At 46.6% G+C, this 137,941-nt stretch overlaps 7 protein-coding genes across 9 annotated transcripts; 3 read left to right on the top strand and 4 right to left on the bottom strand.

The window, feature by feature from the left end:
- The first annotated feature begins 683 nt into the window (after positions 1 to 683).
- On the top strand, positions 684 to 36,611 carry LOC144119594 (uncharacterized). Its single transcript, XM_077652170.1, has 3 exons — positions 684 to 5,858; positions 7,638 to 9,033; positions 13,726 to 36,611. Exons 1-3 carry the CDS (start codon positions 684 to 686, stop codon positions 36,609 to 36,611), a joined length of 29,457 nt encoding a protein of 9,818 aa, XP_077508296.1.
- A 14,887-nt stretch (positions 36,612 to 51,498) lies between these two features.
- Positions 51,499 to 77,191, bottom strand: eIF3c (eukaryotic translation initiation factor 3 subunit c). Of its 2 annotated transcripts, none has more exons than XM_077653697.1 (20): positions 77,064 to 77,191; positions 76,300 to 76,407; positions 74,930 to 74,995; positions 74,735 to 74,811; positions 73,609 to 73,730; positions 72,378 to 72,549; positions 70,860 to 70,963; positions 70,096 to 70,202; positions 68,400 to 68,532; positions 67,619 to 67,881; positions 63,029 to 63,203; positions 62,445 to 62,603; positions 60,140 to 60,598; positions 59,199 to 59,324; positions 57,442 to 57,595; positions 56,564 to 56,647; positions 55,128 to 55,441; positions 53,683 to 53,845; positions 52,137 to 52,202; positions 51,499 to 51,594 (listed from the first exon to the last, which is right to left on the bottom strand). In XM_077653697.1, exons 2-20 carry the CDS (start codon positions 76,392 to 76,394, stop codon positions 51,566 to 51,568), a joined length of 2,868 nt encoding a protein of 955 aa, XP_077509823.1. In that variant the 5' UTR covers positions 76,395 to 76,407; positions 77,064 to 77,191; the 3' UTR covers positions 51,499 to 51,565. The 2 variants fall into 2 exon arrangements, with proteins under 2 accessions (XP_077509823.1, XP_077509824.1); XM_077653698.1 differs by having other exon boundaries at positions 68,400 to 68,529.
- Positions 77,192 to 82,572: 5,381 nt separating this feature from the next.
- On the bottom strand, positions 82,573 to 83,872 carry Vps29 (vacuolar protein sorting 29). Its single transcript, XM_077653696.1, has one exon. The coding sequence runs from the start codon at positions 83,702 to 83,704 to the stop codon at positions 83,156 to 83,158; it is 549 nt and encodes a 182-aa protein (XP_077509822.1). The 5' UTR covers positions 83,705 to 83,872; the 3' UTR covers positions 82,573 to 83,155.
- A 465-nt stretch (positions 83,873 to 84,337) lies between these two features.
- Positions 84,338 to 99,836, top strand: LOC144120901 (inositol polyphosphate 5-phosphatase K-like). Of its 2 annotated transcripts, none has more exons than XM_077653693.1 (13): positions 84,338 to 84,746; positions 85,216 to 85,310; positions 86,182 to 86,298; positions 87,028 to 87,136; positions 91,618 to 91,734; positions 91,930 to 92,037; positions 92,151 to 92,218; positions 92,299 to 92,410; positions 92,596 to 92,705; positions 92,848 to 93,004; positions 93,109 to 93,246; positions 96,929 to 97,813; positions 98,852 to 99,836. In XM_077653693.1, the coding sequence occupies exons 2-13, from the start codon at positions 85,264 to 85,266 to the stop codon at positions 98,870 to 98,872; spliced, it is 1,989 nt and encodes a 662-aa protein (XP_077509819.1). In that variant the 5' UTR covers positions 84,338 to 84,746; positions 85,216 to 85,263; the 3' UTR covers positions 98,873 to 99,836. The 2 variants fall into 2 exon arrangements, with proteins under 2 accessions (XP_077509819.1, XP_077509820.1); XM_077653694.1 differs by lacking the exon at positions 84,338 to 84,746 and adding an exon at positions 84,777 to 84,962.
- Position 99,837: 1 nt separating this feature from the next.
- LOC144120900 (leucine-rich repeat and WD repeat-containing protein 1-like) lies at positions 99,838 to 116,896 on the bottom strand. Its single transcript, XM_077653692.1, has 15 exons — positions 116,752 to 116,896; positions 115,813 to 116,035; positions 115,436 to 115,552; positions 113,764 to 113,916; positions 112,922 to 113,266; positions 112,298 to 112,412; positions 109,721 to 109,827; positions 108,423 to 108,615; positions 107,450 to 107,525; positions 102,864 to 103,001; positions 102,546 to 102,646; positions 101,493 to 101,660; positions 100,724 to 100,875; positions 100,116 to 100,220; positions 99,838 to 99,992 (listed from the first exon to the last, which is right to left on the bottom strand). The coding sequence occupies exons 1-14, from the start codon at positions 116,817 to 116,819 to the stop codon at positions 100,125 to 100,127; spliced, it is 2,052 nt and encodes a 683-aa protein (XP_077509818.1). The 5' UTR covers positions 116,820 to 116,896; the 3' UTR covers positions 99,838 to 99,992; positions 100,116 to 100,124.
- A 201-nt stretch (positions 116,897 to 117,097) lies between these two features.
- Positions 117,098 to 125,332, top strand: MED19 (mediator complex subunit 19). Its single transcript, XM_077653695.1, has 6 exons — positions 117,098 to 117,321; positions 117,624 to 117,777; positions 117,886 to 117,985; positions 119,076 to 119,187; positions 122,059 to 122,162; positions 124,399 to 125,332. Exons 1-6 carry the CDS (start codon positions 117,144 to 117,146, stop codon positions 124,471 to 124,473), a joined length of 723 nt encoding a protein of 240 aa, XP_077509821.1. The 5' UTR covers positions 117,098 to 117,143; the 3' UTR covers positions 124,474 to 125,332.
- Positions 125,333 to 127,666: 2,334 nt separating this feature from the next.
- RpL6 (ribosomal protein L6) lies at positions 127,667 to 136,829 on the bottom strand. Its single transcript, XM_077653687.1, has 5 exons — positions 136,691 to 136,829; positions 134,995 to 135,319; positions 133,605 to 133,748; positions 130,596 to 130,835; positions 127,667 to 127,874 (listed from the first exon to the last, which is right to left on the bottom strand). The coding sequence occupies exons 2-5, from the start codon at positions 135,295 to 135,297 to the stop codon at positions 127,713 to 127,715; spliced, it is 849 nt and encodes a 282-aa protein (XP_077509813.1). The 5' UTR covers positions 135,298 to 135,319; positions 136,691 to 136,829; the 3' UTR covers positions 127,667 to 127,712.
- Between the last annotated feature and the right edge of the window lie 1,112 nt (positions 136,830 to 137,941).

The following is a 137,941-nucleotide window of genomic DNA, read 5'->3' as shown; positions in this document are numbered from 1 at the left end:
GTTTTAGGTCTACTTGCACAGTGATTATTCATTGCAGACTGTTTAACCGTGCAGCCAGCCATTACTAATTTAATCTGGGCATTGCTTGAGCTGCCACTTGTCTGCATGCTCATTTTTTAATTCATGCGGGCCAAAAAGGCATGGAAGCCAAGGAAGCCAAGACATGCGGGGTTCTCGGCACGTTAAAAATTCACTAGGGTTCCCCGGGGCTAAAATCAATGAGAATCCTTGCTCTACAGTAGCACAGGCGCTGCTAGCTGGCAGCACCGATTGCAGCTGGCATGTGGGTAAAGGCATAAAATCCCTGATCATGCACCACCGTTAAACTCCGTTCCACTCTTCTGCATATCGGATACCACTTTTCTCTATCACGGCCGCAAGTAACGCATGCGAATGACTTCTTGCAGGTGTCTTTCCCGTACAAGCCCCGTCCTCTGCCCCATCAAAGCCCGCTTTCCAGGCGTCCCGTGGATGCTGCCTCGAAGAAACACGGGCGGTGATGCGGCGGCGCAGAGGCCCCGTCTGGACGTGGTCGGCCGGAGGCGAATGGTACGCGTCCACCGCGCCCAGGGCTAGGGAGGGCGGAGCCTTGCGTCACACCGACACGGGAGACAGGGCTCGTGTTCCCGTGCCAAAAGCCTTGCGTCCACTGCCGCGGCTTGGAGAATGCGGAGGCGAAGGCCATGAGCGACCCGGTCTCCAAAGATGAGGAGGCCTCGGACGCGGGAGCAGCCTCCCGCGCGCCTGTGCCGGCGCAGCCCGACGACCGCGAGCCGTCGAGTCATCACCAGCGACCGTCCCCCGCAGCTGACGGAGCCGCCGACCACGATGTGGACACGGGGCCAGCGCCAGAGCGGGAGCTGCCCGATGCCCAGTTCACCGCACGATTCGACGACTACCGGTTGGAGCAACACTTGACGCGCGAGGATGTGCTCGAACAGGGCCGCCGACCGCTCGGGTCGGCCAGTCTGGGCGTGGGCACGGTTTCCGGCGTCCGATATGCCATGTCTAGGTCGGTGCCATCGCAGGTTGAGCCCGGGGACCTGCCGACGGCGGGATCAGACGTACCTGACAGGCTCGCGGGTGCGGACGCGGGAGCTGTCGCCACATCGTCCGGCCCGCAACCGCAGCACGTCAACATCGTCGTCATGCTCAGTCCGACCAGTGTCGGCGGAAAGAAGAAGGCCGGAACCTCCTTAAGGCACCCCAGGAAACTCGAAATTCCCATGCCACGCGCAAAATCATCATTCGACATAGTATCGGCGGAGAAAAGCAAGCATGCTGCGGTCAGCGAAAACGCTAAGAAGTCGCGTTCCGTCAACCTCGAGCACATCAAAGAGGAAGACGTCGTCGAGTTAGTGCGCTTTCTGAACGCCGCATTCGCGGCGCAGAGAACTGACTCGACAACAATGCCGTCACCTATCGACTTACTGTCTTCCATTCCTGGAGGCCTAGGAGCGATCAAGTTTGACAAAGATGAGCCCAGTGCTCGACCACCCAAGCCCAAGCCTAACACGCAGGAGGAGAGCGTCCAAGTGGAGGAGCCGCCAAAGCCTGTGCGTGCCACGGGATCTCAAACGGACGAACTTATGCCGGCCCTGCCTCCATTTGAGCCGCCAACCGGACAGGACGATGGAGGTCCCACTCAGAGGCTGTACCTACTGAGTGAGCAGGAGGTTAGGCAAGCCTTTGGCAGTGATAACGTCATCATACGCTTTCCTCACATGGACGTCCCTCTGCGGCGAGTGAGCTCTGACCGCGGAAGGGGAAGCAAAAGTATAGCGGAGGACAGCAGAGCCCGAGCAGAGATACCCAGCTGGCTGCAAGAGTTCTTCGCCAGACGGAACGGCGAGCTGTCCGCAAAAGCAGGTCATTCGCTCGATGTGCAAGACTCATCGGCTGCGATCATTGAGGAGTCAGAAGCATCTCAAGCGGCCACAGCTAAGCCACGCCAGGCAGAGGAGACAGAGCAGGCCCTTGTGGAAGTCGAGAGAAAAACAGATAATGCCGAGCTTGTGGAATGGAGTCCACCGGTTGAGTCTCAGACGGCACCAGAACTGCAGGGCGGTCCCTTCAAAGAAGAAACTGGTTTCGAGGAAGCGGCCAAAAAAGAGCCGGCGGGAAAAGAACTTGGGGAAGGACATCTTGCGGAATCCTGGACGGCTGGCGCTGCCAAGAAGGATGCGGAGGCACCGAGTCACGCGTCCCAGAAGACGGGCCAAGAGGAGGGGCCTCATGTCGAAGCGAGGGTGTGGACGGCGGACTCTGGAGAGGCGCACGAGGAAACGATTAGTGAGGATGAGAGCGCCGAAACCGAGGACGACAAAATGACTGTCAAAAAGCGAAAAAGCTTGTCCAAATGCATGGCAATGGTGGTAATGTCCCCAGAAACGCCAGATGAGGCAGCCGGTCCAATGCCATCACTAAGTGCAGCAAAAGGCCAAGAGGAACGTCACGCCATTGCGGCAGGAGAGATCGCGTTAGTAGAAGAACTTCGGCACGGCGCCGGACGACTAGCAGTCGAAGAAACTTCACACGGTCGAACGCAGGCGCGATCACTTGTTCAGCACGAATATCCGGCAATCATGTACGAGTCGGTTGAAACCACAAAGGACGAAGTGAGGCGACAAAAAGGCGCACGCTCTGGCGTAGAGCGTGTGCTTGAGCAAGAGATAACTGACTCAGCACTTGAAAGTGTTCCAAAGCCAGATTCTACAGAGGTTCAAGAATATAATGCTCCCGGAGGGCCGTTTACTGACAATACAGACGAGATGAAGCCTGGCACGGGAGTTCCACAAGAGGAGGCAGTCCAGGGACAGCCCTCGGAAGGAGTACTCAGGCAGAGGCTAGAAGAACCTGACCTTGCTGGAGCGAAAAAGGTAATGTCACGAGAACTTGTGCCAGCTGATGAATGGCCACCGGTCGGCAAAGAGCCAAGGGCTGAAGAAGGCGATCAGGAGACCGCTCCTCCAAAGCTGGTGTCAGCACAGCCCCTTCAAGAAGGAGAAGTGCCCGACAAAACGCAAGTACTAACTGACCGTGAACAGACGATTGATCTTGTGCCACCTGAACAAGCACTACCAATCGAGTGGAAGACTGTCGCTCCAGAAAGTTTGCAGGAAGCGGCACCTGTACAGCACTTTGTCGACGAAATTCGGCCGATAGAGAAGCCATCAACTGAGCTTTTTTCCTCAATTGAGCTCCTATCATCAGAAGAAACACCGAAAATTGAGTGGAAGCCAGCCAGCGAAGAGCAGATTTCTGAGACATTTTCTCCGAAATATGTACACGAAGCAGAGCCCGCACTCATTGAGTCTCCGGCGCCCATGAAAGAGGCTCAGGCTCGGCAAATGACAATAATCCAGTGTACATCATTGGAACAAACTCCCCAACTTGAGGCAATGTCCAGCAGTGGAGAAATATCGGAGCGGTTGCCTGGGTATCCGGTGACGGACTTGTTACTTACTCAAGAGAAAACGCCAGTTCAACAAGCATCGTCCCCTGAATTCATTACTTCTGAAGGAACTCCGTCAATTGAATACTTGCCTATCAGCTCCAAGCCCCTCGAGCCAGTACTTAAAACCATCGAAAGGGTTGCCCCGATTCGGAGGACATCAGGGCCATTCACCGGATCTGAGGAAACACCATCGATTGAGTGGAAAGCTAGCTTCGAACAGCCATCAGAGCTGCTGGCGCAACAGTGGCTGCTGCCAGGGCAACGTCCGGATGTGGCAACGGTGTACAGAAAACATCCACTAAAGCGAAAAGCATCCAGTGAGCTTTTTGGTTCTGAGAAAACACCATCCATAGAATGGAAGATCAGTGTGGAAGAACAATCAAGGGCCGCTGCTCCGTCGTTAACGCTTCCACAGAGGCTTGATCAGTTAAGGCCAGGTACCAAAATTGGCCCAAAACGCCAGGCAGGTTCAATGGATTTGATTGGATCTGAAGAAACACAGTCAACAGAATGGACAACGCGACGGGCGGAGCCTTCGGCGTGTGAAGTAAGCGTGTCCGAGGAAATGCCGTCAATTGAATGGAAAGCACACCGGGAGGAGGAACTACAGGGACCTTCAAGCACAACTTCGGTACTCCAAGAGTTGCCACCGCAGACAGAAGCCGCGCCAGAAAAGATTACAGCAAAGACTGCGCCATCAACCGAGCAAGGAGAATACCAAGAGTCGCCCGCTCAACTGGAGCCGAGTGCCAAGGAACAGCCAGAGTACTTATTTCCTGCCCACGAAGAAACTGCCATCAAGCAAGAGGCGCAACGTGAACTGATCGAATCCCAGAAACTGCCATCACTCGAGTGGAGGCGTAGCTCAGAACAACAGACAGCACTTGCCCTAGTGACAGATGGGGTAAAATATCCATTCAAAAGTGCATCGCACGAAACAACCGAATCAGACAAGTCATCTTCAAGTGAGCCGCATTTAAGACTCGGAGAACTATCCCAACGCATGGCGCCTGCAATGCTCTTACCCGATTCAAAAGCTACGTCCATGCTGACACAACACGCTAGGGCGGTCTCAGGTGAATTTCACTTGCCTGAAGACACGCATGCTGACGACGTCTCAAGGACTGGACAGAAGTTCGAAGATTTTTACATCACACGGGCTGCGGCTTCTGAACTTCCCGCTTTAGAATTGTTGCCTCCAGATGAAAAAGGCGCATCCGAGGAAAAGACCTTGCCATCACCCAAGATCTTATTCCCTGAAGAACTGCAAAGGACAGAAGCACCTGAAGTAACTGCTCCTGGAGAGACCCGTGAAAAACCCCACAGAACAGAAATAGCTACAGCTCTACCTCTTACAGACACTTTTGAAGTTCCCGCCATTACGCTCATGCCAGGTGAAGGAGTGCACGTGCCAGAATTCATGTCACAAGAGATTTTAACGCAGCCTCCAGATGTGCAGGAGGCGCAAGCTAAGGAACTTACTGCGGGTGAAGCTGCTGACCAGCGATTTGGTGCACCTCTAGCAGCGGAAGAGTCGAAGGCACTCGAAATCTCGCTGGTGCCTGCAATCACCACGGAACCTGTTGCGCAACTATCCGCCATAGAGTTAGTGCCACCAGAAGAAAAGCTTGTGCCAGGAGAACTGCCTGCAGCAAAACAAGAAAAACAACCACTGATTTCGTCAGAGGTGCAGAAGGAAACGCAGATTGAGGAACCGACCACAGCCGAGGCGTATGAAAAACCGCATGTAATGCCTGGAGAATACGAAACGCAGTCTCAAATAGAGGAAACGTCAAAAGAAGGGCCTCTTGAGGATCTAGTTCTGCCTGAAGTACGTGAGGAGGAAGCTTTTCTGGAAACGAGGGCTGCAGAGAAAGTTTACGCAACTGAAATTGCACCAGAATTCCGGGAACCGGTGATTGAGTTTGAACGAACAAAGGAAGAGCCAATCTACGAACTTGCTCTCCCTGAAGTGCTAGAAGAGGAGGCCATTCACGAGCCGAAGACGGAAACAAAAGTTCCCTCGATTGAAACGGTGCCACAGGGTGCAGAACCAGCATTTCTAATGGTGCTGGAGAAGGAAAAGGAAGTGTTTTCTGATGAACTTATACTCCCTGAAGTGCAAGAACAGGAAGCGCTTCCTGAAACAGAGGTAGGAGAATCAAAAACTTTTACGATGGCATCAGTCGTCGCTGACACAGCTGTGGAAGTCGCCGAACCACCTCTCACATTCGTACCAGACAAGGAAAAGGAAGTTTTGCCAACTCGCGAACTCGTTCTTCCGGAAGTAGAGGAACAGGACGCGCTTCCTAGATCAGAAGAAAAGGAAAAGCCGTCAAGTTCAATGACGCCATCAGTTCTGGAGGAGCTGCCCATTTTGTGGTCACCAGGAAAGGACAAGGTACCAGAACCACAAACACGAATACCGGTTGCAGGTGAAGAGATCGAGGCACCTCTTACCGCCGAGCCAAGCGTTTTCGCACTTCCCGCCGTTCCGATTGTATCACAAGGGAGAATGCACTTGGCGGAAGTAACTTTACCTGAGACAGTGGCACAACTCCCTCTTCCGGAAATAGAAAGAAAGGATAAACCATTTCACAAGATTATTCTTGGCGAAACGCAAGAACCACATAAACCCGAAAAGGAAGAAAAGCGACTCCAGGATTTAGTTCTGCCTGAAGTAAGCGAAGCGGAGGCTCTTCCTGAAACCGAAGTAGGTATGAAAGTTCCTGAGTTTGAAATTACACCAGGAGCTGCCGGACCACCGACCGAATTCTCGCCAGAAAAGGTGGAGTCAAACGCAGAACTTGCTCTCCCCGAGGTACAAGAGAAAGCCGTACAGGAACCAGAAGCAAAAGAGAAACTTCCAGCGATTACAAGGGTACCTGAAGGCGCTGAGGCCGCACTTGAGCTCGAGACGGAGGAAGGAAAGGAAATGTTTCTAGTCCAAGAACTTATTATTCCTGAAGTGCAAGAACAGGAAGCGCTTCATGAAAATGAGGTAGAGGAATCAAGAACCTTTACGATGGCACCAGTCGTTGCTGAGTTGCCAGTTATGTTGTCAAGCACAGGAAAACAAGAACCAACACAACTCCCACGTCGACCTGAATATCTCAGTGCACCTTCCGTCACAACGCCAAGCACTTATGGGCCACCTCCTGAGCCACTCTTGTCGCGTCTGGAAAAGAACCTGCCAGAAGTAACACCACCCGGGTTGGAAGTAAAGCCTCTTTCTTCCCTGGAAGAAGGATGGAAAGAATATCCCCAGGAGGTTATAGGTCCTGAAGTACCAGAACCACAGGCGCCGGTAAAGATAGAGCACCGACTAGAAGACTTAGTTCTTCCTGACGTCTGCGAAGAAGAGGCTCTTCCTGAGACTAAGGCATCGATTATGCTTTCCGCGATTGAAACCGCACCAGAAGTCACGAAACAAGCAATCGAGTTTACTTCCATAAAGCAAGAGACAATCGCAGAGCTTTCTCTCCCGGGAGTGCAAGAACAAGAACCTCTTTCCGAAGCACAAGCGGATCAGAGTGTTCCGGAGACTGAAACAGCTATGGAAGCCGCCGAACCACCTCTCACATTCGTGCCAGTGAAAGAAACGAAAGTTTCGCCAACTCGCAAACCCTTTCTTCCGGAAGTAGAGGAACAGGGCGCGCTTCCTGAGTCAGAAGAAAAGGAGAAGCCTTCAAGTTCAATAACGCCATCGGTTATGGAAGAGCTGCCGACCTTGTGGTCACCAGGAAAGGACAAGGTACCAGAACCACAAGCACAAATACCGGCTACAGGTGAAGAGCTCGAGGCAACTCTTACCACCGAGCCAAGCGCTTTCGCACTTCCCGCCGTTCCGATTGTATCGCAAGCGAGAATGCACTTGCCAGAAGAAACTTCACCTGAGACAGTGGCACAACTGCCTCTTCCGGAAATAGAAAGAAGGGATAAACCATTTCACGAGATTATTCTTGGCGAAACGCAAGAACCACATAAACACGAAAAGGAAGAAAAGCGACTGAAGGATTTAGTTCTGCCCGAAGTAAGCGAAGCGGAGGCTCTTCCTCAAACCGAAGTAGGTAAGAAAGTTCCTGAGTTTGAAATTACACCAGGAGCTGCCGAACCACCAACCGAATTCCCGCCAGAAAAAGTGGAGTCAATCGCAGAACTTGCTCTCCCCGAGGTACAGGAAGAGAAAGCCCTACAGGAACCAGAAACGGAAGAGAAACCTCCAGCGATTGCAAGGGTGCCTGAACGCGTTGAAGCCGCATTGGAGCTGGAGACGGAGAAAAGGGAAATGTTGCCAGTCGATGAACTTATTCTTCCTGAAGTGCAAGAACAGGAAGCGCTTCCTAAAACAAAGACAGAGGAGTCGTTGACCCTTACAATGACACCGGTCACTGAGCAACAGCCGCTCCCTCTTTCGCTAGGGGAAGAACGGGAACTAGAACCACGAGCACAACTCCTAGCATCACGTGAGGTGCTGGTGGCTCCTTACATCGCTATGCCACACGCGTTCGGGGTGCCCTCCATGCCCCCCTTCCCATGTGCGAAAAAGAGTTTGCCAACGGAAACACCACCAAAGTTCGTGGCGCAGGCTGCTTATCTCTCTGAAGGTAGAAAGGAAGATATGCGTGACGAAGAAAGAGAACCGAAGATGCCCGGAAAGAAAGAGGGGCGAATGGAAGACTTGGTTCTGCCTGATGTCTACGAGCAGGAGGCCATTTCTGAGGCCGAAACTGCAGTGAAAGTTTGCGCACCTGAAACTGCACCAGAAATCTCGGGATGGTCGATGGAGATTCCATCAACAAGGGAAGAACCAGTCGCGGAGCTTGTTTTGCCCGAAGTACGAGAAGAGGAAACTCGTAGTGAAGCACGGATGGAAGCGAGGGCTCCCGATACTGAAATAGGCATGGAAGTATTAGGAACCGCCATCCCGTTCGTCCCGCAGAAAGAGGCAGAAGTTACGCCGATTGATAGATTCATTCTCCAAGAAGTACAGGAACAGGAAGCACTTCCAGGAGCTGAGAAAGTGGAGGAGCCTACAACCATTACGTCGGAATCAGTCGCTTCAGAGTTGCCGACCTTGTGGCCGCCGGGAAAGTACAAGGTACCAGAGCCACGAGCACGAATTCCTGGAGCACCGGAATATGTCAAAGCACCTCTTGTAGCCAAGCCAAGCGCTTCTGCACTTTCCACCATTCCGATACCCCCAGAGGCGCGAAAGTATTTGCCAGAAGTAACTCCACCGGTGACAGAGCCCCAGCTTGCCCTGCCGGAAAAAGTGAAATATGAGGAACCGCTTGGGGTGGTTATGCTTGGCGAACTACGAAAACCTCAGGTGCCCGCGGAGGAAGAAGAGTGGCTTGAGGACCTAGTTCTGCCTGAAGTACGTGAGGAAGAGGCTCTTCCTGAAACCGAGGGTGTAATGGAAGTAACTGTGTTCGAAGTATCACCATACTCTGGGGAACTACCGACCGCGTTTCCACCATCGAAGCTGCTGTCAGTTTCGGATCTTGCTCTGCCCGAGTTACACGCAGAGGAAGCGCTGCGCGAACAAGCACCCGAAGAGATACTTTCGGCAAGTGAGACCCTGTCTCAAGGTGCTGAACCTGCATTTCATCCGGCGGGGGAAAAAGAAAAGGAATGGGTCCCAGTTGAAGAACTTGTTCTTCCCGAAGTATACGAGCAGGAAGCGCTTCCTCAGGCAGAGAGAGAAGAGGAATCGGAGGCCATCACGATGGCACCGGTTGTTGCAGAGCCCACGGGCCTGTTGCCGTCAGGAAAAGAAAGAAAACTAGAGCCACAAGCTAAACTTCTTGCGGCACCTGGAGAAATTAAGGCGCCTTCCGTCACAACGCCACGCGCTCTCACTGCGCCTGTCATGCCACTCCTGCCACATGTGGAACAGTACAAGCCAGGAGCAACTCCAACAGAGTTTCTGGGACAACCGGAAATTTTGCCGGAAGGAAAAAAAGAAGAGTTTGCTGGAGAGGTGGTTATGCATATCGAAGAACCACTGGTGCCCGATAAAACAGAACAGTGGCTTGAAGATTTGGTTTTACCTGATGTCTACGAGGAAGAGGCTCTTTCTGAGGCTGCGACTGCAAAGAAAATTTCCGTGACAGAAATTGCGCCAGAAATCGCAGAAGCAGCGATAGAGTTTACGCCAACGCAAGAGGAGCCCGTCGCTGAACTTGCTTTTCCCGTAGTACGAGAACAGGAAGCCCTTGCTCAAGTACAGGCGGAAGAGAAAGTTTCAGTGATTGAAGCCACAGGCGAGATCGGCGAATCAGCTATCGCATACGTGGCAGAAAAAGAAACTGAAGTTTTTCCAGCTGAAGAACTTCTGCCAAAAGTCGATGAACAGGAAGCGCTTCACGAAGCGGAGGAAAAGAAGCAACTTCTGACCGCTATGACGTCATCAATCGTTGCGGAGCTACCGACCTTGTGGCTGCCAAGAAAGGACAAGTTACCTGAGCCTAAAGCACGAATTTCTGCAGCTGGTGGAGAGCTGAAAGCACCTCCTATTGATATGTCCAGGGCTTTCGCACTTCCCTCTATTCCGATAGTACCGCATTTCAAAACGCATATACCAGAGGAAACCCGAGAGGTGTTTGCGGCACCACCTTCTTTTCTGGCAGAAAGAATGCAACAACCTTTGGAGGCTATGCCCGCGAAGAAAGAAGATCGGCACGAGGACCTAGTTCTACCTCAAGTACGCGAGGAGGAGGCTCTTGTTGATACAGAGGCTGCAAAGCAAATTGCCGAGATTGAAACTGCACCAAAAGTAGAGCAAGCAGAGATGGAATTAGCTCCAAAAACAGAAGAGCCAATCGCAGAACCTGCTCTGCCTGATGTGCAAGAAGCGGAAGCACTATACGAAATAAAAGTGGAAAAGGAATTAAAAGGGTTTGAATGGGTGCCTCAAGACACGGAGTCAGCATTCCCATTGGTGCCGGAGAGAGAAGCGGACGTGTTTTCAGACGAAGAACTTACCCTTCCTGAAGTGCTGGAAGAGGAAGCGCTCACTGGAATAGAGGTAAAAGAGGAATTGGCAACCATTACAATGGCACCGGTTGTTGTGGAGCCGGCGGTTTTGTTCCCAGCAGACAAACAAAAGGCACTAGAGCCACCATCAAGATTTTTTCCTGCAGCTGAAGAACTCAGGGTGCCCTACCTCACTCTTCCACATACATTCGCTGTTCCCGCCATGCAGCTCTTTCCACGTGTTGAAAAGCCGTCGCCCGAATTAACTCTACCTGAGTTCGTGGCAAAGCCTCTAATTTTACAGGAAGGAAGAAAGGAAGAGGTTAGTGAGCTGGATACTCGTGGGGTAGTACAGGAACCACAGCTACCAGAAGAGACAAAAGAGCGACTTGAAGACTTGGTTATGCCTGGTGTCTACGAGGAAGAGGCTCTTCCAGAGATTGATACCATAGAACAAGTTTCTGCGATTGAGTCTACACCAGAAATCGCAGAACGAGCGACTGAATTTGCATCAGCAAAAGAGCCAGCTGTAGAACTTTCTCTCCCCGAGGTACAAGAAGGGGAAGCTCTATTTGAGGAACAGCAGGAACGGAAAGTTCCAGTGACTGAAACAGCAGCGGAAGTCGCCGAACCAGCTATCGCATTCGTGCCAGAAAAAGAGAAGGAAGCGTTGCCAACTGAAGAATTCCTTTTGCCAGAAGTAATTGAACAAGAACCACTTGCTGAATCAGAGGAGGATAAAACTACAGCAATTACGGGGGCGCTGATCGTTGAAGAGCAGCCAACTTACTTGCTTCCAGAGAAGGGCAAGGTACCAGAGCCACAAGGGCGAGCCCCTGGAGAAGCTGTAAAGCACAAGGCGACTTTTATCGCTACGCCACGCATGCTTCCACTTCCCGCTACTCTGACACCACAATATGGGAAAACTCAATTGCCACAGATAACTCTACCGGAGTTTGTGGCACCGTCTCCTTTACCAGCAGAAGGAAGAAAGGAAGAACAGTTTAGAGAGGGCATGCTATACGATGTTCTAGGGCCACGCGTACCCGCAAAGGAAGAACAACGACACGAGGACTTAATTTTCCTCGAAGTAGTTGAGGAGAAAATTCTTTCTGAGACTGGGGTAGTAACGAAAATTTCCGCATTTGAAAGTGGACTAGAAGTCACGGAACGAGGAATCGAGCTTGTGTCAACCGAAGAGGAGCCAATCATAGAACTTTCCCTCCCCGAAGTGCAAGAGGAAGAAGCTGTACCTGAAGGAGGAGCGGAAGAAGTCGTTGTGAGAGAAATGGCGCTTGAAGTTGCGGAGCCAGGAATCAAACCTTCTCTCAGTCTTGAAGCAACAAAGGAAGAGAGGGTGGAAGGCTTTACTCTTCTCGAGCCTCACCTCCAGCTCCCTGTTGCTCGAGCCGATGAGCTCACGATGTCTTCTTTCACGATGATATCTGGTTCTGAAAACGAAGTGATCCATTTAGCACCGGACGAAGACAAACAAACTGTTTCAGAGGAGTCGCTCGCGGCAGATTTTGCTCCACTGCCTCCAATTTTTCCCAACGAAAACGAAGAACCAAGTGAAGGTTTTACTCCCCCTGGCATTCAAGAAGACCTTCCTGTGCAGAGAGAAGGAGTGGAAGTCACTCATGTCAGAACAGCCGGCATGATTAGGCTGCCTCTCCAAATGATGCCACCTCATCTTCCATACAAAACTGCGCATGCAAAGGGCGCGAGGACATTGGATGTTGGCAAACCCGCTCCTGAACTGAAGCCACCCGAAGGTATCCAAGTGAGCGCGCCTGGAAGGGCTTTATTTCCAACCCAAGAGCCACAAGCAGATCTCAAACAAACGGAGCGGGTTGAAGAGTTAGAAATAGCGGAGAACATGTTCGCTGGCACTGAAACAAGGTTAACAGATGAAACGATAAAACCGGTTCCTCCTGTTCCTTTATCTGGGGCTTTTGAAAAGGAAACTCTGCGCGGGATAGGTACATTAGGTGGGGAAGAAATTGGGCTGGACGTTGCAGAGTCTCAACAAGGTGCACCGCCTGGTACAGATGTCGTTAAATCGTCAGCTCCAAGTGACGTCTCTAAAAAAGCCCTTCTGGAACTTCACCTCATGTTAGAACGAGAGGCCGAAATTGAAGCTGAAGATGCAGGATTCTCACCAAAGGCTTCTGATACAAAGTTGACTGAAGCTGGACGACCTAAGAAAAAGGGACTCCAAAATTATCAACTTCTGTCTGAAGAATCTCCCGGGGAAGTTTCGCCGGCGGAACTGCAAGAAACTGAGGCAGCGAAGCCCGATGAAGCAGAGCCATTTCAAGAGTTTCAACTCCTTCCCGAAGACTCACAGGAACCAGAAGCACCCGCAGAAGCTAAAGAATCAGCGACTGCACTTGCCGGACCTCCTTTGAGAGGACCACTCGCCTATGCATTAGATACAAGAGGGACGCCTAGCGAACTTCAAGTCACGGAAGCATTAGCGGAATATATTCCAACACCTGACATCGCTCCACCTCAAGTATTAGAACGTGCTGGAGGTCTTGAACTGATTACTGAGGGAACATTTCAGATTGGGCAGGTAGAAGCAGCGGAGGCAGAGCCGCCTGTCAAGGATGTTCTAGGAGAAGCTCCGGAAGTAGTCCTAGTAAAAAAAGAGCAAGTCGTACAAGCAGCCGTTTACGAGTATGCTAGGAAGCATGAACCAAAAAAAGAACCAAAACTTACGTCTTCCGCGGAAATGGCTGTAATCCCCGAAGTCGGGGAAAAAGCACCGCAAACTTTAAAAGCAACTGCACCTTTAGTTGTGGAAGTGGCTGAAGCTATGCCGGATGAGTTGAGCTTCATCGAGAAAAAACAACCGACAAGCGACGAACTGCTTCTTCCTGCGGCAGCTGAACGTTTACATAAATATGAGCAGCTGGAGCTTATTCCTGCTCCAGACACAACTGATTCCACTGGAGTACAACCGACTTCATCAATCCCTATAAGAGAGGCGGTTCGTTTAGAAATTGAAGGTCGAGAGGAAAATGTGCTTTCCGAGGTTTTTCCCGGAGCGCTTGCGGAAACTGTGGACTACAGAGGAAAAACAGACGAAACGTTTTTGACCTCCGCCGTTTTTACAGGACCAATGCCGCAAAAGGCAGAACTAGAACTTGTTGCTCAACCTGATATGGCTTCAGTATCCGAAGTTGCGTCGACAGAATCAGTGCCTTTGAAGGATACTCCACTTCTAGTAGTCGAAGCTGAGAGAAAGGCATCTGTTGAAATGTTTTCGATGGATCTACCAGAGCCTATTCCTATAAGAAAAGAACCAAGTGAAGCGCTGTTTACCGAGGCACCAGAGAAGGTTGCCGAGATCGAAACTGCACTAGCAATCTCGGAAGCAGCGACCGAGTTTGCTCAGACGAAAGAAGAATCAACCATAGAACCTGCTCTGCCCACCGTGCAAGAAGAAGAAGCCTTACACGAGCTGGAGGCGGAACAAAAAGCTCCAGCAATTGAAATGGTACGTGAAGGCGAGGAGGCGGCATCCCCACTGAAGCCAGAGAGAACTATAGAAATGCACCCAATTGAGGAACTTATTATTCCTGAAATACAAGAACAGGAAGAAGTTTCAGCAGCTGAAACTGCAGCAGAAGTTTCGGAAGCATCATTTGAGTTTTCTCCGAAAAAGGAAAAACCAATCGTTGAACTTGCCCTGCCAGAGGTACAAGAGGAGAAAGCCCTATACGAGCCCGAAGTGGAAAAGAAGCTTCCAAGGCTTGAAGATGAGCCTAAAGGCGCCGAAATCGCATTCCCTCTGGTGGTGGAAAGAGGAAAGGAGATGCCCTCGGTTGAAGAACTTATTCTTCCTGATGTACAGGAACAGGAAACACTTGCTGCAGAAGAGAGGAAAGAGGAAGTGTCCACCACTACGATGGCGCCGGTCACTGCGGAGTCTCCGGTACCCCAGCCGCCGTGGAAAGAAAGAGAACCAGAGCTGCAAGCCCGGGAACTTCAGGCAGTGGAAGCGCTTAAGGCGGCTTCCGTCGCTGTGCCCAGTGCTTACGCACCACCACCCATGCCGCTCTTGCCGCGCGTAGAATACTACGCGTCAGGAGTACCCCAACCAGATTTAGTCGCAGAGCCTCCGTTGACAGAAGGAGGACAAGAGAAAGAACCTTTTAGGGAGATCATTCGTGGCGAGGGCTTTCAACCGTATGTGCCCGGGAGGGAACAAGAACTACATGAAGATTTACTTCTACCTGAAGTTTACGAGGACCAGTCTGCACACGCAGCTTGGACGCCAATGGAAGTTTCCGCAATTGGAGCCGGACCATTAGTCTCCGAAGCACCATTTGAGTTCGCTCCAAAAAAGGAAGAACCAATCGTAGAACTTGCCCTGCCCGAGGTGCAAGAAAAGGAAGCCTTATACGAACCTGAAGTGGAAAAGAAGCTTCCAACGCTTGAAGCTGAGCCTGAAGGCGCAGAAATGGCATTCCCCCTGGAGGTAGAGAGGGTGAAGGAGATGTCCTCGGTTGAGGAACTTATTCTTCCTGAAGTACAGGAACAGGAAACACTTGGTGCAGAAGAGAGGAAAGAGGAAGCGTCCACCGTTGCGATGACACCGGTCTTCGCGGAGACTCAAGTATTGCTGCCGCCATGGAAAGAAAAAGAACCAGAGCTGCAAGCACGGGAACTTCAAGCAGAGGAAGCGCTTAAGGCGTCTTCGGTCGTTTTACCCAGTGCTTACGCACCGCCACCCATGCCGCTCTTGCCCCGCGTGGAAGACTACGCGTCAGGAGTACCCCAACCAGATTTAGTCGCAAAGCCTCCGTTGACAGAAGGAGGACAAGAGAAAGAACCATTCAGGGAGACCATTCGTGGCGAAGGCTTTCAACCGTATGTGCCCGGGAGGGAAGAAGAACTACTTGAAGATTTACTTCTACCTGAAGTTTACGAGGACCAGTCTGCACACGCAGCTTGGACGCCAATGGAAGTTTCCGCAATTGAAACTGGACCATTAGTCTCGGAAGCACCATTTGAGTTCGCTCCGAAAAAGGAAGAACCAATCGTAGAACTTGCCCTGCCCGAGGTGCAAGAAAAGGAAGTCTTATACGAACCTGAAGTGGAAAAGAAGCTTCCAACGCTTGAAGCTGAGCCTGAAGGCGCAGAAATGGCATTCCCCCTGGAGGTAGAGAGGGTGAAGGAGATGTCCTCGGTTGAGGAACTTATTCTTCCTGAAGTACAGGAACAGGAAACACTTGGTGCAGAAGAGAGGAAAGAGGAAGCGTCCACCGTTGCGATGACACCGGTCTACGCGGAGACGCAAGTATTGCTGCCGCCATGGAAAGAAAAAGAACCAGAGCTGCAAGCACGGGAACTTCAAGCAGAGGAAGCGCTTAAGGCGTCTTCGGTCGTTTTACCCAGTGCTTACACACCGCCACCCATGCCGCTCTTGCCACGCGTGGAAGACTACGCGTCAGGTGTACCCCAACCAGATTTAGTCGCAAAGCCTCCGTTGACAGAAGGAGGACAAGAGAAAGAACCATTCAGGGAGACCATTCGTGGCGAAGGCTTTCAACCGTATGTGCCCGGGAGGGAAGAAGAACTACTTGAAGATTTACTTCTACCTGAAGTTTACGAGGACCAGTCTGCACACGCAGCTTGGACGCCAGTGGAAGTTTCCGCAATTGAAACTGGACCATTAGTCTCGGAAGCACCATTTGAGTTCGCTCCGAAAAAGGAAGAACCAATCGTAGAACTTGCCCTGACCGAGGTGCAAGAAAAGGAAGCCTTATACGAACCTGAAGTGGAAAAGAAGCTTCCAACGCTTGAAGCTGAGCCTGAAGGCGCAGAAATGGCATTCCCCCTGGAGGTAGAGAGGGTGAAGGAGATGTCCTCGGTTGAGGAACTTATTCTTCCTGAAGTACAGGAACAGGAAACACTTGGTGCAGAAGAGAGGAAAGAGGAAGCACCCACCGTTACGATGACACCGGTCTTCGCGGAGACTCAAGTATTGCTGCCGCCATGGAAAGAAAAAGAACCAGAGCTGCAAGCACGGGAACTTCAAGCAGATGAAGCGCTTAAGGCGTCTTCGGTCGTTTTACCCAGTGCTTACGCACCGCCACCCATGCCGCTCTTGCCCCGCGTGGAAGACTACGCGTCAGGAGTACCCCAACCAGATTTAGTCGCAAAGCCTCCGTTGACAGAAGGAGGACAAGAGAAAGAACCATTCAGGGAGACCATTCGTGGCGAAGGCTTTCAACCGTATGTGCCCGGGAGGGAACAAGAACTACATGAAGATTTACTTCTACCTGAAGTTTACGAGGACCAGTCTGCACACGCAGCTTGGATGCCAATGGAAGTTTCCGCAATTGAAACTGCACCAGAAGTCTCGGAACAAGCATTGAAGCTCGCTCTTAAAAAGGAAGAACCAAGCGTAGAACTTGCGCTGCCCGAGGTGCAAGAAAAGGAAGCCTTATATGAGCCCGAAGTGGAAAAGAAGCTTCCAGCGTTTGAAACTGAGCCTGAAAGCGCAGAGGTGGCATTCCCTCTAGCCGTGGAGAAAGTACAGGAGATGTCCTCGTTTGAGGAACTTATTCTTCCTGAAGTACAAGAACAGGAAGCACTTGCAGCAGAAGAGAGGAAAGAGGAAGCGTCCACCGTTGCGATGACACCGGTCTACGCGGAGACGCAAGTATTGCTGCCGCCATGGAAAGAAAAAGAACCAGAGCTGCAAGCACGGGAACTTCAAGCAGAGGAAGCGCTTAAGGCGTCTTCGGTCGTTTTACCCAGTGCTTACGCACCGCCACCCATGCCGCTCTTGCCACGCGTGGAAGACTACGCGTCAGGTGTACCCCAACCAGATTTAGTCGCAAAGCCTCCGTTGACAGAAGGAGGACAAGAGAAAGAACCGTTTAGAGAGATCATTCGTGGCGAAGGCTTTCAACCGTATGTGCCCGGGAGGGAACAAGAACTACATGAAGATTTACTTCTACCTGAAGTTTACGAGGACCAGTCTGCACACGCAGCTTGGACGCCAATGGAAGTTTCCGCAATTGAAACTGCACCAGAAGTCTCGGAACAAGCATTGAAGTTCGCTCTTAAAAAGGAAGAACCAAGCGTAGAACTTGCGCTGCCCGAGGTGCAAGAAAAGGAAGCCTTATATGAATCCGAAGTGGAAAAGAAGCTTCCAGCATTTGAAACTGAGCCTGAAAGCGCAGAGGTGGCATTCCCTCTAGCCGTGGAGAAAGTACAGGAGATGTCTTCGTTTGAGGAACTTATTCTTCCTGAAGTACAAGAACAGGAAGCACTTGCTGCAGAAGAGACGATAGAAGAAGAGTCCACCCTTACGATGGTTCCGGTCATCACAGAGGCGCGAGTACTGCTGCCGCCGTGGAAAGAAATAGTAACACCGGGAGACGTGGCACCGGCGATTGATTTAGTTGCAAGAAAAGGAAAAGAAGAACCCCCAGCTCTTCTTGTTGAAGTCGAGGCGGAAGTGAAAGTTAAAGAAACCGACATCAGAATGGATGTCGCAAAAACGTCGATAGAGCAAGCATCATGGAAAGGAACGGAAGCGCAGCCTGCTCAAGAACCCGAACTTCTCGAAGTGCAAGAAGAAGAAGCCCTTCCTCATACACTAGTGGAGAAAGAAATTGTTGCAGTTGAAATGAAGCCAGAAATCGCGGAACTGGCCATTGAATTCGTACGCAGGAAAGACGAAGGAAGTGTGTTAACCGAACAGCGTTTTCTCCCTGAGGTACAGGAAACGGGAGGTATTCCTGAGGAACAAGCGGAAAATAAAGTTCCAGGAATTCGAATGGCAGCAGAATTTGAAGGAATGGTGGCTGGTTTGAAGTATCTGAAAGTAGAAAAAGAAAAGCCAGTTGAACTCGTCCTTCCCGAAGTGCAGGAAGAAGACGCTGAGCCGGAAGGAAGGCCACAAGAGCAAATTTCAGCATTCGAATTTGCACCTGAAGTATCGGAACCAAAGACCGCATTATCGCCTACTGCCGAAAAGGAACAATTGTCAGCTGAGCTCATTCTTCCCGAAGTACAGGAGCAGGAACCGCTTCCTCAAGCAGAAACAGAAAAGAAATTTCCGGCAGTTATATCTCAGGAAACGGCATACACATGCCCTGGAACAGCAGTGTCAATAGAAGGCGGTGCAGACGAAAGTGTTCCTGTCGAATTACAGCCGCCGTTTTTAGCTGCAGTTACTCCACCAGTAACAAAAGTAGAAATGATGGCTGGTATTCTCCCTGAAATCCGCGACGAAAAACAACTTCCTGCTGACAGTTATCAGCAAATTGCGCCTCCCGACGAAAGAAGTGTGCACCCCAAAGAAACTTTTCCTGGTTGGTCCAGAGAACCTCCCAGTGCTGAAGGTGAACAGCACGATATTACAAAACCGGTCGAGGTCACCACTCGTCGCAAAAAAAAGCTGTATCACGCTGCGTTTATTATGGAAACAGAAGATATAATGGAAACCGCCTCAGCTATTATTGAAGAAGACGGGCGTCCTGTCATGTCTGCTTTTGACCTGAGCGTAAGCTATCAGAAAGAAGTAGTTGAAGATACGGCGCTCCTTGACGCTGCCGAAGACATGGTAACAAGTAAATCCTTGGGTGCCGATCAAGAGTCCGTGGTAACGCATGACATTCAATCCGCAGCTTACAGGCAAACCGTATCCGCGAAAGGCGAAGAAACTCCAAAAACTCCAGTCCCATCCGGTGAAATTCCTGGACAGCAAAGGCCGCCAGTACAAGAATCCCACGAAAGGATGGAGCCCTCTGTAGAGGAAAGGCTCTACGAGCCAATATGCCGCCAAAAGGATGAGAAAGAAATCTCGTCAGCCAGTAAAGCTGAAGCACGCTCGAATATTGAACCTTGGATGCTGATTTTGCCAACGGAGAACGCACTTAGAGAGCCTGAAGCAATAGAAGAATTCCAAAAAATTTACGAGGGCGAAAAAGGTTCGTTATTTTCTATTGTACCTCCACAGGAGCAAACAGCGAGCGACACAGAGAGTATGGAGGAAGCTTTCCTATTCGAGCCTCTACCAGAAAAAGAGACCGAAGACTCGGCACCTAAGGAGTTGGCGGACAAACTAGCCGATGAAATTCGCGCGCAGCATCCCGGTTACGATCAAGAATATCAGCACGGAATATCAGATACGGAAGTCTGGCAGAAAAAAATTGAGCAGCCACCTGCAGAAGTTCCCACCGGAAGACAAGAACAAAGCATTGCGCAGCATCCCGGATATGCTCTGGAATACATGCACGTGCCAGAATTCATAACCAAAGAACCAGCGGCTAGAAAACAGGCCGAAGGCATTCTCGAGCAGCCGCCTGGCTACCAAGTAGAATACTTGTATGTGCCAGACTTCATGACCAGAGAGCCAGAAGCTGCAGAAGTGCCATCGGAAGAAACGAAAGGTCTATTTGTTGCAGTAGCTGCTGAAGAGATTCCCGTCGAGCCCCCGGCCTATGAGCTGGAACACCTACATGTACCAGACTTCATGACAAGAGAATTAGAAACTGTAGAAGTGCCATGGGAAAGAACGGAAGGGCCGCTTTCATTTGTCGTTGCACGAAAAGCAGCAGAAAGCACTCCGGTGGAGCCTCTGGGCTACGAATTGGAGTATCTGCACATTCCAGATTTCATGACCACAGAACCAGAAGCTCCAGAAAGACCGCAGAGAAAAAAAGAAGGGCCCTCGTCCGGAATTCCTTCAGCACAACCTGCAGAAAATATCCATGTGGAGCCTCCGGACTATGAAATGGAGCACCTATATGCACCTGAGTTCTTGTCCAAAGAACTGCCATCTACAGTAGTGCCATGGACAGAAGAGGCGCCTCCCGAAGTCCTTTCAAGGCAACTAACTGAACAGGCTCTCATACGGCCTTCCGATTACGAAACTGAATTCCGTTACGTGCCGGACTCCACCGCCAAAGAGACAGAAGCCAAAGCGCCATGGCAAGAACCACTTTCTGAATTGCCGCTAGGAAAAGCAGAGCGGATTCCCGTGCAGCCTCCAGGTTACGAACTGGAATACCTCTACGTACCTGAGTTCATGACAAAAGAACCAGCAGCCACAGAACTTTTGTGGAAAGAAAACGGAGGACCACTCGCCGAAACCCCCTCAGCAAAACCGGCTGCAAACGCTTACACGCAGCCTCCAGGCTATCAACAGGAATACCAGAACATACCAGACTTCATGACAAGAGAAGCAGCACCTCCAAAACTACCATGCAAAGAAGAATGGTCGCCTACAGATGTCCCTGCTCTACAGTTAACTAAAGAATCACCAACAGAAGAGATTCAAGTCGACCGCCCAGACTATGAACTGCAATATCTGCACGTGCCAGAATTCATGACTAGAGAACCCGCCACACCTGAACTGCTGTGGAAAGAGGGGCAAATTGTTGGTGTTTCCTCAGCCGAACCGGAACAAAAGATTCCAATACAGCCACCGGACTACGAGATGGAATACTTGTATGTGCCAGAGTTCATGACTAAAGAATCAGCCGTTGTAGAAGTTCCCTGTAAGGAACTAGGGGCACCTGCCGATGTCCGCAAACAGAAAATACCGGCTGATATATCCGCACGCCCCCCCGGTTACGCAATTGGGTTCCAATATGTGCCCGAATTAATAAAATATCAAGCACCACCAGGCGAAGTTCGCGACCGGAAACTGGCTGAATCGTTTTACGTGCAGCCTCCGGGTTATGAACTGGAATATCTGTATGTTCCAGAGTTCATGATGAGAGAGCCAGCAGCTCCGGAACTGCAGTGGAAAGAAGAGCGGGCAGTTTTTGGAGTTCCCACCGCCAAACTGGAAAAAGAGATTCAAGTACAGCCACCGGACTACGAAATGGAATACCTGCATGTGCCAGAATTCATGACGAGAGAACCAGCAGCACCTGAACTGCTGTGGAAAGAGGGGCAAACCGTTGGAGTTCCCACGCCCAAACTGGAACACGAGATTACAGTACAACCACCGGACTACAATCTGGAATACCTGCATGTGCCAGAATTCATGACGAGAGCAACAGCAGCACCTGAACTGCTGTGGAAAGAGGAGAAAACTGTTGGTGCTCCCTCAGCCGAACAAGAGCAAAAGATTCCAATACAGCCACCGGACTACGAAATGGAATACCTGCATGTGCCAGAATTCATGACAAGAGAACCCGCCGCATCTGAACTGCAATGGAAAGAGGGGCAAATTGTTGGTGTTCCCTCAGACGAACCGGAACAAAAGATACGAATACAGCCGCCGGAATACGAATTGGAATACTTGTATGTGCCAGAGTTCATGACCAAAGAACCAGCCGTTGTAGAAGTGCCGTGTAAGGAACTAGGGGCACCTGCCGAAGTCCGCAAAGAGAAAATACCGGCTGATATTTCCGCGCGCCCCCCAGGTTACGAAATTGGGTTCCAATATGTGCCCGAATTTATAAAACATCAAGCACCAACAGGCGAAGTTCGAGACCGGAAACTGGCTGAACCGTTTTACGTGCAGCCACCGGACTACGAAATGGAATACCTGCATGTGCCAGAATTCATGACGAGAGAACCGGCAGCACCTGAACTGCTGTCGAAAGAGGGGCAAACCGTTGGAGTTCCCACGCCCAAACTGGAACAAGAGATTACAGTACAACCACCGGACTACGAACTGGAATACCTGCATGTGCCAGAATTCATGACGAGAGCAACAGCAGCACCTGAACTGCTGTGGAAAGAGGGGCAAACTGTTGGTGCTCCCTCAGCCGAACTAGAACAAAAGATTCCAATACAGCCACCGGAATACGAAATGGAATACCTGCATGTGCCAGAATTCATGACAAGAGGACCCGCCGCACCTGAACTGCTGTGGAAAGAGGGGCAAATTGTTGGTGTTCCCTCAGCCGAACCGGAACAAAAGATTCAAATACAGCCACCGGAATACGAATTGGAATACCTGCATGTGCCAGAGTTCATGACCAAAGAACCAGCCGTTGTAGAAGTGCCCTGTAAGGAACTAGGGGCACCTGCCGAAGTCCGCAAAGAGAAAATACCGGCTGATATTTCCGCGCGCCCCCCAGGTTACGAAATTGGGTTCCAATATGTGCCCGAATTTATAAAACATCAACCACCAACAGGCGAAGTTCGCGACCAGAAACTGGCTGAACCGTTTTACGTGCAGCCTCCGGATTATGAACTGGAATATATGTATGTTCCAGAGTTCATGACGAGAGAGCCAGCAGCTCCTGAACTGCCGTGGAAAGAAGAGGGGACAGTTTTCGGAGTTCCCACGGCCAAACTGGAACAAGGGATCCAAGTACAGCCTCCGGACTACGAAATGGAATACCTGCATGTGCCAGAATTCATGACGAGAGAACCAGCAGCACCTGAACTGCTGTGGAAAGAGGGGCAAATCGTTGGAGTTCCCACGCCCAAACTGGAACAAGAGATTAAAGTACAACCACCGGACTACGAACTGGAATACCTGCATGTGCCAGAATTCATGACGAGAGAACCAGCAGCACCTGAACTGCTGTGGAAAGAGGGGCAAACCGTTGGAGTTCCCACACCCAAACTGGAGCAAGAGATTACAGTACAACCACCAGACTACGAACTGGAATACCTGCATGTGCCAGAATTCATGACGAGAGAACCAACAGCACCTGAACTGCTGTGGAAAGAGGGGCAAACCGTTGGAGTTCCCACGCCCAAACTGGAACAAGAGATAACAGTACAACCACCGGAGTACGAATTGGAATATCTGCATGTGCCAGAATTCATGACGAGAGAACCAGCAGCACCTGAACTGCTGTGGAAAGAGGGGCAAATTGTTGGTGTTCCCTCAGCCGAACCAGAACAAAATATTCAAATACAGCCAGCGGAATACGAATTGGAATACCTGCATGTGCCAGAATTCATGACGAGAGAACCAGCAGCGCCTGAACTGCTGTGGAAAGAGGGACAAACCGTTGGAGTTCCCACGCCCAAACTGGAACAAGAGATTAAAGTACAACCACCGGACTACGAACTGGAATACCTGCATGTGCCAGAATTCATGACGAGAGAACCAGCAGCACCTGAACTGCTGTGGAAAGAGGGGCAAACCGTTGAGATTACAGTACAACCACCTGACTACGAACTGGAATACCTGCATGTGCCAGAATTCATGACGAGAGAACCAGCAGCACCTGAACTGCTGTGGAAAGAGGGGCAAACCGTCGGAGTTCCCACGCCCAAACTGGAGCAAGAGATTACAGTACAACCACCGGACTACGAACTGGAATACCTGCATGTGCCAGAATTCATGACGAGAGAACCAACAGCACCTGAACTGCTGTGGAAAGAGGGGCAAACCGTTGGAGTTCCCACGCCCAAACTGGAACAAGAGACAACAGTACAACCACCGGAGTACGAATTGGAATATCTGCATGTGCCAGAATTCATGACGAGAGAACCAGCAGCACCTGAACTGCTGTGGAAAGAGGAGCAAATTGTTGGTGTTCCTTCAGCCGAACCGGAACAAAAGATACAAATACAGCCAGCGGAATACGAATTGGAATACCTGCATGTGCCAGAATTCATGACGAGAGAACCAGCAGCACCTGAACTGCTGTGGAAAGAGGGGCAAACCGTTGGAGTTCCCACGCCCAAACTGGAGCAAGAGATTACAGTACAACCACCGGACTACGAACTGGAATACCTGCATGTGCCAGAATTCATGACGAGAGAACCAACAGCACCTGAACTGCTGTGGAAAGAGGGGCAAACCGTTGGAGTTCCCACGCCCAAACTGGAACAAGAGATAACAGTACAACCACCGGAGTACGAATTGGAATATCTGCATGTGCCAGAATTCATGACGAGAGAACCAGCAGCACCTGAACTGCTGTGGAAAGAGGGGCAAATTGTTGGTGTTCCCTCAGCCGAACCGGAACAAAATATTCAAATACAGCCAGCGGAATACGAATTGGAATACCTGCATGTGCCAGAATTCATGACGAGAGAACCAGCAACGCCTGAACTGCTGTGGAAAGAGGGGCAAACCGTTGGAGTTCCCACGCCCAAACTGGAACAAGAGATAACAGTACAACCACCGGAGTACGAATTGGAATATCTGCATGTGCCAGAATTCATGACAAGACAACCAGCAGCACCTGAACTGCTGTGGAAAGAGGGGCAAATTGTTGGTGTTCCCTCAGCCGAACCGGAACAAAATATTCAAATACAGCCAGCGGAATACGAATTGGAATACCTGCATGTGCCAGAATTCATGACGAGAGAACCAGCAGCGCCTGAACTGCTGTGGAAAGAGGGGCAAACCGTTGGAGTTCCCACGCCCAAACTGGAACAAGAGATTAAAGTACAACCACCGGACTACGAACTGGAATACCTGCATGTGCCAGAATTCATGAGAGAACCAGCAGCACCTGAACTGCTGTGGAAAGAGGGGCAAACCGTTCGAGTTCCCACGCCCAAACTGGAACAAGAGATTACAGTACAACCACCGGACTACGAACTGGAATACCTGCATGTGCCAGAATTCATGACGAGAGAACCAGCAGCACCTGAACTGCTGTGGAAAGAGGGGCAAACCGTCGGAGTTCCCACGCCCAAACTGGAGCAAGAGATTACAGTACAACCACCGGACTACGAACTGGAATACCTGCATGTGCCAGAATTCATGACGAGAGAACCAACAGCACCTGAACTGCTGTGGAAAGAGGGGCAAACCGTTGGAGTTCCCACGCCCAAACTGGAACAAGAGATAACAGTACAACCACCGGAGTACGAATTGGAATATCTGCATGTGCCAGAATTCATGACGAGAGAACCAGCAGCACCTGAACTGCTGTGGAAAGAGGAGCAAATTGTTGGTGTTCCTTCAGCCGAACCGGAACAAAAGATACAAATACAGCCACCGGCATACGAATTGGAATACTTGTATGTGCCAGAGTTCATGACCAAAGAACCAGCCGTTGTAGAAGTGCCCTGTAAGGAACTAGGGGCACCTGCCGAAGTCCGCAAAGAGAAAATACCGGCTGATATTTCCGCGCGCCCCCCAGGTTATGAAATTGGGTTCCAGTATGTGCCCGAATTTATAAAACATCAACCACCAACAGGCGAAGTTTGCGACCGGAAACTGGCTGAACCGTTTTACGTGCAGCCTCCGGGTTATGAACTGGAATATATGTATGTTCCAGAGTTCATGACGAGAGAGCCAGCAGCTCCTGAACTGCCGTGGAAAGAAGAGGGGACAGTTTTCGGAGTTCCCACGGCCAAACTGGAACAAGGGATCCAAGTACAGCCTCCGGACTACGATATGGAATACCGGCATGAGCCAGAATTCATGAGTAGAGAACCCGCCGCACCTGAACTGCTGTGGAAAGAAGGGCAAATTGTTGTTCCCTCAGCCGAACTAGAAGAAAAGATTCCAATACAGCCACCGGACTACGAAATGGAATACTTGTATGTGCCAGAGTTCATGACCAAAGAACCAGCCGTTGTAGAAGTACCCTGTAAGGAACTAGGGGCACCTGCCGAAGTCCGCAAAGAGAAAATACCGGCTGATATTTCCGCGCGCCCCCCCGGTTACGAAATTGGGTTCCAATATGTGCCCGAATTTATAAAACATCAAGCACCAACAGGCGAAGTTCGCGACCAGAAACTGGCTGAACCGTTTTACGTGCAGCCTCCGTCTTATGAACTGGAATATCTGTATGTTCCAGAGTTCATGACGAGAAAGCCAGCAGCTCCTGAACTGCCGTGGAAAGAAGAGGGGGCAGTTTTTGGAGTTCCCACGGCCAAACTGGAACAAGAGATCCAAGTACAGCCACCGGACTACGAAATGGAATACCTGCATGTGCCAGAATTCATGACAAAAGAACCCGCCGCACATGAACTACTGTGGAAAGAGGGGAAAATTGTTGGTGTTCCCTCAGCCGAACCGGAACAAAAGATTCAAATACAGCCACCGGAATACGAATTGGAATACTTGCATGTGCCAGAGTTCATGACCAAAGAACCAGCCGTTGTAGAAGTGCCCTGTGAGGAACTGGGAGCACCTGCTGAAGTCCGCAAAGAGAAAATAGCGGCTGATATTTCCGCACGCTCGCCCGGTTACGAAATTGAGTTCCAATATGTGCCCGAATTTATAAAACATCAAGCACCAGCAGGCGAAGTTCGTGACCGGAAACTGGCTGAGCCGTTTTACGTGCAGCCTCCGGGTTATGAACTGGAATATCTGTATGTTCCAGAGTTCATGACGAGAGAGCCAGCAGCTCCTGAACTGCCGTGGAAAGAAGAGGGGGCAGTTTTTGGAGTTCCCACGGCCAAACTGGAACAAGAGATCCAAGTACAGCCACCGGACTACGAAATGGAATACCTGCATGTGCCAGAATTCATGACGAGAGAACCCGCCGCACCTGGACTGCTTTGGAAAGAGGAGCAAATTGTTGGTATTCCCTCCGCCGAACTAGAACAAAAGATTCAAATACAGCCACCGGACTACGGACTGGAATACCTGTTTGTGCCGGAATTTATGACTAGGGAACCGACTGGTGCAGAAGTACCCTGTGCAGAAATAAGGGCACCTGACAAAATCAGCAAAGAAAAATTTCCGGATGAGTTTCCTGCGCACCCTCCCGGTTACGAAATCCATTTTCATTACGTGTCCGAGTCCGTAATGCACCAAGCACCACCTGGTGAAGTCAGCGACAGAAAACTCTCTGAACCAGTTTGCGTGCAGCCTCCTGGCTATGAACTAGAATATATGTACGTCCCAGAGTTCATGAACGAGGAACCATTGAAAATTGAAGTAGTCCAGAGAGAAAAGACAGGGCCACTTTCCGATGCCGTCACTGCCAAACCGGCCGAAGAGATGCAAATCGAGCCACCAGTGTATCAACTCGAGTATCTGTACGTACCCGATTTCATGACCAAGGAACCAGCAGATATGGAGATTAAAACTCAGAGAGAAGTGGAAGCGGCAGTTGTCACAGCGACACCCGTATCGAGCGACCTTGTTTTAGGAAGTGGCGTCGTTGAGCGTACTGAACTTCGACTTCCGGAAGGTGAGCTGTTTTCCCTCAGTGACTCTGAACCCGGCACGGAATACCCCAGTTGGGAGGACTTGACGCGGGAAAAGAAGTCAGTAGAAGCGGTTTCTCCCCGACCAGATTCCGGAGAAATCGTTTCTGAAGTAGAGGATACAGCATTAGTGCAAGAACGATTGCCATCTTCGAAAGAGCCTAGACGAAGACAAGATCTCGTAGACGCGAAAGAAGTGTTTCCTGAAGCTTTAAGTGGGCGACCGTTCCAGGATGAAGCTGTTTGGGAACAGGCACTGCCTGCTGAAATTTTGGGCGAAGCGCGAAAAGAGCCTACTCTAGCTACACCTGTTTTCGCTGCGCATGAGCCAGAAATCTTTTCGGAAACACCAGGATCCATTCAAGAGGAAAAAGGGGAAAACGATGAGGTGGTCATGTCAGCCGAAGAATCGATTACTCGTGAAGCGGCGCCTGTGTTTTCAGACTCAACTCCAGTGAAAGCGTTAGTGCCAGACACAGAAGCTGGCGTGTTTGTGTCTGACGTGGAACTTGAGGCAACCAGACAACCACCCGCAGAGGTGCCCACTGCTGACAAGAAGCTATTTGGGGAAGAAGTTGGCTTCTCTTTGCAGGTAACAGAATTAAGGCAGGAAAGGCCAGCGTCTAGGACATTGTTGGCGTCTTCTCCAGGAGGGCTTCTATTACCTAAAAGAGAGCTTACGACGGAAATTCAAGGACTTTCGACAGTAGAATCTGCAACTGCGCGGTACGGTCCGCCGACCGAGTTAACGAAGAGGTCAAGCGTGGAGGAATCGTCAGGGGCGGAGAGCACAAGCTACAAGGAAGCCGTTTCGGCAGAACAGGCTTATCCTACAGCTGCGCTAGTTCGTCAGGTGTTTTCCAGCGATGAAATGACGACAGCATTTGAGAGCGCTGAGTCTACCCTCAGAGAAACGCCGAAGCCAAAGTCTGCTGCTGTTGCTGCTTGTGTTCCCGGTGAGCCATCGACCTCGTCTCCTGAAGCAAGCCGGTTGGACGAGAAGGAAAAAGTTACCCCAGCTGCCGACGACCAAACGCGAGAGCAGATTGCGAGGAGCATTTCTGGCTTGCGCCTACCCATCACTCATGACGTCCGAACCGAAGTCTCGCGGACGTTGGAAGAGGATGTCGCAAAGGGTCTTTTTCACTACTCAAGACGAGCAGATATTTTCGGAACAACCGAGGTACTCGAAGACGCTGACCTGGACAAAATAAAGCAGGAGTTCGACTGTCTCGCCTTTCCTCCAGAGAATGAGGTGGGAGGAGTAAAGCGCAATGAGAACGGGAGACACAGCTCGTCGTCTTCAGATTTCAGTTCTTTCTCGGCACCTGCTGACGCTATCACGAGGCGAATGGTTCGCGACGTCACCACAACGGAGCGTTTCCAGAAACTTGTAACATCCAGAAGCCAGAACAAAACCGACGAAGACACGCCAGCGCAAGCGTTGCCCTTGAAACAACAGACCGCTTGTCATAGAGACAGTCCAGAAATCTTAACAACGGAGAAAGTGACTCGCATGAAAGAGAAGCTGGAATTCATTGAGCCGATCACAGCCAAGGGCTCTTCTTCCTCGGGTAATCTGGCTGAGAAGCTCGAAGAACGAAGTACGTCTGCGGAGTTCATAACGAAAAGTATAGTCTTAAAAAGCGAGAAGGAGGAAGAGATGCAATACGTTGAATCAATGTCGGCTGCCTGCTCAAAAGACGAGCCTGACGGAGCTACAGCGGGTGCTGAGGAGAGTAAGCCCACAGGAGAGGAGGAAAGGTTCGTCACAACCAATGTAAAGAAAGAAACGCGCGTGAAGGAGACGTTCCAGATTGTGAAACCCAAGATACTAGTCAAAAGGAGACGGAGTGCCGAGCATAAACCGCACCCCACGAAGAAAGTCAGAAGAGTTATGTGCAACGAGGTCACCGTCAAACAGTTCCTCCAGACGGCAGAAGGACGCAAAAGACAGGTCGTGGAAGCCGAAATGGTCGCCTCGTTGCGTCCGGCGCCTGAAGTCCACGAGGAGGAAGCCGGGAAGCCCGTCCCGATGACGGTAGAGGAGCGGCCCCCGTTGAAGCGCACAAAAAGGTTGCGTAGTCCGTGCTCGGCGCCACCGGAGAGAGACTTCGAAGTAGACCTGCCATCGGTCGACGAACTCGAGTTGGGCCTGCACCCGCCCATGGGAATCAGATCGCCTCTGCCAAGGATAGATGCGGACACAGTGATACAAGCGGCAGACATGGAGGACATTCCATCCGCCGAGGAGGGAGAGGTGACAACAACCCTGTACTCGTTCGGTGCAAAGAGCCTTCCTACGCATCACTCTAAAGTCGTTGAGATGTCGGTGCTGTCAGGTTCGGACGCGCCGTCAGTCGAGGAAGCTGATTTTCCCATTTCGCCCGTAACCGGACAAACGCCGCTGTCGTCCCGCCCCGACTTTGGGCTGGGCAGGCAATCGTCGTTAAAACATAGACTGTCACTGAGAGCAGCGGCCGGGGCGCGAAAGTCGGCTCCAGAGATCGCAGACACCCCGCTTTCGCTTAAAAGTCCCGACTTCCTGAGCCCGCCAGTAGACTCTGGCTATCAAGTTAATAGAAGCGACAGCAGCCTTCCACCTTCACTGCCTCCGCATGAGGTGCAGATGAAAGAACTTCGTGAACACGAGTGCCACGGCTCGATGCAGCAGCCGCTTGCGACAGCCGAGCAAGAAAAAGTAGTGTCGCAGCTTGAGAGCAAGACTATCGGCGGAGAGAGCGTTGCTGTCGTTGAAAAGCCTACAGGGAGGCCGACGTACAAAGAGATCACCGCTACGGAAGAGAGCCAGCCTCCAGAACCATATGTTCCCGAAGCACCGTTGGTTACACGCCCCAGCTCACCGACGTACCGCCTTCTTGGGGACGCCGCAGCACAAGAAACTGTGTCGCCCGAGCCGCAGCTCGAACCCTTGCCTGAGCATTACCCGCAAATCAAATCGCCCGAGGCACGGAGCACTTACAAGATTATAGACACAACCGTGGTCGAGGAGCCTGCACAGCAGTACGAGGAAATCCCGCTCGTATACAGCCCCCCGTCCCACGAAGGCAGTCGATTCCGCACATACGTACGCCAGGACTCAGAACCGCAGCCGCTGACGGCGAACGAAGAGGAATTGGTTGAAGCTAAACCCCCCAGCAAGGCAGTGACACAGCCTGCCGACGAAAGTCTGCCAATAGAGAGTGCTGAAGGGGACACGGCCGTTCCTGTGGATAACCAGCCGTCAGAAACACGGATTGACGATGCAGCTTTGATTTCGCGTCCCAGTTCACCGACGTACCGGATCATTGAAGCCGCAGCGACTCCTGAAGTTGCTGAGCCCGAACCCGCCCCTCCTTTGCCAGTCGTACCAGTAGAAGTACACCCAAGTTACAAGATAATTGATGCCACAGTTGCAGAGGAGCCAGAAGAACAACTCGAAAACATGGTGTTTGAACAAAGTTTCTCACCCCAGGAAGCCCTGAAGTCGCCAACGTTCAAAACATTTGACAAGGACGTCGGGGCAGAACAGCCTCAAGAAGAGTTCATGCCGCCAGAGCTCACATCGGTTTCCTCAGATACGAAACTGAAAGGCTTCAGGATTCTCGGTCAACCGGAAGAAGTGTCCTCAATGTCGGTTTCCGAACAGCAGCCGATTGATGCTCGTCAAAAAGTACCTCTACAGTACGAGCAAGAATACTTGTACATACCCGATTTCATGAAGCAAGCGGCAGCCGGAGAAGCTTCAGAAGAAATCTCTGATACGGGGGGTGAAAGGGTTCTAGAATATACGCTGGAGTATATTTACGTACCAGAGTTCATGAAGACAGATATGCTCACTGAGGAAAGTCTGGGACAGAGTTCCAAGTTAGAAAACGAAGAAACTGAACCTGCACGGACCCTTACGGGAGCCGATGATTCGGTACAGTACAAACAAGACATCCCCTATGCACCAGACGTCTCAAGTAGCGATGTGCCTGCAGAGAAAGTTGTACCTGATGTGGCAGCGCCTCAGGATACATCCCTTGAAACCAAGGAGCCGCTACTTGGAGACCACACCTTAGCAGCGTATCGGGCCCCTTCCGAGCAGATCGAGAGCATCGAGAGCACTGCTTACGAGTCTAAGCAAGAGCTTGTGACGCATGTTGAGTCGACCAAAGCACGTCACCCCATCGATGTAGTCGTGCAGGAAAACTATGAAAGCCACCAGGAGTACACACTGGAGTTCGGGGTCTCGTCTCCTGAACCTTTAGTGACAGCCTCGTCGGAAGATTTCCAGACATACCACAGAACCTCGATTCCAAAAGAAAGTGCAGACAGCTACAAAGAGCATCGGTTTCCAGAAGACAAGTTAGGAACCGAGGATGAAAAAAGTAAAGGCCATGGATACATCGGACAAGAATGGAAAGACCACGCAAAATCAGGTCATGAGAAAACAGAAGGCGACCTCCGCGCAGTACCAAGCGAAGAAGTGCAAAAATACAGCGCTTCCGCCACTGATGGCGAATCGTCAGCCAAGGTGCAACGAACAGAACATGAGCAACCTGAAGAGTACCAGGACAATTATCGCTCGGAAGCAAGTTTGACGAACGCGAAAGCGCCAGATAAAGTCCTAAGACCAAGTGACGAACTACCATACGAAAAACGAGTCCAGGAATCATTTGCAGAAATTCTTCCACAAGATGGCCGATTAGCTTCTGAAGAGCCTGTGCAGTATACTATTGACGAAAATCTGGCCCCAGTCTCCAAAGTGCCGAGCGAGCAAAGAGATCAAGCACCAAAGGACGAAACCTGGTTGGACGCCGTAAAATCAGCCCAAGGACTATCTCCTGTGTACGACCTGGAATACCTGCACGTGCCAGACTTTATGAAAATGACAGCTCCAGCCGAAGAATCTACAGGGTCAGTCGTCGCAATGCCGTATGCAAATGAAGGCGCAGCGACTGCAGACCAAGCGCACGCAGTACCTGCGACTGTAATTAGCAAAAAGCCACGTGGAAGTGAATCAGAATATTCTTACGAACCGAGCTCCATACAGAAAGAAACATCAGCTGAAGAGACGTACATGCCTGCAACGGAATTGCCTTGTGACCGTCCACCCGGATATGAGCAAGAGTATCTGTATGTCCCTGGCTTCATGGAACTATCGTCTACGGTCGGGGCACCATGTGAAGAAAAAGAATCATCATTCAAGGGCGAACCAGCAGCTAATCCAACGAACTACGTGCAGGCACCGGAATACGAACTGGAATACCTTTACGTGCCAGACTTCATGAAGATTGAAGCAAGCGTTCAACCTGCACCACCATCCGTGCATCTGGACAGCACAGCCCGTGACCTACAATATATGCATATTCCTTTAAGTGAACGCAATACGAACGAAGAAGTTGCGGTGGAGGCTCCTGTCGTTGATAATGAACACCTGCAAGCAGCCGATTCCAGAAGAGCTGATGCGCTAATCGAGGAGCCTCAGGGTGAAGAAAGAGGGCGCCAGCAACCGCGAGATCACGAGCTCGAGAACGAAAACCCCATGTCGTTGCACCTTCGAGATGCATTCGCAACAGAGTCGTCGTTTAGTTTTCCAGACTTGTCCTACGGGCCTGAAAGTAGCATTGATTACCGTCCAGCGTTCAAGACGCCCGCCAAAGAGCAGCCGGACGAAGCTTCAGACACAGCAGCAATTAGCGCAGGAATGCAGGCTGGTATGAGTGAAACCGAGAAGCCACCAGGTGGTGAACTACCAGAAGCCACCTATACCGAAGACTTTGCCACAGCCGCTCATAGCTTAGCAACTTTAGCATCAGAATACCAACCTGCTGTAGGATCACTAAAAATGCCTGGAGATTCTTTAGTGACCTCGGCGGAATCGGAGTACACCGCACCTGTGGACTCCGAAACGACAACGGTGCGGGATAACGAAATGACAGAAGTTAAGCGCGAAGAGGGTTTTCCACCGACCCAAGATATGGAACAAGGAAGTGTTAAGGCGCTTACCGAGCACAGAGATGACTCGGAGCCACAACAGAAATCTTCAGAAGCGCTATCCTCGTCAACGGAAGCAGATGCACATCTGGAAAAAAAGCCTGATTTTGAAGTCACAAAAAAACAACTTGTTGAAGGATCGAGCGAAGTTTCATCGGACGAAATCTTTTCTTCGGCGGTAACAGACTTCAAACACGCTCGTGGAGCAACCGAAGAGCCTGGGTTACAACCACACGAAGGGGTAAAGTCCGGTATGAGATCATTCGAGCAACCATTAGCCGCAGAAACAACTGAAGTTACATCAGAAGACGTCTTTCTGTCTGCAACGAAAGAAAATGAACGCGCTACTGAGGCAAGCCTGCAATACGAAGTTATTGCGGATCCGTCAGCGAGTACACGACACGTTTCCATACCTACTTCAGAGTCAGTGTACCAAACTTCTGGAAAACTGCAGCCTGCGCCAGAATCAAGATTACCTGCAGCAGAGTCGATGGACGTGACATCTGAGGAAGAATCTGGTCCTGGCGAAAAAGGTGAACATGGCCGTGTATCTGGTGCAAGTATGATCTACCACGGAGTTACGGAGCCATCAGTAGAAACTGAAGAATTTTCCCTACCCTCCTCGGAGCAAGCATGCCAGTCTGACGATGTAAGGCTGCACGAAACGGAAGACGTCACAAAACGTACACCTAGCGAATCAATGGAAGTGACGTCGCAGGAAGGCCTAGCAACAACCATAAAAGGATATGGTCTGTCCGCAGAAGCGTGTCTTCAGTCTGAGCTGTCACGAAAGCATGAACAAGACTCTTCGCTGCCTGTAGAACCAGCCTACCAACTGTCCATGAAAACGGAACCCGAGTCCGACACCAAAGCGATAGCATCAGCTGGAGAACATGCTGAACCGACAAATGAAGCATTTACCGGATTCACCTCAACAGAAGAACATGATCGCGGGCCTCAATCGCTTCCACGATACGAAGCACTTGCAGAGCATTCGGTGGAAAGCAATGAGAGTTCGATAATGAGTTCGGAGCCAGCTTATCAACCACGCGAACTAATACCCGATACGGAAGCCATCACGAAGTCTTCAGCTGAAGAGACAACTGAAATTACGTCTGAGGAAATGCTTCTACCTAAATCCAAACAAGCATACGACAGCGTTATCCAAATACGTCCGCAGTTCGAAACCTTGACCGAGCCATTAGCAGACACCATAGAGCCCTCGATACTACCTTCAGAACCAGCCTATCAGATGGCTGGGAGCGCAGGAGCCGAGCCCGAGGTCACGACGAAACAATCAACGGAAGAGCCAATAGAAAAAACATCCGAAGAAAACATTAGCCCTATCGCTAGAGATGAACATGACCGCACTGACAGTCTGTTAGATCAACCTCCTGCAGAGCCGTCTGCAGAAACGCAAGAATTTTCGCTACCTACAGCGGAGGAAACTCACAAACATAGTGGGAAAGAACTTCCCGAAGTCGAGACTACCGAGCCACAACCGAGTGGGTCAAGTGAACCTTCAACTACACAAACTTCCGTTGTCACCTCAACAGAAGATCGTAGCCGTACTACCGATTCACATATGGAGCCCCAATCTTTCGATGCGCCGTTTTTACCAGCTTCGAAATCTACATACCAGTTTCTTGAGAAAGTAGAAGCCGAACCAGAGGCCATCCGCGCAGCCATGCAGTCAGCCCCGCACTCATCCCACCAACCGCCTACAGAAACTCGGGTTGAGTGGGAGGCATTTAAAAACGCGCCGTTTGCGGAACCGACTGAGGCACCCTCTCAAGATTCTCTTTTTTCTATCACGGGTGCAGACGGTGAGGCGCTGGTGAGGAAGCCGGAAGGCAAGGTTGAATCTCAAGTTTTTACTGCAGGATCAGTATACGAACCTCTAGTGGCAACGGAACAGAGCCTGGAAGACATAAACGAAGAGAACCGGGTAGAGGCCACAGACACGACATCGGACGTACTCTCGCAAAGCCCAATGGAGGAGTACGCAGTAGACGACACCGAAACGCGGGTCGCAAAGACATCACAAAAGACTGGGAAGGCTACCCTGCTCTCCACAAAATCAACTCCGCTGCCATTAGCGCAAACGCAGAAACAGTTCAAAGCTGTAACGGAAGTGCCTGCTGAAAAGCAAGCTGAGGCAACCTTCGAGGAAGTCTCGCAGCCAACAACTTCCGGTCTACTCCAGGAAGGCACAGCTGATTCCAAGTTAGCGGCAGCGGGCGTGCAGCAGGAAACAACTCAAGAGTCAGCAGCTCCGGTGATGCTACCCGCTGAGGCGCCAACTGAGGAAGCGTACGAGAGGGACGATGCCAAGAGCAGGGCTGCATATGACGCGCACATCGAGCCCGAAAGGCGGGACAGCGAGTTGGACTCACTGCCGTACATAAACTTTTCCGAGTCGCAATTGGCCAGCGTCGAAGCACCCAAAGCCGAGCCCGAAAGGCGGGAGAGCGAGCTGGACGCGCTGCCGTACATAAACTTTTCCGAGTCGCAATTTGCCGGTGCGCCCAAAGCCGAGGACGAGATCACCATAGAACAGTCCGAGCTACGGACGTTTCAGCACGCGCCCAAAATCGAAGCCACCTACCGAAGCGTAGTGACACCGGTCTTCGCGCCTTCCGTCGAGCAGCCCGTTTCGAGTCCGGAACTGACCTCCCAGTCTCCGGCGCCGTACGAGGTAGGCCCAGTGACGGTGGCGGTACAGGAAGGCGTCGAATACACGTCGCTAACGGGTGCCGACGATCGCGTCGACCTGTTCGCCCAGTACGGCGACATTGATTTCCTGACTCCGATGGCCACGATCGACGAGGAGCTCTACATGTTAATCTCCGACCTGCCGCAGGAAAACGTAGTGCCCGCACCGCCCATGGAGTTCGGACCATGCGCCATAGCAGAAGCGCGGCCTCCGGAGTCGCCCAAGCAGCCGTCAGACTCTGCCGAGATGCCCCGCGTCGACCTGTCCCTTGTGGAAGTATTCCCGGGCCCGTCGACGGCCCCTGTGGAGATTTCGCAGATTGGCGTGCCGTCCAGGGTGGAAAGCACGATGGGAGAGGAGCCGGACAGGAGTCGCCAAGAGAAGGAAACAGAGAGGTGAGACCTCGTTGTATTTACCTTCGAGAAGTGTTCGCCGCAGGGCTGGGCATGATACTTTAAAAAAAAAGGTATCTCCGATACCGATACCCTCCGAAATTGCATTTCCGATACCGGCATTTGATACTGTATCGTCTATACTTCGATACACCACCGAAATAGCCAATATTAGTAAAGCTGGTGATATTATTTGCTAAGTGGCGCAGAAACTTCACATATACGCAGTCTATCCGCCAAACAACGAACGTAGGAAGAAAGATGACTGACCGGGCAACAGCATTGGCATCTATTTCTAATTCTTCCATTTTTTCAGTTCCCGGGTTCGAACCCGACCGCGGCGGCTGCGTTTTTATGGAGGAAAAACGCTAAGGCGCCCGTGTGCTGTGCGATGTCAGTGCACGTTAAAGATCCCCAGGTGGTCGAAATTATTCCGGAGCCCTCCACTACGGCACCTCTTTCTTCCTGCCTTCTTTCACTCCCTCCTTTATTCCCTCCCTTACGGCGCGGTTCAGGTGTCCAACGATGTATGAGACAGATACTGCGCCATTTCCTTTCCTCCAAAAACCAAGTATTATTATATTATTATTATTATTATTTTCAGTGCGCTCCTTCTTTCGCTATCTCCTTTGTCTCTTCAGGCGCGGTTCGGGTGAATACCAAATGTTAGACAGTTACTGCACCATTTACTTTCCTCAAAAAAATAAATAAAAATCCAAGTGGCCCATTTTGAAGCGCAACGTCTCAACTATAGTACCACTAACGAACTCTGCCACACAAGGCCTAAGAGGTTTTGACAGGCCTGATTATTACTGTATTCTATTATAGTTTGCATGAACAGATAATACGGAGGGCACTTAAAGGGCAACTGCATACGTTTTAGAAATCGACGAGCTTAAAGCGGTTGAATGTATGAAACTTGCAGGTAAAGCATGCGAAGTTCTTCTCGGCTAGCATTTGAAACGGTGAAGTAATCGCCGATTAAAAACGCGACGGTCTTCAAGCTTCTCTTTAGGGCACAGCGCCAAGTGGGGAGGGGGGGGGGGGGGACGCATGATGACGGCATCGAAGGTACCTGTACATTTCCAACGCATAAACGCTTGCTTTGAATGTAGAAAACCAATGCCACCAAAGGCAAAGCCCGCCGAGCGTTGTTTGGCAGCTTCCAACGAGGTATAACAGGGTGTGGCTGACGGCAGCAGTAATTTGAAATATTGCCTTCCGTGACGTCAGACCGATCTTCCCCATACTCCTCCGGTGCCTTAAGCAGAAGCCTAAAATTCAATCGTCGATTACGGCACTATTTTAAATGCTAGCGGAAAGACACTTGGCATGCTTTACCTTCAGCCTATAAAGATTTGAATCCTAAATTATCGAGGAATTCTCAACAAGTGGTGCAGTTGCCCTTTAGGACTATGTAGTTACGCGCTGTGAATGCGAAAGCATATCTTCATCGTGGGCTACTAGTCAACTATATTTGTTCACTAGTTACACTAGTTCGTAACCAGTGCTAATGTCTCAACGGCCTTTAGGTTGAAGACCTTTACGGTAAAGTCTTATAGGGTGAAGGCCTTTATGTCAAAGGCGTTTACCCTGAACGCCTTCATCCCGTCGACCTTTGACCTAAAGGCCGCTAGGTGTGTATGTTACTGTTGTGGCAGCGGTGCTGATGACGTTATGATGGTCGAAATTATTCCGGAGCCCTCCACTACGGGACCTCTCTCTTCCTTTCTTCTTTCACTCCCTCCTTTATCCCTTCCCTTACGGCGCGGTTCAGGTGTCCAACGATATATGAGAGATACTGCGCCATTTCCTTCCCCAAAAACCAATTATATTATTATTATTATGACGTCATTGGAGTTTTAGGACAGTTTCGCCTGGACAACGCCGAATTTCTTTCCCTATGAGCCATGTAAAGTTATCGCATTAAAACGTGCTATCTGTCTACCAGGAGGCTTCCCCCTCCCTAGTTCACTTTGTGTTATCTAGCAAAACTGCCTGTCGACCGAATAGTCTGTAATGGTTATCGCCGTTCTTGCGTGCGCGCAGTCCGAGGCGCCGATCTGAGTCGGGGTGTACCATCGACGAGGCTGCTCCCGTGCTGGCACTGTCTTTCGCGCTGGTGGCGTTCGTCGCCGCGGCGGCGCTGCTGTTCTCCGCCGTGACCAGTGGTGGTGAGTTGCTCTCGAGCTAGATGTGTCTCAGCGTTACTCCTCATCGTAAACGGTATTGGCTAACGATGGCCTGCACGCGACGTCACCCACGCCATAACGGTGGACCGGTCGTGCTTCCACTGAGCACATCGGAGAAGGCAGCGACGACGCCTTTCACCTGTTCCGGTCCACCAATATGGCGGCCGAATATGACGAACCAATACAACTCAAGAACGAAGCAGCAAATGCCCCTCGAAGGAGCCCCTCCGGCCAATGGCGCCGACCGATTTTCTCCCTCTCCCCCTTCACCGATCCCTTCCGACCTGCTAGTGTGAAATCGCGGGGGGTAGACGATGAACGGGGAATAACCATGGTTTAATCGTATTAACCGCCGGGTCATGAAAATCGGTTGACGCCATTGGCTGGAGGGCCTCCTTTCAGGAGCATCTGATGCTTCAGCCTTGAGCACGCCCGGACTTGAGCGGCGGCGGAGCGCGCGCCGCCTCCTCTCCAGTCCGGCTGTGCCTTGAGTTGCGTGCGCCCACTTTGAAGACATTAAAGCGAGAGCTGTCTGTGATATATAAAACGATATGGAAAGGGGGCTAAAAGGTGGTGCGCTAGAAGTGCCAGCAGTGCTGCTGGCTTCAGCGTAGCCCTGTGAGACAGCGCGGTGGAGGAGAAGTGCCTAGGCGGAGAGGAGCCCTCTACAGATGGACGGTAATGGTATAGTGCCTAGAGTATATTCTAGGCACTATAGTAATGGCATTTAACGGGGACGCGTGACGCCATGGAGGACAGCAGAGTAGGCGGAGCTACGCTGTTGCTCCTGCGCATCGCGCGGGCCGCGTAGCTTTTACGCGATAGCGTATACAGCTCTTCCGGTCGAAAAGCCATCGGTGTAATCGGCACCGCTTGTTGGAAATAATCAGGAACTGCGTAAAAAAAAATCGTATCATGCGAACCGTTCGCCGCAGAATGTTCCGGGTGTTGTCATACGATTCAGCGTTTCATGCAGCATAACATAGTTAAGCTAGAGCCTCAGGGGCAGGGATTCGACCTGGCGACCTATAATCGAGGGCTGCGCAAACAAATCGCATTACGGAAATATTTGGTTCTAGTGATTGATGATTGATTGGTGTGCGATAGGGGATGACAAATTAAATCATTGTAATTGATGAATTAAAGAAATTAGAAAAAGGAGAGTTTCAAAGGTGTCAAGATGATCAGAATGAAAAATCAATGCTTGATAATGATAATTGAGAAAATTTAGAGGAATTGAATAGAAACAATTGAAAAAACATTAAAAATGCGTTCAAAGGTGACAAACTGTTTAGAATGGAAAGCAAAACTCACTACGCTATCGCGTCATACCCTTAAAGTGAAGCTTAAGTGTCCTCTCCAGTTACTATTCCCATCTCGGCCCGCAACACGAACTGGCGCGCTCGGTTTGATCACATTTCGCTTTAGAACGCAGTCGCCACGGCCGGGACTGACCTAGCGTTGCGTGCGGCCGTTGTTCTGCATCAGTGACTGTCCCTTCCATTCCTTCCGTCATACAGGTGTGAGACAATTATGAGTCTTTTCTGAGCGTCTCACAGGTCCGTCCGGACGTCTCACAGTCGAGTGAAATCGGTGCCCGTGTGTTGTGCGATGTCAGTGCACGTTAAGCATCCCCAGGTGGTTTAAATTATTCCAGCGCCCTCCACTACGGCACCTCTTTCTTCCTTTCTTCTTTCACTCCCTCCTTTATTCCTTCCCTTACGGCGCAGTTGGGTATCCACCGAGATAAGTGAGACAGTTACTGCACAATTTCCATTCCTCAAAAAAACAGGAAAGGAAATGGTACAGTACCTGTCTCAAATCTCGGTGGACAGCTGGTGGACAGTACAGCCCGTAAGGGACGGTATAAAGGAGGGAGTGAAAGAAGAAAGGAAGAAAGAGGTGCCGTAGTGGAGGGTTCCGGAATAATCTCGACCATTTTGTGAGGCAAACAACAACAATAATCTCGACCACCTTAGGATCTCTAACGTACACCGACATCGCACAGCACACGGGCGCCTTTTGCATTTCGCCTCCATCGAAACACAGCCGCCGCGGCCGGGTTCAAACCCGGGAACTCCGGCTTACTAGCCGAGCGATCTAACCGCTGAACCACCGCGGCGGGTGGGCGTCTCACAGCCCCGTTTTGGCGTTACGGGTGACTGCCCAGTTAATAGTCTGCTCTCGCTGAACCAAGCAAAGCCATAAGCTTAGCAGCTCCCCAAGAACAAGGGGCTCTTCCATCATCCAATAACGAGTGGGACCATCATTACCATAATAACTTAACGTAATGGCATAACGTAAGCCACGGCCGCCTTCTCCTCCGCTGCTGCTTTTTTCTTTGTCTCAACAAGCTGAGGGACGCCAGTCATGCACTGAGCATTAGGGTAGTATTATCTACAAACTTGTCTGATTTCGCCTAACTAAATGCATCCTGCAGCAAACATACTGCGGGAGCGAATCGGATTGCAATTTTTTCTCTTTGCTGAACCGCCGCCTTCCCATGCATTTCATGTGGCTCACATTTGTGGCACCCTAGATTTCATAGGACACACTCAAGTTTTGTCAACACCTCCCAAATCACCCCTCTTAAAGAAAAAAAGTCAACCATATAGCTCTCCTTTCTTTCACTACAAACTTGCTGCATCATCTAGTGGCGAACTCACTGTTGTCAAATGTAGGCATAGAATGTTTTTGACCATGTGCTTGTGATGGCGTCCTAAAGCACTGATAAGATCTATTTTTCTATTTTTTTTTCAGATACAGATTACTGAACCGCAAAGCAAGACTCAATAAATTCTTTTCCCTATGCGCCTGCCACCCACCACTGTGTCATGACTGACTCGTGCCTCAACCTGACTAACATCCTTGCTCTTTGGAGATCGACACCTCTATGTCGCGCACGACAAAGGAAAGCAGCTATTTCTCCAGTGCAAAAGTTTTACCCGCATGTGTGGCCACCACTGTGTATTTGTGCACGCACTCATTTCCATGTTTCAACATCAGCACATGGAGTAGCCAGAAAGGGATTTCACAACACAAGTATCTGCAGTCTCCGCAAAAAAGTCACCTCTCTCACCAATGCAAAATCAAACTTGCTCAAGATCACTTGTGGCACAAAAGGCATACAACTTCACGAAAATGAAGTCTGTATATCAGCTCAGGCCATACACTGTTTTACATGTCGAGATATTTCCACATGAAGATATAGACTTGGATCCAATGAAAAGACCACTAAAATCAAATGATTAGATCCCCCCCCCCCCCCCCCCAAGCTTTCCCAATATGCACTCCCTACAGCAGTGTGGTATATGCTCGACAAACTTGTCTAAGGGTCTCCCTTTGTCGACATTACCAGCCTCTCACAACATAACTTATAACAGCGATGTACCACGAGATGTCAAGGGGACTAAGATGTGCGGCACATTTTTTACATGTGTACATTTTGGTTTTTATTTTAACGAAATCTGGCAAACTTTTCTGTGTCATTTCCAGGATGCAAATTGTTTTGATCGAATATAATTTGCTACTGATCTATGCTTTTTGGGGTTCTATATACGATACAAGTAAAAAATGACAGTTTGTTTCCATTTTCTTAGCGCGAGTAGTTCATGCGTCAGTAATTAAAGCCCATGTAGAGGTGATGCTGTTTGTAGAGGTGAGGATGTAGAGGTGAGGCTGTTTGCCGATGATTGTATAGTTTTTAAAGAGGTAGTAGGTGATTCTGACCACTTGTCACTTCAAAAAACTGTATTAGCAATTGCGGACTGGTGTGAGCGCTGGGGCATGGATATTAACCCAAACAAAACCGTACTATTAAGAATCACAAGGAAAAAAGTGCCCAGATTTCACAGTTATATACTTCACAATCATCCCATTTTAGAAGTTGAAAGCTATAAGTACCTCGGAGTAACCCTCGCGAACAAACTTACTTGGTCCACTCATATCGCTGACATCTGCTCATCAGCAGTAAAGAAATTATGGTTTATTAAAAGAAAACTCAGAAACTCTCCCGTGAGCACCAGAATCACTGCATACAAGTCTTGTGTTAGGTCCCGACTTGAATATGCGGCAGCAGTGTGGGACCCGCATAACAAGAAAGACATTGCTCAACTGGAGCGTGTTCAGCGAAAAGCAGTTCGTTTTATTTATGGGAAATATAGAAGGATAGACTCTCCAACTGCATTAATTCGAAAGAGTAATTTACAGTTCTTGGCAATAAGAAGAAAAGTTACCCGTCTAGTACTGCTTCATAATTACATGTCTGGAAATCTGAAGGCAGATCTTCCTGATTGTGTGAAGCTGGCGAGCACTAGGAGAACACGTCATGTACATGAGCAGTCATTAGCACCAATTTTCGCGCGAACTAGTGGGTTTAAGAACAGTTTTTTTCCGAACACTGTCGCGGAGTGGAATGGCCTTCCTTCGGGTCTATGTAAGTCTAGGAATTTTGAGAAGGAGCTCAAGAACTTATTGTATGGCTCCCAGTATCTTGTTTGATGACTCTGGTTTTGTGTCCTGTTTACTGACTCGCGGTTTTGTAGCTGGTGCTCTTTTAGAAATTTTTTTAGTTGTATGCCCCTCCTGCTTGGGCCAACTCTGGCTTGCAGTATACTGAAATAAATAAATAAATTTGATTAAATTAAAGCCCATTTGAATTAAAGCCTACGATGAAATGCTATGACCACAAGAAAAATTAATGTCCAAGTTAAGTGATCAAGCCCTGAAACAAGAACCTGAGTAGAAATTTATTTTCGAAGGCTAAACAAACCGCAAACACTCGAAAGCAACAGGTGAGCTACAAGCAGCTATAATTCCCGTTCTTAAACAAATGGAATTATGCCTATGCCTATCTCATTGCTTTGTCGGAATCACTTTGTCTGTACAGTCGAGCCCACTAATCACAACCGCAGTTATAACGAGCGCTTGCGTATTACAAAAAAGGGTGGAACTACCATCAAAATATGTGTTCGGGCTATCGCAACGCGTCTCAGATAAAACGAACAGCTGCGGCAGCACTACTCTTCTATAACGAATGACAAGGCGCTGTAAATTCGCCACCATAGTCAACAAACGCATGTCTCGCGCGAGCACGGAGACCAAAGAAGCCTCCTAGCACTTGTGATCTCCCTAAAGAAACTCACCCCCCTCACCTTCCCCCCTCCCCCAAGAAAAAAAAAAAATGTTGCGTTCAAACTGCAGTTAACCGCCGGCCAAGTGCGACCCAATGGGCAGCAAGGTCAATCGGTGCATGTGTGTGTGTGCGCGCGTGCCGGTGGGGCAAAGAACCTAAAGTGTAATGAGAAAAGTGGCAAATGCGAGACATGGGCAGCGTTGAAAGCGATATTATTGTGCACGGCTGGTGATCAACTAATGACTGTGATTTATAAAGTTTGAATACCAGTCACGATGTACACCTTGCTGGTCTACCTGATCACATGGTGTGCATCGCCTGCAGAGTCTGATCTCCACCTGTTGTGCTGCTTCCGTGTGCAGGCAGGATAGTATCCGTCAGCCTTGTGTTGAGCACTCAAGTGCTCACCAATTAATGAAGACAAATTGGACAATATCCAATGGTTTTTGGGTAAAGTGCTAGTTTCCACATGGCTTGCAGGTCTAAATGGCTCTCCTGCCACACAAAGTTTGAGTCAATAACCTAGTAGCTGCAGCGAGGAGTCACTTTATCTGGAGCCCAATGTGTTGCTGGGACACTTTACACAATGATGACTTATACTGTACATTCTGCGCGAACATGTGCTGTGGTAGCTTCTTCACTGCATCCTTACAACTTTGTCGCGGATGGAAGATGGGGTTCTCAACCCACTTCCAGTTGCGTGAACGCTTCAAATCACAGCTGGCATTTTCGCGTCCGTAATGCGGCTCATCAAAGTATCGCAGCCAGATGGACGCTAGTGCACTGGAGAGCTTAGAAAGCAGCTTAATAGGGGACTTCTTCAAGAAATCAATGCCATGTCTGTCTTTGCATTTTTTGGCTATAAGAGGACAAGTCCACTTACTATGAACTGCGGATGCAAGAATGCAATCTGTGTGGCCGTCAGATTCACTACAAGTGGGCTCGACTGTTATTAGGGGTTGGACTTTTAGGTTTAAATCGAAAAAAAATAAAACATGCCAAATTCAGTTTTAGAATTAAGTTTTAACCGAAAAAGTTGAGCATTCTTTACATGCCACAACTATTCATATACACGCCTCACCCAGCTGGTTATTGATCGGAGTTAGCAGAATTAGTAGCATAGTTGAACGTCCTAAGGTATTACTCTACTAGTTTACGCGCCTCTGTAAATCTGAAGGCTCCAGCAGACAAGCAGGCGGGCCATTGTACAGAGGGTCATAAAGCAGTCAACACCCAGACGCTGTTGCTCTGTGCTTTATTTAACCATTTTACTAGCACTGGTCATGCAGACCCCCCACCACCCTCGGCGCCATTCGAATAAGTTTGGTTGCAAACAAACACTGTAAACTGCAGGAACAGCGGTTAGCCGACTGCAAAAAGTCGAGGCCTTGGAAGGCCACTTGCTTTCCACAGAGCACAGCCGACACTCAATCTCCTTGGGTTTGGAGAGGGGCATGAAACATGGCAGTTCAGCAGCACGCTGCGTGACGAGGACCAGATGTTCCAGAAACTTACAGCAAAGAAGAAAGCGCAGACAGAGTAGTGTGCGCAGTCCCGGCTGCATGTTGGCTCCTGTTTGGTTATCGCTGTCCTTTTGAGTGTGTGGTATGTGCTGTAGCTGTGCATAAACGACTTCATGCAATGCACGCGGTGCTCGCAAGTAGACCCTCATGGACACCGTCAGGCTACTGGTAACGTGGCTTTTTGGCGCCAAAAGAGGGGATTCGACTCTACTCTTAGTGGAGTGACTGAGAGAGCGTACACGACCAAGCTTGGTGCTGGCATCGGTCCGAAAAATGAACTGCTATGCTTTGTGCCAGTTAGGCCAGTAAGACAAACAGGGTTTCGTGAGGAGAGAGCTTTCGCTTAACGTTCCCAATTGCTTTGTATGATTGCAACCACCTTAGTCGAATAGCAAAGTTGTAAATAAACAGTGCTGTACATTGTCCTTACTACCCAGCCACTTAGGGAAGTTGCTTAGTTAAATAGGCTCCTCCACTTCATGCAAGGGCACCGACACGAAGCCATACACAAGTGCCACGAAAAAGTGTAACGTTCTGGCTACCTTAACGGTTCAGCAGCAGTTGTCACTGTTGTCAACATGCAGACCACATAAGGCCTGACCACTCACTCCACCCCGTGCAGAAACCCAACATTAACACGACAACTTAACTTTTAGAATTAAACTACCACTTGAGCTTTTGTCTTATGGTTCTTCTGTTCCTTTTTAATGGTGACAGCATTTCTTCCTACACGCACAGCTGTAAGTACAACCATTCTTGTGCTAATTACTGGTAAACCGAATGTCAAGAGAAATTCCAGGAGACTTTTGACCGCAAAAGAGGACCACATCATATCGCCGAAAAAAGCTGGTAATTCATTCGTAGAATATTTTTTCGCAAAAAAAAAAAAAGCTGTGTTCTGAAATAAGCACCGAAAAAAGTCAGCCAATCTTCAAAAAATAAGTTATAATAACAATATTTCCTTTAAATTCTCTTGAGGTCTCAAAACTCCCTCGCTCTCTTTATATTTGAGCAGATAAGGTAAATTAGTCATTTTCCCATCATTCTGTCGTTCTACTGATATCCGTAAGAAAAACAGCATCAGAAAAAAGAGAATGTGGCTGCTAGCACACAATTCCAATAAAAATGCATACATCTGCAATTTTTCGTGAAATCGGGGGGAATATAGGGGCCTTAACGATGGCTTAGGATTATAAACGTAACCAATAAATGCCGTTAAATAGATAATGACACATCTTTGAGCATATGAGGCTCAAATGGTAAACGCTTGATGAAGAGGTGACTAAATAGCCATCTGGCTGTGGTGTGCATGTCAAGGATAATGACCTTTGCTCGGTTATAATGAGCAGCAAACTCTTCAGAGTATTGCGCAAACAGGTGGACAAGGTGGACGCAATGGGGACAAGAAGCTGGGTGCAGATTTCAACAAAAGACTGATTACACCCTGAGGTGCGGCACTGGCTTCTTGCACACAGCCAGCCACATCAAAGGCAAGCTGATGATGTCAGCACATGAGTTCGCCGCTAGCGATACCAAATACTTCATAAGAGCTTGCGATTCTAAGGCCCCAAGATGCCATGCACAAGGACTTTACAGCTTCAAACACTTGTAGCTTGGCCTCTGCTTATATTTTCAAAAGAAAAAAATGAAGACCTTTTACAATCTTTGCCAAACCCTTCAAATAGGACAGCCAGGCAGCAGCTCTCTGCACCATTACTAAGCAAACACTAAGAAGGGCAGGGTGTCGTCAGTTCCTTGCACCAACTTCGCCGAGCAATTTAACCTCAGGCAAACCCTGTTCAATTCTTGTTCTTAGTAAAAAACAATTGTTTCGCTCTTTGTAGTTATGATGACGTCTTTTCAGCCATAAAACTCATTGATTTATTTATTTATTTATTTATTTATTTATTCACGTTGCCTCACAGGCTCCAAGCATGGAGTATTGTGTGAGGGGGGGTTACATAAATAGGGGTAATAACAGGAGCATGAATGACACGATTATATAATGCTGATTGACTGTTCGTACTCATTAAACAGTAAGAACATCATTATACAATAGTTATTGACGCGTCAGTAATTAGAAAAAATGGCTGTTATTTCGGTCCTAAAAGAAGCTGGATCACGAATATTGACGATGTGTTCCGGAAGACCATTCCAGTGAACAATAGCCTGCGGCAAAGCGGATGAATTGAATGCAACGGTTTTACCTGAAAGGCGTTTGAAGCTGAGATGGTTGTTTAAACGGCGCGAGGTGCGGTGAGGTTGGGCAAGAGGGAGAGTCGAAAGATTAGTGCTATAGACTATCTTGTGAAATAAACAGATAAGGGCAATTAATCTTCGTGATTGCAAGGTACAAAGAGAGAGCAATAATTTAATGTTTGTGACGCTTGAGTGACGGTCATAGTTTCTGGAGATGAAACGCGCAGCACGATTTTGGACTGATTCAAGGGAGTTAATTAAATAAGCCTGGTGAGGTGACCAAATGGATGATGCATACTCGAGTTGCGGACGAACAAATGTTTGATAGGCGAGCTTACGGGTAGTGGCAGGAGTTCCATGAAGATTCCGTTTTAGGTATCCTAAGGTCCGGGATGCTTTAGCTGTTATTTTCTGTATATGAGTGGACCAGGACAAGTTACATGAAAAATGGACACCGAGGTATTTGTAAGAAGACACCTGAGAGACTAAGCTGTTATCGAGCATGTAATTGAACGAAGAGTTAGATTTTTTGCGGCTGAATGTCATTAACTTGCATTTTTCAGTGTTAAGTGACATTTGCCATGATGAACACCAAGCGGTTATATGATCGAGGTCCCTTTGAAGTGCAAGAAGGTCTGCAGGTGATCGGATTTTGCGGTAAATTATGCAGTCATCTGCGAACAAGCGAATGGTTGATGTAATGTTGGATGGCAGATCATTAATGTAAATCAGGAACAGCAACGGGCCCAGGACGCTTCCTTGAGGAACACCAGATAGAACATCGCTAAACGGAGGTGAGTGGCCGTTAACAACCGTGAACTGTTTACGAAAAGACAAGAAATTCCTTAGCCATGAGGTTGTTAGTGAGTCTAGGTTGAGGGAAGTAATTTTACCTATTAAGCGTGAGTGCGCAACGCGGTCGAATGCTTTTGAGAAATCTAAGAATATGCAGTCTGTTTGGAAGTTCTCGTCCATGTTGTGTAGTAGCTCGTTAGTAAATTCCAGTAGTTGAGTCTCACAAGAGAAGCCTTTCCTGAACCCGTGCTGGTTAGAAAAAAAGAAATTATTACTATCTAGATGCTGCGCCACTGCTGATACGATGATGTGTTCGAGGATCTTACATGGGACAGATGTCAATGATATGGGGCGATAATTTTGCGCGTTCGTTTTATCACCTGATTTGAAGATGGGGATAATTTTACCAATTTTCCAATCCCTTGGAATTTCACCAGTTGATAGCGACTGACGAAAGATATGGAAGAGAATATTGCTTGAATGGATCACTGTGCTTTTGAGAATTTTTGTATTAATATCATCAATGCCAGCAGAAGTCGAAATCTTAAGATTGTTTATTAATGCTGCAATACCGGAGACACTTATTTCTATGGGACTCATGTACTGGTAATCGGCATCTACTAATGGTGGAGTAGTGGAATGGTCTTCCTGTGTGAACACTGAAGAAAAATAATTATTAAATATAAGTGGGCATTCTTCTTCTATAACTGGAGCACCAGTGTTATCCAACAACAAAACAAGAACCGGAGTGTCAATAGGTGATATCGTTTTCCAAAATTTTTTAGGGTTGTGTGTCATAAGGGATTGAAGGTCATGGGAATAATATTTAAGCTTCGCTTTGCGGATGGCACTACAATATGTTTTTTCGGCGGTTTTGTGTTTCTGCCACGACGCCGGTGTGCCAAGGCGTTTGGCAGCTTTGAATAGTCGCTTTTTCTTGTTTTTTAATGCATGTAACATCCTGTTGAACCATGGTTTAGACGCGTTCGTGCGGAGGGTGAGCAGTGGTATATGACGGTGTACTAATTCCAGTAAACTATTTTTGAACAAAACCCAGTTATCGTTGGCCGAACGCTGAGAAAAAGTCGGAAGATATGTGTCACAAAAGGATTGTAACCCGATATTAATGGCATTGTAGTCAGCGCGGTTATAATCAAAAATACGTTTATGTGTTTGTGCACGTGCGCATGAAGGCATGGAAATCGTGAAATTAAGCAGTTCGTGATCACTGAAGCCATCAGAATAAGAGATAGGATGGATTTAACACTTTGACAGTCGCTGCCATACACGTACAGTGGTGTAGGCACGTCCCACATGGTCACTGCTGTATGCATACGGTAGCAACCATGTATTCAAGTACCATACTGAAAGTAGCCGTCCCCATAAGCATAAGGGAAGTTCACTCTTTCATTCTGAAGCATCAAATAAACAAAAAAGTCAACCACAGGGGCATATTTTCCAGGTAAAAATTCGACCGTCAAAGGTCTGAAACATGGGACACCTAGCCTTAGAGATCGACACACAAAAAAATATCTCTACGTCATCGAGGTTTGCTTGTGCAAACGGGCCGGTGCCACCTGTATTTCATTTTTGTTTTCTTTCCTAGCTTTTAAAAGCTCTGTTTTCAACAAAAGTAGCCTATTTGTCATTATAATGCGATAATCTCATGATACAGGCCAACTTCAATTTCTCCTCAAATTTCACTTCAACTCCACCCCATGCTACCACTATAATCATAAAACCCACACGCTTGACTACATGCACTAAGCTGGTACAACAAATGTGCCGAGGGCATGAGTAGCCTGGCATCCCTCCGACCTTAGCTCTTTCCCTACCGTGGGGAAAATGACAGTTTTCTGAAGCAGTACATTTTTTTTTCTGGAAGAAAAAATTAATGCAATATCTGCAATATCTGACAACAAAGCTAAATAACGGTGCTTTCGAGGTATACATATTTAAACAACAAATTGCATGTTGCAACAAAAAATTTTATTTGCTAAAAATGAGATTTTCGGGAAAAATTGAGCAAAACTTGTAAAGACACGTTTTTATTTAAAAATAAAAAAATTTAAAAAATTTACTGAAATATGCAAAATGTTTGTTATTCTACTGACCACTATCTGCAAAAAAAGTTATAAAATCAGTTGCATCTTAAATAGTATTCTTGCTACAAAGCAATAACTGGACAGCCCATAGGTGTGCATCGGAGTGCGGCCGCCTGTGTTTCAGGCTGGTTTCAGTCATCACCTATGTCAAAACTGAATTGTCTTCAGCATGTTGCAGCATCTTCAGACTCGCTGTTGCACAGGTCGTCAATTACTCACTCCCAGACGAAACAGAGTCCTAAGGTTTGCGACATTTTAGAGCGCGTGGTGTGTATGCAGAGGCTGCCAAGCGACTTTGACGGTACTGCGCCTTCAGAGCGCGTTTAAAAAATGCCTTTGCAAGGAAAAAAAAGTCTACACCGGAAAAGAAACTTAGTTCTCCAACTACAAGCAAGACACGCACCGTGCCTGTAAGCAACACAGAAGGCTCCAAAGTCGAGCGGCAAAGTCGCCATTAGTGGGCAACATGGCGGGCAATAAGCGCAGTTCCTTGGATACAAGCTGTATCCGCAGCATGGTCGTAAGCAAAGCGAAAGGTTCTGAAATCTGAGCGCAAAATGATCGTTAGCAGGCTAACAATGCTCAATGGACGCAGTAAGAAAAGAGTTAATGTGCGCCAAACCGCTGCATACACAGCAGTGAAACACCATGCAGCCTGGCACCTTTCAGCATTTTGCTCGGCACGTGCAGTCAGCCACTCTACCCAACAACCAAGAAGTCAATCAAGACGTCAATCAAGAAGTCAATTGAAGCTTCCAGAAGTGGTGTGATCAATCAGACAACGTAGCATCATTTTGCTCTGCTGGAACATTGGCAGCACTCCCATTTCGAATGGTGCCATAAAAGTATTAACGCAGTCACAGAAAAAAGCACCTTGCATGTTCAGAAAGCAATTATGAGAGTCAAAGAGCTTCTGACTGTGAAAAATTAAAGAATGACACAGCTATAATGTGGCCGAACCTCCTAGTTTATTTATATTTAACAAAAAATGATTATCCACATGAACCGGTTCATCAATAGTTCCTCTGATTCTGTCTTCGGCCTGAAAAAGAAAGAAAAATGTGCTGTCTGAGATTCAAACTTGTTCTTAAGCTTTCATGACAATTTATGCACAGCTGAATGAAGCAAGAGCAGCATGACATGGAAATGCACTTCAAGTGCCATGCTCTGTAAAAAACGCCTAAAGGAACAGGTATCATTTGAATTATTAAAATAGAGAAATCTTACCGCATCTACGACACTGTATCACAACCCAGATTCAGCAGGGAGGCAGCAAAGCGGCTCAAGAATTTTAAAAACCACAGCAGATGAAATCCTCAAACCATCAACCAGCCACAGCTCTGCCAGGTTAACAGCAGTGTGCGCATATTGCATAAAAGCACACCCTGTAGGCGAGTCTTAACGGCAAGCATGGCAACCCACACCACTTACTACAAACTTTTGGATACAAAGAACGAAATCCACATGATAACTGGACTGAATGAAGGTGAGCTCGATTGTGCTAAAGCCATTGTACAAACCCTTTCATGTATAAGACTGCTGTAAAAACTGGCCCAAGGACAAGAAATGAATACAGACACTCACCCCAGTTGCGCTCACGCTGGCCATAGCCATCCTTCTGATATCCTGAATCCCGAAATCCTTGAAGGCCTGCAATAACAATGCAGGCACCTTAGCTACAACACAAACATCGTAACTACGAGTAGAACCACAGTCTTATTGCTAATTATGGTTTGTCAATTCTAACGTCAGATACTATCAATGAGAAGGAGATTAGCAAAACAGCTTTTCCTAATTCAAAAAAAAAAAACCTGGCGGCCTTAGCCATGCTTCAGCCCTCTAAACCACAGATTGTTCTCTTCTTCACTAGAACACATCGAAGCACAGAGCATTCATTATGAAAGCTTGCATGAAAAACAGAACTTTGGAAAGTCCATCATACAACCATGCTTTTAGTTGAAGTGCACAGAATGCACACAAGGAACCCAGGAACATAAAAACTAATTCCATTCAAGACAAACGTCTGTAGAGTAAAAGCTCATTAATTCAAGGTTCGAGGGATTGGAAGAAATGTTTGAATTATCCGAAAAGTAATAATTGAATGACCACGAAAAACTAAGAAAGACCGCCTGCGTCACGATAAATTTATTTAGTGAAAGATTGGGCAATGGTTGTTTGCTTTTGAGAAGAAAACGGCACGACAATGACTATTTTTTACATTTCCAGCAATGCTTTACTGCATGCATACTACTGTCGGGAGCATCGAAGCAGAACTGCTCCAAAGTGATAAGCTCTTCTCGACATCGTTCAAGGTGCAACGCAATAGCAGTGGAGCTCCACCACTACCGCGTCGCAACCCCTCACAAGCGGCAGTACTGCTTGTGAGCAGGCTGCACCGCACAAACGGCAAACGGTACGTGACAAGCGCACAGTTTCGGCACAATGACAGAACCGAAGGACCATGTAGATGGAGACGCTCAGTGAAGCCAAAGCGGCATGAAAAAAAAAATGGAGATATAAGACTAGTGACGTGTTAATCAGTGCCCAAAACCGTGCACACCTGGGCTTGGTTGGCTGGCTGATGCAGGATGGCATGAATTTCCGAAAATCAAAACAAACAACGCGGCTGTCCATTTGTCATCACGCCTGCCGTTGCACACATGTCAGAGGTGTGCAAGCAACTCTGTACCATGGAATTCAGGTCTGAGTAGAGCTATCTGAATGATCGTTTGCCAGTCTGGTCATACCTGGACACAGCCTCCCTTCGGTACCCCGTTCGAATTAATTGATGCAAAGCCCATAGCATCCGAATTAGAGTGTACAAAGCCATTGATTTAAATGGGCGTTGGCCACGACCTTGCCGGCATCTCAAATATCCGATTTTTCTAATTAACGGGGTTTGAATTTACAAGCTTTACTCATCTCTTTCAAACTATGTCCCACAAGGCCAAGAGTACCATTTAATACATGCTGCCTCTGTGAGGCAACAAAAATAAAGCGAGGCAGTGCAAAGCACAAGTTGCCAGACTCGTGAAAGAAAGCAATAGTTGTGCAAGTGACAACCCGAGGGCCACTGGCTTATCACGCCTACACTCCATCGCCCACTGCACCAAACGGGAGCATCCTGTACCTGCACCACGACCGAAGAAGGAGCCCAGCTTGATCTCGAGCAGGCGGTCATTGTAGTCGACCAGGTTGGTCACCTTGTCGCACAGCTGCAGGGCCAGGGCCTGGATGCGCGATGGCTCTGTCTTGTGCAGCACCACCATCAGGTTGGGCTCGTCCAGGGACGCCTGCACATTCGGAAAGGAACCACACACCAGTGAGTGGCAGCATAAATGCTGTCTCCTGCTACAAGACATCAAGCGCTAACCTAGGTGTCTCTGCAACATCGCAGCAAGAAGCTATTGTCCAATTTGGGGAGAGTATCATGAAGCAAATGAAGTGGGACTATGCCAACTAAGGACTTGGGTGGAGCAGGTAAATAGCACACCGACAGACTGTTAAAGTTAAAGACGGGAGCAGCAGGAAGACAAGCACGGATGTTAATGGAAAATTTACTTCATCTCACATGTTGTTTGCAGTGCTGTGATAGGTAGAGCTGTTTTGTCCAATCATGGCCAAAGAAGAAAACAAACAGTCCCTCTATTTTTCAAACAATAATTTCGGGAATTGAAAAGGTAGTTCAGGATGGTGTTTTGAAAGTACAGCGAACGTTTCATTCACTGGTTAAATTAGCTGAGAAAGTCCTCATGAACGAACACAGCACTGCGTAGGCTTGCTGCAAAGTGGTGCGTCGACATTTGTAATCATGGCGTCCGCCAAACTGGCCAAGTCTCCTGTGCACAGAAGCTGGCACTGGCACTCTCTCCTTCCCAGAGATGGAGCCACCAGACATCAGGGTGAGAGGCATGGAGTAACACCGTTTTGCAGCGCACGCCATTCTGATTGGCTCAGATCACATCTTCACAGCACTGTAAACAACTTGTGAGATGGAGTATAAGTGCAGATTTATAGGAGAGGTTTTTGTCCTATAGTGGATGTTAGTAAGGCTGGCGATGGTGGCAGTGATGGTGGTGGTGGAGGCAAGGGCAATGAGTTAAGCTACAACGGTCCTGTTTACAGCTCAAGCTGAATAGTGCACCTGCAAAGAAAGGGGACTTTGCCATTCCAACTGCATCCACCAATCATAAGGGACAAGAGAGAATTGCTGGGATTAACTGGGAAAGGAGAGCTGGCCACTCTGCATAAGGCCACAAGTGGAAGTGACATGGCCAAGATCTTCACAACAGAGGTTCAAACCAAGTTGTTATGAATCATGATGATACAAACATTTTGCAGCTCGCCAGGAAGTTAGTATATCATTGAGATTAATCATCACTGGTCACGAAAGGTAGTCAGTAGCTAGGAAGTGCACCACAAATGCTGAAACCCACACAGATTTCAAGCCACATGCTTCAACTCGATCGCACTCTCTATAACGCATCATCTCAACCAGTCTACACTCATCCCCGGCTACTGCCCAGCACTACAGCATACATATACACAAGATTAGAGCTGAGGCCCACCACCCACCATGAGCTCTTCGCCAATGATCATCTTGCTGATGATGGAGTGGACGACAGACTTGTTGAGCTCGAACATGTCGGCCAGGGTCTCGATGGAGAGCGAGTCATAGACGCTGCTGTAGGTGAACAGGTAGGTGCGCAGGGACTCCTCCTTGATCTTCTGGGCGATCATGGCGCGCACCGTGTCCGCCTGGTGGAACAGGTCCCACACTTTGGCATTCATCTTGGTGTTGATGATGAAGTTGAAGCAGGCGCGCCAGTTGCCAACCCGCATCGCCTTGGAGGCTGCCACAACGTGTTCTCGCATGCTCTCAGGGGGTCCTGGACAATGAGCAGTTGGCACAGTCAGCACCTTCTTATTTTAAGATTGAACACAGTGCGCCTGTTGCGCTCAATCATCTCATTCCATGACTTGTTCTCTTTTACCACCTTGGTCCTTCGCTCTCCCCAATGCCTTAATGCAATGTGTGCACAATTGGTGACTATTTTTGTGTTGGCATAACAGATTGCGACTTAGCTCACACACAAACATATTCTTTGATTCCATAGCAAAGCTATAATTAAACCCGGTTACCACCATTTCTATCACCACTTCTGGCACAGTGCAACGAGGCCATAAAATGTCATCAGTCACAAAACCACATGGATATAGATACATGTGTTTCTCCACAATCGATTACTACTTTCATTTTTGCTGTCTTATACTTAACTTTTCTGTCCTTATCCCCAACCCCCCCTGCCAAAAAAATAAGGAAAAGCAATGAAGAATAGGCTTGAGAAAAATTAAGCAGATTCACTTCGTTAAGCTAAACATGACTTAGGTGCGCGAGCACAATGTGTATGTGCTCTTCACATCGGTTACAGCAGTTTTACAGACAATGTAAGCCACAGCTTGTGCAACACGGCTTTTGCCTTTCCACTTGGCTGCAGCTGCCGCAACAGTGGCCACCCGTATCTATCCTGTCACCCTCATTTTCTCTCTCCCACTTGCATTTCCCTCTCCTCTGACAGTGGAGGGGGATTTCCCTCTGTCCACTTCACAAAAGCCCATTATACTTAGTGGTATGGGCAGGGACACTTTATTTTTCATTCTTTTTATTGTCCCACAATAATTTCTGTCCACTTCACCACCTACCAACCGTGGCAGGTGGCAGCTGGCAGGAGGAGGCTTCAATCACACACAGGACAGCTTTTTCACTTGCAAGGCGTCTAGTGCTAACGCATTAAAATTAGGTTTATTACCCATGCAACTACAATAAACGTTAAGTCTACAAAGAAGAGATGTGCACTCACAAAAACACAAAGATCAGGTCAGCTTCTCCAGTCTCTTTTTTTTTTTTTTCCTGATGCCACTTCCAATTACATCTACCCCCCTACTGCTGCCCTATGTAAGCCACTGTGCAAGGCATGTGCAGTGCATATTCCACCAGTGCGGCGACTCACCCACAAGAGGCTGACGTTCAGTGTTGCGGAGCTGGTAGTGGAAGGACTTGCTGATCATTCTTTTCCGGCCATCCAGCTCATGAGCTGCCACAGAAGGGAAGCAATACAGTCAGTGTCCTTCAAAAGCAAACTAGAAAACAATTTCTTCCTTCCATGACAACTTCGTTTTAAGCCTTTCCACAGTGCCCAAAAAGTTTCAAATAGGCCTACTGGTCAAATTCCTCACAAACTTTTAAATTCAACAGTACAGAACCACAAATGACATGTCGGATGACTTTGCACGACCCTACAGAACAAGGATAAATATGCAAGTATCCGCTACTACAGCTGAACCTCGTTATAACGAAGTTGAAGGGGCTCGGCGATTACTTCGTTATAGCCGTAGCTTCGTTATAGCTAGCGTTGACAGAGCTTCCAAGGGAAATCCTCATTCCTTCGTTATATCCATTATTTTGTTATAAACTGTATCGTTATAGCGAGGTTCTATTGTATAATAAAGACACACCTCAGAACAGACAGGCATTTCCATCACAGTGCCATTTGCTTCGGAAGAGAAATCGACAAGGGCGTATTGAACTATCAATACAAAGCTGTCACCCGACCATCATGCAAACAAAAGCACTATGGATTCGCAGGGTCGACAACGAAGATGAGAGAGCAGCGTGTTGACAGGGGACACAAGAAGGACACAACACAGGTAACTAGTTAACAAGTATTAGCTATACAGCCACTAACTACCAACTTATTAAGTACTATTCAGTCAGTGCCCCGTGATATGTAACTTGCCAATGTGCTGTTTTCTCAACATGTTCTTGAATCTGCACAACTGGCCCAACTACGAGTCTGCACTCAACATGACCCAGCGAACAGACACCCACCTGCCATCTGGGGGATCTCGAGCAGCATGGCCGACACCAGGTAGACGCACTCTAGGAGCTCCAGGTTGATGTGTTTGTGGAAGGGCATCTGGCGCCGCTTCTCAATCTTCTCCTGCTCATTGGTGCGCTCCTCCTTGCGCTGCGGCAAGAGGCCCTGCATACGCAACAAGGGCACCTCAGATTCTGGGAGGGGAAAGGCACTCCACGACATTTCCACACAAGAGGCAGCTCACCGGGCCGTACGGTTCAGCCATGTTCATTTGCTGGCATCATTTTTAGACAACGAAAAATAATGAGGGTCTTATATTGTCCCTTACTACTTGTACCATAAATTACAGGTTTACATAAATTCATCAAATTGGGCCATATCGTTAACAAATCAATGATAAATTGTATACATTCTGCTAGGGTTGGCAGTACCAAATAATACAGGATGCCCTAACAGGCAGTTTTACAGACCAGTGTATTTTCATGCCTCAGAAAACATTCGAGATGATTACGTGCCCCTACCAGTGTCAACAGGTTAGTGAAAAAAGTCAGCCAAACCACGAACAAAAAAAACTACCACCACCAAGCCACAGGACTTCTCACGCAAATAATGACTGCCAGCATATATATCGCTGACATCATTAAAGTTGCAGTCTGAATTTCCTGCCTAACAGCGCTTGCAAGCAATGGTGAAAGCATTCAAACCTAGCAGAACAATAAAAGATGCACAGGCCAGATGCCACAATGGGCTAAATCATGGCAATTCAGCACCAGCTAACGACAGCGTCTATGATAAAACCACTTCATTTGAACAGCAACTGTCAGGCAAGGAAGGTATATTCAAGCAAGCCAATGGAATCGCAACAAAATTCAAGGCTTGCAAATATCTCACTGCTCTTCTCATCAAGATGGCCAGCAAACTATCTCTTCACCCAACATATTTATTCTATTTTCTTTTCATCAGTTTCCTCAATCTTCCCAACCACATGCTATTTTTGCAATGAAATAAACTACTATATTATAGGTGCCTCACTAGAGCATAAATAACAGCAAATAAACAATCTCCTAGCAATAGTGGAAACATTCAAACCTGACAGAACAATACAAGATGCACAGGCCAGACGCTATCCAAAAAAACGAACTATAATTGGTCCCAGCTTGGTTACTCCCAAGTAATTTTAGTCCCATAGCAAGATACACCTTAAAAAAACAGCAGTTGCTAACATTGGGCCACGGTCATGGCTCCTTGTATTATTCCTCTGACCAATCAAAACAGTAAACGATATCAGCTTTTTAATATGTGACTGCATATCAGGTATCAAAATTCTAGAGCTTGCAATTTTTTTTTTCTTGTGATTAGCTTCCCGTCTAGGTAACAAGAAAAGTTTCATCAAAAAACTACTTTTTTGTCGAGGAGAAATTCTGTACGGCGGCAGAGCTTCACTGCAGACTTGAGCTCTATCCCACTGTAACCCAAAGAGTTTAGGGGAATCTACCAGGGTTGAGTAAATTCCTAATAAGAGGGTGATAACTCATTAGCATCAGCCTGAGCGCAGCCACGCAGGTACAAAGGAAAGCTAAACAGCTGTGTAGCTTCCTTTCGTAGCCACAAAGCTGCGTTTGGGTGGATGCTAATAAGAACTCGCTCCCTTATTATTAATTTTAGTCCTGGTGCATTTACCATTCTCACTACATAGCCAACCACTTCTACTCTGGAAAATAAATATAATGGCCGTTTAAAAAGGAAGAAATCTAAGTGCAAAACTTACCTGGGCCAGCATCTCCTTGGCACGCCCGCCACTTTGGATGTCCAGCAGAGCATTGTGAGCATCACGGATGTTGCCGTGACGGAAGGCACACAGACCAAGCTGAACCAACGCTCGATTGTACATAATCTGGCACAAAGAAGGAGAGAGCGGAACACACAGTCTTTTAATGCACAAGCCAGGCAGCCTATGAAACAAAGGCACATGAAGGTCCTGCTCAACAGCTTCCGGCACACAGCGCAGAAAAGACGCTAAACTGCAGCACAAGTGAACTTATGGCTGCCAAAGAAACCGCCAAATTTCAGTTTCACCAAACCTGCTAGATACAAAGTTGGTGCAACTTCACTTAAATATTGATATGGCCATTTTGTGAAACTCTTTACAAGGTGGAATTTAATTATTCTGAAGTATTCTAGGCTACAAAACCGTTCACACTAGGGAATCTTAAAAAGCATTTAAAAATAAAGGCAAATACCGCTAATTCCACAGCCTTGTGCATGCAAGGATGACAACCTTTGCATGACAAACTTAGGAGGGAAGTGGGGGAGAAAAATACCAGCAGTCGCTGATTTTCTTGTACAGCTTCATCATCCTTCCCGTCTCTCCTATTATCAATAACAAACAGAATCATCTAATGCTCTGAGTGACTATATTATGTGAAGACTCTTTACCAAATCCTTCTTTTGCCCTTCTCCGATTGGTGGTTGCAGCATGTGACAGCTTGACTGACAGCTAAACGAGAAATTGAAGTGTCATTGCCTCTGTGTCAAAGCTGAGACTGACTAACGGCAAGGCAGCAGCAGAATTGATTGCAAAAAGAAGCTACAAACGTGGCCAAAGGTTTGAATAAAAGAGCTCTGCAAGTTGAGATACATCGCATCTCTGTGCATTGCGTCGCGTCCCAGTGCCGTTGCAGAGACACCAGAGCACAAGGCAAGTCATACCTGTGTGGGCACATCAGCATGCTGGATGCTCTCCTGGAGGTGCGACATGAGCATGAGGTCGCGCGCCTGGTACCAGTTGTCGTGCAGTGCATGATGGTAGATGTGGCACAGAATGGCCTGCGTCCGGATACGGTCTGTGCTGTCCTTGGCATAGATGTACTTGCAGAGCAGCTCCATCTGCTCGAGGCTGTTGATGGGCTTCTGGGAGGGCGGCGGCTGCGGCTTCTGCTCACCCTCGCCCTCGCCTTCGCCCTCGCCTTCGCCCTCGCCTTCGCCCTCAGGCACAGCAGCTGGCTGGTCGCCTGAGACGTCCTCGGAGGCCGGCGCCTCATCAACAGCTGGTGTGACGGGAGACTCATCAGCCTCGGGGACCGCTTTCTCACTTCCTGTGTCCTCCTTTTCAACAGCTGTATCACCACCTTTGGCCTTGTTGCGCAGAGCCAGAACTGTTGGGTCAAACTGCGAGTGAGATGAGACAAGGGTACTGCCTCAGTGCATTTTCACGCATGTATTATATTATATTATATTATATTATATTATATTACATCATACATTATATTATATTACACATACACAAGACATGTTTCTCTCTTTTATTGCTGTCTATGTGCATGTGTGAACACGCATGCCACAACATGTCTGTCAGTGTCCACCTCAAAAAGTACCGTATTTACACGATTGTAAGTCGACTCGAATGTAAGTCGACCCCCCCCCCCCCCCCCCCCCAATCACATTTCCGAAAAAAAAAAAAAATCTTCGAGGTTGTTTAAGCTTTTCCTTGAATATTTGAACACAATAGCATTATCCAGCGGCCGCCGTTTGTCGCCAGTTGCTATCGGATGCCGTGCGCGGGCATGCCCGTGAGCACATTCCAAAACGAAAATGTATTAGTCATTGGACTACTCGTCCACACTTGCGCCATCATCCTCACTAGCGCTGCCGTCGTGATCGCTGCTGAAGTCCCACAGCACGTCGTTCTAACGTCATCCACCAGCGAAATCCCGCACTTCGCAAACAGCCCCATCACGACATCGCGTGGAACAGCTGAAAATTTTCCTCTCTGCAGCTGCCACACCTGTATCACCCGTTGTGAACGTCGAACTTGCGGCCCGGCACGCAGGTGTTCGTTTCTTCGGCGTAAAGAATGGCAGCCATCTTGAATGTAGCCGTGAACGAGCGCTGGTCGCTTGCTGGACCTGGAGCACAAATGACGACTGACGAAGCACTACATTAAAAACTTGTGAAATACGGCCGGCAGTAGTCAAATGTGCCAGAGCCAGAGAGAAACTACGCGTGAATGGTGTCGGCTCTTCCGTCGGTTACTGACACTCCCCGGCACCGCTGCTGTTCCTAGTGGGGTGCCGCCTCGAGTGGAACAGTGGCCCTTCCATCAACTATCAACGCTTCCTTGAGTGCCGAGCGCGCATTTGAAAGTAAAAAGAAAACTCGCTGGACGCTTGAACTTCCCGTAGAATGCGATTGCGTTATCAGGCCGCCGCCGCTTATCAGCAACCGCAGTCAGCAGCCAGCCATGTGTGGGGAGTGTGGGGTGCCAGTTTGCTGCTTATCGATAGCCGCCATCGGCCACCGCCCGTGCGCGCGGGGAGGGGATGCCAGTTCTGCGCGCTGACATAGTGGCTGCTCAAGGCCAGCACCAAGAACGATGCGACAAAGCCGCGCAGCAAAAATGCAACCACGCTGTAGCATGCCCAATACCTTGTTTGTCTCGCCTTTACTTATAGTGCAATGTTTTCGTTTCGATTCGATTGCAAGTCAATCCCCCACTTCGGATTTTCACATTTTTAAAAATAGGTCGACTTACAATCGTGTAAATATGGTAGTGGTGTATCAGTTATGCCACTAACAAAAATGACAATGACACTCTATGCAAAGCAATGAACAACAAGTGGTCTTCTTTAAAGTTTGGACAACTGACACCATGGAACAAAAAGTACTCACAATGAACACGCAACAAGATTTTTACAAAATTGGCATTTTCCCACCTCCTTAAATAAGGTCCTGATCTGTCCACTTCAACATATTATACCCCATTTTTGCAATAGCACATTTATACAGTAATCTGAGGATATACAAATTTCTGCCAAGTAGCTTTTACCTTCAGGTTCAGGTTCCTTTTAAGTGTTTAACAAAAAATCTACCTGATGGATGCATTTGTACAATGATGTAACACATTCCTACGCTGCATACACACAAAAGAATACGTCCCTGGGCAGCACTGGCAATAACGTACTAATGTGTTTTACATATTAAAAAAAACCTTCAAAGCCCTGTATTCTCTTCCTACCTTGTAATACAGGTGTTCAATGCGGCGAAGGTAGACATGGCAAATTTCTGAAGTGGAACCACGGGCCTCCAAGTAACCCTGAAGCCGCTCTATGATGTTGCACACGTTCTTCTCATCTTTGAGGCGCTCGACATACTCCGGTGAATGAGCATCGCAACCCTGACAGGCAAACAGAAATGCAAAAATCAATACAAGAAAAGCTCACGAACAAGAAGACGTCAAAGCAAGTTAAACACCAAGACATATTTGTATGCTTAGCACTGCCTGAGGACTAGGTTTAAAGTAGCTCTAAAATGTCAAGGGCCTCCCACACACCCTTCACAGTGCAACGCAGTAGCGGTAGAGCCCTCTAACGAGTGGCTGCATCGCACATGAAGCTTCAACGTGCAAAAAGCTAACGGAAGGTCACGAGCATGCAGTTTTGGCACAGTAAAAGAATATAAGAACCAAGCGAACGGAAGCTGCAAGCGAGCAATAAGCACTGCAGCGGTGCCTGTCAGCGTCCTAAATGCCTCAACCTCCATCATAGTCTTGACTCTCACAAGCGCAGCAAAATGCAGTGCCTGGCACAAGCTTTGGCTCACCTGGAGGATCTTTGTGAATTCTTCATCCATGCGTTCAATCACAGTGAGGATGCACCCTTTTACTCGGTACGGGGGCGTCACGAGAGACTCTGACTCCTCGGCGACGTGTTCACCCACCGATATGTTGCTGTTCTCAATCAGAATGTCGAGACACTTGTTGATGAACTCCAGGCACCTGCGAATGACAAATATGCCAGACATGAACTAGCTGGCACTTGCCTCAACGCTTCCCTCATTTGCTTCAAATTACCGTATTTACGCGCATAATTTGCGCACCCTTAACTTATGAACCGGGTTTACAAAAAAACATTTCTTACTCGCATATTTTACGCACCGCGCTGCGCTAGACCACCATCATGCACACGGGCTCTACCCTATGGCTCTACCCAGTAGCATTCGGCTATTCTGCGTGTTTGTTCAGAACGCTTTTTGAATCTTTTGTGCAATGGGCGTTCATGGTGGTGTCAGAGGCCACTGTTACAATCACAGCGGCATCGCAACTCGGAACGGCCAGCAGTGCTTCCAGGGAGGATCGGCAGCTGATAGAACAGCCAACACCGCTGTTTGTTTGGCTGATGCATGTGACTCGACTGCCGGCTACGCTTTTCTTGGTGGCTCTGACGGCTTGTGTTTGGTTGTTCGGTCGTGTCTTGTGATGGGATATCACAACTAAACGGCAAGTTTCAAACTGCTTGTCAGCGCCTTATCACGGCGCGGAGCAGCGAAGCCAGCGAGAATAACCACGTGCGCACAAGTTTGCCCATAGACGACAATCATTTTGCCGGAAAACTTGTGCGCACGTAGCTATTCTCGCTGGCTTCGCAGCTCCGCGCCGTGATAAGGTGCCAACAAGCAGTTTTGTCGACGCTCGCGCGGTACTGTTAAAGAATTGTGTGGTGTGATAATTGATTTATTGATTCGCGCTTGCTATCCCGGACGAAGTTGCAAAAGCAAACTTATGGAATCCGGAACAACCGAACAATTGGCTGGGCCGCAAGCGACGACGCTGTTTTAGCGTCTTATTCAGCTTCATGCATGCACCTTCATGCAATCCCGCAAGGGGGGGGGGGATTTTCATTTAGAGTGAACTTTTTTTCGGGGGGCGGCCATCATGGTGTGCGGGTCCGGGTGCTGACGTATACGCAGCAACATACACTATACCTATATTGTGCGTTATGACCTTTGTGGAGTTTTTTAAGTCGCGCTCGCGAAATCCCCGCGTAATTTGCGCACCCCCTTCCTCGAGCCCTAATTTCTGAATAAAAAGTATGCAAATTATGCGCGTAAATTGCATTGTCACGCTCCTCACACAAAAAGTAGTGAGCACTGCAAACAATGGGAAGCAAGCAGCTCTTCATGTTTGCTGCAGATATAATATTAAGTTGCTTGTATATTTTGCTGTGCATTACTTGTTTGTGCATTTGTAGCCACATACAGTTCATATAAAAGTAGTGCCAGGATAACAAACGAAAAATGATGCTTCACCACTCCACACTGAGTGCCTCTGCCTCCTCACATTGAAGGCCTTTGCCTCATTACATTCGTGCTCATTAGTAAAGATGTTAATGCACTATTAATACTCACCCCACACAAAAAAGCAATGTACACACTGAGCTGGTATCACTCAACCTCAGTATTATTTGCAACCAGTCATAAAGATATTTAGCAATAGTTGCAGCAGAACACACTCGGCTAGAAATGAACTTCGCTCTTTCCTGCTGCACAGCAACATGTCAACCCCAAAGTAAGTCTGGCAACTTAGAATAACGGAAAGTTGGGCTAACTGGATTGAACTATACGTCATAGTGCTAAACAACAAAGACGACAGAGAAGAAGACAAGACAAGTCTTGTCTTCTTCTCTGTCGTCTTCGTTGTTTAGCGCTGATGTAAGTTTGGCAAGCTCGCTTCACTCTGCCCAAACACGCTACACTCACTCCACATGCCAGATACCAGTGCTCCAAGAATTGCGATACGCGCAATTGAAAATGAGGAGGCTAGCAAACTTCAAGACATCATTATATTCTGCATCTATAAAAAAGTGCTGAAGTTTCCGACCACCGCATTAAAGAATTTTCCTGTCTAGGTACCAAATGTATATGATGCCTGTCCCAAGCATTAATGCTCTATTGCACTGATAATACAATAGAAATTTTTATAACTGGAAAAAAAGAAGACACATATGTGCACCCGTCACATGAAAAAAAAATAATACACTATGAACCTTTCAGCAATGTAAAATATTTTATGTATGTGCAGTCATCAGGAAATTTTTCAGACTTTAAACTAGGGGTGTGTGAATAATAAAATTTTCAAATAAGAATTGAATACGAATATGAAGAAAAAATGGCTTCGAATATCGAATCGAATATCTGTTCAGTACAAATATTTTCAGAAAATGATACACAAGCAAATGTTGTTGCCCTTATTTTTTTCAAAATAGTGTATGGTCTTTGCAATTAAAATAAACAGAACTAGAATGCCTCAGTACCGTATAAAAAAACATGCATGCGCTCAGAAATGTATACTACTTGATTAGACAGCATAAAAGTATCCGAACTGTAATGAGGTCATGCAAAACAAAACAAAATCCATAAAATGACAAGACTAGCAGCAAAAAATGACATGACTAGTAAAACCTCATTCATTCGGAGTTCAAGGGAGCAGAAGAAATTCCCGGTTCATATCTGAAGGCTTATAAATTCTTTGACACCCCCCCCCCCGCCCCTCTTCCCGAAAAAAAAGAAAGAAAACCTGCCGAAAACGCGAAGATGCAGTAAGGCCTTATGAGGTGGCTCCATCGCGCTAACGCCTGTAAGACTGTGACGAGCCGGCCGTTTTGGAGTGCTGGAAGAACGGCACATATGCAAGCAAGGGGCCGGGGAACACACACTGGCGCCCGAACGGCAAGATGGTTTCTAAAAAGAAGAAATCACCTGCAATAGGCCAGTCAGCGTCCTAAAGCCACGCGGAGCTGGGTTTACACTACCAGCGAATTCTAGGGCTGACAGTTGCAGTCGCCCGTGGCGGCAGCGAAGCTCGGAAACCGAAACTACGCGGCCAGGCTATTTTCTGACCTAGCGACAGGGTCCATCCGATCGTTGTCACGCCTGCCATTACGCCCACGGAAGAGGTGCGCGGGTTACAATGCACCATGCAATAGGCAGGATTTTTACAGGATCGCTTACCCTATTGTGACATCTCTAAGCGCCCCTTCAGGAGGCTCCTACGAAATTCCACAAGTAGGCTTTCCCGCACAGCGTAGTTTACAAAACGGGACGGTGGAGGTCACGCTCGGAGAGTTATGAAGGTGACAGGACGCATTCTTTGGATGGGGCATTAAATATGTAGCGCATTACAGAAGGTTTAAAAAAAAGCGCGATTTCGCTTTGCGATTGTTCGAAGCGGCCGTCGGCCATCTTGTTCGCAGCACGTGTGATGTGTGAAAAAGCCATCTTGCAGAATTTCCAAGGTCAAGCCTAGCGGCGTCGGAACGCGATTGGTCCACGTGATAAACGACGGCGAAGGAAGAGAATAGGACCTCCGTATTGTTTTCCTGGAATTTTTAACTCGATCATCGGCTAATTTGCCCAGATACTGTAGTTTTGCCACGGTCAAATTTATGAGTCTGCGCAGTATACGATCGCTGGCGAGTATTCGAGAACTTTCGAATATTCGGAAATTCTCGAATATCAATTTCTCGAATACGAATCGAATATCAAACATATTCGATTCGTATTCGAATATTCGCACACCCCTACTTTAAACTTAAAAGCACAGGAAAAAAATCCAGATAATCAACAAGTAAAAAAAAATGCGGCAAAGAGATATTTCATTTACACTAGGAGACACAGGCAGAGCAATCCGGCTTTATCACAAAACGTGGTTGGTCTGCTACTGGTTAAGAACAAATGCACTCGGGAGATGCACGCACAGTCCGGTTCCAAAAGGCTCCAACTACACCTGCGAAGTTGAATTGTGTGCTTCACAGCTGCGGTCATCTGTCAAAAATGCAGCGGGAAATGTCCCTCAAAAAAGGCTCCAGTTCCGGCTCTGCAGCAGAGGCTACGCAGGAAAGGGACAGGAGCCTTTGTCATCAGCCCTGGGGACCCTGCATGGTCTTTTCCAAAGGGGGCGGGGAAAGGCTCTTCTTCCCTTTCTTGCGTAGTCTCTGCCTCAGGAAAACCACCGGTAGACATCGGTGGAATTCTAGACTTCTGACAGACTACAGCTAACATTAACTGCGAGAGTGCAGTAGGAGCTGCTGGTTTGTGTTCAACCAGTGGAGCTGAAGAAGGAGAGATGTGCATGAGGAGAGAGCGGCCGTGTGAAAAAGGGGGGTTCACATGTTCAATGCAATCCTGGTCCTGCCTGCCCAGATATTTAAGATATAAAGATTTCAGACATCCAAAAGACTAGCCAGCAGCTGTTTTTGCTAACCATCACTTTTGATTGACAGTTCAGCGGCTTGGCAATGTGCTGCACCCAAGGGGAAATGCATTCGCCGAGATTGACTGAACGAGCCCGTCCGACTAGGGTATAAGGAAGCATGGACAATGTATTCACAGCCCCATGCGTGCTGTCATACTCACTTGTGCCACATCTCAAGCTTCATGCACGTTGCGATGTTCGGGTTGTAGTCGAAGATGGCCGACACGACAGCGAACGCAATCTTCAGCTCAAAGCCTGGCCCCAGGTTGTGGCTTTGCGAGATGGTCAGCAACTCGCAGAGCAGCTCAATCTGCTCTGACCGGTCGGTGCCCTTCTTACCACGGGCAGCCATGATTTCGTTCAGCTTCTTCAGCACGACCTGGTGGTTAATCTCGGCATCCTTGGCAAACATCTTGGGTTTCTCCTGCACGCATTCATCAGCAAATGATCAGAGGCACCGACGACCACATTTCCAAGAAATTGAGCTCCCACAAAAAAACGGTCCATGGAGAACAAAATGTTTAAAATAAAAAAAAATTTAAACTAAGAGAATAATTTCCATATCTTGCGAGTGAGGTGAACAGATGTAGCCTGGCTCTCCAACACCATCTCGTGACTACTTTTGCTCATTCCGTTCTGAGTAAACGCTGTCTGAACATTTCTTATAATCTTTCACCATCTGCCATTGAGACAGTTTTGATGCACACAGTTGCTGCTACGAAAGCTGTGCACATCACGTCAACAAATTATGGACAGGAAATGTTGCAAGTTACCCAGTTAGGAAACGGTCTACACTGTAAAACATGGCACAGAAGGCACTGTACCCTATGCTGTACCCTACGTACAATCGGTTCTCTAAGAAAAATTCAACAGCCAATGTTTCCCATGCCAAGCAAAGTGGAAACGGGAGCTAAGTTTACGAGCGAGTGATGCGGCACTGACCATGATGAGGGGTACACCGCCCTTGACTTCCTCCCAGCCTTCTTCATCGTCCTCCCGCCGCTTGTCCTTCTGCTCACGCTTCTTTTCACGGCGCCGCTGCTCCTTCTGTTCATCCTTCTCGCCACCAGCTCTACTGCAACGCACAGTCAAGAGGCAACAGTCACAAATCCAGATCCATTACTCTGTCACATGCAATAAAAAGCAAAAGCAAAAATGCGTTCTCAGCCTTGCAAAGGCTTCCGGGACACTTAGACTGACAGCAGTGCAAAAGCACCCATGCCTTACCTTTCGTAACAGCAAAGCTCCGAAATTACAAAGACGTGAAATGCAGGAAAAGAAAAAATTAAAAGAAAGACTTGGGATTTTCAATTTTGCGTCATGTTACACTTTGACTTCACGCATATATACAGTGAAAGTTTATTTCAACGAACTGGTAAAAAACAGTAAAATAGTTCGACATACCCGAAATTCGTAATATAAAATTTTGCCAAAAACAGACGCTGGAGAAGCAAAATTTAGTCAATGAAATAATGGCAACTGAGATCTTTTCTGTAGTTTTAGCACCAGTTCGAAACTTCGAAGCTAATGGTGAAGGCCGCAAAAAACTGATCAGCAAACGCCAGTTTGGTTCGCTTTCCTGCATAGCACTGCAGCACATGGAGGCAGCAGGTCAAATGCCAGATAGGGTGGCTTCCTTGCATTACAGCGCTGTCGCGAAAAAAAAATCACACGCCGCCAGGACGAAAGCTATCGGTTTTTCACCACCTCCGCTACATTACAGTCGACGTAAGCAGTCGATTGCTGCTGGAAAGCAACAACAACCAACTGTGTCGCTGGTTCCGGGGTGCTATCGACGGGTGCAAGGGATGCGAACGGGTGCCGACCGCCTGGCTACCAGCTGTTCTCGCCACTACATCTTCTGTGGCATTGGCAAATGCAAGAAAAAGTGCGAACCCTTGCCGCGTCACCACCAGCCACCTGCGTAGTGAGGAAAAGCCTGCCACCTGTCATCCAAGCAGGCACAGATTGATGCTCGAAAGTTCGATGTATCCATTTTATGGAAAACCGCATTCAATACATAAAGTAAAAAATGCGTGTTTGTTAAGACTATTTAGAAACAGTTCGATATAGCCATTAATTTGTAATATCTGTGTTCGTTATATTGTGGTTCAACAGAATACTCCTTTAATTTGCCTTCACTGTTAGTCTCACTGTGTAACAAAAGCATACTAAAATTCCTTTGTTACATCTACTGTTTCATTATGTCCATTTCCACCTTGGCCACATGTATCCCGCCCAGAGGGTTGCTAGTGGAATAGGTAAACAAAGGTTGGTAAAGAAGCACATACAACAAAAAACAACAAAGAAAATGTAGGAAAGTTAACACTACTCCGCAGAAATGCCTTTATGCCAGACGCCCTCAAATACAACAGAGTTTTAATTAACGAACCTTCACAGGCTTTAAACCTCAAGCTTCAAGGGCCAAGCATAGCAGAGAGTCAGGACTTTACCCTGGGCTAGTTATTGTGCATTTATGATTCTGCTGTGGCCAACAAAAAAATGCCTGTCCCACTAAAAGTGAACCTTTCGAAAGTGAGAAACTGGCTCAAGTCCTGTCCGTGTTTTGCTCCCGGCCTGCATGGCAATTAGCAAATCATGCAAGACAGTGGAAAAGCACAGTTCTATGTGTACTTACTTTTTCAAGAACTTGTTGGCCAGATTCCCGCCGTACTTCTCGTCGTCACTTGATGACGAGCTTTCGCTTTCATCAGATGAGCCCCAGTCCATCGAATCATCATCAGACTAATAAAAAAGAAAGGATGATCAACACTGCAATTAGATCACAGGTTCTCCAGATCCTCAAACTCTCAGATATGAACTATCCACTGCAGAGAGTATGATGAGCTCACATGCATTCAACTGACATGTATTCATTTGATTGTTCTTCCGTTGCGAAGCACATTACCTAGCCTTTTTACCCAGCTCACTAAAGAGAAAAAGTCAACTAACATGGATCTGCACCACAATAATTCATTTGCGTTATTAGGTTTACTGGTGTTATCCTTTATGACTGCAATGACTCAAGGCTAAGAATTTTTAATTCCAGCTTCCAAAATCAAACAAGACAAAGAGGAGGAATGCAATGTGAACAAACATTTTAGCAAACGACGCTGCCAGTTTCTGAAGTCGAACAAAGCAAAGAGGAGAAATGCAATGTGAACAAACACTGCAGCAAACATAACGCTGCACTGGTCTACATTTTTGCTAGGCCTCACAAAAGCACACTCGCTCTCAATGAATGGCCAGCACTCAAGCAGGCACCCACATAAGACATACTCAAGGCATAATTGCAAAACAGCCAACAAAAGTGTACCCTCAGGAAAGCAAGAAACAAGCAAACACCTCCACAGCATTCTGCTCGGCATCAAACACAACATAGCCACAAGCATACTGCCTCACCTCCTCATCAGAGCCGCCCTTGATGAATTTGGATTTGGCGTCCTCCTTCTCAACCTTCGAGGCTGGCTTCTTCTTGAAGGTCATGTCATCATCAATATCAGAATCTGAACAGAAACAGGAGCCCAATTTTGAGACAACTGACAGACATTTCTTTTCACTGTTAAAACAGAGGCCACATGAAGCAGCCAAGTGAAAAAAAATCCCGGAGTCAATCCTAGCATTGCCATGAAGCTTAAGACATCAGATGCACAATGTATCACCACAATGAAGCAACACTGTACCCTAGTAAGACCAACTAGCAAAGAGAAACGGTAACAGGCTATCACAATTTCTCAAAATAAGACGCACATGCATACGCTTTTTTTTTTTTCACTCAACTGCAACTCGGAGTTGCTAAACCCGTGACAACTCGTCAGTGCACATCTGTCAAAGCAACAGACACAAAGACAAATGCAGGTGGAATTTCTTATGCCTCCAAATCATTTCAAGATGACTTTTTGTTTCCAACATGAATGACTTAAAATCATGTCATATGCATAACTTTCACTTCGAGCATAACTTTTAAAATGCATACAAAATGAAAATGCGCCACCACTTTTTATAAAAGCACTTGACATGAACAAAGGTTAAATGCTTGGGAATACACACTCCAGATCATTCAGAGATGCAGTGCAAGTTACTACCCGAGGCTAACATTTCATAACACTTGGTTTTAGGGCACTTTGCTCGCAGCGCTCGTCACTGCCTCGGTATAACTCAATGCAAAGAACTCTTGCAGTCAAACCTGATCTTGTTGTGGCGTTCTCCATACTGGGGTTCTGTCACACCACAGACCTACAAGTACCGCTGATTTTCAATAATCTGTACCTTTTTCACTACACAAGCCATGTGCTAAAAAAAGCGCAATGACGCATACAGATTTTTTTTTCTCTCTCTCTCATTAATGCTCCACAACTTCTTACGATAAAAGATTAAGACAAAAACTTTCAAGTTTTCTGCATCGATTTTCTCATGACCAAGCAATCATAAGTATGTATCTGACCTCAAAAGCCATAGCAAGCAATAAATGACTGTTATCTTTACATTTGCTCCATTCAAGATGCATACAGCACCCCATATGGCAAGTTTAACTGGTAATCGCATGGTCTTACAAACTTGATGTGACACACAGTGGTCAGCATTTCAGACAAGCAAAGAAGCACAGGCGAGTCTATGACACCAGCACTCCATGCACCAAGACATCACAGATTCCGCACTGCAAGCAGACAAAGTCATTTATTCACACTGATCCCTGCTTTTAGTCCCGCCCACTACCCTCTGAAAAAAAAATTAATAGATGTGAAAGTTAATGGTGTTGCACTTATAAAACTTTTGCAAATAAAAGCATGCTCTCAGCTGTGTTCATCATTAAAACATCATGAAAGCTGTTTAAGACATTCATAAGAATTAAACCACACAAACAATTACAGCAATGGAATTTTGTGGACAACGAGAATAAGAACAGGTTGAAGTGTTCACCTTTCTCTTCATCCTCCTCGCGTTCCTCATCCTCTTCTTCAGGATTCTCACGGTACTTGGCGATGTCAGCCTCGTGTTCCTTGTTGTACTTGCGAAGCTTCTGACGCAGCGTGGCCAGAGACTTGGAGTTGTTTTTGGACATGTTCTTGCGTCCTTCGCGGTCCTCCCAGCACTAAAATGGCCACAGGGACAAGGGAGAAGCTACAATACAATGCTGCATCTCCTTTTTCCTTTTCAACCAATAATACAGTGAATTTTCATTAATGTCAACTTGATTAACTTGAATATAAGCCTTATTTGTACAGACGATTCAGTCCCATCAACATCATGTGTACTAGGAAGACTCCTTCAATTCGAGTCCCATATAATTCAAACAATTTTTCAGTTCCTTTCAAGTTCAAATGACCACACATAGACATGTTGACATAGGCACCAGCTAAAGATCAGTCACAGTGGAAACATGAAAACCAACTTTCGACAGTAGCACACAGGACAACACCAAGGAACAAATGAAACTGACAGCCTTAAACGTCAAACAGTAACCGAAGGTAACCACAGAACATATGCGCAATAATCTTAAGAAACAACAAAAATGACTTCAAGCCCATCAGCAACGAATAACACAGCCATGAAAAATGATATTTTGAACAATGGCACTTTTAAACAAACAACATGGAAACTAAATGCATGTCTAAAAGAAAGCAGTTCAAATTTTAGAGCACAAGAAGTGCCAAGTTCTATGTCCAACTTTGTTGCTACCTATAGAAAATACAACACAATTTTTTTTTTAAAAGCAGCAAAGTAGACAAGGCTTTTGATTGCATTTGGTCTACAAAACATGCCCAGTTCAACACCAGACTGCAGTGCTACCAACAGCAGCGCTTGTTTTCCAGAGCAAGATTTACCAGACAGTGCCATGGCACCATTGACTTCCAGCACAAACCTAAGATTGAACCTCATACAGCTCCGCCTCACTTTTCGTTGTTACTAGTGGCAAGCAACTTTCCAGAATTGCCGTTTTTCCTTTAATGAAACTTCAATAGGTCATACTAATTATTAATGAGCTCTCCAAGGTGTACTGCAACCCTTGTAGCCGCCCTTATATGCTTAAAACGTTCAAATACAAGCAGTAAGAAAGCTTTGAGGCCAGGTTCTCACCCCCCCACCCCAAAGACCCACCCAGCAAATTCAGCATGGTACGATAACAAGAGAGTAGATCGCAGGGCCACACCTCAGTCACAAAATCCTCCAGTTCAACAAGACTGCGGATGAAGAACTTTGGAATGTTGCCACCCTCTTCCTTTTCAATGACCGGCTTGGCTTTCTGAAAGGCTTTCGTCAAATTTTCAAAGCCTGTAAAGCAAGAAAAGAGAAAGTGAACAATCTTTCCCAAAAGCTGCATGTAAACATGAACACTATATTAACTTTAGCAAAAAATACAGCATTATTCATTATGAATCTCAACAACTTGTACAAACACATAGTTTCTGACTCATGCAACCCTAAGCTTCACAAAGAACCCAAATGCTGTTTGCCTGTTTGCGTAAGATAAAACCAGCAGGAGCTGCACAAAAAGCACTAGAAAGGTGCCCCTCAGAAACTATGACAGCAGTGCTTGCATGCCATTTCACATTTAACGACGTTTAAAAACTGACGGTTGATGTGGTCTGCCTCTAGAGATGAAATTTCAGTGGGGCAAGAGCCATGCTCAGACACCTGTCTCACCATTCAGACACAGAAATGTCTGTACTCTGGGTATTTTCAGATTCAGTATCCTTTAATGTGCCACCCAAGGCTACATGTACATAACCTGCAGGCAAAACTTTATAGAACGCAATATCAGCAAAAAACAAGTTTCACTGCCATCACTGCACGCAGCCTGCAATAGTTATGCGTAGCCTAAATTTGAGTGCCATGAATTACAGAGTGCAGCATTAAGCCTCAATGTGCACACCCTGGATGAAAATAGATTTCTTCGCCATAGTCATGTTCCATAAAATTTTCACAGTGGGTGTACACTCGACAAAGGGTGTTATCTTTCCCAAGGCGCGTACACAGAGAATGCAATGCCTCCAGATAGATTGCAAAAATACAATGAGTATTAATATGTATGCAGGAATAGAAGCAAAAATTGCTAGTTTACCTGTCACCTATGCGACACGTTCCTCTGCACATAATTTAACACAGGCCATTTCTGTGCTCTTCACAAATAATACATGATCAAAACCCCTTGCTGACAAACTCTAACCCTTGCATACAGACCACATTATCTAACTGCTATGCTAACGCCTATGGAACACACAATTAAAAGCAATGGTTCAAACATAAAATGTCCTCCAACAAACAAATACACTCACCTGTTAAAAGTTTGCTCATGTCCTTAATCTTTTTATGATTCTTGATCTGTTTGATGATGTCTGTGAGCTCCTCAAACCTAAAAAGTAATCACATTTAATGTCACCTGTGAGAATATGGGAGTGCAATATCATCCTCAGGTGCTGCCCTTATTGCGGGCTACAGCTACATTACAACTCATGCATCACATTCCTCACCTCTTTTCTCGCGTGCTGCGAACAACACGCTTGGCTTCTTCTTCATCATCGCTGAAGGCATAGGCCCTGTGTGGGAAAGCATATAATTGATGTCTTAGCTTAGACAAACGTATAATGTTTTCAATGCTAAAAGAAGAAGCAAGGTATACTCCTCATGCTTTGTAAAATTAAAAGACGTACTTCAAAAATGACCACATTTCTTCAAGAACACCACCTTTATGTCACTCCAAAAACACTTCTCATATCACTGGCTCGCTACGGAAGATGGAAGGTTGCTTCGTGCATGCAGCCCATTATACCATCTCCGTAATGACTAAATTCTTGTCAACCCTCAAACGAGGCCACCTCAGGTCATAACTGCCCATTCTCCTAGGCTTGCATAAAAAGTTGGATGCTGACATCAGTTAACATCTACTGTAACGTGTTTACCATTTGACATTACGAAAAAATAATTTTCGTGATTGCTGTTTTAGAGTCCCTCAGAATGAGTGTCGCAGAGGAGGAGGAAATGGCAAGTGCTATGGCTGCTTCTTCGGCTTCAAGTGAGGTTGTTGTCTTGATCGAGCACGAGGCTATGTGTTTGAGGTTATGCGATGCTACAGTGATGGCGTAGGCCGAATTGAGGATGTACTCTGTCGCGTCCACGTAGACCGCGTCTTTGTCGTTTGCATGAGCTTTATGCGAAGCCTTGCCATGAGCTTCGCGTCTGGCCTGGTTGTGAACTGGGTGTACGTTTTCGGGCAGAGGGTGAACTATCAGTCTGTCCCTGATGTGTGTTGGGATGGCGTGGGTGTTGTTGGGAGGTGGACCTGTTGGCTGAATCTTTAGAAAGGCAAGAATGTGTCTAACTGTATTTGTGGAGGAGAGTCTGCCAATCTGAGCCATGCGATGAGCTTCAGTTAGTCCTTGTAGTGTATTGTGTACTCCCATGCGTAGGAGATCGGTGGTGGGAGCTCTTTATGGGAGATTTAAGGCTGACTTGTATGCCTGTCTTATTAGTGCATCTACCTTCTCCTCTTCCGCCTTTGTGAGGTAGAGGTAGGGAAGGAAGTAAACCATCCAACTAATCACGAAAGCCTGCACAAGCGTCCACAGGTAATGTTCATGCATTTCTCGGTGCTTGTTGGCTATTCTAATCGGCGACAATGCTAAGAGGGGGCGGAGTGGCTTTGAGTGATCAGTGTCGCGATGAGTAAGCCGTTCCCGAAAAGGGGGGGGGGGGTGGGGGGGGGGGGACAAAGTCGGCTCCACAAAAGTAAAAGAAGCACAAGGCAGTCACGAATTTTGTGACAAGGTGTCGTTGGTACATTAATCCGTGAAGCACAAGCGAGAAAAACAAGTTCTACATAAAGTATGAAATATCAACTCACGATGTGATGGCCGCTGCCTTCTGCGGGATCTGCTCCTCCTCAGATGACTCGGACTCGGACTCCGAGTCCGATCCGGTGGCGAAAAATCGGCTCATGTCAGACGCTTACCTGGTTTAGAAGCAAACACAAAATGTCATCCCCTTCGGTAAGGCCAGAGTGGCTGTCCAAAGAAGTAGCACGCGCTCTCGTCAACAATTAGAATATAAAAATGAGCTAGTTTGTTTCAATGATAACTTTTGGTTAGATCATGACGCAACGACCAATATTTACACATCTGTACCATATTGCGCCAGCACCTGACGCTCGGTCATATGGTGTTCGATGTGCGCAGAAGACCTCAACGCACAATCACATTGAAACTGAACCTCCCTATTAACAGGTTAATGGTTTCTACAGCAACACCTTCCTTGACGGTTGCTGACGTACGGCTAGCAACGTGACAGACCTGTGCAATCGCCGGATTGTAGTCCTCTTATGACAGACAGCTGACAATTGTCCGAAAGCACCGTCACGAACGCTGAATAAATCTCAAACCGCACAAGCATGGGAAAATCACAAGGACAGCGTGCATGTGCTATAGGCGGCTACCAGAATCCACACGTAACCATTTCATGAATGGGAGCAGATACGAAGTTGATCACGCCGGCTCCATGCCGCCGCTTCGACATGAGCAAGCCAGTGGTGTGAGGGTTTTCAAACATCAGGAGCTAATTGCGACGGCAAAAAAAATGAACGAAGCACTTGTATACGTAAACTACACTTACTTTTCAGCTCGCAGGAAAACCCGAAAACTCGGAGGCAGGCTTAGCAAGAGGGAAGCACGTCTACTGCAAGCGCCAGTGAAGGAAATAAAACTAAACAACCAAAAAAGCGAAGTGCTCTCCCATTGTTGCTAGCACAACCGCAGATATGTTGACACAGCGACCAGTGACAACAGCGCCTGCCAGGAAAACAGCAGAAGCAGCTTCGAAGAAAATATTTCGCCGAATTTCCCTAAAAGCAGCGTTTGTTACTCGGGCATAAAAGAAATATAAGTGTTCGAGACGACTCTGGAGTTATATTTTATACTGTGTTAAAAAGGCATACACCGCAGTTGTGAGCGAGGAACAAAAGGGCACAGTAAGCACAATAAGGCTGAAAACAAAAGTACCAGGATATAGCCAGGATATTTTCTGAGGGAGTTGTCATACGTTACATCAGTTACCGTTAATAAGCAACACAAAATTCTTCGGAGCTGATATAGCTGTGCCACGCGTGTGCACTCATCGGCACAAATTTAATTAGAACAAAAGCGAGCATAGACAGTTGACAGTTATTTTTTTTTTCGCACTGTCGGTTGCCCAGATACCTTAGAGCATCTTTTTTTTTTCTAAGCGAACGCAGTCTTGACTGTTGTACCATGACAATTCTGGCCGATCACGGCTCCCACACAAGTGTTCCGGGGAACAAGAACCATATACTATGCAAGCGCGGTCGGCACAGTGGATTCGTGGTCAAACCATGGCATCAGTAAGAAGCAGTATCGTGGAGGTGAAGCTATAACCACACCGATGGTGTCAGCCGTTGATCATTGCAGTGACTGACATGACGTGATTGCCCTTGGGCTGGAGGTTCGGGTTATAGGTCCCTTTGGCAACACCTTTGATAGCACGCTCGACGTCTTGGCCGAAATAGACGCCTATGACGACCAGCACGACAGAGACGAGCAGAACCATCGCCACTGTGAAAATGTTGACAACGTAGTCGGGGATGATTGGCGGCGGTCGCCTGTCCTGAATGGTCATCACGTCCGGTATGCTGTCACCCAGGGATACGTCCAGTTCGTGCATGACGGCACCGTTGGTTGCCCTAAAGCAGGAACAGGCTGAAAATGCGCTTCTGGGAACAGCTAGGGTGATCTGTGCAGGGCTGGAACGCAAAGAACCAAAGGGAAAGGCCCTAAGCTGCAAGATCGATCGAGCTGTGCCAGATCACGTGACAATGCGCCGGCACGTGCTCGCGACCGCTCGTATATATTTAGGCATACTTCACGGGGATCTATAGTTTTTTACAATTTACTAATGCGGTATAGAAAATACGAGTCTTATTTGCGGCTCATATCTGTACCTTAATTTGTTGGTACGTACGTTGGTCGCGCGCTGGGATATGGTCACTTTTAAAGAAATCCTCATAAACACGCATGTGGCTAGAACAGCCAGTTGACAATAGCTTTGATATAAGGCGAGATAGAGAGAGCGCTTCACGGTGTGTAACGGATGATGAAATCAACAGTAAATTAAGGTTCAGCGAAGTGTACGTCTCACACGATCTGTCGGTGATCATTTTAGGCTTAACATACTCCAATTAAACTTCACTAACAGGGTTTATTTTCGCAATAAGGCTGCAACGAATACATGAGCTTAGCTAGCCGCGGTCTCGTCTGCACCGTCATATGGTTGTGACCGTCACACAAGGAAAAATTTGCTGTTCCCTTTTAGCCAAAACGAACATAATAGTCTTCAAATTGCGCTATATATACTATACGTACACCACAAAAAGACGAAGATAGCGACAGCCGGCACGCTCAATCCGTGCACGTTCTCGCATGAGCGCGCAGGCCCGGCTGAGACGAAGCAATCCCCTGGAATGCGCCTCATTCACCGAGCCCTCGGCGCTACGCGGTCCCGACAACAGGATTGAGCACGTACGTCTTCTGGCAAGTGAGCACGCAGCGCGCCTTGTCGTTTTCGCGTACCGAAAAGGTGTTTGACGTATAACGTTAGCTCGGCCGTATTTTACTATCGTAACATCGATTATTCAAAATCGCGTTCCGACTCGATAATGCGCGCAGAGTCGGATACCTGAGGTAGGCGCGACGCTGTTCGCTATAGCGAAAATTCGTTACATCAAACAGGCCAAAAAGAAAAAGTAAAACGTCACCTTCCAACTTTGCTTTTCTAAAAAAACACAATCTACTCGCATGAATGGTTTTCACGCTTGTCCTAAAGCATTCCTCTGGGTGATCACAGTGTTGGCACAGCATAAAAATTTGCACATTGGCTGCCACTGAACAAATATATAGCTGCTGTAGCCTATGAATGACTATGCGAATTTGTGGCTGAGGGGAAGTGAATGCTGCATTGCAGTCTGCATTAGGGCCTCAAGTTTTAATTCCGTTAACTAAGTTTGCCTTCGCCACAAGGTGGAGTCCACAGTAGAGACCGCGGTCATGCCCCTGAGCTGGCCAGCTTTGTACTTTGAATATAGTTGTCTATCTTTTTGCTGTAGAATGAGGAATGCAGACAGGACAACGCAGAATTGGGGAACTGCGCTAATCCAGCTAGTGCTCTAAAAGGGGTGTCACTCAATAAACAGCTATGCCCAAGACACAGAGAATCATGCATTTAAACTATATCTGACCGTCAAACCCAATTATGCTGGACTTGAGCATTTGCATTTTTTTTCATTCAGTACTATGCTAATTCAGTATGTGACAAGTATTAGCTTATTTGTTTGTAATTGCATTGGTCTGGACTTCTCTACAGAATGAATATCTGGGGCACTGCTGAAATTTTTAAGTGTGGATTCTAATGATTAAGTGAAAACTGATAATGATGAGCTAGCAATTTTGCATTAAAGACAGTACTAGTCTACACGTTTACAGTATGCCCAACAAAAGATGAAATGCGCAAGTTGTGCAATGAGTGGTAAATAATTGCTGCGACTAAATTCTCAATTTTAGGCTAGTGTCTAGATGCTGGTGCCAGTATAGAAGGCAATCACTTAGTTAACATGTTCATTGTGTCATGAGTGGGTCATGTTGTATATTGATGCTGTGCAGCACAAATACTGAGTGGCACAATAAAGCAGTGGAATAGATCAGGTTGCAAAAAATACACAAGCCAGGTTGCTATCACAAACTTTTGTCGGTTCCAATAAGCTGAGTTCACCACAGGTTCCTGGGAGGCCATGCCGCACCCAAAATCCATCGATGGGCCACAATGCACAGAGATAAGGGCTCCAAAAATTGCTGCCACTGTGAACGTTTTAAGGGGACCATGAAATATTGTTTACTGGTTACAAAAAGTGCACAAGTGATCAGTATTCCATCACTCATCACTGCAATGCGAAAATTCTTAAGCTATAGTCAGATACGTATCTCACTCAAGAATGAAGCAGTAGATACCTCTCAAAGGAGGTCCTCCAGCCAATAGTGCTGACCAATCTTCATGACGCCGAAATTAATCCAATTAAGCTGTGGTTCCATCTTCATCTGTTCCGAATATAATAGACGGATTAGCGTTAGTGCCATTAAATCATCCATTAACCTTGAATCATTATAGCGCATCGAAGGAAGATTTCACGGCTGTGCCTATTCCAAAATCTATATTATAATCGCCCTGACCTGAGAACCTTCCTTTTAGTACCACCTGTACGAACATCACGTCGTATTTTCAATTCTATGAGCGTGTAACGCATAACTGGTTTGACAAACGCATTTAATAAGTCTTTCTTACCCTTGGCCATTGAAGAATGGAACTCGATTCCTGAACCTATAGTCTATGAACGTGACACCTCTAAATTCAGGCAGCTAATATCAGCTCACTTTGCTAAATAATCTTTTTATCAGCAAACATTTCCAGGTTTACTCAGATACCAAATGCGAATTTTGCTTTGTAGCTGTTCCCTATGCCCATGTATATTTCATATTTTCTGCTTTGTCTTGTATCTTTTTTTCTCTTTTCTGTGTTTGTAATAATGGTGCATGTAAACCTTTGTATTGATTTGTAAAGATATGCAAAAATCAATTGCATGGGTGTTCTTTTCGTCTTTCTTTCATTTTTCTCTTTCAATAACCATGGTTTCATAAGAATGTGTAACGTTACTTGCCTCTCCGGTTTATATTTCACTTTTATATGACCACGTGATTACTGTACTTATTATCCCCCCCCCCCCCCCCCCCTTATGTAATGCCCAAACCAGGGCCCTTAAGGGATAATAAATGATGATGATGATGGTTACTCCCCATTCATCTGCCATTCCCTGTGATTTCATGCTAGCAGGTCCAAGGGGATCAGTCAAGGGGGAGAATCTGCCATTGACATTGGACAGAGGGCTTCTTTCAAGGGCATTTGCCACTTTGTTCTACAGTTCCGACTACAGCTTCATTAATACTGAAGGTATTGGCAGTTAAAAATGATGCCCCCCCCCCCCCCCTCTCTCCCCTTAACTCATGCACACCCACGCACCAGAAAAAAGAAAACTGGTCACCACTGCACTTCACATCACCTCATCCCACCCAAGTCAATTGGGCACACCCAGTGAAAAGGCTCGCCCTTATTGCCCATTCACATTACTGGGGTAGGGGTAGCTAAGGACAGGCATTGAAGTGCCATCCTGATCGGCTGCAAACAGCAAATTACAGAGTCTGCACAGAGCATTTAAATTTGACTCAGATACTCACAAAGATGAGCTGTACAAATTTGTTGCATTGGAACATGACCATCAAAATCATTTCAGGGTCTCCTGAATTGTGTGAGGGTAAAATATTTTGATACTTTCAAATAACGAATTTAGCTAGCCCAAACTTGACCAATGTAAAGGTGTTTGACCATATGAATCTTCCCAGTGGTTAGTCTGCTGTGCTTGTACTGGGAATGGTATCCTGAGGGTGTCGCCGTTTTGGATGTTTTCTGCAGTCCGCACTGATTGGTTCAAGCTCCAGAAGGCGCAGGCTCAAGTTTATTGGTATGCACTGTAGACATGTCTTAAAACGGCGACGCCCGCATAATACCACCCCTGATCACTCAGTCACGTGGAGCTTCACTGTGATTGACAGTACATACAGTTTGTGTAAAATAAAATTTGAACAAGCATGAGCATTTCTTCACTTTGAAATGCCAATGTGTGATTCTGCTTATCAACATCAGGTGGCATTCAGAGGCCTACTTGCATCGATGAAGCCAGTTCATTTGGCCCTGTGCCGCAAACTGCATCCAGACGCTAGAAGCAAAGTACAGTAACTTCGTACCATACTAGCGGGCACAGCTGCTCTCTTGAAAACTGTGGCCATTGCACCAAACTTTGAAGGCCGCTGTGGGCGTTAACCATACTGTTAGCATTCTGAAAGACCTCCTTGAACCTTTCCAAATCACTTTCAAAATGTCCCGTTTTCTGCAGCAAACAGTGCTTCAGAGGCCTCCTTTCTACCATCGCCAATGCCCTGACCCTAAACAAGCCTGTTTATCATTGCTTGGGTGAGTACAGTTGAGTAGGTAATAAACCTCGGTTGAGTAGCTAATAAACCAGCATTTTATTTTATTCAGAGCAATTTTTGATGTACACATACAACTAAGTCGTGACGATTGTAGAGAAAATATGGGTAATAAATTTGGAAACACACACATATATACACACATAAACATGACAAAGCCAGAAATTCAAAACTGCGGCCTTTTGTGGAAACTCGTATCATGTTACAGAATAAATCCTTCACGCCAGCATTTTCCCAAGCACAACAATGCATATTCACAGAGATGTGGCATAACACAGCGCTTCAATGCGAAAACAATTACGAAAATTAAAGTGAACTGTCGGGCAGAGCACACAGTAATGCTGCCATCGCTAATTCTGGCCATAGCCTTGCCGGTTCAGAACCAGCAAGAAACAAGGCAGCACGATGCTTCGTAAGCGCTATTTCGCGGCCACCCAAAAAAGCACACACGCGCACTCATTTCCCATTTGGCGATTTGGTACAGTGACGCTATGGGGAACCAACACGAACGAGCCCGTTGCAGAAACAAGCCCCTCTGGTCCATAGGAATGTCGAACGTAAAAGCGCGACGCTCAATCGGCCAGCGATAAACGAGGGTGGTTCTTAGGACTTCTTGTACTCAATCCGCTCCACTTTGACTTCGTCGCCGATCAGCTGGTAGACGTAGGTGACCACCGTGGACGACTGGATGTCCATGAGCACGAACGAGGGAATGACGTTGCTCTCGAGTGCATTGTACGCGCCCGTGGCCGATCCGGGGTTGATGTAGAACTTGTTCTCGTGCTCGTACGCCTCGAAGCGGTGCGTGTGGCCCGAGATGAGCACGTCCACGTCCAGCTGTCGCTGAAGCAGTGCCAGGCTGTCCGGGTTGCCCCACGGCACCACTTGGTGGCCGTGGCACAGGCCGATGCGGAACTGGCCCACCGTGACCACCTTTTGCTCCGGGTAGTTGAGGTTCTCGTCGAAGTCTCCGCGCACGACGTGCACGTCGCTGGCCAGCGTCTTGAGGTAGTCGTACGACTCTTTGGTGCATAGGTTGCCCGTGCACAGAATGTGTTGGATGCGGCCGGGCACCAGCAGCTTCTTGAACTTGCCCGGCAAGCTATGGCAGCGGTGCGGGACATGCAGATCGCCCAGCACGAGGACTAGCATGATTTTTGAGTCCGTCGGGACACGGGGACGATCGACGAGCTCACGTTCAGGGCGTTTTTTTCCGCTCGGAGAAACCACCGGTGGCCAGCGAACGGCGAACACCGCCTCCCTCTCGGCTACACGCTTGCGCTGACGGCGGAATCTTCTATTTAATACTTAGTGCGACGATAGCCTTACAAAAGTGAACACAGCGTTAGCTGCACTTTATCTACGGCTTTCTGCGAAATTAAGGGCGCTTCGGTCGCTAACAGTACAAAGCTGGGGGGCCACCAAAGCTGAAAGCAACGTCATAAGTGCACCAAATAGCACGCGTAGCGCTAGCAGCGCCACTGTGTGTTATGCGCCTGAACGATAGCTGAGTATCGGTACAGAATATTCTAGGCACTGTAGTATCGGCACGAGCGAGTGTTCTTTTGGAGAGTAACATTATTGATAGCGCAAACTTTATCAAAACTGACAGGATAGCTTATACTAGTGCGCAGTAAACGACGAGTTTTAATGATGACGAAAATATATGTTGCAAAGTCGCACAGAATTGGCACATTATTTGCTCCTTCAGAATCGCCGCCAGTTGTTTGCTTCCGAGACTGGGTGGTTTCGTTTCTCCAGTACAAAATCGATCTCGTGACCCGCGTGACGTCATCAACGTCATGAGTTGGTTTGTTTTGATTTTGCTTTCGTTATCGGTGGATGCAGCAAAAGGAGGAAAAAATTACCCGAGATCGCGGCTGCCCGAAGGCTGCCGCTTAGTGCACAGCTGCTGCGCTACCGTTCAAATTATTGCGCGTGTGTCATGCTGGACAACTGCTTTGTGCGCGGTCGCAGCAGCCGCCTCTGCCTTCGGTCAGGCTGCGCAGTCCGCGCTGTGTTGCCTTTGGCAGACGGCCGGTTTCGGACGGGCTGTAGAACATGAGGAACTTTCCCGGACGTGACGGAGGGACCTTTCTGGCGACCGTCCCGTAGCCCGCACCAATCGAAACTGCATAGTCTGCTGGCGGGACGCTAATCCGCTCGAGTGGTTGGACGAAGATTGCGGCATTGGGTGAGCGAGGGTCGGTGCAGTCTTCGGTGTGGTGGGGGAAAAACGAGACGCCCGGGTGATAGGACGAGGAAAAACAGAATCGGACGTGATGCGACCAGTAGCTTCGGTATTCTGTGTTTCGCCGGGCGGTTGAAAGTTACACACTAGCTTTGAGCGAGGACACGAGAGTGCGAGCTTACTTACTGGCCAAAGCGGTCATTTCAAGCGACACGCAAGGTACAGAATCCACTGATCTGACGCGCCATGGAACTTACGATGAAGACGACAAACCCGCTGCCGATTTCCTGTTGCTGTAGTGCACTTTATGCATAATGCAATTAGCGCTTGCATATAATATTGCACTAAACATGCGTGTTACTTAATTGAGCACTTCAGACCATATGGCTTATGCCTCAGTTTCCTGCATGGTGTGGAATGGATATGTCAAAAGAAAAGCGTGCTGAAGCGTCTTTGTTTCTTTTGCCTTTAGTGCCCCTTGCATATCAAGAGCGATTAATACTCGGATTCAACGCCAGCCATGCCTCCAGAAAGCACCCCAGCCAACAAAATGCTCAGAGATTTTCAGTAAGTGAACTTGCATTACTTACATTGCCATGCATATTCCAACAAGTATGTTGCAGGAGGGATTTTTGTATGTAAGCAGTATGCATGATGATCGTAATGTATTAGGTGAAAATATAGTTTTTCACCATTGCTGAACTATATCTGTGGACAAAACAGCACAAGGTAACTTGCATAACTTTTAATGTCTTCTCTCTTGAACATTAACATTAGCCAGTGAGTAAAAATTAACGGGTACGTCCCTAATATAACTTCACCAACATTGACATTGAACAATTAAAATAGCTCTCGTAGACACATATCAATCATCCTTCAACTGTGCAAGTTGTCCATCATGTATCCTTGCAAAACAAGAAAAAAAAAAGACAGCACTTCATCTGTGAAAGTTTTTCATCATACTCACCTGATAAAAGCTATTCAGCCATAATCCTTAGGACTGTTAACACATTTTTGACTATTTTGTCCCATAGTGCTACTATTCACAAAATTTCCCAGAAAAATTGAATGAAAAAAAAGGGGGGGGGGGGATATGGACATTTTAGTGCCTATGACATGTGCACAAATTGTACTGAAACAAAAAATCGCGACACTGCGACTCTGTTGGAAGTTTTCTGCTCAGCAGACAAACCTAGCCATTGCGAGGGAGCTCCTTAGAACAGTCACTGGGCCAGTGAGAATTGGCATCTCTGGCACCTCTACAGGACACAGTGATGCAAGGTATATGTGGAGCATGGATAGCTTCTATGATATATCTGGTTGCAAGGTTGCCAGAAACTTGAGCCCAAAAACTGAAAAAAATCATTCCAAAAAGAATTACGTTAAGTTGAAAATTGGAAATGCGAAACACCTTAACTGCCATCTGTGCTGCCTGCAGGGTGTATATCCTGACGTGGAACGTGGTGTGCCGAGCACCGATTGAAGACCTCCGCTGTGCCTTGGGCTTAGAGCCTCCCATCATACCAGAGGCGCTGCCAGACATGTATGCCATTGGGTAAGTGCATGAGAGACATTACTTGTAGTTTTCGGAAGTCCAGGCTTTTTATTTCGATTATGTAAGCAGCCAGAATTACTGTGAATAAGGACAGTGTCCATCTTGCAACCTAATTAACCCATCTTAATTGATTAAAGGCACATTCTGGACAGTACCTGTGGTGAGGCTATGGTCGAAACATTAGTGCGAGTTTTAAAATGGTACTAATAACTACACATAATCAATATGTTTGAACATGCAGTAGCAAACGACTGCACAGTACTAGATAAGGCACAAATCAGTAGTCAACACAATAAGCAAGCACTTGGAAAAGGTTAAAGGCTTGAGGGACTGTACTGTTTCAGTGGTTCATAATATGTCCAATACAAAGTGTTGTAAAGGTCAAAGGTCATTGAAAGTAGGCTAGTTATTTTCTACTCAGCCAGGAAAAGCGTAAAAAAATAAAAACTTCCCTGGCACCTCTATTTTATCCCCACAATGTAAGTATTGGTGCTGTAATGTGCATCCTTTGGGCATGCCTTCTGTTTTTGGATGTGCAGCCAATGTAGTTTTTATTTTGTGTGTGCGTGCATAAGCGCACGTGTGCTTACGTGAATGACAGCATCGGACTGCATGAGAGCGTACCTTTGTTGTGTTTGTCACTTTCAGCTGCAAAAATGTTACTTTTGCTTGTGCAACTGACCGACTGCTTTGGAAGAGAAAAGTACAATTGGTTGGAACTGTTTCCAGGTTCCAGGAGGTGAGCGCAAGACCCCAGCACCTCCTGTCCCAAGCCTTTTTTGAAGAGCCCTGGATTCAAGCCATCAGGAATGCCCTACACAAGTACAGTTATGTCAAGGTGCGTTCTTATCCAGCTTTACTTCTTTTTTTTTCTTTAGAAGGCAACTTCTGAGGATTTGTGGATATTGAGTTTACAACCGCACTATATTGCTTGGACCTCCCTTTGCTAGTTGCAGTATACCAATTTTCAGTGTAATGGGAAAAAGAATTTTAAAATGGAAAACTGTAACCAAAACTGAAGGTTTTCACCAATGATGTCACAAACAGTATTACATGGCAGAACTGGCGATTGTGAGCGACAACCCCCTCTCATGGTGTGTCTAAAATGACTAGAAAGAGGATTGACATTTTCTTGTTCAGCCAGCGCAGAGGGAATATGAACAGGCAGGTAGCTTTTGACATCAAAAATACAAAAGTGCCTGCAGAAATGACCACGATTAAGGCCGAGAATTGGGAAATTTTAAAATCCATAAATGCTAAAATGAAACACCTTATGGCTGCCAAATTTGGCATGAATGGTTGTAAAATATGTGGTGTAACTTTAGGTAACCTGCTATCAGAATACCTCCAAAGTTGCCCTTTAATTTTCTCATTTCATTATGTAATATCTATGGCATTAAAAATGCAATGTGGGCAGATTTAGTTGGGACGGTTGGATCCTGATTATGCGTGCCAAAATAGCAACTAAGTTCTTTTTCTGAGCCAGAAATAGAACACCGAAGGTTTTGGATGATTAAGTCAATGTGCTAAATTTTGTTTCCAGTGCTGTGGCTCCACGCAACTGACAGCACAGCTATTTTGTGCAAAACTTCGTGTGCACTTACAACAGACCTCTGTATACCATGTAATAAATGCAGTCTCCTGACGCATTCTAGTGTGCAGTGAGAATCCTGAGTAGCAGTAGAGGTGTCAGCAAGGAGATGTGCAGCATATGACATGTTGCTAATCTATTTTCTTATGGTCTACATGTGGATAATCTCAATGACTGAGTTGGCGAACACCACAGGGGGCAGTCCAAAACAAGAATTCTTTTACCAAAATGCCCAATGTTAAAGAAATGTAAATAATTTTACATATGTGCACACATCAGCATGTGAATTGCTGGCACATTTGAATTAATGGTCTTCTCCTACATACTTATCAATGGAAGGCTAATGTGTGAGCTGCCACAAATACAGGAGGCCTGCAGAAGGATAAATTCATGAAAAGCTAACTGTAACGGTAGAACAGCCGGAAATTTATGGTCATAATGCTGCTTTGGCAGGGGATGGAGAAGTTTTGAATTTTGCTCCCGATTTACTGTGTGCACATAGGTATTTGCATGCAGTTTTATCAACCTTTAACATTCCGAAGTTATCAGAATTACCTAAAATTAACTATATGCTGTGATCACTTTTCCCTTGATAAATTTCCCAGTTCTTTACACTTCTGCAATGAAGAGACGTTATAGTGATGAAATCCTGGAAATTCATAACTTTAATCTGACGTTTTCAATGCCTGGGCATTACAGTGTTAATGAAATAAGCTGATATCTGACAGGCACTTAGGATTTTGTTGGGGGGAAGGAGCACAAGGTAATTTCTTGCATCAAGCCGAAGGCAGGGAATGGCTTTGGAGCCCCTCTTGGGTATGTTCCTGGGATGGTAGTATACTGTAGTCATTTGTGACTTCAGTTACGTACAGCATGACGTAGCAAAGGACAGCAAGAAAGCACGCACAAAACAGTGCTGCTGTCGTTCTTTGTGTTGCACTGTATGCCTCAGTATGACTTTGCCAGCTAGGTCACCTTTCAGTTCTCACCACGTGACTTCACCTATTTCTCAGCATACCGTATACTCATGCACAACAGTGCACTTTTAAGATGAAATCCATAAATTTTAATAGCGTTAGCTCTTACTCATCACATTTTGAGATTTCATGGGGTCTGCTACCACCCTGAGATCACAGCACCATCTGTGGCAGCAACTACTCATCACGTTTCGAGATTCGTGGAATCTGCTACCACCCCGAGATCTGTGACAGCAACTAGAAAGCAGCACATCTCGCACTGAGACTTGTAGCGCCATCTACAATATTGTAGGAACAACCACCTGCCACGTGCAGATGATGACGTCACTGTCCAGTATGGTGGACAGAGGTGGAGCTATGCGAGTATGACGTCAGGGGACGAAATGGCGGCATAGTTCCGGTTTCTCGAATTCAAGATGGCGGCCATTAAAATTGAATGTGCACTCCTATAACGGAGGGCACAAATACAGTAACAACAAATATCCTATAACGGGTAGGAAAACTGTTCCTTTAGGGGATTGCTATATGTGTGTACATTCGTTCCGCTATATATACTCCAACAACAAAGGGCACCCATCCAGGGACAGTTGTGTACCGAATTTGATAGGCAAATAATACCCTATGGGTTGCCATATAGAAAAAAAAAACACAATTAAATAACAGGTAAACACTGTATACATGCATTTACTAATTGAAGCATTACCATATCGCACCGCAACCCGAATTCTAGGCCCACTTTGACCCCCCAAACGAAGCAAATTCCGTTTGGGACGTATCTTGAGGGGGTGTAGCTCAACAACGGGTAGACGTGCATCGTAGTTTCTCTGATAGATGACGCTAGGCGTCGATCATCGCTCCTCTAAGGGGAAAAGTTGTCTTCCGCTGGATGCGTAAAGACTTTTGTTTTACGCATGGCCAATAAAGCTAACGTTCGTTACTTTAACGTCTTCCAGACGGTGGCAGCCTTTTCTAATATTTTGAGTCTACACTTTCATTATATTTTTCGCACCTCCCTCCCTTAGTGAGCAAAACAATAATCAATTGTAAGCCAGCAAAAACGAGGAAACCAAAACCGGGTTTCAGCCAACAAATTACGTCACATATACTGTCTCGAAACCTGTGGAGTGCATGCTGAATTACTAAACCAGCAACCGAAAGTGATAGCTGAAATCACTTTTGTCTGAAGTTATCGAAATCAAGCTTGAAATTTTTTCCTTCAGCAAACTCAAAACAGCAAGTAGCCAGGCAGGTAACTTGTGACACCACACATGCAAGGTTGCCCACAGAAATCGCTTTGATGCCAGGAAATGGGAAACTGAAAGTTTATTTGCGCTGAAAGCAAAGTGCCACCTGGTTGCGAAACTTGGCACAAAGAATCGGAAGACTGATTTAAAGCTACCATAAAAGATTCGGTGAAATGCGTGGATGTACAAAAAGTATTAATGAAGTTGCCATTTAAGGGCACTCTGTTCAGAGCTGTTTACCTGCACAAATAAAACTGTACTGCCCTATTCACTGAAACCTGGCATCACAGTTCAAAGAATCCTTGAGTTATACAGTCGAACCTCATTATAGCAAACAGGTAAAAAATCGTTAAATAGTTGGATATAGCCAAAATCCGCACTATAAAATTTCATCAGAAATCGTTTGGTTTTATGGGGTTTAAGTTTAACGTCCCAAAGCGAGTCAGGCTATGAGGGATGCCGTAGTGCAGGGCTCCGGGTAATTTCGACCACCTGGGGTTCTTTAACATACACTGATATTGCACAGTACACTGGCCTCTAGCATTTCGCCTTCATCAAAATGCAACTGCCGTGGCCGGGATTGAACCCCCGTCTTTCAGGTCAGCAGCCGAGCACCATAATCACTGAGCCACCGCGGTAGCTCATCAGAAATGCACTCAAGAGCAGTACAATTTAGTCACTGAATCGACAGCAACTCGGGTGATCTTTACGAGAGAACAGGAATACCCTTCAGTAGTTTTATTGCGGTTTTGAAGGTGCTTGTGGAGAGTCCGGAGGCCGCAAGAAACCTAACCCAGTTAGGTTGGCTTCCCCACATAGCACTGCCAGTGTGCCAGAGTGGCAGATTAAGCGCCAGCCAGTGTGGCTTCCCCATATTACAGCCGTGTCGTATGAAAAATGGCACGCCAGAGCAAAAGCTGTCGCCGTTCTCACCACCTCCGTGACAGCTGACACGAGTGCAGGATGCATGGTTACTGCAAGGCTACAGCCATCCAAGGCGCTGCTTTCGGGGCGCTGTCGATGGGTGCGAGAGGCGCGAGCATGTGTTTACCATCTGGCTGTCAACCCTCCATGCCGCTGCATCTTCAGTGGCGCTGTTGCATGAACGCTTTCTGCACCGCCACCAGTCACTTGTGCGGTGAGGGAAAGCTGACTGCCTGACATCCGAGCGGACACCGCTTAGTGCTGCGGAGTTCGATTATAACTGTTTTGTAGACAACCGCATTCAATGCAGAAAATACAGATTGCATGCGTTTGCTAAAAATACTTAAGAACAGTTCGATATAGCCAATAATTCGTAGTATCTGTGTCCGTTGATAATATCAAGGTTCAACTACTGCACTGCAGTTTTTTTCCTTCCATGTAATGTGGAAAACTGCAATGTGCCATCATAGTGCGTAGTCTTCCTGTGGTGCCCATTAAAAGAATTGTTCACACTCAGCTCGATCAGTGTTGCCTGCTGTTTTGTGCCGTAAAATAGACCCCACTGGCCTTCTCTGGTTGGCAGGTGAAGCATGTGCGTCTACAGGGCCTCATCTTGACCATCTTTACCAAACGTGAACACCTGATCCAGCTGCGGGGCATCCAGTCCACGTACACCAGGACTGGCCTTGGCGGTGTCTGGGTGAGGAGGACACCTTCCTTTCTCACCCCTCGTCAAACAGCTGGCCTTGACCACGACAGAAACAGTGTGCTTTCTCGTGCTGATAAAAATGAGCTGTCAGCATTTGAAGGCTGTGCCAGTGCTCATATGTAATACATTATCGGTGGGATGGCAGTATAGCGAGCAGCTAGGTAATGTATCCTCTCTTCTTTCAAGGGCAACAAAGGTGGTGTGACCATACGGTTGTGCATCTACGGTTGCTCCATCTGTTTTGTCAACAGCCACCTGGCCGCTCACGAGAGTGAAACATTTCAACGGATAAGCGTGAGTGTTGTATCAGTCACTGCTCGTTCAAGGTGTTGAGAGAAAATTGTGATAAGCTCACCAAAATGCAATGCTTATGCATGAGCTTTAAGCCAAACTTGTTCATTTTGCAGGAGTATAACACAATAATTGAGAAGCAAAGGTTTTTCGACACTCAGGCTACAAACATTTTGACACATGAGTAAGTCCATGCCTCCCTAGTCTGTTCAGTGGCGAGATTTGCCCATCTTGTGACACCTTGCCTGTGCTTTCTGCAAACAGCTACTCATTCTGGTTTGGGGACCTGAACTTCCGTGTGGATGACTGCACCATGGATGACATGAAGGCTTCCATTGAGAACAACACCTACGACCAGATGCTGCAGAAAGACCAGGTGAGGCAGGCGATGTCAGTGCGGGTCACACTGCCCATCTGTGCAAGCGCCAGGTGGAAACTTTTTTCCCTAATTCACGCATACTTGATGCATTGCCATATTGCTTTTCATTGCTGGGTAACAGGCTGAGATTTGTGCCCTTGAGAACCAGTAAATGATTTTGTCCTGATGCGCGAAATTTGCAGCTGAATCGCGTGCGGAGCAAAGGTGAAGCCTTCCACGAGTTCTGCGAACAGGATATCACATTCGCACCAACCTACAAGTTCCAGATCGACCGCATGGGCTACAATTTCAGGTATGCTGAAGAAACTCTGAGAACTTGGTGCTGGGGAGTCGTCATTAAAAGCATACTACGGGCATCAGTTATCCTCCATGTATTGCTATGTTCTGATGTGCTGCATGTGGTGAGTTTTGCACTGCCATTACCTCACATGCAGCCAGCGCAAGCCAGCATGGACTGACAGGATTCTTTACCGCTTCACCAAAAATGCATACGAGAATGTGACCCTCGATCTAAAGCAGCACCAGTATGTCAGTCACGACCTGTACATTCAGAGTGACCACAAGCCCGTGTCTGCTTTCTTCACTCTGAAGGTATGTTGCACTTTTGAGCTTGACTGGCTGTTGGTAGCCACCATTAGTGATGCTTAGGTCAGGCACACCCTGTGAACACTAGATGTTCCCTGTGCATATGCAAGGTGTTTGCCAAGCCTGAGCAGCCGATCATCTACTTCCTTCCTGTGGGCACCTGGATCATCAATCAGGACAGTTTTGCCTGGTACTACACAACTGCGGATACTGAACTCAAGTCGTGGGATTGGATTGGCCTTTACAGGGTGAGTAGGAATAGCCTAGCCACTTCTGCCCTTTGTTCTTTAAAATGCCTGCTTGAAAGCAAAGGAAGAATTTTTCGGGATAATTTTCTTTCAGTGGCTGTGTTGAGCCCTCACCGCTGGTTTAATTGTCCTCACACTCTTGAAAATAGAACACACATGAGTATGTATGCCCCTTCCACCACAACATTGTCTACTGAAAGACCATCGTATGATGGCCGTGCATAGAAACACAGGCCTGCTTGCACAAAGCAAATTAGCCTAGTTCCCAGTCTATGCTTATTCACACTCTAAACTTTCCGTGGGTCATGAGAAAAGGAAAGGCACAGTAACTGGCTCACTTTATGGATGGACCTTTCAGCTAGGCCTTGAGGGAAAAAAAAAAGCAAGTATGCCGACTAAGATCTCCAGTTGCCATGCAGTGTTCATGTTTGTTCTTTTACCCATTCGCACCTCTGTGCTGCTGCCTGCTGCACAGAAATGCAACAACTGAGCACTGTAGCCACAATGCCACTGTGGTGAATAAAACATAAGGACAGTATGTTAGAGAGACAATAGAAGCAGATATGATTAGGAAGTCTGGCACACCTTGCAGTGGTGCACCTTGTGCTGACCTGTAAAAAAGCCATGCTTCTATGCGTGGCCACCATTCGTCAGCATTTCAGTTGAAGACATTGTGAAGGAAGGAATATATAGTATACCTGAATGTCAGTAAAAAGAGCAGTTGGGAATCTGTGCTTATGTTGTGTCCTCAATCTTAGTCTTAAACACCCTTGTTACATGGAAACAGTTAAGGCAACTGTGGCTGTTGCTAATTGTGGTTGTGTGTAGTTGCACGGCTAACTGAACAGTTGTTAATATGCTAACCATAGTTAGTGCAACCTGTCCATTTAACAGAATAAACAGACATTTTTAACCCTGTGTTTGGCTCATGATAACTTAGTTGCTTATGTGCACTGATACTCAACAGTACAACCAATTCAGTTAAAGGGACTGGGCGCTGAATTTTAAGAAAGCTTGCTGTTTAAGGTACTCAACTCCGCTGTTTTTTTTTTTGTTGTTGTTAGAGACGCTGCAGAAGATTTTTACACAGAATTTTCCAATTAGGGCATGTGCCCATTTTTATGTATCCAAATGCTGGAAACCATGATCGGCAACCGCGTGACGATTGCATGTCTGCAAAAGTGATGTACCAAAAATAAATGCAAATCTCGCTTGCTAGACAGTAATTAAACATTTTTAGTGCGGAGTAGCGTCTATTTTAGTTTCTGCACCCAAAGCTATTACAACACAGTGACATACGCCTTGTCGATGAAAGCTTTAGTGGGCTATGGTTGCCGCCTCATTCAAGAAATGCAAAACACTGTGGTGCCATCTAGTGCCAAAAGCTAAAAGCCGATTGTCGGCATTGTGAGGGGAGCGTTGGTTTTCACCAAAGGGCGCATTGGAGATAACGTAAACTATAACATAACATGAGGAACACTCCTGAAAGAAAGAAAAAAACTGCTCTAAAAACAGCAATATTTTACTGAGATGCGGTCACATGGTGGGATACATTGATAATGACAGGGTTTCACCACAAGATGGCACTTGTTTGTTTTATGTGATTTTTAATGCCAATGTAAAATGACAAATTCTTGTTTGTTCAATATTGCAGTTCTCAATTCTTACAATTTGAGACATGTTTTTTTCATATCCACCACAATCTTGTGACATAATTTGGTCAGTTGTCGGTCACTTTAACGCCTTTTAGAGCGGAATCTCTACTCAGTCTCCAATGCCGTGTCTCCAGATGACCTTGAAATAACTTTGTGATGCCTACCATAGAAACAGCGTTACTGTAAGCTACATAAGGTGTACCATGTCTACAAAGTTCACAATGACTACTCTCGTCCACCATGGTGGCATGGTTTTTGAAGCGCAACGCTTCACTACGCCAGCTTTTCGAGTCGTCAGCAGGGCCACAAGTTTGACCTTGAATGTAGCTTGAGGTCAAACCATGAGCATAACTGGTGGCAGTCAAGTTCGACACATGATGTCAGCTACAGCAGCAACACCAGCGGCTGTTACACCAACTATCTTGACTTTGACGACCTTTGGTCAAGCGGGCAAGCACCTGCCGGCATCGCATGCGCAGGTCATGAAAGTGGGTTCTGCAGGTCATGAAAGTGGGTTCTGCATAAAATGGAGGTGCACTTTGATGCGTTCAGTGGAACGCTAGGTGTGATCGATGCGACCCCTGCTGTGGAAAGCAGCAGATGTGCGCTCCGTCACCGTGCTGCGGAGAGGAGGACCAGTGTGCTGCCTACTCCCTCCATGACATCACACACCTTGGCAGAGCAGAGCGAGAAAGTGTCTGCTGGAATCGCATGTGCAAAGCATCAAAGTGGGTTTTGCATAAAATGCCAGTGCACTTTTATGCGTGTTCAGCCCTACGCTAAGTGTGTTCGATGCAGCACCTGCCATGGAGACCACCAGTCGCTCGACCACAAACGTAGCCAGGGAGATACAGCTTTTCACTTTCGACCAAGGTTAACCAGAGCTAAACCACCAGCAATTTTTGACCTTGACATCGGGTCACCCCCCAAATTTAGCCCACCCCAGAATTTGACCTTCGCAGATTTGGACCAAAATCAATGTTTAGCCAAAATTGACCTAACCCAACACGATGGTGAACTCCAAATTTGGCCCAGGCCAAAACAAAGATTTGACCTTGGCCATCGTATGACGGCTGTGCATAGAAACACAGGCCTGCTTGCGCGAAACAAATCAATATCTAGCTATAACTGACTGCACCCAACAAGATGGTAACCTCCAAATAGGGTCACCCCAAAAATCTGGTCCACCCAGCCCCGAAATTTGACCTTGGCAGATTTGGACAAAAATAGACGTCTAGCCATAAATGTCCACGCCCAACATGAAGGAGACCTCCAAATAGGGCTACCCCAACCATTTGGCCCACCGCCGGAAATTTGCCTTGACCAACTTGGCCTGGGCCATTGCCAAAATTTTACCTTGGCGACTTGGGAATACTTTCGCACTATAATAGGTTTAACCAAGTTAGAAGCCTGGGAATTTTTTTTACACGGGCAAACCGTGGTCATGGTTAACTACGTTACCCTGCCCATGTAACATGGGTACAAGAGTGACAGTTGTAGGTCCTAAGGTGCTGGATACTCAGGTCCAGCTTGTAGTGTCGTACTACAGTCATGTTATGCTGCAGTACTAAATAGTTCATGAAGAACTAAATGTTTTTGCTTGTCTTGTTTATTATGCTTGTTGTTTGAAACAAGTAACACAAGAACTTAAAAATGCTGCGCTACCCAAGCCAGCAGCTTGCAACTGCTTGTACTAAACACTTCTCTGTATACATGCTACACCTGTGGTTTTCATTTATTGACCACTTCGAGAAATGACTACATTCTTGAATGTGGTGATAAGATGTGGAGTTTTGACGTCCTGAAGCTGCAAGTGGACTGTGAGGGATGCCGTAGCGGAGGGCTCCAAATTAATTTTTTCCTCTTGAGGCTCTTTAACATGCAGTGACATCACATAGCATCCGGGAGCTCTTGTGTTTCACCTACACTGAAATCCATCCTCCATGACCGGGATTCAATGCCACGAACTCAGCTCAGCAGTGGGTACTCTTTGGAGACAATTGTAGCAGTAATGCACACCATTGCAGGAAAACTTCAGCAGCCTGGAGGATCACCTGGGCTATGTTTGGGCCTCAACACGCCCCACGGATGTCTACCCCCCTCACCTGCGAGTTCGACGCAGCCGGTCACGCTCCTCCCGGGGCAGCCAGTCGCGAGCCAATTCTGCTGGTGGTGCCACAGCCAGTGGCACTTCGGGTGCGCCCTCGCGCCGAGCGGCCAGGTCACCGCCACCCGAACTGGAAAATGCCGCACGCTCCGTCTCGCGGCCACGTAAGCCAACAGACGAACCGAGCGATCCCGAAGCTGGCGTGGACGACGAGCAGAACCGACCGCAACAGTCTGCCTCCGCTGCGCCCTCCGTGACCCCGCCCAGCGACAGCAGTGTCGTGGAACAAGCGAGGCAAGCAAACGCTGCCTCTGGTCCCACCAAGAAGCGGGGGGATGCATCGGTCAGTTGGAAGCCTGCGTCGAGCCGGCAGCAGTCGCCACAGCGTGGCTCACCAAATGACAGCCTCGAGGAAGGAGCCATGGCGCGCGCGGAAACGCCTCCAGACACGGGCAACGCGTCGCCGATGGAAGGGAAGAGCTGCTCGGAGCAGGGCGACGATAATGTGGAGAACAGTGGGCGGCGTTCATCGGCGGTAGCACCAAGCCTAGCTGGCCGCATGGATGGCCCTGCAGAACCAGAGGCTGCCCCTCAACAGGAGGCCGCCCCTCAACAGGAGGGCGGCGCTCAGCAGGAAGGCACCTCTCAGCAGGAGGCCACCACGCACCAGCCTAGGGTGCCGTCGTCTGATCGAGTCTTCTACCGGGTGCTTTTCGGTGACCAGACGCTGCTGGTGTCGGGCAGGTACCGACTGGTCTATCTGCGTGGCCAGTCTGATGTGCTCGGCATGAGTGAGCCCTTTAAGGTGAGTGTGTTCGGGAGTTTGTTTGCTGCCGAGTTTGTAGTGCCATTAATGTGGGCTACTCAACTGAGTAACAGTTGAGGGTTACACAACTGAGTAACAGTTGCGAAAATTCTCATTTATCAAAAACCAAAAATAAAGAGTAACAATATTACTCTCAACATGCTGCGACATAGAAGAGGTCGTGCAGTCAAAGATCATTGCATGCAGCACTTGCGCACCACTGTTCTGTCCAACACACAGCTGTATTTGTAGTTGCATTAGCAGTGCTAGAAGTAAGCTGGAAGACAATGCAAGTGAGCGGTTTGACTGCTGCTGCTTGTATAATGAGAGTCTCTCCACTCCGTTTCTGCCTGCAGCTTAGCAACTATTACTGGAAATTTACAAATTCCAGTAATAAATACTGGAGCTTCTCCAGTATTAGTTACTCGAATTTCTCATATTCCAACATGTGCATGCTGTCAATTGTTAGAATATGACATGTCCTTACCCAGCACCTTTTGTCAGAATGACCAAACCAGCAGTTCACAGCTCCTGCCAGATGTTGACGCTTGCAATTTTTTTCTCCTTTCGCTTATGCTGCATTGGCTGCACGTACAGTTCATTAATAATGTTGAAGTCGACAATGTGCAAAGGCGTGAGTACAGTGGTTGCTTTTCCTAGCATGGTGTTGCAATCATAGACCACTTGCTTTTGTAATACTTTCCTGCACTACAGCCTAAAATGACAGTTGTGCTACTACTGCAGTACTGGCTACACTAGAACACTACTCTCAAGTAAAATTGTTCATAGAGCTTTTTTTATGCAGCATTTCCTCCACAGAACGTACAAACGAAAAGGTAGTGAGTGCATGTGAAAATTTGAATGTGTTTCATGTAGCAGTGCAAAGCTTCGAAATTCAGCAGCTCTTGCAGAGGAAAATGTTGCATATCCGTATGGGCATAGTCCTTCAATGGTATGGGTGAACAGCATCTGAATGTTTTTTTCAAGTTTGTCAGTCAATTCTGATTTGGCGCCTTTGCCTTTTTTTTCCCCCCACAGATTAAGGCAGCTGTCAGCTGAAGACTTGGCACATGGCACAGCTGCTGTTATGTAAATAGCATTAGCAATAGGATTGATTGCGGTAGGATTCGTGTATGTTAATGTTGATAATTGTCAAATATAATGTGGGGAAAATATTATCTTTATGGGGGGACCCATTTGTGGAATGCTCCACCAGGGGTTGTCCATCTCATGGCAACCTGTGCACACGCAACAGGACTGTGTGTACTAGCCACATGCTTTTCGATCAAACTGTAGCGTATCATTTTCTGCAGTGCACAGGTATGTCACATATGCAACACTGTGTTTACAAAACTGCTCATCAGTGTGATGTAGAGATGTATCACTCCCTCCCCATCCCCACTTATTTGAATGTTTTTTTTTTTTACAAGAACCATGCAGCTTCAGAAAGAGAGCTTATATTTTTTTACGCTACTACTGTCTGCTGCTCTTAAAGCTAGCACAAGTTAATGACACGAGACGTGGCGTTAGATTGGAGGCCTTGTGTGGAGTGGCATTTACATTGGCCTATCCCTTCCACGAGTGCTAGATTCAACCAACAAAGTATGATACCATTGTCGTACTAAACTGTATTTTTGTTCTTTCGTTTCGTACTATGGTGGGCAGTGCGGTATTTAGTGCCGACTAGACAATTATTGTGATAATGGTAAAGCTTTCCCTACCTGCCTTGCTGTGTCTTGAGTGCGATTTACTGTGCACAGGTTATGGGCTTGTGAGCCATGTTATTATCAGGATTTTGCGGCCAGAAGTACTGAATGTGTGCAGCGTTTACACCTTTTTGTAACCTGTTAATTTTTGCGTTGATCTCTTTCCACATTTATTCATTCCAAGATGGTGTTTTGGAGCAAATATATGTATTACTACGGTACAAATGGCTATTATACTTTGTGTAATGCACGTGCAATATACCTCTTTTACGAAATGGTTTTTTCCTGTTCACAAAATAAAGCAAAGCAAACACGTTTATCAGTTGCCTAATTTTATGAAAATGGCTGTGATAGAAATATCCACAATGACACACTTTTGATGAACTTGTTGCTGGCTAAAATCTTGTGGCAATGTATTTCAGCAGCTGATGAATAACATGATGGTGCCACACTGTCTGTCTCTTGTTTAAAATCTGAAAAGAAAGCGCAGTGTAAGACATGCTCCCATTTCATTCAGCCATAAATGTGTACAAAAAATGCAATAGTCGTGAAGCACCAACAGCAAGCAATGCAGTAAAAAAAAAAAAAAGCTTTACCGTGATAGCCTATCGTGTAATCCGCCAAATGCACACAATGTTGATGTCTGTGCACACCACCATGTAGTTTCCATCGGGACTCAATGCCACAGCATTGGCATTAACCTGAAAGTGTTACCAAATGTAGTTTCATTGCCATTAGTAAAACCACAGAGCAAAGACAAAGAGGACAGAAGACTTCCACTGGTGTGAGAGCATAACGTGAAGTTGCTTAATTGAAAGCAAGACACTGAGAGATAATTTTGCAGTAAAATGCTATGCATAGCTAACTTTGACACCAGTGCAAGGAGCTCAACAGGGACGATATCAAATCTGCTTAGGAAGCTGTGGAAATGGTTGCAGGCAATACGGTCGTGTGCATAACTGTATTGCCTCCATTTACCGGCCATCTTTTATCATGCTGCACATGACAGCTGTCTTTGCAGCTCAATGTACAACAGGACTGCTGAAATGACTTTGCTAACTAGCTGTTGTAAGCTAAGGTCCACTACAGAGCGCAGCTGACATAGAAACAACCTTGTCGCCAATTTCAATGGTATTTCAAGCAACATCTTATCTACAAGCATTTAGTTTCTACTGGAGGAAGCTACTAGCAAAGACTTTAATACCTTTCCGTCCTTTTTCTCCACGGAGAATTCTTCACTGCATGAAATGATGACTGGCCACGTCAACTTTGTCACTGGTTCAGCCAAGGTTGCTCCTTCTTTTCCACTGTTATACAGCCAGACAGTCCCAGCATCGTCACCACAGGCTATAATGTCTTCGTAATGAAAAACACACACCAAAGTGCAGTGAGAATAGAACCTGCTCTTACGACATGCATGCAGTACTGCTGTGCGGCCAGCACAATGTGTCACCGAAACCAAGTAGCACAGGAGAATGTTTTCTCTGTTTTTAGAATTAATCAATGGAATATTTATAGTGTACCTATTTTATCGCTTGAAGATAATTGTTTAGGAAGCAGAAGGAAAAACAACCACATGCCGCCAGTGGGATCCGAACCCACGACCTCCGAATACGCCTGAAAGCAGAAGATTGGACAGCCGTCACCGCAGCTTGGTTGGTAGAACACCGGACGCGAAATTCGCAGGTCGTGGGTTCGGATCCCACTGGCGGCCTGTGGTTGTTTGCGTTGCTTGGAGTACAGGTGCCATGCACACAAGCACTGCGTGCAACTGCATTCCATTACGCCGACACGAGGAAATCGCGACTGACTGCAGAGGAACTCTACTTTAAATCCAATGGCATCGGAATGCACACACAGCAGCCACAACTTCCTGGCCACAGTGAAAACCATGGCACAAACATTTGCAGTAACCGAGAGAAGCTACACAAGGCAAGCGAGGCTTCAAACGAGGACAAATGCCAGTGCCTTACCGGGTGTTGCTGAAGGGTAAAAGTAGTCAACCTTGGTGTCACTCCACAAGAATGTGCTCCCATACTTCACTTTCACTTTCTGCAGTTTCTGCGAGTGCTTCCTGAGAGCAGTCATATGACTAGATAACCTCCACATGCCGATCATGCCAGTGTTTGAACATTTGCTAACTGCAGGTGAAAAAGCAAATGGGTACAAAAAAAAGCAGTAGTCGTGAAGCACCAACAGCAAGCAATGCAGTAAAAAAAACAACAATGAGCTTTGAGTGTTAACAAGCGGTTTCAAAGGGGCAGTCAGCCTTGGTAATATACGGGACCACCTCACATTACTGTGGCAGAGCAAGCACTAGAAAAACTATTACATGTTAGAATTATTTTCTTCAACTACATGCTGAACAAGCAAAAATTACTCCTTAGGCCACCTGATTAGCTGGAACATGTGAGGCAAGAGACAGCATGTTCCTATGGCTATAAGTATACAAAAGACTAAGGGAAAAAGCAAATGTGTCAACACTGCTAGAAGGTGGTGTTATTGTTCACCAGGGTGCTTGGCTTGTCTTCAAGAACAATTTGTCCATAATGCACTTTAGAGTGCAGAAAGACTAGATCCAACACTGCTACTTAATCACAATGCTTGTGAAGCTGTAATTTTCCAGAAGAGGGGGGAAATTTAGAGGAACAGACATATGATCTATTTTTCTGCATAAACTGGCAATTACTTGCTGCATATTAGCAGTTTTCTATGCAACGTGCGAAGCACCAACATCTGCAAGCATTAGGTGTTAGCAGCACACACTTGTAATCCCTCCATCAGTCAGAAAGAGAAGGAGCCTTTTTGATCAGTTACTCTTCATGTGCCACAAACAAAATCTGTTGGAATGAAAGAGATAAAAATAGGCTTCGCAAGTTCAATTCCACCGAATGCAATGCTAAGTCAAGTTTCTGATATTATCAAAGCATGTATCTCAAAAAGGCGTATGATTTTTAAAAAACTGACATGCAATGATGTAGCATCAAGAAAAGTCCCGCCTGCTTCAGCATGATGAAGAGACATACCGATAGTGTCGTCTTGAAGTAAAACCAAACCATCAACCACAGGCAGCTTTACTGTAGACTTCCCGTCCTTTGCTGGCAAGCAAAACTCAATATTTGGAGACCTGCAAATGTGTGCCATGCCAAATAGATGAAATAAGTGCGGCTATGGATATGCTAGTTATCATGTGAGGAATGTAATAACACTGGACCATACACATGAGGGCAAAGGTTAGCTGCAGAGACAATGCAACAAACTAGAGTAATGCACTAGCATGAGCTCATTTCACTGCAATTTGGAGCAGTGCGCCACATAAAGGCGATGGACCTAAGCACACCAACCTGTCAACTTTCATGATCGACTTCTGATCAAACTTCCAGGCAAACAGGCCACCATGGCAGGCTGCCAGGAGCAGTTCGTTTTTAATGCTGACGCACAACTGCAGAATTTCAACCTGTGGCTTCAAGGTGAGCAGCTTCCTGGAAAAAAATGAGCTGGTTAAAGAGATTACCCCTGCAAGTACTCAACTCAGTGTGAAAACTTATGCCGTGTCTGCTTCGTCAGTTTTTGGCAAAAAGAGTGCGCTGTGCAGGAGCTTCGCTTGCAAATCAGTAGTCTCCTGTGAACATGCCTAACACAAGAAGTGAGCTTCATACAGCAGTACCAAAATCATGACAGGACTAAGTGAAGAAGCAAAAGTGAAACAGAAGCACAGGGACACAAGGGCTCCCAAGTGTGTGTGCCTGCTCCATCATTTTGTCTCGTTTGACCTTGGCACTCCTGTGTGAAGAATATGCAGAGCCGACTAGCCCAATCAAGTGTGCAATTAAAGCCACATTACAGGTTCAGGACGTTACATACAACAATTCAGCACACAAAAATATCAGCTGAATTCACACCTGACTTTGCTGAGTGGTTCCAGTAAAGAACACAAACCATTAAATTATTAACAAAAACCAATGGACTCCCCCAAAGGTAAGCTTGATGGGTACAGTTGCAGCAAAAGTTACCAATGATATTACCTACAACTTTTCGACTCCACAGGAACTTAGACTGCAACAAAACTGTACTCAAAATAGTTAAATGATTACATGACTAACGCACTCCGTAATAGTGCAACTGCTCGAGCACAAATCTGAAAGGCTACTTTGAAAGGAGTGAAGAATTTAGTCGATGATTATGGTTCTCGGTAATGTGATTTTTGAGCACAGCTGCTGTGATACTTGAACCGAAGGCAAATGCATACGAATCACACAGTGCCAAACGGAGGCAGCTCTGGGTTTCAGCTAGGGCAGTGCACACAGCAATTCCGCTGCCAATGAGCCTCGCCTCGGATGAACGACCAGCGCATTTATGGCTCGCACTACTCTGGCGCCATCTCTGCTGAGCGAGGCATACCTCACTGATGATGTCATTGGTGAGCAGACGATGGCACGCGCTACTCTGGGGTCACGGGTTGCCGCCACACAACCTGTCTTCATTAGAGAGTTTTAGAACAGCGCATGAGCGCTTACGTACGCTACACACAAGCATTTAGCAGGAGGTTACAGGGGAAATCGCATAAGCACTTATAGTTTATCGTATGCCAACCTGAACGCAACGGAAACGCAGGCCACAGTGGTGCCATCTGGTGTTAAAACGTGAAAATATTTTGTGCCACATTTTTCGCGTTTACCCAAGGTTATCCAAATCATATCGTGTAGATAGCCAGTTCCATGGCCAGTTAAGTTGAGTCGGGGCCCAATTTCTTATAGGTGACTGAACTGAGCAAGGTTTTTAATAACATCGTGGTGGGTTCTTTCAGGCCCTTCTGCCTACCACCGAAACGACTACATCTGGCAAGGCTACCTTGGCGTAAAAATCCAAATCAAGGCAATCCACAGTAGGCAGTATCTTGTTAGGGTTAAGAACTGCGGTTTCGTTACACAGAATCAAAAAGTGGGCAAGTTTATCCCTCATTTGTTACGCTGTTGGCGAGGGGAGGCAAAGCGAATATCAGGTGTACCATTTAAAGGCAATGAATATGCTTAAAAACACAATAACATTGACGAATTCTCTCCGAAGTGGGTGACTTGGGCGCCACCATCTTGACAATGCTATTTTTCCTTGTGTAAGCAAGAGCACGCATGCTAAATTAAAAAAACAGCGTACGTAACGTACACGTACGTTCCAACCTCGATTTGGAATAACACTTGGCGCATGCGCAGTACGAAGGACGCTATTTTATAGTGTTCGCTATTCCTTTGGCGTATGTCTGCGTACGTTATACCAAATTCGAGAAACAGCGCACGTAATGTGCACATACGTTCAACCTCGATGTGAAATAGCGTTTGGCGCATGTGCAGTACGAAGGACGCTATTTTATAGCAGTCGCTATGCCTTTGCGTATGTCTGCATACGCTATAGAGACCTTTAGTATAGCATACGCAGACATATGCAAAGGGATAGCGAACACTAAAAAATAGCGTCCTTCGTACTGCGCATGCGCCAAACGCTATTTCACATCAAGGTTTAACGTGCATGTGCATTACGTACGCTATTTTTCAAATTTAGCGAGCGTGCTCTCGCATACGTTAGGAAAAATAGCATTGTCAAGATAGCGGCGCCCACGTCACCCGCTTCGGAGAGAATTCGCCAATGTTATTGGGTTTTTAGGCATAATCATTGCCTTTCAATGGTACATGTGATATTCGCTTTGTCTCCTCTCGCCGACAGCAGAATAACAGATAAACGTGCCCTATTTTTGATTCTGTGTGACGATTCCGCCATTCTTAACCCTACAATACACCGCTGACTGTGGATTGATTGGCTTCGTTTGGATTTTTATGACAAGATAGTCATAGCCTTGCAGAAGGGTCCAAATGACCTCAACATGATGTTTTTAAAACCTTGTTTGATTCAATTACCTAAAAGAAATTAGGCCCTGACCCGACTGAACTGGTGATGAACTGGCTATCTATGCGCCACTACTTGGATAACCTTGGGTAAGTGCAAAAAATGTGTCACAAAATATTTTTACATTTTAACACCAGATGGCGCCACTGCGACCAGCGCTATCGTTGCATTCGGTTTCGCATATGATAAACTAAACGTGCTCATACGCTATACTAATGGTCTCTATTACCGCCATCTTTCATCCTCCGCTATGCTCCGCGCTCAGTTACACCAACAGCGAGGCACACCGCTCAACCTGAGAATGGGCACCCAAGAGCTTCAGTCTAAAATATTTTTCACTGAGCTGTTGCCACAAAAGAATTAAGGGAGGTACGCGGCTTTCAGTAAAAATTTATATTCTTGATGCATTTAGAAAAAATTTTTTGAGCAGGTTAGAAATAATTCTATGACTGCTCTCGCAAAACTTCACTGTTATATCTTCAGAAAATTGTTTTCTAGCAATATCTTTACTCTGAATCTTGTGAAAAGGCTGCAGAGCTATGAAAATCCAGCAGAAGGCTGGTTCAACGTTCACGCGTCCCGACTAGTGTTTTACAGGTCAAAACAATCTTAGAATTTTTTTTGCAAAGAACAAATTTTGATTTTGAATTCTTGCGACGCAGTGTTCGTTGAGATATCTAAAGTAAGAAGAAAATTTTACATAATAAATTCAATATTCACAAACTTGAAAAACAAAGTGTTCTGTTGCACTCCCAGGACCTGCATTATGGTCTTAGGAGTGCAACAAACCAAACAGGGTCAACGTAGATAAAAGAGTCATGAAGAAATCTGCTCTGCAAGGCGAGTGTCTAGGCAGAAAAATGTAACGAAGAAAAACGGCCAAAAACGGCCATCCTTCCAGCATTTCCCCCAACGCAGAGCAGGCCCAGCCCGCCCCAATTCACGAAACAATTTTTAGTGCCAAAGCACTTCTAGCCGCACTCCATGGGTTTCGGGCATGCCTGTCTCAGTATGTGTGTGAAGCCTCTAAGTAGCAAGTGTAACTTGCTCACTCGGTCAGTGGACACATCAATCACCCTTTGAGTAGGTGGACACCTTAACCACCTTTGAGTAGTCAGTGACATCCACCTACAAATTGAGGCAGTTATTTGCCTTTCCTTTTCTCAAAACCAGCAGAAGGTTTAGACTCCATTGTTTGAGGAAAGCCTTAAACGTAAAACTTGTGGGGACCTGCCCTGCAGCCCCCTGTGTTTGCTTTCCCGTGAGGCACCGTGCAGCAGCAGTCTCACCTCGAGGATGAACGCATTCCCTTGTCAGTTACATTAACTGGCAAGGGAGGGCGCCAGCGTCGCTGCGCGGGAGACTGCTGAAGCCCGCGCGCGGGAGATGGGGGGCTTCGGCTGGGATCGTCGGCACGGGCGGACGTGTCGCTCGCGGCTCCACTCTTCGCTGGCGGGGCGAGGAAGCGACGGGGAGACAGGCTCCCGTACTCGTCCCGTCCGGCCTTCAGAGTATATATCCCTTGCCCTAGCGCGGGCGAACATTCGCTCGGAACCTTGCTGGTGAGTCGGACGACCTTGATTCATTAGCGTACCTTGTTGCTAGCTGGCGTTATTGTTTCTGTAGCAATAAATGCCTGTTTGTGTCAGCCAATGTGTCGTTCCTTTGTTCCCCCAGAGCAAGGCCCGCCGTGGTCGTCGAGCGCTAGGTAGCGTACGCGACCACGGGGTGGGGTCCGAGCGGCTTTGAACCGTGTCAGCCGCGATTGAGTGGGGAGAACGTACTTATCTCCCCAGTCAACCCCACAAACTTAAAATAAACAAAGATCAATACTATGCAGTTATGCTCTTTATGAATAAAAAAACAGATTAAAGAAGGAAGAAAGAAAGAATCCTTGCATCCCATATTTGATGCAGCCATTCAACACTTCCACAGGAAGCAAGAGAAGCAAAACTGATGGCAGAGGAAAAGCAGTAAAATGAGCATTCTGGCAATAATAAACTGAATAGATAAAAATAATAAAAGAACATACTCAATTTTTGTTTGGTATTCAGGTGCTTTGGGAATTCCGATGTTCCAAATGTGAATGTTGTTATCAATGCTGCCACCTAAAGGCAACAAAAAGGAAGCATCACAGGATGACTCAGGCTGCACTCAATCATTGAGTTGTTGCTGTTATCCTCTTGAGGACAACAACTCAATCTGACTAGTTTTTTTTTGCTGTTTGAAAAAAAAAAATTCAGGACAGTGACAATACTGCAATGAAACACATACACAGAGCAAGATGAGTAAGTACAACATCTGTCCACTGTCATGATAAGTAGGCTAAATGGTAGTGGAATTTAAAATAATTTTTGGCTGCATTATGAGCACCAAAACGTCAACATTTCGACGATCTTGTTGTTCGTGTCATTCGAAATGCGGCTGCTGTGACATGGTGCCAGGCCTGATACTACATCACCCTCAGGAGTGGGATACCATAACAATGATCCATTGTGGAGGGAAAGCACAATAAAACAAGAGAGTGGAATGTAGCAAATTAATACAAGTGCCTGTGCAATGTAGGAACTTGCCTAACGCAACGGGTTTCTGAGTCTTAGACCTCAAGAAAGTCATAGCATGCAAATATTTCGGCACAGCTCCACCCTCTACTACCGGGACGTAGACTCATGGGAACATATGCCACAAGCTCGTTCCGTCCGGCCTCAGAATGTCTCCACTGCCCTAGCTGGAACGATCAGTCACTCGTGGCTTTGTTGGTGAGCCGGACGTCCTCGATTCCTAGCTGGCGTCCTAGCTGGCGTTACTATTGTAGCAGCAATACAATGAATGCCCTTGTTAGCATGTGTTGCATCCTTTGTTCCTAACAGCATGGCCCATCATGGTTGGCTTGCACTCGGCAGCGCTCGCGATCATGAGGCAGGGTCAGTGGTTCGGACTGTCAGCGACTGATAAGTGGGGGAAATGTGTTCGTCCACCTTTTAAAGCCCACAAAGGCCACTTACTAAGCAACCAAGTTGGCTGCTTGGGGCAGAAGAGCAGGCAGTTGATGTACTTGCTGTGCGCCTGGAATGACTGGTAGCACACAAGCTGCTCAGGGTGGATCAGGCTGACCTCGCATGCTTTGCCGGCCGCAGCAAGCACGGCGCTGGGACGGCCACCAATGGGCAGCAGCGTCCATGCCAGGCAGAAGAGCTCCTACCAGGAAAGCACATTTCAGCTTAATAGACAGCCCAGCTTTCTTTTTTCCATCAGCCACTCAAAAAGCGTAATCCGAGTGGCTACACCATTTCCATCCAATCATCAATTTGTCTTTGCACAACTCTGGAGCCAAACTGATATGTCATGAATTCGCGTTCATTCTGTAGAAAAGATAGGGGATGACATCAAATTAACAACACTAATTTACTGCAGAATTTTTTACATTTTCCTGGAGCTTTATTTTCCCCCATATATTCTGTACTGGCCCTCCTGGCTGCAATATTTGTTGCGGTTACCAATCACCTCCCCTTTTTCATGCAAACAAGTCAAGAGCAAGTGGCATTTGCTACTTCAGCAGCAGTACCTGCAAATTTAACGACAAGCCATTCTAATAATGTTCCAGCTACTGCCATTATGGACCACTGTGTAGTGCAATGTCAGCTTCAAGCTGACCTTATTGCAGAAAGCAGAATCTTAACTTTGCTTAATTGAATGAGAGCATTGTGTTTTGAAAGAGAGGCCCAAGACCCTTTCTATGAACTGTGGCATAGTGCAAAAAAAGATGATGTAACTGAAGCAATGAAGTACTATCATAGAGACACGTGAATTATCAGCCCCTTTCATACCTTCCATTTTGTTATCAAATTTTTAGCATTATTAGTGCCCTTTCTTTCACACATCCTTCCTTGCAATAAATGAGCATGGGCTTGCAAAGTGTTAGCTGTATTATGAGCAGCAAAATGCACTTATTGTACAAGTTAGTGACGTAAGCTGGCTATACATTTGCCAGTCAGTCAAGTCATGACAGCTTTCACCCTGTTTAATTGCTCATGCATGCGACAGCTATCCCTGATAGTTCCAACATTTGTGTGTTGTCTGGCCGAGTGAGAGGTAATGATCACACTAGAAATGGCGGCTTCGGCTTAAAACTATAATCCGAGGCAGGTCATTCCACATGCACCTCACTTTCTGCACTTCTATCAATTCAGTCAAAATATCTGTCGCATGTGCTCACATAACACAGACCATTCATCATTGTTTTGACCGTACCTGCTACAATGAACAACCTAAGATAACAGATAAGCAGTGTCTATACTCTCACCTCCTTGAGATTAGCATGCCTGTAGCGTTTCACAACAGTCCCCGTGCTGCAGTCTATGAAATTCACTACTCTTCCCCCACAGGTTGCAACAATGCTGGGTGATGTCTCTGAAAGCCAAATTTGTAACACATAGAGCGGTGTGCATAATATCTACCCACTAATAAGCTAACCGTGGCAGCAGCCCTGCCTTATATGTATTGTCCTCGTTTTCCTGCGCCAGTTTGCTTTTATGCACAATATGTCTCGATACTATACCAACTAGCTCAAATAGAAGTCTTGCTGATAACATAGATAACATAAAAAGTCCCATATAAGAAACCCATGTTTTGTTCACTACACTGCAAAGCAATAGATAGCATATGCAAAGCACACTCTTTGACCCCATAATGTCCAAATTATGAAAGAACAAAAAAAAAAAGTCATGAATGCCATGTTATGCAAGCTAATAAAATAGTACCTCTTAAATTCTTTCCTGCGATCTGCTCGTTCATAAGATTACCCGGTTCATAAGATTTCTTGGTTTAAATGATTTCCTGGTTCATGCGCTCAAAACCATGAGCAATAAAAATGCCCCATTGAGTTACTCTGTTTTTCTTCCTGAAAAATTTCCTGAAAAATATGTTCCTGAAACGATTTCCTGTAAAAAATGTTCACAATTTTGTCACATTCCGATTCTACATTTTTCATGACCAAGAGAGGGTGTTCCAACACGAAAGTGGGCCGAGCCTCAGGACACATGACCTAAGCACAAGTGCAGTGCTGCAGCGGCCAGCCGACAAGGCGGCTTCTCTGCAGCGCATAAATGCAAAGGGGTGAAGCATACTAAAGCTGACAGCGATTGCCAGAATGAGCGGGCAGCTGCCAAAGTGGCTTATTCACAGTGCATAAATGCAATGGGGCAAAGCACAAACACAACGACAGTACCAGTGGAAAGGTTCTGAATACTTTCACCCTAGCCAGTCGCTGGACTAAATATGTTGCAAATTTTCTTTCATGCTCCAATGAAAAGCTAAGCTAATAAATCTGACAGCACTGCTTTAAACCAGGAAAATGGTTCACGAAATAAATAGAAATTTGCATAAAACTAGAAAAATCAACTCTCTAATGTGGAATGAGGTGCAGTCTCACTTGGTAATTGTAAATCACAGCACGTAACACTACTGTTATTCATTAGGCTGTTTGTGGAAAAAAAAAAAAAAAAGGATATTCGCAACCAGCATTGCTGCTCTTTTCAAAGCTCTTTCTGAAGTACAGAAAGTTCTTGTAGAAAAACGACACTGTTATTATTACACAGTATAAAATAGAACATGGGCAGCCCTGATAAGAGGACAACACTTGTCTATAATGACAAGTGCCCTGTGCCTCAAAGGAGTATCATACCAGTCAGTGCAGGAAACAATACAGCATTCTTCCATATACCAGGAACATCTCTAAAGCATTATGTTATTTAACAAAGAAAAATTTTTTTTGGTACTGTTGTATGTGTTTTCAGTTTATCATTTTTGCAAGCATGCAAGCACTACTGCTTTATTTTTGTGTGTGGATTACACTTCACTCACATACATCAAAAAGTCATCAAAAAATCATCAAAAAAGTCAGTTATCGTATTTCGCCTCCACCAAAACACGGCTGCTGCCAGAATCGAACCTGCGACCCGGGGATCACCAGCTGAACCCGCGTTAGCAGTGATACCAGTTGAGAAATTAAAAATAGCAGATGCCTAGACACTGCCCAGCCACCCAGCCTGAGTTGCGATAGCACAAGGAGCCCATCGAGGAGTTCGTCGTCACTTCCGCTTTGGTGACGTCACTTGGTATGCGACATCACATTACATGACATGCTTAGTTATACACCTCATTATGCACACCAACCATGTGACCACGTGGCCTGACACTTGGCATCAACCCAGGTGTGACGCCAGACACTGTCAAACAAGCCGCTCTTATGCTTTGCATAAAAAAGGAGGGCCAAGGTCTCTGAAAGTCAGTAGTCGACTAGTTTAAAAAGGATCTGGAAGACTAATTTCTTTCTCTCTTTTGTTGAGTCTCCATGAATTTGTCGCTATCCTTCACCACCTCTCTGTTGAATCGGAATGGATTTTCTTACGCCAGCAAAGGTGAGATGCCGCCATTAAGGAAGATAGGTAACTGGATAGCTGGTATCCAAGAAAACATGCACATGTGCACACACGTACACATACACACTAAAAAAGAAACACAAGCCCAAACCCATTTATGTATTCCCTGGCATTTAGTACATCCTGAATTTCTTTTTGTTTTAACTGCAACCTTTTTAAATGTTTTAAATGCAGCAAAGACAGCCTTCAGGAGACGGTGTCTTCAAGGCCAGTTTTAGTAGAGGAGCCTACATTCACAAATGCACTCTGCTCGACCGTGTTAATAAAACAAGCTTCTTGGCATTCTTATGCAAAACAAAGCTGGCAACAAAAATTGTGCACAACATAGCTGCAACACCACAGGTATCAAGCTGTGGTTGTGGGTGGCAAGCACCACAAGATGCCAGCACAATAGAAGAACAAACATAAAGTGTGAAATACATAAATAAACACGTGCTCACCATTTTCATCACCTTTTGGTTGAAACGCAGCTTGCCACACTTGAGTTACTGAGTCATCAGGATCTCTCGAGTGGCAGCGAAGAAATGCACACACTTCCGCTCCTTTCACGCTCCCCTGCAGGACAGCACCATTGAAAACATACCATGCATGTCACTTAGTGAACATGAAAAACTCAAAGAACAGCTGCATAGCAACATTTCAAGTTAAATAGAGTTGCTAGTACAGCCTGATCACTGCACTGGACAAAGTTAGATTCCAGTCCTTAAATATGCCAGAGACCTGCCGGTGGTAAATGCACTCTGTTATTGACCCAGCGCACCCGGGTTTGAACCAGACCGCGGTTGCCGCGTTTCGATGGAGGCAAAACATAAAAGGTGCCCGTGTGTGTCAGTGCACATCAAAGATCCCCAGGTGGTGGAAGTTATTTCGGAGCTCTGGCACCTCTTCCTCTCTTCTTCATTCACTCCCACCTTCCTCCCTTCCTTCACTCCTGCAAGCCATTTCCTTTACTCAAAAACCACTAATTAATTAAATATGCCGGATAACTGCAGGTGATTGTTGGGAAACCTAGGAATATGTAAGTACAACTCAGTGTATCAGAATATGTTTCCAGGAAAACACACCTTTTTTAAATTTGGGGTCACTTCATATTTCAGTTTCTTCCTTGGTGTCCGTGGCTGCCTTGCACTCTCCGGTGAATCGATTTTTAATGATCTGTTCACTGCACGCACACTGGCTCGACGAGGAGAGCTTGCAATATCATCACGCCCACCTAGGCTGGGTTTGCTTATTGTGGACTCTCGATTTGCTGTGGATTGGTGCTTTACTGGAGACGCAACGCGCTTGCAAGGAGAGCCAGGCTCCGGGATAGAATCTTTCTTGTCTAGCTTTCTCTTGGGAGTGCTTGGTGCCTTGCTGCGGAGGCGTCGCATTTCCTCTTCAAACAAATCATCCCCAAGAGCTTCAACCTGCAGTAGCAATGAAAATAAAATGCCATGAGCAACTATTAAAGCAACTGTAAAATGCCAGTGTATCAAAATATATTAAGCAACATTTTCACAAATTTATCTAATCCCTATTGCATTCACATACACACCCTGAAAGCTATTTTTGGAGAATGTTAAACAAAAAAATGAACAGTTACTGCAATTATAATGCAGATGAAATTTTTAGTGATTTCTAGCTTCCACCAAATCATGAACAGCTTCGGCCTCATTGAAGCTGCATAATATCTGCGAATGATGTAGTTGTCAGCTCCGTTTTCTTTAAGTTTTGCTACAAACACTCAGATATAGGTTAGTCAGGTAAATCATGAATAGCTAATAAACGGATAATAGATGAATAAAGTGTAGGGATACTAGGCGGTAAAGTTAAACAATTTACCACAAACACAACTAAAAGTCAACTGTGCGACTGCTGCTTATGCGCAGATGTTTATACATACCAAATAAACTCAGTTGCATACCTTAAACTTCTTGAACTTTACAGAAAACTCATTGCATTCAAATAATGTTCTCCTCAGGTATCTCAGAAAATCTTTCTTGACAACAGCTATTTCATCTTCACTGGCTCCAGGAGCAAGGTTGTCCTTGAATGTTGATTCCCAAACTCGGGTAATCTGAACAAAACAAGGTGGAACATATTGAACAGCATCTAGTAAACAGAAAGGCACAGCAAAATATCAAAAGTACTCTTATCAATGCACAACTGATATCTAGCACTAGAAAGACAAGTTGGAAAGAACCTAAACATATAAATGGGTTGCAGAAATCTGTAAGTCAGCTTCTCTGCACGAAAGAACTCCTTCACCGTGGCCGCCGGACCGGTTTTTGGGTAAAAAACTAGGTGCAGCGCTGGAGAGTTCTACAGTCTGGGAAATGCCGCGAGTCTCCCTAACAGTTCTTTGAAGCAGCTGCTACATGACGCGGGATGAAACGCAGCCATTCCAAGCCTTCTGTGGCTCTGCAGGCCTAGCCACAAAAGGGAAGGAGACAGGCCTTTGTCCTCTTGCTGCAGGGAGTGGGTAATTGTTGTCCAGGAGCATAAGTGCACGCAGGGCGCATGGGGGGTTCGCAATAGAAATCTCCAGAGCTGCATCCAACTTCTGCCCGCAGGAGGAGCTGCGCCGCCATAGTGAAGTGTTTTTGCTTTGCAGGGAAACCGACTTCTGTATTTCTGCAACCCACCTATAGTACAGTGACAATTTTTAAACCCGAACTCAGTACAAAAACATACCACAGATATTAAAATTGCAGTCTTAGCATGCTAACTGCCTCAAGAGAAGCAGCTGTTTACTGCAAGAAGAAAACACATGCAGCAAATATAAAGAATTTGGAGTAAATTGAAAACCTCCAAGGAACCTCATGTAGATTGAACTTTGTCAAAGAAAGAGCCAGAAATAAAGCAAACATCACTTTCATTGTGCGAAGTAAATAACCAAAAATTCTATTGTGTTTTTTTTCCTCCCTAAACATTCTTAAACATATCCACAGGTTTAGAAAAATCAGACATATTGTGTGGACCTGCTTTTGTCCTGAAATAAACATTTTTCCTGGAAAGGAGTACAAGCCACGATGATACTTGCAGAGTGGCTTTTTTGTCCTTTTTTTCTATGGAGGCAAATGCAAAAACACTAGTGACTAGTGTTCTGTGCGATGTCAGTCCACATTAAGAAACCTCAGGTTCTCTAAATTGATCCGGAGCCCTCCACTACAGCACCCCCCATAGCCCATGTCACTTTGCGATGTTAAATCCCACATGCCAAAAAGTATTATCCTTCTTTCACTTAAATGAGTGCATATTTAGCTAGTTGGTTGCCACAGTTGGCGAGACAGAGAAAAAAACACGCCATCTCATGATCTGTTTCGCATTTTGACCCACGTAACTCAAGCTAATTGTGCATCTCAGTTCTAAACCAAGCTATGAGCATGACATAGAATTTGGCTTGCAAACTGTCACACCCATGTGTACATAGTCAGCACAATCCAAGTGCCATGACATCAAAGGTACACCACACCAATACTTTCACTCACACACACACACACACACACAAAATGAATGAACTCAGAAAATTGTTAGCATTCACCGCTGTGAACTAGAAGCCACAGAGGCATGTCTCAAGCTTGCGAAATGCATACCTGCGGCAATAGCTTTTTGTCTCCGAGTGCTTCAAGTTTCCTCAGAGGCTGGCAATCAGCTCCATCTAGCAGAACCAACTTGGGGAGGAGGGAGACAGCTATGTTCTTGTCTGCTGACTGTCAGGCACGAAACAAGTAAATAAAGGTCAAACAAGAAAATCCCACACATTGGTGCCTCGAGCAAACATGCGGAGTTCACAAAACTCAATCTCTGGAACATGAAAGCTTTACAGTGAGTCTTTTTTTTGCTCGACTGAAATGCAGCAACAACTCAGAACAGAGCTTTCAAAGGGAGAAGCAGTAACAGTTTCTAAAGCATTCTATAAGAAGAGGCAGAAGGCATGTGGAGAACGTAATACCGAAATCCCAGCACTTACAAGAATGGGGTTACCAGCAACCATAAGCTCTGTCAGTTCACCATAGTCCTTGAGGAAAGCCAGGTCGTTCACCAAGTTCTCCTCTATGTTCAAGCGCCGAAGCTTGGGGAGATTAAGATTTGGAAAATCTCTCAGTGAATTTCTTGACACATCGAGGCTTTCTAGGTTTTTCAGCCCTTTAAAGCTGCAAGGGTCCAACACCTTGAGATCCCGGTTGCTCAGACTGCATTCACAAATGAACAAAAAGAAACAGAAATGGCATTTTAAAGGCTTTTTCTTTACACGTATAATTTGCACTTGACAATTACACGTGAATCTTCCATTTGTGATATGAAGTTAGTCTTTTTTTTTTACTTCCGTATGCATACATGTGATAATGTATTCATCCTGCATTGTTGCCTACACTGAAGCTACAAAAAATACAAAACGACATTTTCGGCAATGTGGCTACCTCTTTCATGCGACATGGCATACGACATTGCAAATAACGAGCATGTGGCATTACTCTACCCATTACCAGGTAGAGCAATGTGCGTCATGCAAAGCATGAAAGAAACTCAGGTGACGAGCTACGTGGGGAACTTGATGAGAAAAAAGCTCAAGAATTCATTAAAAACGAAAACAGAGGCCGGCTCAGAAAAAAAAAAAAAAGGATGCGTGCGAGATGAGCGATCGACAAATGTCCCGTGAAGCATCCCAAACCATTTTTCGCCGCCGGCGACAACTGTCATGATGCGGAAGCAGCAGTCAGCCTAACTTACTAAAGCTATTTTTTCAAAAAATTATCCACGGAGTGAAAGGCAAACGAAGTTACAAAACTTAACATGTAAATTGACTGTTTCGCATCGTTGCACCCAACAACCACAATGAAGGCACACAGTATTTTTCCTTAAGTTGATTATCAAAGACGGCGTGTTTAGCTGCTCGTTCAGCACTTACTCTAGTTCCCTCACATCGCTCAGCGATTTGCAGGAACTCAGTGAGAGGATATCTTGAGTAGAAATCATTTTCAAACGCGGCAAGCGCAGCAAATCCCGCGCCCTACCCGCGCCTGAGCAAAACGTGTGCCGAGAAACCGCTTGGCATTGTGGGTACTGTGTTGTTTTGGTTTTGTTTTGCTTTCGCGTTTTTTACATGCTCAAAGGTTGGTTTACTATAAGGCAAGAATTGTTTTATACGTTGCGCCAAGCACCTATCGCAACAAACTTAGGCGATCTCGCTCACTGCAAAACTTTTACAACTTCCGGCAATTGTTAAACGTCACTTCCGTTTGTTATTATTGAAGTGCATGATGGGAGTAAAATGTTCAGGAAGCAACATGGCAGACGACAATGGCTGAAGTGGTGCGGCGGACCGACCAATATTCCCCAAAATCGAGCCCTCGCGGCTCCCGCTCCCCGGTTGTGTCTCGCCAGGACACAACCGGAACACTCAAGACGACTATTTCTCTCGGAAAAACTCCGGCCATTGTTCACAGCGGACCGTTTTATCTCATGAAAGAGCCTCCAAGTAAGCGACTAGCAGCCAACGTCTCTTGTTTGTCGCATCAAAGTGCGACTTTGCTCTGATCTCACTGCGCTAATTTTAGGATGTGTGTTGACATTCGGCGTTGCACAGTCGTGCGTAAACGTTGGTTCACTTTTCAAATTTTAACTTCTAAGTACCAGAGAGCCGTATTTTGACAGATGTTAAACTAGTGTCAAATGTCGTCTTGGCGGCTATGCAAAAGTGTTTACTTGCCAATTCGTTTAGGATAAGGTTTGCCTTGCCGTTAACAGGTTACCAATAAGGCGTTTCGCTTTCTTTGCCAGAGAGTGAGCTTACCGGCGCCACAAACTTAATGGTATCATATGGCTTGGAGCACTCCTACAACAAATTCAGCGGCCGTAAGGTCAAAGACCAGCTCAGCGCGTTCCTACCCAACTTGCCAGGAAACATCGACGCTCCCGGCGATCAAGACAACAGGTGCCAGCGTTTCTTCTGTTTGAGTGCCCTGCATGTGAACATGATGATGAGCCCCTGAATGCGTTGTGATGCCCTTGATCGTCGATGACGCATGTTTGTTACTTGCAGCTCACTCCGTTCCCTCATCGAAAAGCCACCTGTTGGTGGGAAGGAGCTTCTGCCTCTAACCGGTGCCCAGTTGGTCGGTTTCAGGCTTCACCCCGGTCCGGTTAGTGAGAGTACTTGCTCTCGTCATTCGCTGCTGCCTGCTGCTTTGCTCGCTTCTTGCTATCTTGCAGCAGCGGGCTCTCACTCTTGGCTTCAGTAGCTTACATGAAACACGGTTAATTTCGGGACAGTGTGCATTGCGTTGTATTCAACCTAGTTCCATATTTTACACCTTGCTAGGACTATGCCTTAAACAGAGGTGCTACACTAGCCATTTGTTGAAGTTCATCTTGACAGTCAAGTTAGCAAAAAGATGCAGGAACACTATTGCTCATGTGCCTGTGAAGCATCACTAGGCATGCTGTCTGTCTTTCCTATCAGGCACCAAAGCTAGTTGGCTGTCAGTATTTTGCAGTGAGCATTGACATTAAGATGCAGCGTGCTGTGTGTCTGCAGTTTGTGTGTGCAGTATGCTGTTATATTCATGTTGATGCCAAGCTCAGAAACTAATAATGGGTCTGAGAGCTATTCTCTGCCGACAAACATTCACAAAGTTTTTGGCAAAACATTGTTTGAATGTAGGAGCCCATTAGCAGACTGGAAATCTCTGCACTGTTGGGAGCAGCTGTTGTGTATTTGGTAACATGAGATTTAGTTAGACTGCATTGCTGCGCCACTTACTGGCAGTGAATGCTTGTTGACACATATGAGGAGGTGACTGACTTTATGTACAGGCTATCCTCCTTGCCAAAAACACTGAAAGGCTCCGCAAAAGCAGGAAATTACACAACTGCGCGTGGTGTACACCACATTTGCTTCTGACAGTAGCTGTGCCATTAAAGAGTTTGTTGGGGAGCCACGGCTGCTGCTAGCTTGGATGCTGGGCAGATTAGGTGGAAGTGCTCTCATTGTATTGCTCAAGTGCACAGCATTCACAGCCAATCTGCGAACAGTATTGGCCCTGTAAGAGTTGGCTTGGCATTGCAGGAGCTTTACTAGTTTTGCAATTCCTGCATGTGCAGTGCAGAGCTGATAATCTGGGTTAACCTTTAAATTATGGAATGGAGATTTGCTGTAAGGAAATGCCACTATGGAAACTGCTATTATGTGAGACACATGTTTATAGCCTTGTCTCGTCACTGCTCTTTCAGCTGCCTGAGCAATATCGCATGATGAGTCAGCAGCCGCAACGAAAGAAGCACAAGCATAAAAAACACAAGCACAAGATGGGCGACACACCAAATCACGAATCTCAGCAGCAGGGTAAGCATGCGCATTTTGTTGTTTGTAAATTCTGTGTGAATGCAGCATTCAGGACCTTGAAAACTTACTGCAGTCCATTGCCAGCATTCCTTATCCAGCATGATCGTCCGGTGTAAACCAGCCATTGCGTGGCTATTTGCTTTTTCTCAATCCCTATGTTTTTTTGTATTTGCCAGAATCTTCACACCAGCAGGCTATTTTTATGAGTTTCGTAACATGCCTTGCCTATTGATGTTCTTTCATGGTTCATGTAGAGCAGATGAAATTTGCATTGCCAGCAGCAAAAGTAAAAATCTAGGCAATCTGCCACCTGCCCAGCAATGTGGCGGCGAAAAACACAGATATTGCAGTGTATATTGGCGGTTTGTTTTTCATGCGTAGTGATGCACTTTCATTCTCTGTGATGCAGCCCAGAAACGTAATGATTCTTTCATTCCACTGGCTCTATCTACCCTGCACCTACCTGCATGATTCTTAGAGGCAAAAAAAGGAAAAGCAGTTATTAGATGATCTTCTGATACCACATGATGATTAGATTACCTTTCCTGATCTGCCACTATGGTGTGGTCTCAATTATTTTCATTGAAATAGGGACTGTATACCTTATGGATAATGAAGACAGCTGGGCTGGTTGGTTACTTGCATATATAGGCATTTTTTTAGCATGAAATGCATGACAGAAGTTCAAACCTGCTGCAATCCTGCCTCTGTTCTTCTGGCTCTTCAATTTAGTGCTAGAAACTCAATGACTGCATACCCGACCTTGGCGAAGTTTACACATGATGCCACTCACACAGACAGCTGTAGCTGCTGTGGTCAGTAGAGCAGTGGGTTCAGCATTTGCTAATAGTTTCCTATGCACTATTAAGGGGCCCTGTCTATAAATTTTGCCATGTCTGGCAACGGTGAATATGTAGGTTCGGCCCTTTCTTTGTAGAGCACAAGATGTGTAAATTCTTTACTTCAGTGCCTGTCTTGGGCTGATGGCGTCAACACATAGCAGTGATTTTCAAAAATTGTTGTTTTTATAGTTTGTGTTGCACTGTGACACATTTTAAAGGAGTATTGACACCCAATTTTTGTGTGCGTGTTTTCTTCTTTGTAATGATCCTTAAGGCATTGGTATACATGGATTACCACGTGGTATTCACCTGCGATCGCTAAATAATTTATAATTCAATTTCTCTCTCATGCTGGTTTGGTTTTGGTTTCAACAGCAGAATGATGGCCGCGCCGTCAGAGTTGCATATATGTCATGCAAGGCTTGGAAAAAACTGTGATATAATCATTGCTTCGTCTTTTTAACTACAATGCTAAAGCGAGCCTGCCTCAAGAGCCGGAATGACAACGAATGAAGAAGCAACGATTGTATTGCAATTTTTCCATGCCTGACATGACCTTTACGGAACTTCAACGTCACAGAGCTGTTGAAACTGAAACAGCGTGAGAGAAAAATTCGATTGTAAATTATTTAGAAGTCGTAGGTGAATGCCACGTGCTGATCTATGTATATTAATGTCTTGCGCATCATTGCAAAGAAAAAAATGCCACCAAAATTAGGTGTCTATACTCTTTTCAGACATTGGTGGCATCCAAGCTGTTTCGAATGTCATTATGTGCTATTTCAGTGACGGTGGTAAGACGGTCCTTCAGAATTTTCGTGTGGAGATGTTCTTTTTTGTAAGCTGAACCTCTTTCAGCATTGTTTAAATGTTACATTGAAATTAATTTGCAGAGAGTGGCATTTTTGCCTGATAAGTAAGAAAAGTTACCACTCGCTCTCATGTCAGTGCTTTAGCCAGGCATTATCACTCTGACTTACTGATAAAAATGGTATGTGTTACATTAAAGATGCTATAGAGATGCATCATGTGGCCGGAAGTTATTGACAGGTGATTCAATGCTTGGAAAATCTCTATTCAAGAGAACTAAATGTGCTTTTATACGTGAGCAACAGGTACAAGAGTATGCATTTCAAGGTTGAAAATGAGCTGTGGTAGACAATAAAATTTCATTAAATTCATACATGCGTCGTCATGCAAATAATGTTTTAAAAGTTACCTTGGATGCATTGTGCACTTAATGTCATTGTTTTGTGGCCATGTAGCATGGGTGCAATAAAAGGAAAGGAAAGTATTTTTACTAGCACATCAAAGAAAATAATAACAAACAGAACTATGCAGCATAATGGTGCACGATTGGCCAATCATTGTGGATGTTGCCAGTGTTGCTCCAACTTGCTTTGCATACCTTTGGGCATGTTAGTAATACTAAGAGGAGGTGAATAACTCCTCTCTCTGCTCTTAGACAGAGATAGAGAGAGAAATATTGGTGGTGGTTTAACTCTGGTTAAGCCTGGAGTGACGCGATAGCTACAGCTAGCTGAGTGGAACTTGTTCACATGACCAACCACGTGATCAACCACAGCGCAGTATTGGTGGTGGTTTAACTCTGGTTAAGCCTGGAGTGACGCGATAGCTACAGCTAGCTGAGTGGAACTTGTTCACATGACCAACCACGTGATCAACCACAGCGCCGCGCCGCCGGCAGCTGCTCCGCACCGCGTGGCAGCGCAGCCACAGGGTGGCGCACCACCATGCTGAAGGCTTGAAATGCTACCGTAATGTAGCTATCGCTATAAAAAAGCTTTTGCAGAAGGTGTTTCAGAGCACCTTTCAAAACCATCTCTGAATACCTTTTCCTGAAACCATACTCTGCGAACATACAGCAGCTGGCTAGTCTGGCTTTGTTGTCTCTGGGACACGGAGTAGGTAGAAATGTTCTATCGCTGGTAGTGTTATGCTGCAACTGGTACAATGTGGTGTGAGGCTGACTATAACCTCTGTGTTGCTGGCCTGCTTCCTTCCGTAGAAAATGCTTCAGATGCCTCCCATGAGAAGAAGCACAAGAAGCAGAAGCGTCATGATGAAGAAAAGGAACGGAAGAAAAAGAAGAAGGAGAAGAAAAAGAAAAAGGCAAGCATTTTGCTGTCATCTCTGTTGCATGCGGCCCCATTTATCCTGTCTTGATTCATTATGCAGTTTGTGGACCTTGGGTACTGTTCCTTTTTCGCCGAGAGCTCAAGTTTTGTCTAAAGACAGTGTTGCCTTGTTTTCTGTTTTTGCCAAGCTCCAAAGAGGGCAGGAGAACACCTGAAATTTGCTGACAACTGGCAGGCTGTCTACATTGGACAAGTAAAAGGAGTATTGATGCAAGCTTGGCGACTTATTGACCTTGGTGTTTCCCTCCAAGTGAATCCTTGCGTCGTTTATACAACGCACCCAGCCTTCTTGTCTTTATTATTTTTTTTTGTGTAGTCATTGACAGCATATGTATTGTAAATGTAGTTATCTTGTCATTCAACCCAAAGGACCTACTTAATTCTGCCTGAGCACTTGACAGCTCTCATGCCTGCCAAGTGTTGCAAGGCATTGTGGGAAGCTGTGCTTTTATGTCTAACAGCAGCGTGAAATAACATAGGCAAAGACACAGAAGTGGGCAAAGCAAGCACTGTCTTTCAGTTTTACTTATGAGCTGCTGTAGTGGCTCTGTGGTTATGGTGCTCAGCTGCTGACGCGAAAGATGCAGGTTCGATTCCAGCTGTGGCAGTCGCATTTCGATCGAGGCAAAATGCTAGACATCTATGTACTGTGTGATGTCAGTGCGTGTTAAGGGACCCCGGATGGTCAAAATTTCTGGAGCCCTCCACTACGGCGTCTCTCATAGCGTGAGTAACTTTGGGATATAAACCCCATAAACCAAATAAATTTTAGTACAAGCCAACGCAGAGTATATTCCGGGCGATTCGTTTTAATGTTTACAGCTTTATATAAAAAAACGACACTGATGGTCACACAGGTGCTACCCGTACTGTGTGTTGGGCTCAGCAGACACAAGGTAAAGAGATAGGGTCGTTGTGGTTATATGGCTAATTAGCCGACATTCATTTGTGAACTTTCTTTAATTCACCTTATGCTGCATGTTGTGATCATAATCTTGAAGACTGTAGTGATTCAAGACTAATCCAATTTACAGAAATTGCCAAACTATAGGTCCAAAGCCATTCATCAATCAGTTCCCTGCATTTTTCTCAGCCTGCGCCTAGTTCCGGCGCATGTTGAGCATGCAGGTTTGAAATGAAGTGTGGAAAAGCAGGCAATTTATTGCTGAATATCTAAAGACCTATCGCATTTTTGGCAAGTTTTGTAAATTGGATTAGTCTTGAATCAGTACACTCTACAAGATTGCAAGATGCTGCATAAAGTGAATAATTTAGAGTTTACAAATTTTGGCTAATTAGTCACATAACTGTGACCACATCTCGTTCTCTTGTGTGTGCTGAGCCTTACACACACTCAGTGAAGGTAGGATCCATGTCACCATCCGCATCGGTTTTTTTTATAAAGCTGTAAAGATTAAAAAGAATCGCCTAGTAGCACCGCGGGAGCCACAGCACTGCAGACAAGGCACAAAGTGAAGACCAGTGCCGTGTAGGAACTGTCCACTCCAGTGTTGACATCCATGTTAGTTCATGTTTGTTTTCAACGTCAGTATGAACCAACTAGCCCAGATTAAGCTTTTGCAGTGCTTTCACCATTCCAGAGATAACTGGTTCTGCCTGCACAAAAATGTATGAATACCAATAAATCTTGGGTCCAGTCAGATACATTGCCAGCAAGATGTCTCATTTACTTGAGAGTAGTAGCCGATGCCATTAATAGTTGAGTGCTGTGTGGTGCTCTGTGGCATTTGTACAGTGATGCCTGTGTTCACAGTGAATCTTCGTCGTAATGAAGTCATTGTAGGGTTTGTTCTGGTACCGACATGAGCCCATCATCGTAAAAACCGAGTGATCCAGAGTGTTGTAGCAGTACAAATCACTAGGCACAAAAAGCGAATCGGAAATGCCTAGCATGACACATTTTTCATTTTTTGTCGTATAAAACTAGCAAGAAAAAAATTTCTTGGAATTCCGAGATCTGTCTTGGCTAACACTGTCTTGCCACGCAGTAAAGAAATAAATGCAGTACTTTTGTCACAGAAAGAGGGCAGTGAGTCACATGTTACTCCACTTTAGCAGTTTGAGTGTTATGTAGCGATGAAAAGTTAGTCAAACGCTGTGAGTTGTCAGCTATGTAACATGCACCAACAATTTGTGTTTTACCACAATACCATTCTAATGTTCCTCGCGGCATTTTAATCGCCTTGCAGAAACACAGTCCTGAAGCTACACCAGCCAACCCCGGCAACCCAACACTTCCCAATGGATCCCAACGGGTCATCTGAAGGTTCACAACTCTAGGCACAACTCCCAGCCATGCCCCTTCATGCATCATGATTGTACCCTTGCCTCTGCCTTAGCATGTATACCTTTGGAAATATATAGAGAGAGAGGCCGGCTGTGGGTACTTTTTGTTCTCTATGCAACATCTTTTTAAGCATGACATGTTTCCTGTGCTGCTACATTCTCCATGAACCATGGAGCAATATTGAAAGTAGCCCCATTTCATTCACTCCTCTTATTTCGGCCAGACATGGCAAGGCTAACGTGGGCGTCATCATCATGAGCATCCTACCCAAAAAAATGAAGGCTCAGTACGTGCCGACTTTTTGTGCAGCTCATCGCTTTCTCTGTAAATTTTGTTGTAAATTAAATGGGACGTATAAGTGAGCGTGTTCAAAAGCGCATTCCTGTAAGCCGAACTTTTAAAGGGAAATTCTGAAGGCATGTGACCAAAGGTCACTGATGATGATGTTGAAAGCATGGTCTCCAAGATTTAGCAGTGCATACTGCCATATCTTGGAAAGCTTCAGTTCCAGCTCTAGTTCAGCATCTTAGTTTTAATGCTCTTATATTCGGCAATATCCCTGCAATGAGTGATGCAGGAATGCCAGTGGGAATGTCAAGGAATGTGTAAAACTGAACTGTGCGAAAGCACTTCGTGCTTGCATCCACTCCTGCAAATGTGGTAGGTGCAAGATTTCATTTACATCGCTTCTGTACTGATTAGTTCAGTTTGTGGATCACTATTTGCTTTATGTGATATTTAACATGCAGCTGTGTCAGTTTTTACGTGACAGCAAATGATTTCAAGTGTCATGCACCATCTATGTGAATAAAGCACATGTAAACTTGCAAAACTGATAGTGGTAGTATTGTTGAGCAGACATTTTACACATCTCTCTCATGACTTTGTGTTGTGCCAGAACCTGCTTTCAGCTCGTGAAGCTGGGCTAGGTGGTAAGTATCCCTAGGCATACCAGGCATTGGCCAGGTTGTTGGATGTCTAGTGAGGTTTGTTGATGTCTTCGTTGTCATACTGTTGGTCATTACTGGAATCCAGGCAACATGCACTTCAAGGTAGCGGTGCTTGCTCCATTCTCCTATCCTCCCGAGTGGCAGCAAGAGCAAGGAGAGCTTTCCCTTAGCTGTTCCTCCTAGGAGCAGGCAGGGCACTGTTGTTTTCATTTCTTTTCGTCTTGCCCAATCTAGCCAATGTCAGCTTGTGCCATAGGCAGTGCGGGCTGGGCATTATTTTTTTTTTTTATTTTGCCCACACTACTTTTTGTTGTGCCTCTGGCAGTCCAGGCTAGGCAGTGTTATTGGAGAGTTTTAGAACAGGGGGAACGCTAGTGTGAATGTGCAGGGCAATAACCCGAGGGGTGTTCAGCACATGCGCAATGGCACCCCAGTATTCGCCTATCCCCCTAATCGATAGGGGCTCCCCATTCTAGAACTCCCTATTAATGCGTTAGCATTGGAGTGGTTAGTGCAAGCGGAAATGGTGACCGCTGCACATCAGTAGCCATCAGTGGCAGGTGGCCCACCTGCCCACTGGGCTACACGCAGACTTAGTATACTACCTTGGACACATCGAACCTTAAGTGTCCTAACCACGGATATAACGAACCAGTGTTTTCCACCTCGGATACAACAAACTTTCGTGTCTGGACCTCGAATATCACAAACTTAGTTTATTGGCCTCAGATATAACATTTGTTTGGCTGCGAATGCATTCGAACTCTCCACCAGATCGCCTGGGAGTTTGTTTTTGTTCATTTTATTAGCCCATTCCATTTTTTGTGGTTGCTTATTCCTCCTCAGTCTGGTTTGCATACCACCAATGACTTCTGATGTGCAGTTCAGTGAAAGCAGTCAATGAAACCACATTTCCAGAGCTACCTTGAAATTCCCTCAACTACCACTCAAAGCTTCATCAGCCTAATTACGTCGTCTGCAGGACAAAGGCTTCTGCCTTGTGCCAGCTACAGCCACCTTAGTTATCCCCGCAAACTTCCTAATCTGATCCGCCGTCCCAGCTATGCTAGCTAAGCTCTCTGGGAACTTATTTCATTACGCTCGGGGCCTATCATTTATCTTGCCTTTGCATTGCATGCCGCGGTCATGCCCACTTCTTTTAGATTTTAATTACGGTATCATTAAATAACTCGTTTATTTATTCTGCTTTCTTCCCATCTCTTTAAATATTGCACGTATAATTTTCCTTTTTATAGCTTGCTGAGCTGCCCTCAATTTGAGTTCAACCCTTTTCAATAGCCTGCATGTTTCTGCCCCATTGGCCAGTATTGGTAAAAAACATATCGCAACTTGAAGGGAATCACGAAATAGTTAGATATATAAAAAATGGTAATGGATAAGCTTATCAGTAACCTAGCAGCAAGAATACAGTACACCCCCCCGATGCGATTCTTGGAGTGACTTGCTGCATGCTGGCAGTGCACACTGTACTTGATACGCCTAGACTGCTTCGCATTGAAGTCGCAGCAGACAGCGCTTTGAAACTAGCCACTGCCTATCACAAGGTGTCTGATCCTGTTACCAGCACACTGTAAACAGAATAATCTCAACATTAAGGCACATTTGCTTTCTGTGTAACTCCTTCGGCAGAGGATCGAGGGCCGCCACTCGGCTTTGGTTAGGTTGGCTTCACCGTACGACACCAGTGTGGCGTGGAAAATGAGCGCGACACCGAAGGCCACTCTCAAGCACAACCCCATGTGGTTTTTCACTGCTAGCACTGCTGGCACGTGCCCAATGCTGCGCAGCCGACCTGTCTCCGCGCGCGAAAAGTGATCGATGAGAACCATTGGTCGAAGCACCACTTGCAGGGGCATAGCGGGCCATTCGATATATCAAAAAACCGATGTGAAAAAAAAAAAGGAAAGGCTGCATTAGGGTTCAGCACAGCAGCTGCCTGAACCATCAACGCATTTGCATAAATGAAAAAATGATGTCCCACTTGTGGGGGCACATGTACGCATGCACATCTTGTTCCAAGAGAATGTATCCATGATTTATGCATGTCCCTCAGTGCACTGAGGTACCACAGAGGATGTTCAGAAGACACATCCCACACTTCTTTCAAAGTGACCTCACAGTTTAGAGCACTTGCAGGAAATGTGACAACCAAAGCAGGTCACTCCGAAAGCAGGCTTGTGGCAAAAGAAACACAGTTACTGCCAGTGTCCAGGGGTGTCTTTATTGTACATACACACGGATGTGCTCAGAACTTCATCCTGTGTGGGTACATGCGGTGGCGCAAGGAGAAGCTAGCCGCCAGGTAGTGCACCAGTGCCCTCTTTTCTGGGTGCTTCTTGATGGCGGCAAGCACCTGCTTGTCCACCTCCTTCTGAGTCTTGCGATGCTCCTCACTTACAGTTCGCTCCTGCGCACAAAAAAAAAAAAGCCTTTGAGTTCATACAGCGCCAACATGCCACATAAGACGTCAGTACTCTGCAGTGATAGGTTGGTGCACAATTCTGAGAGACGGAAAGGATCCAAGACATCTAACATTTTGATCACTGCCACTTTCATGCATTTGCACACACACACATACAAAGTCGTTTTCAAATACAACCCGGTACTGAATAACCAAGGTTTTGATGCAAATGCTCCATACATACCATAAAAACCCACGTATAATATGGACCCGCATATAAGAAGAAACTTGGGGATTGCAAAAATGGAAAAAAAAAAACTTTAAGGAAAGGCAGCAAGCTGGAAGAGTGTTCTCCGATTATTTGTGTATTCCAGCGTGCCAAGAGCGCAATGCGTGTGCGGCGCACGTAGCGCGGGCACCAAATATCTGGCAGATACAGATCTAAGCACCATGCTCCCACCTATTCGTGTACCGCGCCACAATCATGCGCAGACCGGTTCAGGCATACATGTGGGCGCGCACACTTCGCAAACGTCCGTAGTCAGGAGCTTAAGTGCTCGTTGTCATGAGATGTACAGTCTTCCGAGAGGCCCTTGTCAGACACCTTTACACAAAAGCACGTCCTCAGTGCCGTCGAGCACGTTTGATATCCCACATTTCTTGAAATCACAACCGGCGAGCTAGTCGGGAATGCTGGCCCATGTGTCCACGATCCAATTGTACAGCATGGCTAGAGAGGTCTACGTCCTGCAACATTAACTGCAGGCTCTCCCTACCTCAGCCAGACTATGTAACAGCACTTGAAGCAGTGCTGATGCTTTCGGCAGATATGATTACTTTCCTTTTAAAAGCAACCAAGTAGTGCTCTTGCAGTCCTGATGCCATGTGAGGTGTGACAGACCTGCTTCCTATAGCATGGGCTTTGCTAAGTCAGGTCAGTGTAGTGAAAAGGCATCGAAATTGAAAGTAACGGCCTACGCCACGGCTTTTAGCACCTCCTCTCACTTGAAGTGTGATGGTGATGGCGCTTGACAATAACAAAACTAGAACTGCAGATCTTAGCCAAAAATTGTTTGGATCCACATACAATATCAGGTGGAAATGTGACATCCAAAATTCTGAAAAAAAAAAAAAAAAATTATACATGGGTTTTTATGGTATATGTTACATGGGTTCCAACAGCTCAGACTGCTCTAAACAAGCCCTACTGCAGCAACTGTAGCTGTAGCAACACGAATACAAATAGCAGATGCAAGCATGGGTTCGGGGTTTAATGTCCCAAAGCGACTCAGGCTATGAGAGACGCCATAGTGAAGGTATCCGGAAATTTCGACCACCTGGGATTCTTTAATGTGCACAGATATCGCACAGTACACGGGCGTCTAAAACCTACGTCGAAATTCAACTGCCGCGGCCAAAATTGAACCCGCATCTTTGGGGTCAGCAGCCGAGCGCCATAACCACTCAGCCCTTGCCCTGAGCATGGGCCCTGCCCCACACCCCATCCATTTTTGCACAATAACAAATGTTACCATGTTGGAGCACTTTCCAGTCTGTCCAGAGATTAGATGCGCCTGGCCAGAAGGATATATGCACCCTGTTAATGTCTGGCAATCCCTGCCTGGGTGTCCTCAGTGACAAAGGCACACCCCCTTACAGACCTGCCAGGCCACATCAGTGCTTTGCACAGCTGAATGTGATACAAAACCCCATTGACACCAAATAAGCCAAATGCAGCACTTCTGATCAGCAGCCAATTTTGCTGATCTTGAAGTTCAACACCTATTACAATGCATTTGTTTGAGCAGAAAAACATCATGCTTTTAATAATTTGAACTCAAAAGGGATTGAAAATTTGAATTATTATAAGCTGCAATTTCAATACGAGTCCACAGTAGAACTTTCTTCACCATTTCTAAAACTTGTTCTGTCTGTGTTCAAGCTTTGGTTTTCCACAGGGGAAGAAAGTTCACTTATCCTTAGCTTTTAGCACTGCCACCAACAGAAGAAACTTGGCAAGCAAGAGAAGAAAAAAAAAAGTTCTGTTCAATACGGCTGCATTTGGTGCACCAGCTCAAGGAATACAGCACAATCATTTCATTTTTCCAGTGCTGTGTGCAACCGCTCCACTTCCATATTTTGAAGAAAAAAAAAAGAAAGCATAGTGCAACAAAGATGGCAATGGCCACAACACTCGTGCTTTGCTTGCCTGAAAGCTACGACAGCACACAGTCAAGTCCTAGCACAAGCTGATATACTACACTACCCAGCCGTAGCTTGCAACAACCTAAACTCTTACACTAATCTAAGACACAGCACCTCGAAACAGCCAATAGGTGTTTTTTTTTCATTTCTCCACAAATAAGCACTTCCACCACTGCCCCAGAAGATGCACCCAGTTTACGCAGTGCAGTGCTGCCGTATTGCCAGCAGTCGTCACCACTACAGTTAAAGGGCAGGCAACCCAGGCAACGAATGCTGCCCTTGATTTTTAGGCACGCTTAGAACGGCCAATTTTTGTCCACATCTGAATATGAAGCATCCACCCAGCAGTCCACAAAACAAACCTTTCCAAGCACAGTTACCAATAATTTGCACCGAATCACACTTGTGAAAGCTGTTACAGATGAGCAGTGGCAATGCCAAGCTAACACTGTGGCAAGATCAGTTCATTAGCAAGGTTGGTGTTTTTGCTGCAACACACAACAAAACAGGAGCAAAGCACACCTGAGGCTTGGTGTCGAAGATCTCGCCCTCGTCCTTGCGGCCTCGCCTCTTGACTGATTTTGGCCGGTTGAAGTAGCGGTCGTCCAGGCCCTCGGGCAGCTTGACAGACGAAAGGTCAATTTTGGTGCTGGTGGCAATCACGTAAATCTGGTTGATGCGCCGCAGCGGGCAGCCGTTGATGCCATATGGGCCAGTCACCATGAGAAGGCCCGTCTTCAGCTGCTTCAGGAACACTGCCCTCTGTGGAGAAACAACAAAGGCCATTTTAGCATGCAGTAGCTCTATTCACTGTGCCCCATTCCACCATGAATGGCACTCACAGCCAATGCTCTTTGCTATGTCACTTACAAATAGCAAAAGAAAGTATACCCCGGGAAAGCGTATCACCCAGAACAAATAAAATTTTTAAAAATGTGACTCGAGGATAAAGTACGAAGGCAATGACACACCTACTAAAAAGGCTGATCAACTCACTTGTTTGCGCGTGTTCTGTTGCACTTATCTGTTGGTTGTACACTTCCATCTACATTAGTGGTGCCCTTCGCATGAATGAAACTTGGGAACCTATCCACGCTGGTAAAGGCAAGGGAAAAAGTAGCCTGCACCTCTCCATTGCTACCATTTTTGTTAAATGCTTTGCTGCATTGCACTTGTGCATTGCGGGAAAGCCACTCTGCTTCTGCTCGCGCAGCGTGCTTTACCATTCTGCTCGCTTGTACGTAAGCGCACCATGCAACTCTATGGGTCTGCTAGATAGTTCATGATTTTGACGATATAAATCGCCAACGTACAGACCTTTTTACACACAGGTCAACGGGCACCGCCATTTTGGGTACTAGACTGTGCACGTATTACAGGAAAGAATTGGGGGTTTTAGCTCGCCCACGTTCTCCGTACAGCCAAGACAACCGGTTTTCCTGAGGGTCGTGAAAAGGTCTATAAATGAGGTGCTACAGTACATGAAGGCAGGAGTAGAACAGCAGTAAGTGTAAGGAGGGGTGTTGTACTTCCTACCTCTACTTGCCATTAAGGCTTGTATGTGGCAAATGTCAAGCTTTTCTAATTTTTTTATACCTCTACAAAATGACATACAATATGACCCAGCAAGAAACCCAGCATTTTATAAACATGCCACAGTTAAATCCTAGTCTAAGACATTAAATTTCTGTAGTAAAAAAAGATATCAACTAAGCTGACCCTTGCCAAAAAGCATAATGTAAAGTACAACTTTGCTAATTCCAAGTTTGCTGAACTGCTTAAAATGTTTTAAATAAGTGAGTTTATGAATTAAGCAAAAACGATGCAAACTGAAAATGGCCACCATAAAGCACTGTTCAATCACATGCAGCACTTTTAGAGACCAGAACTGCGGTCACGCTAGCTTCGACTTTAGCAGAACACGGTCATGCATCTCTTTCAGCTGCAGGCTAAGCTCTTCACCATTTGCTGGCATTTCACACTCCTACTTCTTACATACACAGGGGCAGTGGCAGAAATTGGACACATTAAATTAGTGGCGTCGCGCAGCTCTAAGGAAAGCTAGATGCACAGAAGAGTTTGATATAGCAGCACCTGTTGGTTAAAAGGGGGCAACGAGAAGTGCGTATGCAGTACACATCCGGGTAACCTGCAGCTGTATAGACAAGTTTGGTGCAATGCGCACAAAACTGTTTGTCACTTCCGAAAATAGCCCCATTAACACTGCAACTAAATATGTTATACGTAGCACTCCTAAGCAGAAATTCAAGCATCTGCACAAGCATAAACAATGCCAGAGTTCTTTTCAAATAAGGTTAATGGAAGGGTTCCAACACCACTGACTGTTCAAAACATTAATCATGAATCCGAATAGATGCCAGCATGGGCCCTGGCCCACACCCCTTCCATTTTTGCAGCACAATAAATGCTACCATGTTGGAGCACTTTCCAGTCTGTCCAGAGATCAGATGCGCCTGGCCAGAAGGATATATGCACCCTGTTTATGTCTGGCAATCCCTGCCTGGGCACCCTCAGTGACAAAGGCAAGCCCCCTTGCAGACCTGCCAGGTTACACCTGTGCTTTGTGCAGCTGAATGTGACATAGTACCCACCCCAATGGCACCAAATGTAGCAAAATGCAGCTCCTCTGGTTAAGAATTCTGCAGAATTGCACACATGAAGATGAGGATCAACTAGCACCACATTATCAAGGGTGGGATTGCGAAGTTCTGCACCTATGTGCAATGCATTATTGTTTGAGCAGCAAAACATACGTATTTCAAAATAAACAACTGACTCTCTATAACCTGAACTCAAAGGTGACTGAAAAGGTGATCGAATTATGCTAAGTTGGAATTCTAACACAGTCAGCAAGCGAAAATTCGGATCAGTTTTATCGGACACGCTTGATTATTCACTTTTTTTGCGGCACCCCGACGTGGCCCACACAGCATCCGACTTCTTTCGGACCACAGAAATCGTATGCATTATCCGGGGATTTCAAATTAACCAATAGTGAATTATTGAAGTTTTACTGTATATAATCCTATAATTACTGCAGCCTAAAGTGCCCTTCAAAACAAGGTGAAATTAGTTCCTGCATAAGTAACGACCACTAAGACTCAAGAGTCCCAAACAGCGGAACAGAAAAGGATTACAAAGAGTAATGCTCATTTCTACGATGTCAGAGTTGCATGATGCTTTCTAGAGCTCGCTAGACTGCAATACACTGAGCAGCAATTAAGTGAGGATGCAACAATCCAGGACGTTCCTGCAGCGCCAGCCTCATTACTACTCAAAGGCCCCAGACAAGCATATTTTCAAACAAGTGCAAAGTGCGTACCGGGCAGCTATGGACTACAAAAATTCAAGCCAAAGCCCTCCAGGCTTTCCTCTTGCTATAGAACGGACCCTTAAAATTTCTTTGGTATGCCTTCTTTGGGCCTCCATGCCTGAACTGGATCCAGCTCAAACCAAAACGAAATGTTTCAGGGCAATTTAGAAGAAAACAAACCCCATCATCCAGCTCACCTTGCCACGATGCGGTCCAGCGAGAAGAATGAGGACGGTGCCAGGTGTGATCCTCTTGCGGAGCTTCGTGACCCGCAGAGATGAGGGCTTCATGTGGGTGGTCCGCTTGTGCCGCGGGCTGTCTTCCGTTGGGTATGCACGACGCTGAAGCCACGAGAGAAGCAGCATTACGCACAGCACCATGGAGCCACGATCGCTTGGCAGGCCTCGATTTTTTAGTATATTTCAAGACCACAGTCTGCACACATCCTGCCACCAGGGCTTTTAAATAAGGCCACATGAAGACTATGAGTCTGACAGGCCCCAGGGGCCACTACTGAGAGGAGTCACAACAGTAGGAACCACAGTGTCACCCCAGCCTAACACATTTTTTGGATTACAAGTCACAGAGCATCATCAATTTCTTTCAAAAAGATTTAAGCTGCACCGATACTGTAGGGCTGGCATGATGAAAATGCCTTGTTAAACCTGCGTACTTGTGTTCCCAACTCCTTTCCTGCATACCAACAATAATGGCACATTAATAGACAGTTTTCACATGACGTTACGGCGTCGGGCGCCACCTTTTGGTACTGTGGCTAGCTTCCATAGTGTACGCGGGAACCGGTTGGCGATGGGCGGATTAACAAAACACCAAGGCTGCACATTCCGGACTCAAAGACGGTAGCCACTATGACGTCTCTGAAAACTGCGTATACTAAAATTCTGTCCGTCTCAAAGTTTGAACAGTTGTTACCAACTGCCCATTGTGCCATTTTCCTTAGTCCAAATCTATTGATCATAGAGGGATTTCTCTAAACACACTGGACTAACACTGTTCCCGCTTCAACGTTACATTTGGTGATAAAGCAACTGCCCCAGACAGCTGTTGGTCCCGCGTTTGAGCACTGGCCAACAAATTCTTCTTTGATTATGATGAAGTGGTGCACACAATGTTGTGTAAGTCACACCAACAAAAATTCAGTAGTAAGCTACAACTTCATCACTAGAAAATGACTCCTGAGAAAGTTGCGATCTTTACAGGTAATTTAAAAATGTCATTTACTAAAACCTTTTCTATATCCTCCCCCCCCCCCCGCAATCTGTAACGTGTTTGAATGCAACGCAGTCCGGACAGTTCATTGGTTGTAGCCGTAACTAGTTTTGTACAATCAGGAACAAATGAAATGCCAACAATCGTGCAACATGAATGCATGTACAAGCAACTACTTTAACAGTACTCAAAACTATCTATAGTGTTCAATATAAACACACCGATTCAATATTCCCAAGTGGCAAAAGAACACTGCACACTCAGTGCGCAAACCTAGCAGACCCAGAGGAAGAAAAAATGACTATTTAGTTCACAAGTAAACAAGAGATGCAATGGACGAGTATCATGCGAACGTACCTCCTTCTTGATGCGCACAACACGCTTGCCGCCGTTGTTTTCGCCATTGATCTTCTTGACCTCAACACGCTTCTTGCGCTTGCGCTTCTCCTTGGGCACAGGGGCATGCTTGACCTTGAAGAGGCCCCGCTTATGGAACATCTTGGAGCGAGAGAAGAGCCACACACCACCGGGCAGCTTGTGGTTCCGTGGGGCATGAGTCTTCTTCTTGGCGGCCGTGGCATCATCTTTTGCAACGGCACCCTTGGCAGCAGGCTTTGCTGCCGCAGGCGCCTTTTTCGCGCTATCCGGCTTAGCTGGCATGCTTGTTTACCGCTGCCTTGAGCTGCAAAAGAAGAGATGTGTTCTTACATCCAATCCAAAGACAAGACAAACACACACTGTTCACGCTGGCTGGTTTCACCCCGGCCTACATATGGTTTGCTCCAGTGGAGGGCTCAATGCTCGAATGATGCAGCTGCCTCAACCCATCTGGCAAACATATAGCACATGAATGCAGCACAAATAACATCACATGCTCTTGTTCACAGGTCCCTTTTAAGAGAACAAAGTGCCACTAAACATGCGCTCTCTTCCTCATCAAGTTGGCAAGTACCAGCTCCTACCTGGCCAGCTTACAGTAACCAAACGACATTAGTGTTTGTCTCAATGAAAGTGGTGGTGCTAATGGTGCGGGTCTGTCGACGTTGCACAACGTTCTTCAGTTCTGCCTTAAGAAAAAAGCTCACGAATTTCCGGCAGAACAGCATGAGGCTTGCTCTTGTCTGGGAGTCACTTTGCGTACGGTACAGCTGTCACTGCGATGCGCGCTTAGAAACAGCGGATCAGAGAAGGTGCAACGCACACCAAGTGAACAGTGCAATCTCGGCGGAATACAAACGTGGTGCAAAACAACACCGTCCCCACACGACGGTTCAATAACACCCAAGGCCTACGAACAACACATGGGCATAAAGTACTGCAAGGCTTCGGACTGCGGAACAGGCGACTGCCGTACTTCAAGCAGGGTCAGAAAAACGCCACCTCGCAGCAGAAACTCTTTCGACGCGACCGCAGTTAGCTAAATATACCTTGCATTGCACAAGCAAGCTACTTCCGATCCTAAGAACGGTTCCAAATAAAGTCGGTTACCACGCGGATCAGTCAGTCGAAAGCCCTTCGACACGTCGGTTCTGCGGATGTGCTCCCTGCCAACCCGATGTCAGGAAGCGCACAGGCACACTACTCCACTTTTGACGAAGTCAACTGTAAGTCTGATCGCCACCGCTTTCGATCCCATAGCACAGGCACAATACGGACAAATACGCGACACGTCTGAGCGCGGCTCGCTACTCGGCGAGCATGGATGTGCGGCCGCAACACTACGATGAAGAATACGAACACGACAGTACTTTGAAAAGCAATGCGGCATAAAATATACGCGGTTCAATACTAGATGCAGTATGTGTATCAAACAATGCCAGAATCACAGTAAGGAAACTGATAGCAAGTAAGGAGGTTTGCCGACACCGATGCCGCTAACGTGACTTTGTTACCGTAAAGCGCGTTTGCGAAGAACCTGGGCGAGGAACTAACATTGCGTGCTTAATCAAGAAGTATAAAGCAGTCATTACAGGTTATGTGAGGGCTCAGATGGCAAAAGTGCAGAGAAAATTTGACGGATTCGACCAGCTAAAATCATCAAACTTCCACATACCTCAGCAGCGCTGCTGAAAAAGAGAGAAAGGGCGTTGTTTCGTCCCACAGTTGCCGGACTGCTATCGTTTGCTACCCAATGTAGGCGGCGCGCGCGCTGCAAAGGTCGAGTCGGAGCGGTCAGAGTTGGAAGGTTCGAAGGTTCGAAGGCTGCATTTCTGTAGCTTTCATCAGGGCTTCAGGTGCGACGTCAAATCAGCGTACTTTTCACTATGACTGCGACCAACTCGCAAACACATCGGGATTGTGAGTGCAAACTTGAAGTAAGCAGAAAAAATTGCGAGTAATCGCGTTTTCGAAATTCTCAACAATGATATAGCTATTACTAACGGCTGGCTACTAATCACTAATTGCAATCAGGTACCTATCGGTAATAGCTAAAAAGTTAACTATTACAATTTAGTTGAACACTTTACTAGTTATCATGATTCTCCCGTTTTTTGGCGTCCGCTAACTGCAATGCCGCAGAAAGATACCTCAAAAACTCTATTTTTAAAAATTGGTGTTCAGCTTCCCTGAAACATAATTTGCTGCGTCAATATATATCCTAGATAGCGGGTTGTTGAGGTGCCTCGAGAAATGGCCCCTCGCGGGCGGCTGTGTTCAAGGCATGCTTCGTCAAGCACGTGTTGAAATTAAACGCACCTCTGGAACATGTATATAATAAAAAAAAGACTGAATCACTTCATTTAAAAACATTTTTATCAGGTGACCCTCTTTGTGAATGAGGTGTAAACCGCACGCTGATCACAATACGACGAATAATAAAAGCGCGCGTTCTCGTGAGTCCTATATATATAGCGCGGGCATTGTCCCCGCTCAGTTCGCGCTCGAGGTTGTCTGTACGTCAGCCTTCCGCCGTCCCGACAGTGCCTCCAAAACAGTGGTCGTTATCCTAGCATCGTCTCGCCTCTTCTCGAACTCGATGTATATCACCCACAGCAAGACGCCGATCACCACAAGTACGGCAACGCCAATGAGTAGACCGCAGGCAAGCAGTTGTCGGCTGCTTCGCGCTTCCTTCCGCATGATCTGCTGGATTATTACGGAGGCGCTCTGAAAGGACGAGCTCTCGATCAGCGCAGAGTGAGTGGGCGAAGGGGCAAGGGACACCGCGGCAGGTTCGGCACCGAGCAGTCTGCCCTTGCGTCGCGGCTTCCGCAAGGTTCGCGACGTGTCCGTCTGCTCGGGTGGCGTCTTGCTGGTTCGACCAGACAGCGACGTGTGATGCGAGCGAGATCGTCGAGACACT

Source organism: Amblyomma americanum, chromosome 2, assembly GCF_052857255.1.
Source record: "Amblyomma americanum isolate KBUSLIRL-KWMA chromosome 2, ASM5285725v1, whole genome shotgun sequence".
NCBI lineage: Eukaryota > Metazoa > Arthropoda > Arachnida > Ixodida > Ixodidae > Amblyomma > Amblyomma americanum.
Note: the sequence above shows the minus strand (reverse complement) of the source record. Positions and strands in the feature narration are given on the sequence as shown.

Excerpts from the sequence above, each read along its gene's own strand:
- LOC144119594 (XM_077652170.1), top strand. The coding sequence starts at position 684 with ATGAGCGACCCGGTCTCCAAAGATGAGGAGGCCTCGGACGCGGGAGCA. Across the intron at positions 5,859-7,637 it reads GGTCACCAGGAAAGGACAAG|GAAGAGAAAGCCCTACAGGA; the intron begins GTACCAGAACCA and ends CCCGAGGTACAG. Across the intron at positions 9,034-13,725 it reads CGAAGAGATACTTTCGGCAA|AGCCTATTCCTATAAGAAAA; the intron begins GTGAGACCCTGT and ends TGGATCTACCAG.
- eIF3c (XM_077653697.1), bottom strand. The coding sequence starts at position 76,394 with ATGAGCCGATTTTTCGCCACCGGATCGGACTCGGAGTCCGAGTCCGAG. Across the intron at positions 59,325-60,139 it reads ATGCTGATGTGCCCACACAG|ATTATGTACAATCGAGCGTT; the intron begins GTATGACTTGCC and ends TCTTTGTGCCAG. Across the intron at positions 57,596-59,198 it reads CCAAGGAGATGCTGGCCCAG|GGCCTCTTGCCGCAGCGCAA; the intron begins GTAAGTTTTGCA and ends TTGCGTATGCAG.
- Vps29 (XM_077653696.1), bottom strand. The coding sequence starts at position 83,704 with ATGCTAGTCCTCGTGCTGGGCGATCTGCATGTCCCGCACCGCTGCCAT.
- LOC144120901 (XM_077653693.1), top strand. The coding sequence starts at position 85,264 with ATGCCTCCAGAAAGCACCCCAGCCAACAAAATGCTCAGAGATTTTCA. Across the intron at positions 93,005-93,108 it reads CTGCTTTCTTCACTCTGAAG|GTGTTTGCCAAGCCTGAGCA; the intron begins GTATGTTGCACT and ends TGCATATGCAAG. Across the intron at positions 97,814-98,851 it reads GCATGAGTGAGCCCTTTAAG|ATTAAGGCAGCTGTCAGCTG; the intron begins GTGAGTGTGTTC and ends TTCCCCCCACAG.
- LOC144120900 (XM_077653692.1), bottom strand. The coding sequence starts at position 116,819 with ATGATTTCTACTCAAGATATCCTCTCACTGAGTTCCTGCAAATCGCTG. Across the intron at positions 115,553-115,812 it reads TTGCTGGTAACCCCATTCTT|TCAGCAGACAAGAACATAGC; the intron begins GTAAGTGCTGGG and ends CGTGCCTGACAG. Across the intron at positions 113,267-113,763 it reads TAAAGTTCAAGAAGTTTAAG|GTTGAAGCTCTTGGGGATGA; the intron begins GTATGCAACTGA and ends TTGCTACTGCAG.
- MED19 (XM_077653695.1), top strand. The coding sequence starts at position 117,144 with ATGGCTGAAGTGGTGCGGCGGACCGACCAATATTCCCCAAAATCGAGC. Across the intron at positions 117,778-117,885 it reads CCCGGCGATCAAGACAACAG|CTCACTCCGTTCCCTCATCG; the intron begins GTGCCAGCGTTT and ends TGTTACTTGCAG. Across the intron at positions 117,986-119,075 it reads TCAGGCTTCACCCCGGTCCG|CTGCCTGAGCAATATCGCAT; the intron begins GTTAGTGAGAGT and ends CTGCTCTTTCAG.
- RpL6 (XM_077653687.1), bottom strand. The coding sequence starts at position 135,297 with ATGCCAGCTAAGCCGGATAGCGCGAAAAAGGCGCCTGCGGCAGCAAAG. Across the intron at positions 130,836-133,604 it reads CTGGACCGCATCGTGGCAAG|AGGGCAGTGTTCCTGAAGCA; the intron begins GTGAGCTGGATG and ends GTTTCTCCACAG. Across the intron at positions 127,875-130,595 it reads TCTTCGACACCAAGCCTCAG|GAGCGAACTGTAAGTGAGGA; the intron begins GTGTGCTTTGCT and ends TTTTGTGCGCAG.